Consider the following 144179-nt stretch of genomic DNA (forward strand, 5'->3'; position numbering starts at 1 on the left):
TATTGGGCTATGGCTATTAATCTTCAAATGATGGATAACTTTGCTTTAGATATGTCAAGATGAAACGGATAGTGGTAAATGTCTCTTCCTTTGATGTTTCTGGGATTGAGAGCATTGATGGAGAGAGATAATGTCCCTACACAATGGGTGCCCTTCTCATTTGACCCTCTGTTACAAAAAGCCTTGAGCTTCTTTAGAGAGTTTATTTGTCAATCTTTGCTCTTCCCCTTCATGTGAAACCATTGTATTGTGTAGAGGTCAGCAAGGTGTGGCTGGGTGGAGTCCTGAGTCCTCGCCTGTTTGATCTGTGAGGTCAGTTTGAACTCACCTGTGATGTTTCTTTGTCCAGTGTCCACTTTTTGTGTTTCATTTCCTGTCAAACAGAGAGTCCTCAGTGATACTTCGAGGGCACAGCTATTGATTAAAGAGGAATGAAAAAGTGAGTATCCATTATCCACACAAAATAGATTGTTTTGTGGCAAAGCCTTCATGCTCTGCCAGTTCATTTTTGTTCCACTCCGTATGAATACACTTTTTCCTTTCAGCTAAGCTAGTTGTCGCCTGCTGGGTGAGTGAGGGTTGCATTTGTTGTGTAATCCCTGAACTGGGTCATCTAATGGCTATACACTTTTTAAATCACAGATCATATTTTTATGATTCATCATAAAAATAGTTATTTTAATCCATTTGAAGTTTAGAGTGAATATGACACAGATTATAAAACATAATACAGCTGATAACCACAGCATAACACCATCTCCCCGAAATGTTTCCATGGAAAGTTGAGATTAGGGAGGCACATGGGCGCATGCTAACAATAGGGTGCCAATCCTGTGCCACCATAATAACAGGGTACTGTTTTGTCTGTCATCTCAAGTGGAGGAGAGGCTCTGTTGTGTAGGCTCCAGCTGCCTTCTGCACACAAAATCCCACAGCTTTAGATATTATTTTATTCCACCAATATTTGTGGATCTAATATGATCCAGGTTAGCCTGAAATCCAGACCTGTTTTGTCATAATATTCCACTCCTTGTACTCTGTGTCATACGGTATGTTTGGCATTAATCAATTAATAATTTTATAAATCCCTTTTTACAGCAGTTGTCATAAAGTGCATGACAAGGAGTGGAAAAGAGTGGAATGTTATCACAAACAAACTGGTACCCAGGCAAGATCCAGGTTTCCTTTGGTTAGTATTTCTAGCAGTGTCGTGGTCAACTATTGTCTGACCCACAGAATAAGATATGCTTTCATATTCCCTTTCTGTGTTTTTATGATATTAGGAGAGTGTTCATATTTGACATCAAGGCAGCATTATAAAAAAATTATGTTTTATTGTCACTGGATAGGTACAGGGAAATGTGTTGTTTTACACAATCAGCCATAGTAGTACGGCGCCCCTGGACCAAATTAGGGTTAAGTGCCTTGCTCAAGGGAACATCAACAGAATTTTAACCTTGTCAGCACGAATATTCAAACCAGAAACCTTTCGGTTACTGTCCCAACACTCCAACCGCTAGACTATCTACTGCCCTAATAACTGACCTGGAGGCTGTTTCATCACATCCAGTGTTAGACTGAGGTCAGCTACTACGTGGGAAGTGCTGCTGCACAACAAAGACTTTCTCCCCCTAATGTAAGTATGGAAGAGCTTTGCTCCTCTTATATTATTCACTAGAAACTACAAGACACAAGACCCTAGCAAGCCTCTGTCTGAACTCCTATTTTTTGTCAAAAGGCTGTGTGCCCCCTCCACCCGAACCATTTTCCTAAACAGTGTCTAAATTAGAGGCTTTCAGTGAGTCTGACATTCAGTGGGTTAAATAACAGACTAATGCCACTCTGTCTACATAGTACTGTCAAACTGCCAGCAGGGCGGAGGGGGTTCCAGTCTGAGGTGACATCCTAATGGACGTTCTCTTTTGATGCCCCTCCTTTCCCCCTGTGAGCATGCAGTATGTGCTGTCATCCCTCTCCAAACCTCTTCATTAGAAAATGGGGTAAAGAGACCAGGCTACTTGTTACTCTGCACAAAAGGTTACTGACTGTGGTAACCATAGTGATGGGAGAGCGGATAAAGGAAATCCAGGTCATGTCTTTTTTTTTTCCATTTCAGAATGTTTGATACAGTAACAAGGAGAAGGAGGGGAGGTGTACGAAGGTGGAGGGAGAAGGAGGGTAGGTGTACGAAGGTGGAGGGAGAAGGAGGGGAGGTGTACGAAGGTGGAGGGAGAAGGAGGGGAGGTGTACGAAGGTGGAGGGAGAAGGAGGGGAGGTGTACGAAGGTGGAGGGAGAAGGAGGGGACGTGTTTGAAGGTGGAGGGAGAAGAATGGGATGTGTACGAAGATGGAGGGAGAAGGAGGGGAGGTGTATGAAGGTGGAGGGAGAAGGAGGGGAGGTGTACGAAGGTGGAGGGAGAAGGTCTTCCTATATCTGTGGCAACAAAGTTCAACCCCCCTGGACCCTCCAACCCTTGGCTTGTCTGTTTGAGTCAGGGCTGCATGTCAGGTCGGAGTGATGATGCTTCCTGCTGGTCAACCCCTTACTGATGATGTCACTGAGTGCTCCAGCAGAGTGCTGACTGAGCCGGGCAGGAACAGGAAGAGGCCGACTGATGGATCCATTCAGACTGCTGCTGTGATAAAAAGCTTTCTAACAGCACTAATTAGTTTCCCAGAGTCACATTAGCTCATCTGCTCAATCCACATTGAATCTAGCAGAAAGTATGAATGAGCTGCTGAAATATGATCAGTAAAAGTGGTCAAAGTGGTCTTGCTGATGACTTTTATCATGATGAGATTCATTATCAGTGTATTTACACTGAAAACTGTGGTGCATGATGGGTAATGTTATTAACATGTGCATGGTTGATGGACTGACTGACTGGCTGGCTGGCTGGCTGGCTGGCTGGCTGACTGGCTGACTGACTGGCTGACTGGCTGACTGGCTGACTGTGTGTCAGACTTTACTTAGTTCCAGTCTGGAGACCATGATAACATCAGCCTGATACACAAGCCGAAAGATCAGGGACCATCTATCTGTATGTTATCTCAAAACACAACCGTCTCACCAACATTTAAATACAGCACAGCGGAAATTTACATCACTTTACTTTTATGAAGAGAAATATTCATGCATATAAATGTTTAATATGCATCTTTAAATCAAATCAAATCAAATCAAATTGTATTTGTCACATGCGCCGAATACAACAGGTGTAGACCTTACCGTGAAATGCTTACTTACAAGCCCTTAACCAACAATGCAGTTCAAGAAATAGAATTAAGAAAATATTTGCTAAATAAACTAAAGTAAAACATTTAATAAAAAGTAACACAATAAGATTACATAACAATAACGAGGCTATATACAGGGAGTACTGGTACCAAGTCAATGTGCGGTGGTACAGGTTAGTCAAGGTAATTTCTACATATAATAAACAGTGAGTAGCAGCAATGTAAATAGTCTGGGTGGCCATTTGATTAATTGTTCAGCAGTCTTATGGCTTTGGGGTAGAAGCTGTTAAGGAGCCTTTTGGACCTAGACTTGGCTCTCCGGTACCCCTTGCCGTGCGGTAGCAGAGAGAACAGTCTATGACTTGGGTGACTGGAGTCTTTGAAAATATTTTGGGCCTTCCTCTGACACTGCCTAGTATATACAGTTGAAGTCGGAAGTTTACATACACTTAGGTTGGAGTCATTAAAACTTGTTTTTCAACCATTCCACAAATTACTTGTTAACGAACTATAGTTTTGGCAAGTCGGTTAGGACATCTACTTTGTGCATGACACAAATACTTTTTCCAACAATTGTTTACAGACAGATTATTTCACTTATAATTCACTGTATCACAATTCCAGTGGGTCAGAAGTTTACATACACTAAGTTGACTGTGCCTTTAAACAGCTTGGAAAATTCCAGAAAATTATGTCATGGGTTTAGAAGCTTCTGATAGGCTAATGGACATCATTTGAGTCAATTGGAGGTGTACCTGTGGATGTATTTCAAGGCCTACCTTCAAACTCAGTGCCTCTTTATTTGACATCATGGGAAAATCCAAAGAAATCAGCCAAGACCTCAGAAGAATAATTGTAGACCTCCACAAGTCTGGTTCATCCTTGGGAGCAATTTCCAAACGCCTGAAGGTACCACGTTCATCTGTACAAACAATAGTATGCAAGTATAAACACCATGGGACCACGCAGCCGTCATACCGCTCAGGAAGGAGACGTGTTCTGTCTCCTAGAGATGAGCGTACTTTGGTGCGAAAAGTGCAAATCAATCCCAGAACAACAGCAGAGGACCTTGTGAAGATGCTGGAGGAAACAGGTACAAAAGTATCTACAGTAAAAACGAGTCCTATATCGACATAACCTGAAAGGCCGCTCAGCAAGGAAGAAGCCTCTGCTCCAAACGGTTTGCAACTGCACATGGGGACAAAGAGATATTGGAGAAATGTCCTCTAGTCTGATTAAACAAAAATAGAACTGTTTGGCCATAATGACCATCGTTATGTTTGGAGGAAAAAGGGGGTTGCTTGCAAGCCGTAGAACACAATCCCAACCGTGAAGCACAGGGGTGGCAGCATCATGCTGTGGGGGTGCTTTGCTGCAGGAGGGACTGGTGCACTTCACAAAATAGATGGCGCAAAGAGGAAGGAAAATTATGTGGATATATTGAAGCAACATCTCAAGACATCAGTCAGGAAGTTAAAGCTTGGTCGCAAATGGGTCTTCCAAATGGACAATGACCCCAAACATACTTCCAAAGTTGTGGCAAAAAGGACAACAAAGTCAAGGTATTGGAGTGGCCATCACAAAGCCCTGACCTCAATCCTATAGAAAATGTGTGGGCAGAACTGAAAAAGCGTGTGCGAGCAAGGAGGCCTACAAACCTGACTCAGTTACACCAGCTCTGTCAGAAGGAATGGGCCAAAATTCACCCAACTTATTGTGGGAAGCTTGTGGAAGGCTACCCAAAACGTTTGACCCAAGTTAAACAATTTCAAGGTAATGCTACCTAATACTAATTGAGTGTATATAAACTTCTGACCCACTGGGAATGTGATGAAAGAAATAAAAGGTGAAATAAATAATTCTCTCTACTATTATTCTGACATTTCACATTCTTAAAATAAAGTGTTGATCCTAACTGACCTAAGACAGGGAATCTTTACTAGGATTAAATGTCAGGAATTGTGAATAACTGAGTTTAACCTCTTAAGGCCCAAGCTATTTTTTTACATGCATTTTTTATTTCTCTTTGCTATTTGGGCTTATTGGAACCTAATTAGAATAAAAACTAAGTATCATCTTTTGATATGATGTACTTTTAGAGAAAAATGATGTCCACGTATGTGACCACTAAGCCCTAGGAGGTTAAATGTATTTGGCTAAGGTGTATGTAAACTTCTGACTTCAACTGTAGGTCCTGGATGGCAAGAAGCTTGGCCCCAGTGATGTATTGTGCCGTACGCACTACCCTCTGTAGCGCCTTACGGTCAGATGCCGAGCAGTTGCCACACCAGGCGGTGATGCAACTGGTCAGGATGCTCTCAATGGTGCAGCTGTATAACTTTCTGAGGATCTGGGGACCCATGCCAAATCATTTCAGTCTCCTGAGGGGGAAAATGTGTTGTCGTGCCCTCTTCACAACTGTCTTGGTGTGTTTGGACCATGATAGTTTGTTGGTGATGTGGACACCAAGGAACTTGAAACTCTCGACCCGCTCCACTACAGCCCCGTCGATGTTAATGGGGGCCTGTTCGGCCCTCCTTTTCCTGTAGTCCACGATCATCTCCTTTGTCTTGTTCACATTGAGGGAGAGGTTGTTGTCCTGACACCACACTACCAGGTCTCTGACCTCCTCCCTATAGGCTGTCTCATCGTTGTCGGTGATCAGGCCTGCCACTATTGTGTCGACAGCAAACTTAATGATGGTGTTGGAGTCGTGCTTGGCCACACAGTCGTGGTTGAACAGGGAGTACAGGAGGGGACTAAGCACGCACCCCTTAGGGGCACCGGTGTTGAGGATCAGCGTGGCAGATGTGTTGTTGCCTACCCTTACCACCTGGGGGCGGCCCATCAGGAAGTCCAGGATCTTGAACTGTTTGTATGATCGGATCCTTTGTGAAATGATTGAGGGAAGCAGCTGGTGGTTTTTACAAACACACACCACAAGGGTGATAAAATGCAATTTAGCACAAACTGAATTATGGGATCCATTTTCAGGTCAGGATTTGATTATATGATCCTTATTTGATCACAGCTGAAATGAATATCAATGTTTTTATTTGTTTGGCTAGAATTGACAGCATGGTGGCTGATGAGACACACAAGAGCTAGACAGACACAACAGCTGTAATATTTAACAATCTAGTATCAATCATTGCTTCTGTTTCCACTGTCTTACAGAAGGATAGTGGGTGAGTTTCTGTGGGAATATGGATCCTGATGTCAGGAATACCCTGCTGGGTCTCACATTCACTATGTAGTCTAAGCAGCCAGTACCCCCCTCCTCCACCTGTCTCTTATAGCTCTACCAGCCTGGGCCATGCCCCTCTCTACCAGCCTGGGCCATGCCCCTCTCTACCAGCCTGGGCCATGCCCCTCTCTACCAGCCTGGGCCATGCCGCTCTCTACCAGCCTGGGCCATGCCCTTCTCTACCAGCCTGGGCCATGCCCCTCTCTACCAGCCTGGGCCATGCCCTTCTCTACCATCCTGGGCCATGCCCTTCTCTACCAGCCTGGGCCATGCCCCTCTCTACCAGCCTGGGCCATGCCCTTCTCTACCAGCCTGGGCCATGCCCTTCTCTACCAGCCTGGGCCATGCCCTTCTCTACCATCCTGGGCCATGCCCTTCTCTACCAGCCTGGGCCATGCCCCTCTCTACCAGCCTGGGCCATGCCCCTCTCTACCAGCCTGGGCCATGCCCCCTCTCTACTAGCCTGGGCCATGCCCCTCTCTCCCAGCCTGGGCCATGCCCCCTCTCTACCAGCCTGGGCCATGCCCCTCTCTCCCAGCCTGGGCCATGCCCCCTCTACCAGCCTGGGCCATGCCCCCTCTCTACTAGCCTGGGCCATGCCCCTCTCTCCCAGCCTGGGCCATGCCCCCTCTCTACCAGCCTGGGCCATGCCCCTCTTTGCCAGCCTGTTGGACATCTGCCTCCATGACCAATCGTCTGTTTACATCCTTGTCAATCCGTCGACATAGCAGCCCCCCTCCCCATTCCAGGCCCTCATCCTTTTTCTCATGTTTCCCCAAAACACCATCTGAAGATCTGCTCTCACCTCACTTCTACTTTGTGCATCAAGGTGTATATTCCTTCTAGGCACAATAATAGCTAATTCACGTTAAAAATCTGTTCATCATTTGAACAAATTGACTAATGTTGAAATAGTATTTGTACGATAAGCTAGGAGTCAAAGGAAAACACATAAGCTTAGTCTGATTTAGGTCCTCTGCGGTGGTAAACGTAGTCAAAATTTGAAGTGAAGCCCAAAGAAGCTTAATCAACAAGAGCTTTTGAATGAGGCACAGCGCGTGTTCAGTTTGGCCGAAGCATTGTGTGACACAGCACCCCACTGAGTGGCTAACGTCCAAATCTGCCCCCCTTCCTGTGCCCGCCCCCCAACCAAATGTACCCGTTGCCCCTCCTGTCTGTGTCCTGGCTGTCTGCTGGCATGAAGCAGCCCCTCTCAGACAGCTGGGGGAGGTGGTGAGGATGCAGTGGTCAGACTGAATTAGTTATGTGTGACATGCACAGGAGAGGTTCCAGAATGCAGCAACAGCTGAGTCCGAAAGTGTGTATTTTACGCTTGGGTGGGGGGGTGGGGGGGGGGGTTTGGGTCTAAAGAAAAAATTCATTTCAGAGTTAAATAGGAAGAACATTTGTAGAGAATTAGTCTGCTCTATTTTGAATAGAGAAACAAATGGAAAAATACAAAAGAAAGGCCACTCTTCCTGTGTTCTTGGCACCAGCAGTACCAGAGAGCATGAAACATTAAACAGCAGTACTAGCTCCCTGGTGTCAGAGAGGCAGAGATTGGTGGTTTCTGTGGTATGAAATGGCCACAGGTCATTTGTTGTTGTGAACTGCAAGATAAACTGGAAACTATTTCCTGAAAACGTTGTTGGGGGCAGTTTCTTTAAAATGCATCAGAAACCCATGTCCGACAGAAATAGTTTCACAAATGGAGAAAATCAACCCTCGCTTTGCTCCAGCGGTCCACATGGGCGCTGAAGTCACCAGCCACTGTTATAGTGTTCATACCTGCCTTGGTAAAAGTTTTTGTGTTTTATTTGTCATTGTACTCTGTCATGATTTTTCCTCGTTGATACACTTTGACCTATCGATGGGTTAGGACAAGCAAGAATCAACTGGACTAAAGTTCTGAGAGTATCCCATGACATGCTCAAGGTCAGGTCCCTCAGGGCAGATATCACCTGGGCTACACTTTATGCCTGTAGTGCCCTGTCAGAGGTGTGACTAACATCAATACTACACCACACTCTCATTTTATGATTCATTGTGCCTAGCCACGAGGTGAGATGACAAATGTTGACAATACAGCTTTGCAAATCTATGTTACATCAGCTAGATCAAATGCTATGGGGACTCACTTGGACAGAGTCCAATGGATCCTATATCTGATGGAGAGCAGTATTGTTATTGACGGTGACAGGAGCCTTATAAAGAGGTGTTGGTGTTTATGTGATACCACATTACACTCCTCTGTCACCACAGGGTGATGTAGTGTGTGTGTTGTTGACTGGGCCAAGACACAGATTTGATTTAAAGAGTTGGCTCTTCTTAAAACCCCAACTCCACGGAAGCAAGGCAGATTGGACAGATGCATTGAGGTGTTTAGGCTTTTATCAATACTCCCCAAAGAGGCCCGCATCACAACATCATTACTGATTAGTCTCAAAGAGATCAAATCAAATCATATTTTATTTGTCACATGCTTCGTAAACAACAGGTGTAGAATAATAGAAAGATAATAACACGAGGAATAACAATGAGTAAAGATAACTTGGCTGAGGAATAACAATGAGTAAAGATAACTTGGCTGAGGAATAACAATGAGTAAAGATAACTTGGCTGAGGAATAACAATGAGTAAAGATAACTTGGCTGAGGAATAACAATGAGTAACGATATCGTGGCAGAGGAATAACAATGAGTGAAGATAACTTGGCTGAGGAATAACAATGAGTAAAGATAACTTGGCTGAGGAATAACAATGAGTAAAGATAACTTGGCTGAGGAATAACAATGATTAAAGATAACTTGGCTGAGGAATAACAATGAGTAACAATAACTTGGCTGAGGAATAACAATGATTAAAGATAACTTGGCTGAGGAATAACAATAAGTGAAGATAACTTGGCTGAGGAATAACAATGAGTAACGATAACTTGGCTGAGGAATAACAATGAGTAAAGATAACTTGGCTGAGGAATAACAATGAGTAAAGATAACTTGGCTGAGGAATAACAATGAGTAAAGATAACTTGGCTGAGGAATAACAATGAGTAAAGATAACTTGGCTGAGGAATAACAATAAGTAAAGATAACTTGGCTGAGGAATAACAATGAGTAAAGATAACTTGGCTGAGGAATAACAATGAGTAAAGATAACTTGGCTGAGGAATAACAATAAGTAAAGATAACTTGGCTGAGGAATAACAATGAGTAACAATAACTTGGCTGAGGAATAACAATGAGTAAAGATAACTTGGCTGAGGAATAACAATGAGTAAAGATAACTTGGCTGAGGAATAACAATGAGTAAAGATAACTTGGCTGAGGAATAACAATGAGTAAAGATAACTTGGCTGAGGAATAACAATGAGTAACGATAACTTGGCTGAGGAATAACAATGAGTAACGATAACTTGGCTGAGGAATAACAATGAGTAACGATAACTTGGCTGAGGAATAACAGTGAGTAAAGATAACTTGGCTATATACATGAGGTACCAGTTCCGAGTCGATGTGCAGGGGTACGAGGTAATTGAGGTAGATATGTACATATATAAACTCAGCAAAAAAAGAAATGTCCCTTTTTCAGGACCCTGTCTTTCAAAGATAATTCGTAAAAATCCAAATAACTTCACAGATCTTCATTGTAAAGGGTTTAAACACTGTTTCCCATGCTTGTTCAATGAACCATAAACAATTAATTAACATGCACCTGTGGAACGGTCGTTAAGACACTAACAGCTTACAGACGGTAGGCAATTAAGGTCACAGTCATGAAAACTTAGGACACTAAAGAGGTCTTTCTACTGACTCTGAAAAACACCAAAAGAAAGATGCCCTGGGTCCCTGCTCATCTGCGTGAACGTGCCTTAGGCATGCTGCAAGGAGGCATGAGACTGCAGATGTGGCCAGGGCAATAAATTGCAATGTCCGTACTGTGAGATGCCTAAGACAGAGCTACAGGAAGACAGGACGGACAGCTGATCGTCCTCGCAGTGGCAGACCACGTGTAACAACACCTGCACAGGATCGGTACATCCGAACATCACACCTGCGGTACAGGTACAGGATGGCAACAACAACTGCCCGAGTTACACCAGGAACACACAATACCTCCATCAGTGCTCAGACTGTCCGCAATAGGCTGAGAGAGGCTGGACTGAGGGCTTGTAGGCCTGTTGTAAGGCAGGTCCTCACCAGACATCACCGACAACAAGGTCGCCTATGGGCACAAACCCACCGTCGCTGGACCAGACAGAACTGGCAAAAAGTGCTCTTCATTGACGAGTCACGGTTTTGTCTCCCCAGGGGTGATGGTCGGATTCGCGTTTTTCGTTGAAGGAATGAGCGTTACAACGAGGCCTGTACTCTGGAGCAAGGAGATGCACTGCAGTACTTAATGCAGCTGGTGGCCACACCAGATACTGACTGTTACTTTTGATTTTGACCCCCCCTTTGTTCAGGGACACATTATTCAATTTCTGTTAGTCACATGTCTGTGGAACTTGTTTAGTTTATGTCTCAGTTGTTGAATCTTGTTATGTTCATACAAATATTTGCACATGTTAAGTTTGCTGAAAATAAATGCAGTTGACAGTGAGATGACTTTTTTTTTTGCTGAGTTTAGGTAGGGTTAAAATGTCTAGGCATCAGGATAGATAATAAGCAGTAACAGCAGTGTATGTGATGAGTCAAAATAGTTAGTGCAAAGGGGGTCAATGCCGATAGTCTGGGATGACTTTGTCTCAGTTCATTACACACAGGATTGTATGATAACAACTTAATACAAACACACACACACACACACACACACACACACACACACACACACACACACACACACACACACACACACACACACACACACACATCTAAACAAAGGTGCTCATAGACACCTCCACTTGCACCTGATACACACACCACACACCAGACGCATCCCATATACAGAGCCTATATCTGCAAGGACATCAGCTCTTTAGAGCTATCCTTTCTCCTTTCTCTGGCAGCGGTGTAGATAATGGGCTTTTACCTTCAGAAGCCAACACACACACACACACACACACAAACACACACACAATATAACATGGATGGTGTGAAGAGAGGAGCAACATCCACACAGTTCAATCTGTTGGGAGGGGATTATCAACACTACATTACTTTACAATAGAAATAGTGGAAAGAACCTGTGGCATAATTTTCTCAAAACACAGGGATCAAATCAACTCAGCAGGCAGATGTAGATTTTTTCTCTCTCCAGATTTGTTTTTCTAATTTCAATAGGCAGCATATACAGTGCATGGATGTCTGAATTAATAACTATTCATCATGACACAGTAGATTCCGAAAGTTAAAGTTAAAAAAAATCTGCTTTGAAAAGATTTACGTCATCCTTTTGTGAGCAATACCCCAAAATGCCGGTCTGTGCCATTGCCATACTAGGGCGGGTTCAGCGGGTCGCCTCTAGGACCCAGCAGTGCAGCCGGTCAGGTAGGCACAGCTCGTAGACTAGAGAGAGGCAGACAAAGGCAGAGAGAGCTCGTGCCGCTATCCTGCAGCATCCACACCCACCCACCTCACTCCAAACGCTCCAGCGCGGGTGAGTACCCGATACTTTTTATATTTTGGTTAAACATAATTAAATGGCGACAAAAGAATATGTCAGTATTTAAGTTCTGTTTCTGACGGATAGTTAAGTTGTTGTGTTCAGGAGTATTGCACACTGTTGAGGATTGGTAGAATTTTAGGCTGTTTAGGCTGTCGGCTAAATGAGCAGGTGATTGTAGGTGTGCGCGTACCCGTTGGTACAAAACTGTCAGGGCTCATCTGTATGGACGGCGCCCACCGCTCTTCTCTGAGGTCATATGGACAACTGATGCGTTTTTTTTTGTTATTGAAAAATAGAGGGGGAACTGAAAAACTTTTTTATTTTTTTGAATATGACTTAAAACCAGCTCAGACTGGCTTAGTGTTACTAGATAAGACAGATCAGCTGTGATGAGGATGTTTGGGGTGACATCATTTGATGCAGTTCACTGACTGGCAGGTTGTTCTACGGGGGACTGTGGTGGTGGTGGTGGTGTCACAGACCCAGCCTCACATCTCTGTCGTGTAGTTACGCATGTCACAGTCACACAATAGAACAGCTTTGAAGTCTGTCTGCTGCGCTGTGAGCAGGAATTAGGAGCCTGCCCTGGTTAGCTAAGCATGGTGAGAGCATTGTATTATTTTTACACATTCATTTATTTGTGATATTCAGGGTTTGAATTACATATTAACTGTTGGGGTGCGGTATGACTAGTGGTCTGGACCTTATGGGGATGGCCATTTTAAATATTGAAATACTTAGGGGCCCCTCCCATAATTTGAGCCCTGATGATGGTAATGCACTGTGGTGAATCATTAGTCTAGTAATAATACTATTATTTGTAGTTGTATCCGTGTGTGGAGTAGTGTAGCACTTCAGTAGTAGTAGTGATGGGGGTGTCCCTGTGGGGGTGTCCCTGTGGGGGTGTCCCTGTGGGGGTGTCCCTGTGAGACAATGGGCTGTCCTGAGCATAGACCGTATATAGTCCTGAGTGACGTCATAGGGAGAGGGTCAGTCATTTACCTCTGTCCATTATTTTAGACGAGCAGATGGGCTGGGAGCCCGGCCCCTTTCTGTCAGGAGGAGTACCACTACCCATAACCCATCCCTCCCTGGTCTGGGACCTACCCCCATCCCCATCTCAGGACCTATCATGAAACCTCAGCCAGACTCAGCCAGGGTGTGCGGGGGAGGGGAGGTCCCAGCCACATTCAGGGTGGGGACAATGTGGTCCTCTCTGTTTGTCTTCATGGAGGAGGACACGTGATGGGGCTGTGGAGAGATAAGGGGAGGAGGACATATCAATCATAATCAGTATTTCACCGTTAAAAGCAGTGAGTTTCATGACCTTTGGCATTGGGGCGTTGCCAGGAACACAATCACTGTTTAAGCAGAAATGGATTAACAAGCCCCTGTTAAGTCATGGAGTCTACATTTGGTTGCTAGCGCCCAGCAGCTGAGCCATGTGTGGACATTGTATGTGGAGCGAGAGTGCGGGTGATAGCAGGGGTGTTGAGGGGTTAGGCTGCATGTCTTTATCTGAAGCCATCGAGGTGTGGTCACTGGTCATAGCCACTAGGTGAGGATTTGACAGGAAGTGGCAAGGCTTTAATTGGTAAAGCTGCTCCAATCCTTGGCCCAGCCCTGGACTGGTCTGTCTGTCTGTCTGCCTGTCTGGCACAGATCAGAGCTTTAAATGTCACAGATAGCAGCCTCTAGTCTACACACCATCACTAGCGGCAGGTTGATGTTTATTGGGATGAGTCTTGTCCTGGAGGCAGAACTGAGCAATTACCTCTAGATGGGCCAGCAGCAAAGTAAATATGGTCTATATTGTAAAAATTAATAAAAACAAAAATGTGCTTTTTGTCTTAATTTAAGGTTAGTGTTAGGCATTAGGGTTAGCAGTGTGGTTAAGGTTAGGTTTAAAATCAGATTTGATGACTTTGTGGCTGTGCCAGCTAGTGACCACTCTGCAGAGCTGCCTCCGGAACAAGATTCATGACGAAAAATGCTAACTTGCCCAATAATTTATGGCCAAGATGGACTGAACGTGTTGACATAACAATGTGTGCCAAAGCCCTTTTATTGCTAGTTAAAGCTGTTTTTCCAGTCCATTAATGTGTGATTAAGCTTTGTGTTGATCAGTGGTCAGATGTATAAACTAATCTCATCTCCCTCCCCACATGTGGGTCTGTTTTTGTACGAAGTGGAAACTGTTGGGTAGGGGCATGGTGAACAGGGGCTGTTACAGTGCTACTCTCAGGAGGTGGCAGTTTATTTTAGATCGGGGATTTCAGTCCTACTGATAATCAAACTGACAAGCCCAGATCTAACACCTAGAAATCCAATAATTGTCCTGAGCACTGGGTTTATGTGCTATTTAAAAGTTTATTTAACCACATGGTGCATCGAGGTGTATTATAGAGTTACCTTAGAATGTGACATCGTTACACACGTTTCTCACTCAAGACTCACTCTGTATCAAATGAATTACTGAATTATTGATCATCTACATATGATGATTGATTATTGATCAATCAATGTTCATAAATAGTCTTAAGAATCTATTTGTGGAGTTCATTGTACGTGATAATATTGTGTATCAGAGTGAGGCAGGCAGCAGCAGCTCTGTAATAGTGTCAGTCAGTTAGTCACCAGTGAATCAGAGCTGTGATTCTCCCCCTCTAATCCTTTTCTTAAACACAGGCCTGGTTTTGCTACATTTCCCCAGAGTGCAGCACCTCCAGCCTTGTTCTAATACTAACACTGCATTAAGAATTTAGCAGACAAATCTCATTCTCAACAGGATATCAAAGAGCCCCGGGGGGCTCACAACAAGAACATTATATTGTTGCAGGGTGGGTTGGGGGTATAGTTAAGGCCACATAAAAAGGGCTTGTCCTGGGATGTCATCAGGCAGAGGGATGTGGTGTTAGTAGGAGGTGAGATGGAAGGATGGAGGGGGTGCTGTTATGTTTTTTAGTCCACTCCAGGAAGGGGATGTGGTCTCTGTGGGGATCCAGAGCACCCCCTCCGTCCCTCCACAGGAGGTCAGACTGTCATAAATGACAGGATATCTTGGGAGTCGGGGGGGGCGGGGCGACATTGACAAATGCTTTGTTTGTGAACAATGGGCCTGAGCGTATTGACTAGTGGTTATTGATCAGAGTTGTATAGAAGAGGCCTTTTTGGGCAATTGAGCGAGAGTGGCTATTGATCATGGTTGAAAGATATAGGAAAATCGTAGGCCTGGAGCTAGACGAGCACCCATATTGTCCCTAGAGTAGTGATGTTGTTTTACTTGATAGTTACTGTACTTTGATAGAAGTTGAAAGATAAAAAGATGGCATACCTTGTGACTTGGATTGTAAAATAAAAAGCCACTAGTTCCTGTTATCTGCTGTGTGTCTTTTACAGAGCCTGATAAGCATGGCTACAAATGCAGCCAGACAGCCCAGACTTGGGTGTCAGCACATTCTAGGCAGGTGTAGATGAGGTTTGTCCTACTGCAGCTAACCTCATTCACAGGTCTTGTACAGTAAAATATGGCTGCTGTGCCTGTGCTCTGCCACGTGGAGACTGCTGCAGCTGTAATGCGGTGAGTCTTTGTCCTGACATGGAGCAGCTAGCATACAGCTCTACTGTGCGGTCATCATAACTGCACGTTTTCCATCTCGTACAGAGGAATTCTATTCATTTTGATTAGATCACACAGAGATGGCTAATGAGATTCATTAGAAAGGGGGTTTTGTGTGTCGTTGTAGCGACGCAACCTGCCCCACTGGAGTAGAACGACTCTGCCGTGTTTCTTTGTCTGCTCTGCAGTCGGCTAGTTTCACTGAAACGCTAGTTCCACTCCTGAATGCCCGGAATCGAATCGTTAGTCGGAGCAAACAGACAGACTGCCAGTCTGACCAGGGCAGGGCAGGGCAGGAGTCCCAGCATGCTCCAGGGCATGGCATTGCAACGATGACCTTCACTGTGCCCTCTGTCCTCCTATGGCGGGGACTTTGTTATGACTGGTGTGAGTTGTGAGACGTGGCAGAGAGGGTGACTGCTGCTGGGTGCCCGTTCAGAGTGGCACTGTAATGAGTGCTCTCTGCCCGTTTAGTGGCTAATCTCTTCATTATTCAAAACTGTCTATTGCAAAGTTCCAGTCCGAACTGGGTAGTAGCAAACACGTCTCTGGCCAGCCAGTCAGTCAGTCAGTCAGCCAGTCAGTCAGCCAGTCAGTCAGTCAGCCAGTCAGTCAGCCAGCCAGTCAGTCAGTCAGTCAGTCAGCCAGTCAGTCAGCCAGCCAGTCCCTCCCACCATGCTTTCTTTTCTTCTGTCTTTTTGAAAAGGGGATAAAACGGTCTGCTTGCGTTTAAAAAGAGCAGCTGTTAGTAGAGAGTTTTGGCACGAGCACGCTGAGCTCTCTACCCCTCGCAGCATCTACAGAGAGATCTGGACTACCCTGAAAGAGACCATTCCTACTGGGCTGCTCAGGCCTTTACACACGCTATGTTATCTGCCAAAAGACACCCAATAGAAAACCCTTAAAAAAATACAGTGAATCGTTTTTTTACCCACAAACTTTGTTCTTTCTTTCAGAGTCTTTGTATGCTATAATGTTTTAGACAGGCTTCAATTGTACATTGGATTATGTAAACTTGTGGGTGGATCACCCCATGTACCTTTCCCAGTGATGTAGAGGATGAGTAACCACTGACAAGTGTGAATATAACCTCACATATGCTGCTCAGCACCACACATAGAGTGACTGTGATACCATGTACTTTACATCAGTGACTAACGCTCCAAATGTTCAGCTCAGCTCTCTGGTCCAAGAGCCCTTTATGGGATGATGATGCTACGGTAGATACAGGTCCTTCCCTGCTGCCTGCTCATAGCTCGGACTCAGATGTGTGGGATGATCCTCTGATTCAGATGGCCCTAGCTTATTTCTGCCATATCTGTTCTTTAAAACGACCAAGGTGGTGAAACATTTGTGTTAGCCTTTTCATGTAAGATATATGGTACTTGCAAATGCACATCCCAAACATTAGTATGGTGCCATGGTTAAAAGGCAATGGGGAACTGTACAGAGATCAGATACAGAAACCAGAATCACATTTCTTTACCTGGAGGCAGCTCTGCAGAGTGGTCACTAGCTGTCACAGCCACAAAGTCATAAAATCTGACTTTAAACATAACCGTAACCTTAACCCTAACCACACTGCTAACCCTAATGCCTAACCCTAACCTTAAATGAATACCAAAAAGCTATAAAAAAAATAAAAAAAATAATAATATAGCCAATTATGACTTTGCAGCTGGCCCATCTAGCATAAATCGCTAATTTCTGCCTCCAGGGCAAGATTCATGACAATAAACGTCAACCTGTGTACATATCCTGGAGCCAGAGGGAAAGTGTCTCGTTTCCCATTCTGTTAAAACACCCTGGTCAGATCAGCAGCTCTCTCTGATGAGAAATTATTCTCCAAAATATCACACATCCACTGGGCCTTCTTAATAATAGTCCCTTACTGGCCTCTCTCAAGGGCACGGGCTGAATGTAGGGTAGATGACAGAACACAGACAGACGTACAGGCGGAGCAGCCTCCGCTCTACAGGAGACATGTGCAACCGTTCTAAATGTTTAGCCCATTTAGTACATACCATTTAGTATGTAGTGTATGTTCATAACTAATGGCCTTAGTTTTAGGGTCACTGAAGGGTTGTAAGGCCTACATAGGACATGTACTACTGAGTATACAGCAGAGTGATTCTGTTCACCTGACATTAAATATTGATTCCCTGTTCGCTCGGGAACATCCTACATGAGGCTTGTGTTTCTGTTGCACCGTTCTCCAGTTTCTTTCAGTCTCTTAACACACACTTACATACACACTCACACACACAGAGGGGCGGGGGGTTAACACACTCTCTGTGAGTGGGTGGGCTAATCGATAGTGAGGGCTGTAATTGATTGGGCTGGCCCGGCCTCTCTTCATCTTGCAGAAACCAAACACCCTCTGGAGAGACAGGACAGGGGAGGCCTGGCTCAGTTTACTGCATGTGAACCCCAGCACACCTGTGGTGCATGGTACACTACTGTATTAGAGGGATGGAGATGGAAAGTGATACCCACTGCAGGGGAATTTTACAGTAGCTAGATGGTGGAATGTTGATGGATGTAGTTACCACTTTGGTACTCTGTTATTGAAAAGTCCTTTTTAGATGTTCATGCCTGAACTAAAATATTTTTACCAAGTCCCCTTAGTTATGATCATAATGATCATCATTATAACTCATAGTGTTATGTTTTTCCAATGCCAGACTTCCCAGAGCTCACCACAACCAGCACCTATCTACCACGGACCCTCCCTGACCTCTGTCACCATGGAGCTGGACTTCGGCCATTTTGACGAGCGCGACAAGCCCCGTACCCCACGGGGCGGGCGCATGAATGGGTTGCCCAGCCCCACCCACAGCGCCCACTGCAGCTTCTACCGCACGCGCACCCTGCAGGCCCTCACCAACGAGAAGAAGGCCAAGAAGGTGCGCTTCTACCGCAACGGAGACCGCTACTTCAAGGGCATCGTGTACGCCGTGGCAGTTGACCGCTTCCGCACCTTCGACGCCCTCCTGGCCGACCTGACGCGCTCCCTCTCCGACCACATCAACCTGCCCCAGGGGGTCCGCTTCATCTTCTCCATCGACGGAACACGCAAGATCACCACCATGGACGAGCTGGAGGAAGGTGAGCTCACAGAGGGTTGGGTGGTAGGAAATGTGGGGGTCATTATGGAGGAAGGTGAGCTCACAGGGGGGTTGGGTGGTAGGGAGTGGGGGTCATTATGGAGGAAGGTGAGCTAAAGGGGGGTTGGGTGGTAGGGAGTGGGGGTCATTATGGAGGAAGGTGAGCTCACAGGGGGGTTGGGTGGTAGGGAGTGGGGGTCATTATGGAGGAAGGTGAGCTAAAGGGGGGTTGGGTGGTAGGGAGTGGGGGTCATTATGGAGGAAGGTGAGCTCACAGGGGGGTTGGGTGGTAGGTAGTGGGGGTCATTATGGAGGAAGGTGAGCTAAAGGGGGGTTGGGTGGTAGGGAGTGGGGGTCATTATGGAGGAAGGTGAGCTCACAGGGGGGTTGGGTGGTAGGGGGTGGGGGTCATTATGGAGGAAGGTGAGCTAAAGGGGGGTTGGGTGGTAGGGAGTGGGGGTCATTATGGAGGAAGGTGAGCTAAAGGGGGTTTGGGTGGTAGGGAGTGGGGGTCATTATGGAGGAAGGTGAGCTAAAGGGGGGTTGGGTGGTAGGGAGTGGGGGTCATTATGGAGGAAGGTGAGCTAAAGGGGGGTTGGGTGGTAGGGAGTGGGGGTCATTATGGAGGAAGGTGAGCTCACAGGGGGGTTGGGTGGTAGGGAGTGGGGGTCATTATGGAGGAAGGTGAGCTAAAGGGGGGTTGGGTGGTAGGGAGTGGGGGTCATTATGGAGGAAGGTGAGCTAAAGGGGGGTTGGGTGGTAGGGAGTGGGGGTCATTATGGAGGAAGGTGAGCTAAAGGGGGGTTGGGTGGTAGGGAGTGGGGGTCATTATGGAGGAAGGTGAGCTAAAGGGGGGTTGGGTGGTAGGGAGTGGGGGTCATTATGGAGGAAGGTGAGCTAAAGGGGGGTTGGGTGGTAGGGAGTGGGGGTCATTATGGAGGAAGGTGAGCTAAAGGGGGGTTGGGTGGTAGGGAGTGGTCGTCATTATGGAGGAAGGTGAGCTAAAGGGGGGTTGGGTGGTAGGGAGTGGGGGTCATTATGGAGGAAGGTGAGCTAAAGGGGGGTTGGGTGGTAGGGAGTGGGGGTCATTATGGAGGAAGGTGAGCTAAAGGGGGGTTGGGTGGTAGGGAGTGGGGGTCATTATGGAGGAAGGTGAGCTCACAGGGGGGTTGGGTGGTAGGGAGTGGGGGTCATTATGGAGGAAGGTGAGCTAAAGGGGGGTTGGGTGGTAGGGAGTGGGGGTCATTATGGAGGAAGGTGAGCTAAAGGGGGGTTGGGTGGTAGGGAGTGGGGGTCATTATGGAGGAAGGTGAGCTAAAGGGGGGTTGGGTGGTAGGGAGTGGGGGTCATTATGGAGGAAGGTGAGCTAAAGGGGGGTTGGGTGGTAGGGAGTGGGGGTCATTATGGAGGAAGGTGAGCTAAAGGGGGGTTGGGTGGTAGGGAGTGGGGGTCATTATGGAGGAAGGTGAGCTAAAGGGGGGTTGGGTGGTAGGGAGTGGGGGTCATTATGGAGGAAGGTGAGCTAAAGGGGGGTTGGGTGGTAGGGAGTGGGGGTCATTATGGAGGAAGGTGAGCTAAAGGGGGGTTGGGTGGTAGGGAGTGGGGGTCATTATGGAGGAAGGTGAGCTAAAGGGGGGTTGGGTGGTAGGGAGTGGGGGTCATTATGGAGGAAGGTGAGCTAAAGGGGGGTTGGGTGGTAGGGAGTGGGGGTCATTATGGAGGAAGGTGAGCTAAAGGGGGGTTGGGTGGTAGGGAGTGGGGGTCATTATGGAGGAAGGTGAGCTAAAGGGGGGTTGGGTGGTAGGGAGTGGGGGTCATTATGGAGGAAGGTGAGCTAAAGGGGGGTTGGGTGGTAGGGAGTGGGGGTCATTATGGAGGAAGGTGAGCTAAAGGAGGGTTGGGTGGTAGGGAGTGGGGGTCATTATGGAGGAAGGTGAGCTAAAGGGGGGTTGGGTGGTAGGGAGTGGGGGTCATTATGGAGGAAGGTGAGCTAAAGGGGGGTTGGGTGGTAGGGAGTGGGGGTCATTATGGAGGAAGGTGAGCTAAAGGGGGGTTGGGTGGTAGGGAGTGGGGGTCATTATGGAGGAAGGTGAGCTAAAGGGGGGTTGGGTGGTAGGGAGTGGGGGTCATTATGGAGGAAGGTGAGCTAAAGGGGGGTTGGGTGGTAGGGAGTGGGGGTCATTATGGAGGAAGGTGAGCTAAAGGGGGGTTGGGTGGTAGGGAGTGGGGGTCATTATGGAGGAAGGTGAGCTAAAGGGGGGTTGGGTGGTAGGGGGTGGGGGTCATTATGGAGGAAGGTGAGCTAAAGGGGGGTTGGGTGGTAGGGAGTGGGGGTCATTATGGAGGAAGGTGAGCTAAAGGGGGGTTGGGTGGTAGGGAGTGGGGGTCATTATGGAGGAAGGTGAGCTAAAGGGGGGTTGGGTGGTAGGGAGTGGGGGTCATTATGGAGGAAGGTGAGCTAAAGGGGGGTTGGGTGGTAGGGAGTAGGGCTGTAGGGCTGTGTCAGTAAATTTTGCCAACCGGTTATTGTCATATGCTAGATTTAGAGTTATTTGGCAGCTTTAGTTGTGAATGATACAAACCATAAAATGTCTTAGAAATCAAAAGATATATGGGCTGCATGATGTGACTAAATGCTATTAAAGATTTGAGAAAGTCGCAAAAAAAAGTTTGCGCTCTATTCCTTGCCTCAGGCTGCACATGCTGTGTGTTCGCTCATCAAATTATCATATTTTCACCCATCAGACTATTCTCAATTGAATCTTGTCTTTACTAATATGTAAAATTTGTTTTGATTTAGAATGGCCCATTTATCAAATGGGCAAGAACAGGAGCAAGACAAAAAAGATGTCTGGAATAGCGAATGGAGGCCACTTTCCCGGCAGTACGTTTTTCAGTCATGTCGGGTAGGCTACTCCGGTAATTTCGCTGCAGGACAGGTGATATTCCACCCAAACTGTGTATGCCATGGGCTCTCCAACCCTGTTCCTGCAGCTACCCAGTGCTTAATTTGGGAAACCAAGTGAAATCTGTTCGGCAACATTGATAGTAACGTTTTCACAATGAAACATATTTCATTAAACAGTTGACAGCTGGAGAAAGAAATGAAGGAGAGAGAGGAGATGGAAACGCATGGTGGTGAGATATTATATATAGCTAAAGGTAATGTGCCATCCAATTAATTATGAAAATGTAAAAAATGCCCTATTACTAGGCTATTCAAAATCAAATACAAAATGCACTATAAATGTAGGCCAAATCTGAATTTGTTTAATATAGGCTAGACCAATTATGTACCAAAGATATCTTAAATCAGTATTGTTTTATGTTTTTCTGCCGTGTGTAATATGTGGTAGGCTATGTATTGTATAATGGCACAATCAACAAAAAAAATTGGTCTTGGGCTCATATACAGTATACGGAGTGGGGGTCATTATGGAGAAAGGTGAGCTCACAGTGGGGTTGGGTGGTAGGTAGTGGGGGTCATTACTTTAGCGTTATTACAGGTTTATAGACATTTTTGGAAGTGTTTGTGCATAGTTTCCTCTTTAAGTGAACCTTATCATTCTAAGGTCTGTTAACCTCTTAAGGATCGTACCCATTTTTTCAATTTTCACCTAAAATGACATACCCATATCTAACTGCCTGTAGCTCAGTACCTGAAGCAAGGATATGCATATTCCTGGTACCATTTGAAAGGAAGCACTTTGAAGTTTGTGGAAATGTGAAATTAATTTAGGAGAATATAACACATTAGATCTGGTCAAATATAATACAGAGACATCAGGGGGTCAAACTGTGGAACCCAGTTTCTACATTTGAATATAAAAATGGATTTTATCAAACAAAAATATGCTACATTTTATCTCTGGGACCTTCAGGATGACAAATCAGAGCAAGATTACTGAATGTAAGTACATTATTTACCGTCAGAGGTGAATGTGTGAAACCAGTTGCCGAGACAAAAGTGTTTTGTTTGTCATTCTATTCACAAATCCCATATTGTGCAGCAACCGTCCCGGTATAGGGACACCGATCTCGTAGAGGTTAATGTGATCTAGTCTGGCTGGTCGCAACCGTCCCGGTATAGGGACACCCATCCCGTAGAGGTTAATGTGATCTAGTCTGGCTGGTCTAGCCGGCTGTAATCTCTGCATATTAGATATGATAATCTGATGGTTTACAGGGCGATGGTGCAGTGGAATAGTGTGCTATGTTAGTTTACACAGTGTCCTCCAGAGACTCTGCCACTCTGCTAAACGCTGGTAGTTAGTGAGCAGCAGAAGTACAGTCACTTCAGTCATGCTGTTAAATCTCAATAATTCATTACCAGTGATTCACTCAGCGCCTCAGGAGCCACAGAGCAGCAGTCTCAGTATGTCTGGAGCAGACTTATGATAGCATCAGAACATCATCTAGACCAGAGGTTATTCAACTTTTTCAGCTCGAGACCCATGTGAGAAATGTACTGTCCTCAAACGACCCAAATGAAGTAGAAATAGTCTGTGAAAATAAATGTTTACTCAAAACTCGCGACCCACCGCTCACATGCCCAGGGCCCACTTTGCGTCCCAACCCATAGTTTAGGAAACCCTGATCTAGACTAACTCTCCTAATATGAGGAGCTGGTTTACCACTTTACCACCACTTTACCACCACTCTCCCACAACGTGATCAAGACAAAGGAGATGATTGTGGACTACAGGGGAAAAAAAGAGGACTGAGCACGCCCCCATTCTCATCGACGGGGCTGTAGTGGAACAGGTTGAGAGCTTCAAGTTCCTTGGTGTCCACATCACCAACAAACTATCATGGTCCAAACACACCAAGACAGTCGTGAAGAGGGCTCGACAAAGCCTATTCCCCCTCAGGAGACTGAAAAGATTTGGCATGGGTCCTCAGATCCTCAAAAAGTTATACAGCTGCACCATCGAGAGCATCCTGACTGGATGCATCACCGCCTGGTATGGCAACTGCTCGGCCTCCGACCGCAAGGCACTACAGAGGGTAGTGCGTACGGCCCAGTACATCACTGATGCCAAGCTTCCTGCCATCCAGGACCTCTATACCAGGTGGTGTCAGAGGAAGGCCCTAAAAATTGTCAAAGACTCCAGCCACCCTAGTCATAGACTGTTCTCTCTGCTACCGCACGGCGAGCGGTACCGGAGCGCCAAGTCTAGGTCCAAAAGGCTTCTTAACAGCTTCTACCCCCAAGCCATAAGACTCCTGAACAGCTAATCATGGCTACCCGGACTATTTGCATTGTCCCCCCCCCCCACCCCACCCTCTCTTTTACGCTGCTGCTACTCTGTTTACTATCTATGCATAGTCACTTTAACTCTACCCACATGTACATATTACATTTTACATTTTACATTTTAGTCATTTAGCAGACGCTCTTATCCAGAGCGACTTACAGTTAGTGAATACATATTTTTTTTATACTGGCCCCCCGTGGGAATCGAACCCACAACCCTGGCATTGCAAACGCCATGCTCTATCAACTGAGCTACATCCCTGCCGGCCATTCCCTCCCCTACCCTGGACAACGCTGGGCCAATTGTGCGTCGCCCATGAGTCTCCCGGTCGCGGCCGGCTGCGACAGAGCCTGGATTCGAACCAGGATCTCTAGTGGCACAGTTAGCACTTAGCCCCCGCACATTGACTCTGTACCGGTACCCCCTGTATATAGCCTCCCTACAGTTATTTTATTTTACTGCTGCTCTTTAATTATCTGTTATTTCTATTTTTTACTTATCTATCTTTTTCTTAAAACTGCATTGTTGGTTAAGGGCTCGTAAGTAAGCATTTCACTGTAAGGTCTACACCTGTTGTATTCGGCGCATGTGGCAAATAACATTTGATTTGACTTTACCACCACTTTACTAACACTTTACTACCACTTTACCACCACTTTACTAACACTTTACCACCACTTTACCACCACTTTACTACCACTTTACTAACACTTTACCACCACTTTACTAACACTTTACCACCACTTTACCACCACTTTACCACCACTTTACTAACACTTTACCACCACTTTACCACCACTTTACCACCACTTTACTAACACTTTACCACCACTTTACCACCACTTTACTACCACTTTACCACCACTTTACTACCACTTTACCACCACTTTACTACCACTTTACCACCACTTTACCACCACTTTACTACCACTTTACCACCACTTTACTAACACTTTACCACCACTTTACTACCACTTTACCACCACTCTACCACCACTTTACCACCACTTTACTACCACTTTACCACCACTTTACTACCACTTTACCACCACTTTACCACCACTTTGCCACCACTTTACTACCACTTTACCACCACTTTACCACCACTTTACCACCACTGTTCCACTGTCAGTGTCCACCACTTTACTGATTGCTTTAGTGCTCCTTGGGTCTTTTTGAAGGTTGATGGATTGTGATAATGATGCATACTACTGTCATCATGATCATCATAGTCAGTAGGTTGGACACGGATAGTGAAACAGTTTTCACATGTATGATTTCTTCCTCCTCTCATTGATATGCATGGGGTAGTAGTCTGCTGCTCTCGTTGTGTGAAACCCTACACTGTTATTAGAGATTCTCACAGAGGCTTTTATCCAGCCAGTGACTCTCACTGGAATGTACACGTGGAATTCTCCCCTCAGAAGTGGAGAGAGAGAGCATTGCAATGTGAGTGCTTGGCAGGATCCAAAGCCGTAATAGCTGCGTCTGCATCCAGGAATTAGAAAATGGTTCCTAAACGGAGCCTGTTGTCCCAGTGGAACCATCCATCCATCTGCCTGGAGGCTGGAGCACAGGCAGCATTCTGTTTGATGAGCAGACAGACGGGGTCTCAGCACCTCTCTTTGGCGTGATGTAATGTAACGTCTCCTCCTCTCATTAGTGGGACTCCTCCACCTTTGATGTGATCGCTGACTCTTCATAATTAACCGTACAGGAGTCTTCCAGCCAGCTCAGCCAATCTCCCTGAAGCAGAATATCATGAAGACTGCTGGATGCTCTACACACTGCCCTATCTCTCCTGGACAAGAGGAACACCTATGTGAGAATGCTGTTCATCGACTACAGCTCAGCATTCAACATAATAGTCCCCTCCAAGCTTGACACTGCTCAAGGCCCTGGGTATGAGCACCTCCCTGTCAGTTTGGCACCGATGTGGATGGGAAGAGGAGTCAGGCGCAGGACACAGAGGTTTAGTCCAGGACACAGAGGTATAGTAAAGTGAACAATAATCAATACACGACCTCGAAAAATACAGAGGCGAATACAGTACGCAACATGCGTAAAACAAAACATGTAGAGCGCAAACACGCAGCTCAAACGACACGCGGACAACAACACACAATATCACTAACACAAAACAGGGAACTTATAGGACACGTAATTAGGACACAAACAGACACAGGTGTACCAGACAGACCAAAGCAATCAACACACGAAACATACAACGGTGGCAGCTAGTATTCCGGGGACGGCGAACGCCGAAGCCTGCCCGAACCAGGAGGAGGAGCAGCCTCGGCCGAAACCGTGACAGTACCCCGGTCTCGGGGACGGCCAGGAGGACGCGGACCCGGGCGCGTGGGATGCCCACGGTGGAACTCTGTCAGGAGGGATGGGTCGAGGATGTCCCTCCTAGGCACCCAGCACCGTTCCTCCGGACCGTACCCCTCCCACTCCACGAGATACTGGAGACCACTCCTCCGGCGCCTCGAGTCCAATATAGTCCGGACCCTGTACGCCGGTGCCCCCTCGATGTCCAAAGGGGGTGGAGGGGTCTCTCCTATCTCCTCCTCTTGGAGTGGACCAGCTACCACCGGCCTGAGAAGAGACACATGGAACGAGGGGTTAATATTTTTGTACTCAATAGGCAGTTGTAATCTGTAACACACCTCGTTCAATCTTCTCAGGACTTTGAAGGGCCCCACAAACCGCCGACCCAGCTTCCGGCAGGGCAGGCGGAGGGGCAGGTTTCGAGTCGAGAGCCAGACTCGATCTCCCGGTGCGTACACCGGCCCATCACTGCGGTGGCGATCGGCGCTCGCCTTTTGTTGACGGATGGCACGCTGCAGATGGACATGGGCAGCGTCCCACGTCTCCTCCGAGCGCCGAATCCACTCGTCCACCGCAGGGGCCTCGGTCTGGCTCTCGTGCCACGGTGCCAGGACCGGCTGATACCCTAAAATACACTGGAAAGGTGTTAATCCGGTGGAGGAGTGGCGGAGAGAGTTCTGGGCCATCTCTGCCCAGGGGATATACCTCGACCACTCCTCCGGCCGGTCCCGGCAATAGGACCTCAAAAACCTACCCACATCCTGGTTCACACGTTCAACCTGCCCATTACTCTCTGGGTGGTACCCCGAGGTAAGGCTAACCGAGACCCCCAGGCGTTCCATGAAAGCCCCCCCAGACTCTGGAGGTGAACTGGGGACCTCGGTCGGACACAATATCCTCGGGGACCCCATAGTGCCGGAACACGTGGGTAAAGAGGGCCTCGGCGGTCTGTAGGGCAGTAGGGAGACCCGGCAGTGGGAGGAGACGACAGGCCTTAGAAAACCGATCCACAACGACCAAAATGGTGGTATTACCCTGGGAAGGGGGTAGATCGGTCACAAAATCCACCGAGAGGTGGGACCATGGTCGTTGTGGAACGGGCAGAGGATGTAACTTACCCCTGGGCAAATGTCTAGGTGCCTTACACTGGGCACACACCGAGCAGGAGGAGACATAAACCCTCACATCCCTGGCTAACGTTGGCCACCAGTATTTCACGCTAAGGCAGTGCACCGTCCGACCAATACCAGGATGTCCAGAGGAGGGTGATGTATGAGCCCAAGAAATAAGCCGATCACGAACCTCGAGCGGAACGTACGTCCGCCCCACAGGACACTCGGGGGGAGTAGGGTCGGTACGCAGCGCCCGCTCGATTTCCGTATCGACCTCCCATACTACCGGAGCCACCAGACAAGACTCCGGCAGTATGGAAGTAGGCTCAATGGACCTCTCCTCTGTGTCATACTGCCGGGACAGGGCGTCTGCCTTACCGTTCTGGGACCCAGGGATGTATGTGATCTTAAAAACAAACCGGGTCAGGAACATGTTCCACCTAGCCTGACGAGGGTTCAATCTCCTAGCTGCCCGGATGTACTCCAGGTTACGGTGATCAGTCAGAATGAGGAAAGGGTGTTGAGCCCCCTCAAGCCAATGCCTCCACACCTTTAGGGCCTGGACTACAGCTAACAGCTCCCTGTCCCCAACGTCATAATTGCGCTCCGCCGAGCTGAGCTTCTTAGAGTAGAACGCACAGGGGCGGAGCTTAGGTGGCGTGCCGGACCGTTGTGACAGGACTGCCCCAATACCGGTCTCGGACGCGTCCACCTCTACTTGGAAAGGCAAAGAGGGATCCGGATGCGCCAGCACCGGGGCCGAGGCGAACAGGTTCTTCAGCTTGACAAATGCCCTGTCCGCCTCAGCTGACCACCGCAAGCGCACCGGACCCCCCTTTAGCAGGGACGTAATGGGAGCTGCAACCTGTCCAAAGCCCCGGATAAACCTCCGGTAGTAATTAGCAAAACCCAAGAACCGCTGCACCTCTTTTACGGTGGTTGGAGTTTGCCAATTACGCACAGCCGCTACCCGATCTACCTCTATCTCCACGCCAGACGCGGGCAACCGATAACCCAAAAAGGAGACGGACTCCTGGAAGAACAGGCATTTCTCTGCCTTGACATACAAGTCATGCTCCAACAGTCATCTCAATACTCGGCGCACCTGGGCTACATGCTCGGCTCGTGTAGAAGAATACACTAGAATGTCGTCAATGTACACCACTACACCCTGCCCATGCATGTCCCGGAAAATCTCGTCAACAAAGGATTGGAAGACTGAAGGAGCATTCATTAACCCGTATGGCATGACGAGATACTCGTAATGACCCGAGGTGGTGCTAAATGCTGTTTTCCATTCATCCCCCTCCCTAATGCGCACCAAATTGTACGCGCTCCTGAGATCCAACTTTGTGAAGAACCGCGCTCCGCGTAATGACTCCGTCATCGTCGCAATCAGTGGAAGTGGGTAACTGTATTTTACTGTGATCTGATTGAGACTACGGTAATCAATACACGGGCGCAATCCCCCGTCCTTCTTCTTCACAAAGAAGAAACTCGAGGAGACCGGAGAAGTAGAGGACCGTATGTATCCCTGTGCCAAGGACTCGGCTATGTAAGTCTCCATAGCCGCAGTTTCCTCTTGAGACAAGGGATACACATGACTCCTGGGAAGAGCTGCTCCGGTCTGGAGATTTATCGCACAGTCCCCCTGTCTATGAGGAGGTAGCCGTGCTGCCCTCGATTTGCTAAACGCTAGTGCTAAATCCTCATACTCGGGGGGAATGCGCAGTGCGGGCACTTGGTTCGGACTCTCTACCGAGGTCGCCCCTATGGAAACACCTAGACATCTCCCTACACACTGGGCAGACCACTCCATAAGAGCCCTCTGTTGCCACGCTATGGTAGGATCGTGGGTGCTTAACCAGGGAAGCCCCAACACCACTGGGTACGCAGGAGAGTCAATCAGATAGAACTGAATGATTTCCTCATGACCCCCCTGCGTCGTCATCGTCAGCGGTGCTGTGACATCCCTGATCAGACCCGACCCCAACGGCCGGCTGTCTAATGCGTGGACAGGGAATGGAACTTCTACCGGCCGAAGGGGAATTCCTAACCTAGCACAAAATGCCCGATCAATAAAGTTCCCAGCTGCGCCTGAATCTACTAGCGCCTTATGCTGGGAATGAGGTGCCACCTGTGGAAAACGCACAGGAATACTCATGTGACCAACAGAGAGCTCTGGGTAAGTGGGGCGCCTACTCACCTGAAATGACTCCCCAGTGCGTGACCTGTTGTCCCCTCTCTCAGAAGACCCTCCCCAACACCTGGCCGCGGTGTGTCCTCCACGGCCACAGTTGGTGCAGGGGGTGGCCCCCCTCGGGTTCTCCCTCCTCCTCTCTCTAGCGCCAGTACCCCCGAGCTCCATAGGAATTGGCTCGGAGGTGCTGGAGGATGGAATGGACGACCCCCACTCGGGACGTCCGCGGGTGGCCAGCAGGGTGTCAAGCCGAATGGAGATGTCCACCAGCTGGTCGAAGCATAGGTTGGTGTCCCTGCAGGCCAGCTCACGACGAACGTCCTCTCGCAGGCTACACCGGTACTGGTCGATGAGGGCCCTCTCATTCCATCCTGCATCCGCAGCTAACGTCCGGAACTCCAGTGCGAACTCCTGTGCGCTCCTCTTCTCCTGTCGGAGGTAGAACAGACGCTCCCCCGCCGCCTTCCCTTCAGGTGGGTGATCGAAGACTGCCCGGAAGCGGCGGGAGAACTCAGCGTAGGTGATGGTAGCTGCGTCTATTCTCCTCCATTCGGCGTTGGCCCACTCCAACGCCTTTCCGGATAGACAGGAGATGAGGGCGGAGACGCTCTCGTATCCCGAGGGCGCTGGGTGTATAGTAGCCAGGTATAGTTCTACCTGCAGGAGGAACCCCTGACACCCGGCTGCAGAACCGTCATATGCCCTCGGGAGCGAGAGCCGAATACCACTGGGTTCCGGCGCTGAGAGAGGAGGACTGACCGGTGGTGATGGGATGGTGTATGAGGACGTGGGCACCTCTCCATTAGCCAACCGGTGCAGAGTGTTGGACACCTCGCCCAGAACGGCCTCCAGTTGCCGGATCATGGAGTCCTGCTGACTGAGCCGTTCTTCTAGCGACCAGGTTGTCGTCGCTGATCCTGCTGACTCCATAGATGGTGTGTTGTTCTGTCAGTTTGGCACCGATGTGGATGGGAAGAGGAGTCAGGCGCAGGACACAGAGGTTTAGTCCAACAAACTTTACTATAGTAAAGTGAACAATAATCAATACACGACCTCGAAAAATACAGAGGCGAATACAGTACGCAACATGCGTAAAACAAAACATGTAGAGCGCAAACACGCAGCTCAAACGACACGCGGACAACAACACACAATATCACTAACACAAAACAGGGAACTTATAGGACACGTAATTAGGACACAAACAGACACAGGTGTACCAGACAGACCAAAGCAATCAACACACGAAACATACAACGGTGGCAGCTAGTATTCCGGGGACGGCGAACGCCGAAGCCTGCCCGAACCAGGAGGAGGAGCAGCCTCGGCCGAAACCGTGACACTCCCTCTGTAACTGGATCCTGGACTGCCTGACAGCAGACCCCAGGTGGTGAGGGTAGTCAATAACACCTCAGCCACGGTGGCCATTAACACGGGGGGCCTCCCAGGGGTGCATGCTCAGCCCCCTCCTGTACTCCCTGTACATCTCTTACTCTGTTATATTAATACCCCCCTCAACAGCAGGAGTGTCTGTTATTCCTTCTTATGGTTGCAACAGGACGTTATATTAGTGGGAACTTTTTTTTTATATTAGTGGGAACTAGTTTACCAGTAAACTAACAGAATTTTGGTAACTTTCAAGGTTTGTTTGGAATTTTATCAGATGACATCTAGTGGCATTTTTGGGTACTTCAGATTGTCACACAAGTCTGTAATGATCTCTGTCCCTCTGTGTGGCATTGTCACATGTAAAATATCTAAAATAATCAAAGAAGATGATACAAAAAACATTCTCCTAAATATAAATCATCAACTCTGTGATTACCATTGGTGTTTAATATTATTTGTAATTTCATTTTTATTTTAGTCATTTAGCAGATGCTCTTATCCAGAGCGACTCACGGGAGCAATGCCTTGCTCAAGGGCGAAGGTTTCAGCATGAAATATCCTTTTATATATATATATTTGTACACACTTATTTATTTGTCTATGTCAGTATGACTTTGTTGTAAATGTTTTGGCGCCAAACTGGTGGCAGTTGTGAAAAAAGTCAATAGTTGAAAGAGTTGCAGAGTTAATTGAAAAAATGCCTTTGTTGATTAGATAATTTTTTCATTAATTAGGCTATTTTCTCTTGAACCATATGATCTATCCACTAGAAACTCATGGACAATAGGGACACATATATATACAGTGGGGAGAACAAGTATTTGATACACTGCCGATTTTGCAGGTTTTCCTACTTACAAAGCATGTAGAGGTCTGTCATTTTTATCATAGGTACACTTCAACTGTGAGAGACATAATCTAAAACAAAAATCCAGAAAATCACATTGTATGATTTTTAAGTAATTAATTAGCATTTTATTGCATTTTATTGCATGACATAAGTATTTGATCACCTACCAACCAGTAAGAATTCCAGCTCTCACAGACCTGTTAGTTTTTCTTTAAGAAGCACTCCTGTTCTCCACTCATTACCTGTATTAACTGCACCTGTTTGAATTTGTTACCTGTATAAAAGACACCTGTCCACACACTCAATCAAACAGACTCCAACCTCTCCACAATGGCCAAGACCAGAGAGCTGTGTAAGGACATCAGGGATAAAATTGTAGACCTGCACAAGGCTGGGATGGGCTACAGGACAATAGGCAAGCAGCTTGGTGAGAAGGCAACAACTGTTGGCGCAATTATTAGAAAATGGAAGAAGTTCAAGATGACGGTCAATCACCCTTGGTCTGGGGCTCCATGCAAGATCTCACCTCGTGGGGCATCAATGATCATGAGGAAGGTGAGGGATCAGCCCAGAACTACACGGCAGGACCTGGTCAATGACCTGAAGAGAGCTGGGACCACAGTCTCAAAGAAAACCATTAGTAACACACTACGCCGTCATGGATTAAAATCCTGCAGCGCACGCAAGGTCCCCCTGCTCAAGCCAGCGCATGTCCAGGCCCGTCTGAAGTTTGCCAATGACCATCTGGATGATCCAGAGGAGGAATGGGAGAAGGTCATGTGGTCTGATGAGACAAAAATATAGCTTTTTTGTCTAAACTCCACTCGCCGTATTTGGAGGAAGAAGAAGGATGAGTACAACCCCAAGAACACCATCCCAACCGTGAAGCATGGAGGTGGAAACATTATTCTTTGTGGATGCTTTTCTGCAAAGGGGACAGGACGACTGCACTGTATTGAGGGGAGGATGGATGGGGCCATGTATCGCGAGATCTCGGCCAACAACCTCCTTCCCTCAGTAAGAGCATTGAAGATGGGTCGTGGCTGGGTCTTCCAGCATGACAACGACCCGAAACACACAGCCAGGGCAACTAAGGAGTGGCTCCGTAAGAAGCATCTCAAGGTCCTGGAGTGGCCTAGCCAGTCTCCAGACCTGAACCCAATAGAAAATATTTGGAGGGAGCTGAAAGTCTGTATTGCCCAGCGACAGCCCCGAAACCTGAAGGATCTGGAGAAGGTCTGTATGGAGCAGTGGGCCAAAATCCCTGCTGCAGTGTGTGCAAACCTGGTCAAGACCTACAGAAAACGTATGATCTCTGTAATTGCAAACAAAGGTTTCTGTACCAAATATTAAGTTCTGCTTTTCTGATGTATCAAATACTTATGTCATGCAATCAAATGCAAATTAATTACTTAAAAATCATACAATGTGATTTTCTGGATTTTTGTTTTAGATTCCGTCTCTCACAGTTGAAGTGTACCTATGATAAAAATGACAGACCACTACATGCTTTGTAAGTAGGAAAACCTGCAAAATCGGCAGTGTATCAAATACTTGTTCTCCCCACTGTATATATATAAAACTATATATGAATACATTTTTATTCATAATACATAAGTTATTCAAGTATAAATGACCAAAGTTACCATAGATTGCCATAGATTACCTGTTAATTACTAAAGTTACAGAATATTCAGGTAACTTTGGTAAATTACCGGTAGCTTTGCAACCCTATTCCTTCTTGTTAGAAAGCTCATAAATGAGGTGGAAGTGGGTCTGTAACTATATAAAACAGTCTCTCCCAGGAATGAAGTGATGCACAGTCTGGGGAGGCTGACAGGTAGGCGGAGCTGAGCTTCCTCTCTCTCTCCAGACACCAGCTGGTTCCCTGTATTGGGGAGAATAACTGTTTCTGCCTGCCAGGAAAAATAGATCATATTGAGGCCTATTAATAGAATAGAAATAGATCTTACTGCTACTTAGCGTTATAAAACGTTTTAGATTATATTATGTTGCTAGCTGAGAAATGATCTATGGTTGTTAAAAGGGATGACTTGAGGAAAGAAAGAGAGCCTGCATGTTTGGAAAATAGGAAAATAGAGTAAAAGCCAGGACAAGTGAAAATAAATGTGTGAAGGGCCATGTAGTGAAAGAGAGAGGATATAGAAGGCAAAAATAGATGTCTTCTAGTTTCAGTATACAGCAGTTAGTTCACTACACTATGCTATTTGAAGTACAGCTTGCCAGTAATGTACTCTACCTTTGGGTTCATTACCTTGAGACCACACCCCTAAGAGTAAGAAAACCCTGTAACCTTATACACTTCGCTCTGATGCAATTACTTAACTCTTCCTCTCGACTCGTATGACCCGGGAATTCAGTGTCCTCTGCCAGTGTTGGTTAAGACTCTCCCTCAACGCCATCTGCCCAGGAGGCAGAGTTTTTCGATTACACTCAACACCCTTGGCTAATTGTGCTGTTCACTTCCCTGGATACCCTCCCTCCTTCCTACTGACACATCAACCATTATGTCTTATCTTTCTACTCATCTTTTTTTCTGACGCCAATGAACAGGAACACAAAACAACATGCCAATTCATCCGAGTGTGTAGCAGACGTATTTTCCAAAAAGCTTGGAAGCCCTTGAGGGGGTGTTTCTAGGGAAGGGGGTGGGTGAGAGGGGAAAGGGGCTGAGATTATGCAAATGATACAAAGAGATAAACCCTGGCTTAATTTGATCAAAATGAGGTGATCATCTCTTCTTGCTTACTGCTTAGGAAAGAGATGGGGCTTCAGGGGGGTGTCTCTATGTCGTATGTGTGGGGCGGCTGAGGCGCTCCAGAGGAGACCATGTATGGCAGCAGTGGCATACTGCAGTTTCATTTTACATGTACTTTTTTGTCATTTAGCAGATGCTCTTATCCAGAGCGACTTACAATAGTGAGTGCATACATTTATTCGTAGTGGTCCCCCGTGGGAATTGAACCCACAACCCTGGCATTGCACGTGTCATGCTCTACCAACTGAGCCCCCCCTGCAAGATCAGAAACATTTGTAGTTTTATAGCTACTCTCATGCTATTCTACACATTTTGCAATGAGGCTGAGAAAATTTTGGATTTTTTAAGATCATTACCTGCAATTCTACACATTGGCATGTGCAGTTTTTTTTGGCGGGCAACCATAGAGATCCTATAAAATTACTAGGGGCTATGTCATAAACCCTTGACTGTCACGATCGTCGTATTGAACAGACCAAGGCGCAGCGTGATGAACGAACATAGTTAACTTTATTATCTTTAGTGATAATAGAAACAAGAAACAAAACAAGAAACGACTCGTGAAGTCCACGGTAACAATGACCGAACACGGAACAAGAACCCACAAACACAAAGGGAAAATAGACAGTATAAATATGGCTCCCAATCAGAGACAACCAACGACAGCTGACACTCGTTGCCTCTGATTGGGAGTCACTCTAGCCAACATAGAAATAAACACACCAGAATTACCAACATAGAAATAAACACATAGAATGAACACACCCTGGCTCAACATATAGAGTCGGACTGCGACCGCGCCTCAACTTGAACAAAACAGGGGAGGGCTGGGCGGGCATACCTCCTCGGCGGCGGTTCTGGCTCCGGCCTTGACCACCACCCTCCAATACACCCCCCATAGCGCCCCTGGTCCAGTCTGGCCCCGCCGGCTGGAGCTGAACTGGACTTAGCAGGAGCGGTTAGCTTCAGCTCCATAGTGGAGCAGTTGACCGGTACCTTACCAGGCACCGGTGACCCAGGCACGGGTTGTGCTGGACTGACGACGCGCACCCCTGGCTTGGTGCGTGGAGGAGGAACGGGCCTTACCAGGCTGACGACGCGCACCCCTGGCTTGGTGCGTGGAGGAGGAACGGGCCTTACCAGGCTGACGACTCGCACCCCTGGCTTAGTGCGTGGAGGAGGAACGGGCCTTACCAGGCTGACGACTCGCACCCCTGGCTTGGTGCGTGGAGGAGGGACGGGCCTTACCAGGCTGACGACTCGCACCCCTGGCTTGGTGCGTGGAGGAGGAACGGGCCTTACCAGGCTGACGACGCGCACCCCTGGCTTGGTGCGTGGAGGAGGAACGGGCCTTACCAGGCTGACGACTCGCACCCCTGGCTTAGTGCGTGGAGGAGGAACGGGCCTTACCAGGCTGACGTCTCGCACCCCTGGCTTAGTGCGAGTGGCAGGAACAGGCCGGGCCGGGCTGGCGACGCGCACCGTAGACTTGGTGCGAGTGGCAGGAACAGGCTGGGCCGGGCTGGCGACGCGCACCGTATACTTGGTGCGAGTGGCAGGAACAGGCCGGGCCGGGCTGGCGACGCGCACCGTATACTTGGTGCGAGTGGCAGGAACAGGCCGGGCCGGGCTGGCGACGCGCACCATAGACTTGGTGCGAGTGGCAGGAACAGGCCGGGCCGGGCTGGCGACGCGCACCGTATACTTGGTGCGAGTGGCAGGAACAGGCCGGGCCGGGCTGGCGACGCGCACCGTAGACTTGGTGCGAGTGGCAGGAACAGGCCGGGCCGGGCTGGCGACGCGCACCGTATACTTGGTGCGAGTGGCAGGAACAGGCCGGGCCGGGCTGGCGACGCGCACCGTAGACTTGGTGCGTGGAGCAGGGACAGGCCGGACTGGGCTGGCGACGCACACCGTAGGCTTGGTGCGTGGAGCAGGGACAGGCCGGGCTGGGCTGTTGACGCACACCGTAGGCTTGGTGCGTGGAGCAGGGACTGCCCGGACTGGGCTGGCGACGCACACCGTAGGCTTGGTGCGTGGAGCAGGGACAGGCCGAACCGGGCTGTGGAGACGGATAGGAGACCTGGAGTGAAGAGCGGCCACAACCCGTCCTGGCTGAATGCCTACCCTCACACACTCTGTGTGAGGCATCCGCACAGGATGTACAGGGCGGTGTATCCGTAACCTGGTGGCCTTCTGAATCCGCCCCTTTTTTGCCTCCGTCAGCCCCGTCGTCCATGCCGTGTGCCCCCCCCCTAAAGATTCTGGGGTTGCCTCTCGCCTGTCCGACGTTGACCCGTTTGGCGCCGCTGCTCCTCTCTACGGCGCGCCTCCACCGTCTCTTCTCCCGGCGCTTCCTCCCATGTCCAGCCCAAGAGCTGCCCCTGGACACGCTGCTTGGTCGTTGCATGGTGGGTTCTTCTGTCACGATCGTCGTATTGAACAGACCAAGGCGCAGCGTGATGAACGAACATAGTTAACTTTATTATCTTTAGTGATAATAGAAACAATAAACAAAACAAGAAACGACTCGTGAAGTCCACGGTAACAATGACCGAACACGGAACAAGAACCCACAAACACAAAGGGAAAATAGACAGTATAAATATGGCTCCCAATCAGAGACAACCAACGACAGCTGACACTCGTTGCCTCTGATTGGGAGTCACTCTAGCCAACATAGAAATAAACACACCAGAATTACCAACATAGAAATAAACACATAGAATGAACACACCCTGGCTCAACATATAGAGTCCCAGAGCCAGGGTGTGACATTGACGTTCCAGAATGGGGTGAAAATGGCAGGCATATTGGTCAGGGAGAAATCCAAACTAGTCTAATTGGAATTAATGGCAGTAGAGAAATTCTATAATAGAATAATTGTCAACCTAAAATATTGTCATATAATCATAAATACAGTTCTGTATGAATAGCCTCTAAAATATATGTAAACAGACCATAAATATCTCAATTTTTGTTTTCTTGGAAAGCTGAGAGTGCTATTATATGATACAATATCAGTACTTGTTGCATTTACAACTTGTCTAAGTCCTATCATCTACTGATTTCAGCCAGTGTATGGCTGTGGATTGTCTGCATTGTTTCAATGGAAAGTTGGCATATTGGTAGTTAATTTGAAACATTCATGAAATAATTCCTCTAAAACTGTCTGGATAGCTAGCTAACAAACATACAGTGCAGATAAATTCTTCAAATGTATTATTTTACACTATCTTATCACAGCACTAGCAAACCACGGTCGACCAATTCCCTGACCAAAATGGCTGACCTTTATCCCATCATAAGAAGGTGTGTGGTACACCAGTGTATGGTACAGCAGGGAGAGTGAGTGTGTTTGTGTTTATGTGTGTGTGTTTTTGCATGAGCGAGAGTTGGTGTGTGTGTGTGGTGGCAGGAAGAGGGCAGGTCCTCCTCTTACAGAGGATAATGAACTCCTCTGCACTGTATTATCCCCCACTGTCCTTTGTCTGGTGCTGCAGTGGCACAGGGAGGGAGCCCCAGGTTGATGGATGTCCTCTGGATCTCTCTGGCTCTCCCTGCCTCCAGGAGAGCGCCTCCACACTGCAGTGTCTGACTGTCTGGGCAACATGATGCAGGAGAGACCAGGGAGGGACACATGGAAATGAAGGAGAGATGGGTAGAGAAATGGAAGAGAGATGGAGGGTATTATGAAAAACAGATAGAGTAGCAGCCAGCCACCCCCCATCCTCTTTCTCATTTAGGTCACTAACAGTGCAAGTAGGGAAAGGATCCCAGACTGTTGAAGAAGGCTTCCGCATGCTTCGGTTCGGCTGGCGCCTTGCCAGCCGAACCGATAAGGCGAACCGAACGAGTATGCTCGCATATTCCCTTAAAAGACCTTTGCTTGAAAAACGAGAAAAAATAGTACTGTTTGTGCATCTTGAGACGGCGTAGCCAGTATACACTTCCTCAAAATAGTCCAAATTAATCTAAGATAACTCAAGAAATCTGTTATTCATTTGGACGTTTTTGCCGAGGAGATCTTAGTCGCACAATCCAACTAAGATGTTAATTGCAGTATTTCTCCCAAAAAATTTTTTTGCATGAAAACGAGTCGTCTTTTGTTGAATGACAACAAACACTTAATTGAAGAATCCCTACTGTTGACCAATCACCGACGAAGGGGCGTAGACCTTTTGTGTGCACGGAAAACCCCTTGCCAAAGACCAAAACGAATACAAACGTCACAAAATGTTGTCATAATATATACACAAACTGTTTTGGATGGGAAGCATGCGGACGCCTTTAGAGGAAGGCTTACATGATCCACTATTAGCCTGAGTTACCTGCCGCACCACCTTACAGGCTTCTAGATCTTACTGTACGGTACTGTACGAGTCAGAGAGCTGGAGCTCAGCCCAAGCTGACAGGCCACCCATGCAGAAGGCTTAGGCTTAGTGGGACTGGCTGACTCTTACGATCTGACCGTAGGAGAAATCAGGACCTGCTTACCTGGATGGAAGTGTTGAGTGTTGCCATTCACACTGTTGCTGGGCAGTATGCCCTACTGTATAGACTAGCTCACTTATAATAGTGAGATGTAGCAGGCAGTTTTCTGCTATCCTACTACTGAATCTTATAGATCTGATGAAAGAGATATAAATAAAATATTTCTAGGTGCTGTGAGTAAGCGGTGCACTCTAGGTAGATGCTGTCATAATACTCTTTGAAAAGCTGTCTCTGCTGTCTCTGCACTTTTATACAGGACAGCCACAGTTTCAGATGGAGGGTTCTCTCTCACACGTGCTAGCGTAATTTATTCACTTTCCATTGGAAAAACATCTGTAGAAATATACCTATAATACTGTACGTTGGATCTCATGACACAACATATCATGATTTCTAGCACCACATGTAGGAAGACTTCTAGTAGAAATTCAGATTAGTATTTCGGCTAGACATTAATATTATATTATAACAGCGTTTTGATGCTCAAAGAGCTCATTTTAGACTTAACTTATTCATTTGCTTAGCCAAAGTCATCAAAATTCCTTTATGCGTTCTCCAGGGATGAACATGCTACAGAAGGCTATGTAGCTATGATCATGTCTCAGTGACAGCACTGGCTGTGCCTTCTCTGTGTGCTGTTTGGAACAAATGCAGAGAATGTAATGAGTAGGTGGCAGGGTAACCTAACGGTTAAGAGTGTTGGACCAGCAACCGAAAGGTTGTTGATTCGAATCCCTGAGCAGACTGCGTGAAAAATCTGTCTGTGCCCTTGTGCGATGCACTTAACCCTAATTGCTCCTGTAAGTCACTCTGGATAAGAGCATCTACTAAAATGTAAATGTAGAGTGATCCATAATAAATACAAATCACTTTGTTTGAGTGGATGCAGACAGTACACTGTGATGTAACAATAGTGCCAATGTCCTAATATTAATTGTATATCGTTTCTACTCGTCTAGTTGTGGGTTAATTTAAATAGACCAACTAATTATGAGAGATCTTGCTGGTCACTGGATCCCCTGGTAGCACAGCTCTGCTGTTTGCCCTGTCCTCTGGTGTGTCATTGCTCCTCTGGTCCTCCTGTCCTCTGGTGTGTCATTGCTCCTCTGGTCCTCCTGTCCTCTGGTGTGTCATTGCTCCTCTGGTCCTCCTGTCCTCTGGTGTGTCATTGCTCCTCTGGTCCTCCTGTCCTCTGGTGTGTCATTGCTCCTCTGGTCCTCCTGTCCTCTGGTGTGTCATTGCTCCTCTGGTCCTCCTGTCCTCTGGTGTGTCATTGCTCCTCTGGTCCTCCTGTCCTCTGGTGTGTCATTGCTCCTCTGGTCCTCCTGTCCTCTGGTGTGTCATTGCTCCTCTGGTCCTCCTGTCCTCTGGTGTGTCATTGCTCCTCTGGTCCTCCTGTCCTCTGGTGTGTCATTGCTCCTCTGGTCCTCCTGTCCTCTGGTGTGTCATTGCTCCTCTGGTCCTCCTGTCCTCTGGTGTGTCATTGCTCCTCTGGTCCTCCTGTCCTCTGGTGTGTCATTGCTCCTCTGGTCCTCCTGTCCTCTGGTGTGTCATTGCTCCTCTGGTCCTCCTGTCCTCTGGTGTGTCATTGCTCCTCTGGTCCTCCTGTCCTCTGGTGTGTCATTGCTCCTCTGGTCCTCCTGTCCTCTGGTGTGTCATTGCTCCTCTGGTCCTCCTGTCCTCTGGTGTGTCATTGCTCCTCTGGTCCTCCTGTCCTCTGGTGTGTCATTGCTCCTCTGGTCCTCCTGTCCTCTGGTGTGTCATTGCTCCTCTGGTCCTCCTGTCCTCTGGTGTGTCATTGCTCCTCTGGTCCTCCTGTCCTCTGGTGTGTCATTGCTCCTCTGGTCCTCCTGTCCTCTGGTGTGTCATTGCTCCTCTGGTCCTCCTGTCCTCTGGTGTGTCATTGCTCCTCTGGTCCTCCTGTCCTCTGGTGTGTCATTGCTCCTCTGGTCCTCCTGTCCTCTGGTGTGTCATTGCTCCTCTGGTCCTCCTGTCCTCTGGTGTGTCATTGCTCCTCTGGTCCTCCTGTCCTCTGGTGTGTCATTGCTCCTCTGGTCCTCCTGTCCTCTGGTGTGTCATTGCTCCTCTGGTCCTCCTGTCCTCTGGTGTGTCATTGCTCCTCTGGTCCTCCTGTCCTCTGGTGTGTCATTGCTCCTCTGGTCCTCCTGTCCTCTGGTGTGTCATTGCTCCTCTGGTCCTCCTGTCCTCTGGTGTGTCATTGCTCCTCTGGTCCTCCTGTCCTCTGGTGTGTCATTGCTCCTCTGGTCCTCCTGTCCTCTGGTGTGTCATTGCTCCTCTGGTCCTCCTGTCCTCTGGTGTGTCATTGCTCCTCTGGTCCTCCTGTCCTCTGGTGTGTCATTGCTCCTCTGGTCCTCCTGTCCTCTGGTGTGTCATTGCTCCTCTGGTCCTCCTGTCCTCTGGTGTGTCATTGCTCCTCTGGTCCTCCTGTCCTCTGGTGTGTCATTGCTCCTCTGGTCCTCCTGTCCTCTGGTGGGTCATTGCTCCTCTGGTCCTCCTGTCCTCTGGTGTGTCATTGCTCCTCTGGTCCTCCTGTCCTCTGGTGTGTCATTGCTCCTCTGGTCCTCCTGTCCTCTGGTGTGTCATTGCTCCTCTGGTCCTCCTGTCCTCTGGTGTGTCATTGCTCCTCTGGTCCTCCTGTCCTCTGGTGTGTCATTGCTCCTCTGGTCCTCCTGTCCTCTGGTGTGTCATTGCTCCTCTGGTCCTCCTGTCCTCTGGTGTGTCATTGCTCCTCTGGCCCTCCTGTCCTCTGGTGTGTCATTGCTCCTCTGGTCCTCCTGTCCTCTGGTGTGTCATTGCTCCTCTGGTCCTCCTGTCCTCTGGTGTGTCATTGCTCCTCTGGTCCTCCTGTCCTCTGGTGTGTCATTGCTCCTCTGGTCCTCCTGTCCTCTGGTGTGTCATTGCTCCTCTGGTCCTCCTGTCCTCTGGTGTGTCATTGCTCCTCTGGTCCTCCTGTCCTCTGGTGTGTCATTGCTCCTCTGGTCCTCCTGTCCTCTGGTGTGTCATTGCTATTCTGGCACCTAGCTACTGTAGCTCTCATCACCAGCCTGATGAGTTTTCTCTCCCAGCTCTCGCTCCTGCAGATTCCATCTATCTTTCTCTGGTTCGCTTCCTCTCTCAGTGACAGGGATCATCAGTCTATCCACTGACTGTCCTGTCTCTTCTCTCTTCTCCTCCTCTCTTCTCCTTCTCCTCTCCTCTCCTCTCCTCTCCTCTCCTCTCCTCTCCTCTCCTCTCCTCTCCTCTCCTCTCCTCTCCTCTCCTCTCCTCTCCTCTCCTCTCCTCTCCTCTCCTCAGCCTCTAAACGTTACGCTCGCTTCTCCTCTCCCCTTTAGGGTCATGTGGTGTGAATAGTTATACCTAATTTCCACCCCCTTTCATGTACTTAGTCTGTATATCAAATGTTTATCCCTGACTCTCTTAACTGGAGGGCAGTATAGGCGTCATCCTGTCACTGGTCTATAGAGAAGACCTATAGCTGGCCCTGGTGTGATGAAAACTCTGATCCACAGTGACAGGTCCCGTTACACCTCCTCCTACAGCACAGTACCTACAGGTCACAGTAGAACCACCCTGCTCTTACAGGTCACAGTAGAACCACCCTCCTCCTGCAGGTCACAGTAGATCCACCCTCCTCCTACAGCACACTACCTACAGGTCACAGTAGAACCACCCTGCTCTTACAGGTCACAGTAGAACCACCCTCCTCCTGCAGGTCACAGTAGATCCACCCTCCTCCTACAGGTCACAGTAGAACCACCCTCTTCCTACAGGTCACAGTAGAACCACCCTGCTCTTACAGGTCACAGTAGAACCACCCTCCTCCTGCAGGTCACAGTAGATCCACCCTCCTCCTACAGCACACTACCTACAGGTCACAGTAGAACCACCCTGCTCTTACAGGTCACAGTAGAACCACCCTCCTCCTGCAGGTCACAGTAGATCCACCCTCCTCCTACAGAACACTACCTACAGGTCACAGTAGAACCACCCTCCTCCTACAGGTCACAGTAGAACCACCCTCCTCCTGCAGAATACTACCTACAGGTCACAGTAGAACCACCCTCCTCCTACAGGTCACAGTAGAACCACAGGTCTTCATGATCAGTGTTTTTAAAACTAGGACAAATTGGAGAGCATTACCACACCTAGGATCTAAGATAATTCCATCAGCTGATGTTAAGAACTTGATGCACCCACTAAGAGGACCATGTCATTGTCACCGTGTGTTGATGCAGGTGACCCTAGAGTGCAGGTAGTGGAGTGTGAGTGATGTAACAGGAAGTGCAGAGTATGAGTATGGACTAATGCTTCAGCTTTCTTCACATTGCTGTATTAAAGTATGGTGGAGGAGTACTCATGGAGTGATATGGCATTACAATATTGTATGTTCTGTATGTGTTTCAGCTAATGGGGGGGGGAAGAGGGAGCGAGTGATCACGTTGGGGTCCGTTTTTCTTTATTAGTCAGTTTTCTTGATTGCTATTCCATCACTGTCTGGCGTATCTCTGACAGAGCAGTCTCCTCCTGCTGTTTAATGATTGGGGGAGAGTTCAGTGCACAGGTCACCATGATTTGGATTAGGTTAATGGAGATGCTATAGCAATTACAGACAGAGTGGAAGCACACGTCACTGGCTCGTTTTAGAAACTTCTGGGAAAATAACTTCTAGCTTGCCAACACACTATCAGATTCAGTAGAGCTAGATTGTCCCGCTTGAGTATGAGGGTGTTTTTCTGTCCTCCTCAGAAGTTTATCTTGAATCCATGCATTTAGATCAGATGTAGTGGGGATGCATAGTTTACATGAAGATGTGTTTGTATTTTCTCCCTCACGAAAGTCTAGAATATGATCTGCCATTATGTGATATCTGAGCTGGTTATCCTACAGATTTTAACTCCACACCTCTTCTCCCAATAGTACTGATGTTTCACATTACATGGGTTCCTGTTGAAGCAAATATTTCCTCAGGGAGTGTTGATAAAAAAAATAAAAAAAAGTTAAATATTTCATATTCCATTCGGCATCCTCTCTTTCCTCTCACCCCCTCAGGTGAGAGCTACGTCTGTGCGTCCGAGAACATCTACAAGAAGGTTGACTACACAAAGAACGTCAACCCCAACTGGTCTGTGAACGTGAAGGCCTCGGCCAGCCAGAAGAACCTGCAGAGCCTGGCCAGCAAGCAGGCCAGCGAGGCCCGGGAGGGTAAGGAGTTTGTTCGGCCCAAGCTGGTGACGGTGATGCGGAGTGGCGTGAAGCCTAGGAAGGCCGTCCGCGTGCTGCTCAACAAAAAGACGGCGCACTCCTTCGAACAGGTGCTCACCGACATCACAGAGGCCATCAAGCTGGAGAGCGGCGTGGTCAAGAGGATCTACACACTGGACGGAAAGCAGGTAGGTCACACATTCACACACACTGGCACACCTCAACGCCCAGTTCACCTCCAGAATGCTAGTTGGACTCAGATAGAAGTCAGACTAAGGTCACATTCAGCTCTACTACCTCCAAGTTATTATACAAACATCTGAAACAAACATGAATCAAAAATATACATAAGAAGTCTCTTGTGTTTAGTTCTGTCACTGTTCAAATTGAGAGGCATCCTGACAATAACCTATACTATGGTTTGTTTTGTTGTCCCTATAATGTAGTTTGTATTGAGACTCTAGGGAATATCCAAACTGGAATAAGAGGATAAAAGCTGGAATAAGTAAAGAGTATGTTTAAATACTGATGTGATTTCAAATCATTTAAAGAAGAGAATGAAGTCATGCTATGTCATCCCAAAGACGTTTCCTATTACCACAGTAAGGTCGAGCTCTAGATGCTGTGTAGAGAAACCAACCGCTCCACAGCAGCACCAGGATGTGAAGTTGAGTCCATGGGTCGGGGGCGACTCACTGACAAGATGCAACTCTCATCTGTTTGTTGAGACACACTCACACACCCACCCACCCACCCCTGACCTGACTAAGCAGCCCACCAGTTGGCTGAGGTGGGATACTTCATCAGAAATGTGGCAGAGGGCTCAGATCAAAGTGCAGCTTCTTCAGAGAGCTGGACTGACATCAGAAACTCCCACAGCGATCCATTGATCAGTCAGTCAGAAAGGAAGGCAGACAGACAGAAAGAGGGAGGCAGGAGATCGTCTCCCTTGCTGCCTTGGCTCCCAGGTCTCTACCAGACCTGCATGGACACATCCATATAGGCTAGTTACTGTTAATCAATATGTGAATAGACTCTGTTTCATCATGATCTTCATGACTCAGATGAGATAGAATAGACCGCTACATCCCAAACATGAAAAGAACATTGCCTATTACAAAGGGTTGTAATGCTCCATAATGTATATGAATATTTAAATGGACAATATCCAATGAATCTATTTACACTGCCAGGAGGCCACTCAAAGTGCAGCAATTAGCAGCTGTAAAGACAAATGGCCAGCTGTCCGTAGGCTCATAAAGCAGCTTTACAGGCTTTAGGTAGAATAGAGTAGTAGAAATGGAGGTAATGACAGTGTGAGGGCTCCTCTGAGAGTTTAAAGTGCCTCTACCTCAGCAGCAAGCCTCAGCCCTGGTCTGGCCTGGTCAGCCCGAGACACACAGAGGACACATCAGGAGGCACAAGCAACCCTGATGACCTGACATATAGAGAGAGGACTTCATTACACCCACGTCCTAAAGTGTGTTGGCAGTGGTAGAGCGGAATCTGATTTAAAAAGATAGCATTGTTGATTTCATATCCTTGCTGGGAGCAAAAGACAATTCTGCCCCGTCATAATGCATCGGACCCTGTTCATTAGATTGTCCTCTTCTCCTCTCCAGGCTGTCCAACACTACTCAGTGCTGCAAGAGGCCAGGCTAAATTAGGCTCCAGTACTATAGACCCAGTCCAGGCCTTGCCAGGCTGAGTGTTTCCAGCTGGTCCTCAGGCCCACCTCTTTGATATGGTTAAACTGACTGCTAATCCCCCATGTCTGGACCACTCTGATTGTATGAGTCATCAAACACGCATCTGGGGCCACGGTCGGCAGGCTAACTAAGGAAATCCCCCTCTCTCTCTCTCTCTCTCTCTCTCTCTCTCTCTCTCTGCCTTTGTGGAGAAGTCAGATCTCCTCTGCTTTTTTGTTCTCTCTTTCTTTTAGTTCTTCCTTATTCTTCCTGTTAATAACGCCCAGATCTTAGTCAGCAGGGTTTAGAGGAGGGCAGAACTGCAGTGTGGAGATGGCAGGCTGATTTGACTTTAATTCCCCACCCTAGGGCCTCACTGTATGGCTGCCCCATGTCACTGTCTCATAGTACGCCCCTTGAGATTTCTGTCACTTTTAGCCTAGGCAGCGTTGTGTATTCTTTGAGGTATAAGGCCAGCTGTGGATCAATATGGATAGCAACATGCTGGACTTATGTCTGTGCGTGCGTATATGCATGTTTGTGTGTGTACACAATACTGTACAGGATTTATATTTACATTCAGTCTCACATGAAGTCTGATCAGCATATTTCACTGACCCAGTCTGGAGTGGAAAAACAGACCCAAACAGACCCGTGCCGGTTCGGATCCGAGAGACCCGCTCAGATCCGAGAGTAGAAAGAGAGCGCAAACGAAACCTCCGACCGGGCGCTGGCAGCGCCATCAATGAATTAGCGAAAGTGATCCACAGTTACGTGTCGTTAAATACTGCCTATAACAAATGGAAAATGTTTTGTGTAGGTGTGTGCCTACACAATATCCCCATAATGACAAAGTGAAAACTGGTTTTTATAAATGCACATTTATTAACAATAAAAACAGAAATATCTTATTTACATAAGTATTCAGACCCTTTGCTAGGAGACTCGAAATTGAGCTCAAGTGCATCCTGTTTCCATTGATCATCCTTGAGCTGTTTCTACAGCTTGATTGGAGTCCACCTGTGGTAAATTCTATTGATTGGACATGATTTGGAAAGGCAAAGTGCATCCTGTTTCCATTGATCATCCTTGAGCTGTTTCTACAGCTTGATTGGAGTCCACCTGTGGTAAATTCTATTGATTGGACATGATATGGTCCCACAGTTGACACTGCATGTCAGAGCAAAAACCAAGCCATGAGGTGGAAGGAATTGTCCGTAAAGCTCCGAGACAGGATTGTGTCGAAGCACAGATCTGGGGAAGGGTACCAAAAAATGTTTGCAGCATTGAAGGTCCCTAAGAACACAGTGGCCTCCATCATTCTTAAATGGAAGAAGTTTGGAACCACCAAGACTCTTCCTAGAGCTGGCCGCCCGGCGAAACTGAGCAATCGGGGGAGAAGGGCCTTGGTCAGGGAGGTGACCAAGAACCCGATGGTCACTCTGACAGGGCTCCAGAGTCCCTCTGTGGAGATGAGAGAACCTTCCAGAAGGACAACCATCTCTCCAGCACTCCACCAATCAGGCATTTATGGTAGAGTGGCCAGACAGAAGCCACTCCTCAGTAAAAGGCACATGACAGCCCACTTGGAGTTTGCCAAAAGGCACCTAAAGGATTCTCTGACCATGAGAAACAAGATTCTCTGGTCTGATGAAACCAAGATTGAACTCTTTGGCCTGAATGCCAAGCGTCACATCTGAAGGAAACCTGGCACCATCCCTACGGTACAGCATGGTGGTGGCAGCATCATGCTGTGGGGATGTTTTTCAGAGGCAGGGACTGGGAGACTAGTCAGGATCGAGGGAAAGATGAACAGAGCAAAGTACAGAGAGATCCTTGATGAAAACCTGCTCCAGAGCGCTCAGGACCTCAGGCTGGGGCAAAGGTTCACCTTCCAACAGGACAACGACCCTAAGCACACAGCCAAGACAAGGCAGGAGTGGCTTCGGGACAAGTCTCTGAATGTCCTTGAGTGGCCCAGCCAGAGCCCGGACTTGAACCCAATCGAACATCTCTGGAGAGACCTGAAAATAGCTGTGCAGCGACGCTCCCCATCCAACCAGACAGAGCTTGAGAGGATCTGCAGAGAAGAATGGGAGAAACTCCCCAAATACAGGTGTGTCAAGCTTGTAGCGTCATATACAAGAAGGCTCGAGGCTGTAATCGCTGCCAAAGGTTCTTCAACAAAGTACTGAGTAAAGGGTCTGAATACTAATAGTAAATGTAATATTTCAGTTTTTTATTTTTAATAAATTTGCAAACATTTCTAAAAACCTGTTTTTGCTTTGCCATTATGGGGTATTGTGTGTGTGTGTGTGCAGCTTGATGATAATTTAATTTTTTTAGAATAAGGCTGTAACGTAAAAAAAAATGTAAGGTCTGAATACTTTCCAAATGCACTGTATATAGACAATGAATAGCAATATAGTTTGAAACTTATTTAGAGCAAAAATGTTAACTAATAGGCCTAGGTCTATTCGAGGAGAGAAGCATTGCTCAATCCTCTTGCATGCTGAATGGCTTAAAAATAGGCTACTGTGTTGGCAATGAACTGGTGTGTGATGAGGTGTAAATGACAGAGTCAGGCGCAGGAGATAAAACACCGAAATCCAGAGTTTATTCAGTGTGCATGAATAAAGCGCAGCAAGCGTCATAACGAAACTAGCACAAGGGAAAAATCCACCTTGGCTACATACAAGGAAATAGTAGCTCAACTGAGCTACTCACTCTCACAATGAACAATCACTTACAAAGGACAAGGGGGCAGAGGGAACACTTATACACAGACTAATGAGGGAATGAGTACTTGGTGTGTGTGTGACAAGACAAGGCAAATGGAGTGATGATAAATGGAGTGGTAGTGGCTAGTAAGCCGGTGACGACGAACGCCGAAACCTGCCCGAGCAAGGAGGAGGGGCAGCCTCGGCTGAATTCGTGACAGTACCCCCCCCCCCCCCCCCTTGATGCGCAGCTCCAGCAGCGCGCCGACACCGGCCTCGGGGACGGCCAGGAGGACGTGGCGCAGGGCGAGTCGGATGGCGATGATGGAATTACCTCAACAGAGAGGGATCGAGGATATCCCTCACCGGGACCCAGCACCGTTCCTCCGGACCGTACCCTTCCCACTCCACGAGGTACTGAAGGCCCCCCACCCGGCGCCTCGAATCCAGTATGGAACGGACAGAGTACGCCGGCGCCCCCTCAATGTCCAAAGGAGGTGGAGGGACCTCCCGCACCTCAGACTCCTGGAGCGGACCAGCCACCACTGGCCTGAGGAGAGACACATGAAACGAGGGGTTAATACGGTAATCAGGGGGGAGTAATAACCTATATGTGACCTCGTTGATTCTCCTCAGGACTTTGAACGGCCCTACAAACCGCGGGCTCAGCTTCCGGCAGGGCAGGCGGAGGGGCAGATTCTGGGTCGAGAGCCAGGCCCCGATCCCCCGGTACAAAGACGGGGGCCTCACTGCGGTGACGGTCAGCGTTGGCCTTCTGACGACGCACGGCGCGTTGGAGGTGAACATGGGCAGCGTTCCATGTCTCCTCCGCGCGCCGAAACCAGTCATCCACCGCAGGAGCTTCGGTCTGGCTCTGGTGCCACGGTGCCAGAACCGGTTGGTAACCTAAAACACCCTGAAATGGCGTTAGGTTCATAGAGGAGTGGTGGAGAGAGTTCTGGGCATATTCTGCCCATGGCAGGAACACCAACCACTCCCCCGGCCGGTCCTGGCAATAGGACCTCAGGAACCTCCCCCTGTGGTCCTCTGTAGCTCAGCTGGTAGAGCACGGCGCTTGTAACGCCAAGGTAGTGGGTTCGATCCCCGGGACCACCCATACACCAAAAAAAATAAAAATAATGAATGCACGCATGACTGTAAGTCGCTTTGGATAAAAGCGTCTGCTAAATGGCATATTATTATTTATTATTATTATATTTTCCCACATCCTGATTTACCTGTTCCACCTGCCCATTACTCTCAGGGTGGAACCCAGAGGTCAGGCTGACCGAGACTCCCAGACGTTCCATGAACGCCTTCCAGACTTTTGACGTGAACTGGGGATGTCGGTCAGACACTATATCCTCTGGTAGCCCGTAGTGCCGGAAGACGTGTGTAAACAGGGCCTCCGCAGTTTGCAGAGCCATGGGGAGACCGGGCAGAGGAAGGAGGCGGCAGGCCTTCGAAAAGCGGTCCACAACGACCAGGATGGTGGTGTTCCCTTGAGAGAGAGGCAGATCAGTTAAAAAATCAACACTCAAATGAGACCATGGTCGTTGTGGAACTGGTAAAGGTTTTAACTTACCCGCTGGGAGGTGCCTAGGTGCCTTACTCTGGGCGCACACTGAGCAGGAGGAAACATACACCCTCACGTCCTTAGCCAAGGTAGGCCATCAGTACTTTTCGGTCAGGCAGCGCAATGTACGACCGATACCTGGGTGACCAGAGGAGGGTGACGTGTGTGCCCAGTAGATCAGACGGTCACGGATAAGCGCAGGCACGTACTGCAGCCCAGCTGGACACTGTGGTGGAGATGGATCTGTGCGTAATGCCTGCGCTATATCCGCGTCCATCGCCCATACTACCGGCGCCACAATGCATGAGTCTGTCAGTATGGGGGTATTGTCTCTGGGCCTCTCCTCTGTATCATACAGCCAGGATAGTGCGTCTGCCTTCACGTTCTTCGTACCCGGAATGTATGACAGTGTGAAATCATACCGGGTGAAGAATAGGGCCCACCTGGCCTGGCGAGGGTTCAGCCTCCTTGCTGCCTGAATGTACTCCAGGTTACGGTGGTCCGTCCAGACGAGGAATGGGTGTTTCGCCCCCTCGAGCCAATGTCTCCACACGGTCAGTGCTCGGTCAACAGCCAACAGCTCCCGATCACCAACGCCGTAGTTCTGCTCCGCCGGGCTGAGCTTCTTTGAGAAGAAGGCACAGGGGCGGAGCTTGGGTGGCGTGCCCGAGTGTTGAGACAGGACTGCTCCCATCCCAACCTCGGACGCATCCACCTCCACTACGAACGGTAGTGATGGATCGGGGTGGGCAAGTACCGGGGCCGAGGTGGACAGTTCCCTCAGGTTACTGAAGGCCCTGTCAGCCTCAGCAGACCACCGGAGCCGGGACGGCCCACCCTTCAACAGAGATGTAATGGGAGCTGCGACCTTGCCAAAGCCCTGGATAAACCTCCGATAATAGTTGGCGAAGCCAAGGAAGCGCTGCACCTCCTTTACCGTGGTTGGAGTCGGCCAATTACGCACGGCTGCAATGCAGTCGCCCTCCATCTCCACACCTGTGGTAGAAATGCGGTATCCGAGGAAGGAGACGGACTGCTGGAAAAACATACACTTTTCTGCCTTAGCATAAAGGTCATTTTCCAACAGTCGGGCCAGTACTTTGTGAACCAGGGACACATGCTCGGCGCGCATAGTGGAATACACCAAGATGTCGTCGATGTAGACCACTACACCGCGACCAAGCATGTCCCGAAACACCTCGTTCACAAAGGACTGGAAGACTGAGGGAGCATTCATCAAACCAAAGGGCATCACCAGTTATTCATAATGCCCCGTGGTTGTGCTGAATGCTGTCTTCCACTCATCTCCCTCTCGGATACGCACCAGGTTGTACGCATTCCTGAGATCTAATTTAGTGAAGAAGCGCGCTCCATGCAATGACTCAACCACTGACGGAATGAGGGGGAGAGGATAACTAAATCTAATCGTCTCCTTGTTCAGTGGTCGATAGTCAATGCACGCGCGCAGACCGCCGTCTGTCTTCTTCTCAAAAAAGAAACTCGAGGAGACAGGTGAAGTGGAGGGACGTATGTACCCCTGGCGCAGGGACTCGGTGACTTATGTCTCCATAGCCTCCGTCTCTCTGCATGCGACAGGGAATACACATGACTCCTGGGAGGTACAGCGTCTACCCGAAGGTTTATTGCGCAATCCCCCGCCCGATGAGTAGTTGCTTTATTCTTTTTATGATTTAGTTGCTTTATTCTTGGAGAAAACTTGTGCCAGATCATGGTATTCGGGGGGAATGCGCACGGTGGAGGCACCGTCTGGACTTTCCACCCTGGTTGCACCAACGGAAACAGCCAGACACCTAACCTGACACTCTCGCGACCACCCTGTGAGAACCCTCTGTGGCCATGAGAAAGTGGGGTTGTGGAGTGCTAGCCACGGAATACCTAACACCACAAGGAAAGCAGGAGACTCAATGATGGAAAAAGTGACCTGCTCACAATGAGTCTCCTGTGTGATCATGGTGACTGGTACCGTGACATCCTTTGTCAACCCGGACCCTAATGGTCGACCATCAAGTGCTCTGATGGGGCGTGGAATGGATAGGGGAACTAATGAAATGCCCTGGCGGCGTGCAAAAGTTTTATCCATAAAGTTCCCAGCTGCGCCTGAATCTACTAGCGCCTTACACTTGGGAACTCTCATGTAATCAGGGAAGTATATGGGTATGGTACAGTGCACAGCAGAGGGCACTGAACAAGTGTGGGTGCTCAATACCTGGGGTGATGCGAGAGTGCCCTGCCGGCCGCCTCCTGACCCAAAAGAGCGCTGATGACAACGTGTGGTAGAATGTCCCTTCGTGCCATCCGATTGGCACTGGCGCTGTCGTCTTCCGCTCTCTCGGTGCGCGGTACCACCCAGCTCCACGAGCTCTGGATTCGCGTTGGTCGGGGCGGGAAAGGGCAGACCTCCTCCAGGACGTCCTCTGGTTGCCAGCAGGTTATCCGACGAATTGCCATGTCCACCAGTTCGGTAAAAGACAAACTGGTGTCATGGCAGGCTAGCTCCCGTCGGACGTCCTCCCGTAGAAGGCACCGGAACTGGTTGATCAGGGCCCGCTCGTTCCACCCGGATCCTGCTGCCAGAATCCAGAACTCCAGCACGAACTCCTGTCCTGTCCTCGTCCCCTGCCTCAAGTGGACCAGCTGCTCACCCGCCTCTCGACCCTCAGGTGGGTGATCAAAAACGCCCGAAATAGGCGGGCGAACTCACTGTAGTCCTCCAACGCGGCTCCTCCTTCTCTCCAAACCGCGTTGGCCCACTCCAGGGCTTTCCCCGAAAGGCAGGAAATGAGGACAGACACCTGCTCTCGATCTGATGGCGCCGGCCTGACACTGGAGCAGTACAGCTCCAGTTGGAGAAGGAATCCCTGACATAGATCCGGCATCCCATCGAACGCCCGTGGTCGAGATATCTGGATCCCTCCGGGTGCTGTGATGTAGGTGGCTGGATCCGGTTGGCCAGCTGGTCTCGACGGATCGGTTCCTCTTCTCTCCAGGCATTGAACGACCTGAAGAACCCGATCCATCGCTTCCCCCAAGCTGGCCAGCATAGTGGAATGTTCCTGGACCCTTGCCACTATTCCAGGCATGCGCTCCTCTCCTGCTGACTCCATAGAGGTGAGTGATTCTGTGATGAGGTGTGAATGACGGAGTCAGGCGCAGGAGGTAAAACACAGAAATCCAGAGTTTATTCAGTGTGCATGAATAAAGCGCAGCAAGCTTCAAAACGAAACTAGCACAAGGGAAAAATCCACCTTGGCTACATACAAGGAAAGAGTAGCTCAACCGAGCTACTCACTCTCACAATGAACAATCACTCACAAAGGACAAGGGGCCAGAGGGAACACTTATACACAGACTAATGAGGGAATGAGTACCAGGTGTGTGTGATTGACAAGACAAGACAAATGGAGTGATGATAAATGGAGCGATAGTGGCTAGTAAGCCGGTGACGACGAACGCCGAAACCTGCCCGAGCAAGGAGGAGGGGCAGCCTCGGCTGAATTCGTGACAGTGTGAGAAAGTTTGAATGGCGACGTGTAGCGTAGCTCTGGTGTGATGTGATCACATTGGCCAAATTGATACCTTGCTGCACTGATGCATTGCAAACGTAAAAAACAGGCAGAGAGAAATGTATTAATTAATCAATTCACACAACAAACTTGTTCCAAACAAATAATTGAGGGATTGTGGCAGGACAATATTTCGCAATTGGTGTGAACGGCATCATAAACGAGAAATGTGCTCGTATTTTTGTTTCTCAGAATTGTTCTGACGAAAATAACGTACTTAGTTAGAAAGGGCCTTTACCGAAAATAGGCCTTTTACAACATTAAATCATGACGGGAGCGTTTGATTCTTATTAAAGAGAGAGTCCAGACATGCTACTTTAGGGAACTTTCTGAATGGACATAGGCTATAGACTGAGAGAGAGAATCAGCGAACCAGCTTATGTCAGACACGAGCAAATATGTGTCCTTTCCTTAAAACGTATTAAAAAACCTAGGCCTACCTTAGGCTTTCTGAAAGTAGGCTATAAGATAATGAATTGACAAGGACAGTATGAAGGGGAGAGAGACAATCCATTAAAATAGAAACAAATACACGCAACATGTCCTAAGCCTATTTATCAGCGTTGGTTAGTCTATAAATGTAAGAAAATATTCCGTATCAAATCATACCATGCCAGGTTGGATAGGATTGGTGCATTGTCCATTTGACACAACATTAGCACATTATAGGCCTCAGAGCCAGAACAACCTTGTCGACTGATGTTGAATAATTAATGAATAGTCAGACCTTTTTTAAAAGAAGACCAATTTATTTATTTACTAGAAAGCATTGAAAATGTGCATTGTATAAAAGAAAGTCCACACAATTCTTTTTAAACTGAAGTGCCATAGCCTGTAGATAGGCTAGTGCTTCTACGCCCCCGGGCGGATAGCTGCTGGAGCATCAAACCACCGTTGGAAAGAGGAGATGTAGACAGTTTAAAAGACAGACTAAGTTAGCAAAATAATTGCTTATAATCATTAGTAAACACTCCTGCGATTAGGTAAAGTGTATCTACATGAAAATAAAGTTAATAAAATAAAATAAATGAATGTAGGCCTATTTAAACGATTTTGTTGGTTATTTTATTTTCATGGCGGTCTTCATCCCGTCAGCTACACTGTTATTCAAGTAATAATAATAATAATATGCCATTTAGCAGACGCTTTTATCCAAAGCGACTTACAGTCATGCGTGCATACATTTTTGTGTATGGGTGGTCCCGGGGATCGAACCCACTACCTTGGCGTTACAAGCGCCTTGCTCTACCAGCTGAGCTACAGAGGACCACCACATCCATACCTGCATGAGAAGTACAGTAATAATATGCCAAACCTCTTTAGCGTTTATACAAAATGGGGATGTTTTTCCTGAATGAGAGGCGGTGTCAGCTTAAAGGCACTAGACCTTCTTTTGGTTTGAATCTCAGATCTGTTGTCTCTCTCTCTGTCTCTCTCTTTCTATCTCTCTCTGTCTCTCTGTCTCTCTCTTTCTATCTCTCTCTGTCTCTCTGTCTCTCTCTTTCTATCTCTCTCTGTCTCTCTGTCTCTCTCTCTCTCTCTCTCTGTCTCTCTCTTTCTATCTCTCTCTGTCTCTCTGTCTCTCTCTTTCTATCTCTCTCTGTCTCTCTGTCTCTCTCTCTCTCTCTCTCTCTGTCTCTCTCTTTCTATCTCTCTCTCTCTCTCTGTCTCACTCTTTCTATCTCTCTCTGTCTCTCTGTCTCTCTCTTTCTATCTCTCTCTCTCTCTCTGTCTCTCTCTTTCTCTCTCTCTCTCTCTCTCTGTCTCTCTCTTTCTATCTCTCTCTCTCTCTCTGTCTCTCTCTTTCTATCTCTCTCTCTCTCTCTGTCTCTCTCTTTCTATCTCTCTCTGTCTCTCTGTCTCTCTCTTTCTATCTCTCTCTGTCTCTCTGTCTCTCTCTCTCTTTCTATCTCTCTGTCTCTCTGTCTCTCTATCTCTCTCTGTCTCTCTCTTTCTATCTCTCTCTGTCTCTGTCTCTCTGTCTTTCTCTTTCTCTCTGTCTCTAGGAACTGTTGGCTGCATGCTATGAATGTTTAATAAGATGTATTTCACACACTGATTTTAATGCTGGCTGTATGATTGCATGTGCCATATGTACAATACAGTTTGATGTGATATGATTGTACATGTCATCTGTTATTATAATATTTTACATCAGTGAAACCCACACGTTTGCCTTTGGTCTGTGTGTTACCCAGTACGCTCTTAAACCCACATGGCTCTCAGATGCCATATTGTGTAGCACTAACAAACACACTCTAACCATGTGTTCACCAGCCTAATCAAAGTGTATTATAATATACAGTGTGTGTGTGTCTGTCTCAGAATGTGTCTCCAGTCCGGAGGTTCATTGTAATGCACAGACACGTAGGGTTCACCTCCGGTTCTGGAGTGATGAAACAGCGATGAGAGTAGTATTAGGGCTCTCTTTGTGTGCTGAAGCAGGCGAGGCAGGGTGGCTAAGCTAGCTGCAAACTGCAGGCGAGGCAGGGGTGGCTGCATACTGCAGGCGAGGCAGGGGTGGCTAGGCTAGCTGCATACTGCAGGCGAGGCAGGGGCGATGTGCTGCTGGTGATATGGTAGGGGGAGTCTTGATGCAGTGCCAGCCCCTCCCTGATCCTGCACCGTTCCTCCTCTTCCCATTCCACACACCGACAGCTGGTGTGACTGGTTGCTAGGTGACCACATCCGAAGCACAAAGAGAGCCCAGCTGGTGTGGACTGGTCTATCAGTCACCACATCCTCTGTGTGTGTGTGTTTCAATATCAGCTGCCATGTATGCAGTGCTTGACTTGGACTGAAATAGGTGTCAGTACTCATTTTGGGTGCAGGTACTGTTTATATTTAGCTGCACAATACTTTTGAGCTAATATTCTATAAGAGGAACAGGAGCTCAAGCAGTAGCTATACAATTTGAGGTGCTGGTACTCAGCTCCGGTGAGCTCCTGCCCAAGTCAAGTACTGCATGTACAGTGGGGAGAACAAGTATTTGATACACTGCCGATTTTGCAGGTTTTCCTGCATGTAGAGGTCTGTAATTTTTATCATATGTACACTTCAACTGTGAGAGACGGAATCTAAAACAAAAATCCAGAAAATCACATTGTATGATTTTTAAGTAATTAATTTGCATTTGATTGCATGACATAAGTATTTGATACATCAGAAAGGCAGAACTTAATATTTGGTACAGAAACCTTTGTTTGCAATTACAGAGATCATACGTTTCCTGTAGGTCTTGACCAGGTTTGCACACACTGCAGCAGGGATTTTGGCCCACTCCTCCATACCTTCTCCAGATCCTTCAGGTTTTGGGGCTGTCGCTGAGCAATACGAACTTTCAGCTCCCTCCAAAGATTTTCTATTGGGTTCAGGTCTGGAGACTGGCTAGGCCACTCCAGGACCTTGAGATGCTTCTTACGGAGCCACTCCTTAGTTGCCCTGGCTGTGTGTTTCGGGTTGTTGTCATGCTGGAAGACCCAGCCACGACCCATCTTCAATGCTCTTACTGAGGGAAGGAGGTTGTTGGCCAAGATCTCGCGATACATGGCCCCATCCATCCTCCCCTCAATACGGTGCAGTCTTCCTGTCCCCTTTGCAGAAAAGCATCCCCAAAGAATGATGTTTCCACCTCCATGCTTCCCGGTGGGGATGGTATTCTTGGGGTTGTACTCATCCTTCTTCTTCCTCCAAACACGGCGAGTGGAGTTTAGACCAAAAAGCTCTATTTTTGTCTCATCAGACCACATGACCTTCTCCCATTCCTCCTCTGGATCATCCAGATGGTCATTGGCAAACTTCAGACGGGCCTGGACATGCGCTAGCTTGAGCAGGGGGACCTTGTGTGCGCTGCAGGATTTTAATCCATGACGGCGTAGTGTGTTACTAATGGTTTTCTTTGAGACTGTGGTCCCAGCTCTCTTCAGGTCATTGACCAGGTCCTGCCGTGTAGTTCTGGGCTGATCCCTCACCTTCCTCATGATCATTGATGCCCCACGAGGTGAGATCTTGCATGGAGCCCCAGACCAAGGGTGATTGACCGTCATCTTGAACTTCTTCCATTTTCTAATAATTGCACCAACAGTTGTTGCCTTCTCACCAAGCTGCTTGCCTATTGTCCTGTAGCCCATCCCAGCCTTGTGCAGGTCTACAATTTTATCCCTGATGTCCTTACACAGCTTTCTGGTCTTGGCCATTGTGGAGAGGTTGGAGTCTGTTTGATTGAGTGTGTGGACAGGTGTCTTTTATACAGGTAACGAGTTCAAACAGGTGCAGTTAATACAGGTAATGAGTGGCGAACAGGAGGGCTTCTTAATGAAAAACTAACAGGTCTGTGAGAGCCGGAATTCTTACTGGTTGGTAGGTGATAAAATACTTATGTCATGCAATAAAATGCAAATTAATTACTTAAAAATCATACAATGTGATTTTCTGGATTTTTGTTTTAGATTACGTCTCTCACAGTTGAAGTGTACCTATGATAAAAATTACAGACCTCTACATGCTTTGTAAGTAGGAAAACCTGCAAAATCGGCAGTGTATCAAAGACTTGTTCTCCCCACTGTATGTACTGTATGTTCATTGTACACTGTCTGGGTACGTGTGTGTGTGCTTTGCATAAGCATTTGACAGTGTGTGTAAGAGCGAGCGGGAGAGTCAGATGCATGGGGCCAGCTAATTGCATGTTATAATATGGCAATTAGTCCTTGAATGCAGACTTCACCACTGTTTATTGCTATGTGAAGATATAGCACCCCCCCCCCCCCCCCCCCCCCCCACCCCCCACCAGCCGCCGCACCCCTCCTTCGCTGTCAGTGAGCAAATCGCCCCCATTTTCCCCTCAACAGCCTGCACATTCAGACCCAAGGAGAACAGTGGCGGGGTGATGGGGTACAGGATGCATTCTCCAGTTTAAAAGACAGAAAATTGGGATCTGTTTTATATTCACTGCAGGAGATAATTATTCCCTGTGTCTAAAAAGCTGGAGTGAATTCCTTCATTCGCCCTCAGCGTCTTTCCAGGGTACATTAGGGAGGAGAGACTTATTTTCCTGGCAGCCATTTTGTCCGTATTTCTTCCTAATAGCTGTGTTCATGGTTGGCTCATAACAGCAAGTTCTGGCAAATTGTCGATCAGATTCTTTGTGACTTACACCACAATCGTTTTCTAATATTTGCTGTATTGGGAGTAGCTCTCCAATCTTTCTTGAAATCATCTATTCATTAAAGGAAGTGATGAGTACACTGTATTATAGCCCTCTCGCTTTAGAATGTTCGTTATTGCATCAAGGTCCTGAGCTGAGCTTGTCCATATGTCTTGTAAACGAATTTCCTACAAAGAGGCTCTATAGATGCTAATTAGCACTCAATTCAATCTCATACATCCATGTTCCCTGCACAAGGTCATGCTGCAATTGTCTCAGCACAATAGACCCCCCCCATCCAGTTTGGCCAGTGAATCACAGTGGATATTCACAAAATAGGACATTGTACGATTTAGGTACGTATGCTTCATGTTTAAATGTTCCCAGTTTGAATACCTGAAAAACTGCCTTTCTCTGGATATTGCAGGGTTCTTTCTGTCTGCTCCTCCGATCAGGGGAGGGTTTGCATGGCATGCAGCGGAGGCGGTTGTCATGGCAATTTACTCCACAGTGATGGACTCCGTGTCTGTGACAATGGCTGTGCAGCAAAATACGCTGAGTATGCTCTTTACATTCTGTAACGGAACTAGCCGCAGAACTCTTATAATAATAATAATAATATGCCACTTAGCAGACGCTTTTATCCAAAGCGACTTACAGTCATGCGTGCATACATTTTTTTTGTGTATGGGTGGTCCCGGGGATCGAACCCACTACCTTGGCGTTACAAGCGCCGTGCTCTACCAGCTGAGCTACAGAGGACCACAACACACATTCACATTCACAATCATTCCTTCCTCCAACCCCGCCTCGCTGGTACAGGATTTGAGAGAGAGCGAGAGAGAGATGGATGAGCTGACCAAGGGGCATGGCTCAAATGATAAAGCATCCTGACTGAACAGACATTGCTGCAGGCATCCGGTGCTGCCCTCACCCCCCACCCCCATATCTAGCCCACATCAACAAGTGACCACAACCTGGGTGTATGAGCAGAATAAATCTAATAACACCAGAGCCACATCGCCAGCCTGGCTGTCTCCATGGAGATTTCATGGAGGCAGCAGTGTGTGCCTCGGAAGCATTTGGAGCCCATTAGTGACATCACAGCTGTGATGTGTGACCCTGGGGGCCTCTGGAACATCAGGCACCAGCTGGCCCCCATAACTCTGCAGATCTGACTGCCCGGCTGACTGCCCGGCTGACTGCCCGGCTGACTGCCCGGCTGACTGACTTCTGTTTTACTACTGCTGCCCTCAACACCGTTGAAGCACCAAGCATGGGCCAATCAGAGATCTGTAATAGGTACAGGATACACATGGTCTACACTGTCCAATGCAACAACAAAAATAAATAATAAAAAAGATAAGAACACGAACATAAAGTAAATAAAATAAGCATTTTAGCATCAGTATAATACAGGAAGGCACAATTTATAGTCCAATATTTACCCGTGTTTTTGGGAAGGGGGGATTGGGGGGCAAGTGTAGCTGGTGCTTAAGGAAGAAAGGTTAATGGTGATGACTGTTAAGACCATGTTTAATTATAGTGGTACTGACCAGTGGACAGATAGTAACGACAATGTAGTGATTTGAGCATGGTTGGTCTGTGTGGGTGTGGGGCAGGGCCAAAAGCCATGGTTGTGAAATACCAGACCCAAGAATGTTGTCATTACACATCCTAGTCTTCTTCCTTTTCCCCTGGTCTCCCTGGGTGGTCTGCACTCAACAGTTCTCTCCTGTCCCTGAGTCTGTGATGATTGTGACCACTCCTTACGACCTACATTATTTCTCCTTATATGGAAGAAAACAAGCTGGATATAAATCAGAACATCTCCTCTAGACTTTTTAATTGGATAGATAACAAGGCTAGAAATAAAGAATGCGAAGCGAGGCATTCTGCAAGACCAGACTCATGACCCAGTAAACCATCTGAAGGCATATCACTTTGTTTTGTCCCCCGCAAACAACTGTCATTATTTGAACAAAAATATTTTTTTCAGGGATTTCTTTGACTTGTGTGTATTTATTTTGAGTACTATGCTGGGAATGTTTCAGTGTCATTACAATCTCAACCTAAATAAATCCTGGCAGCCTCAGTCCTCTCTGGTCCCTCTCTGCCTGATGCTTCCTGATACACAGGACCAACTAAATTACCAGAGTGCACAAGGAGAGAGGGATGGGATGGGGGAGGGAGGATGATATGCAGTCCTTGGTACTGACCCTGTTCCCAACCTCCCTAACACACTCTTCCAGGCTCTACCCTACTGCCACTCTGTACCTCTACATAGAGATAAGGATAGGAGTTCATTTGACCTCACCAGCAAGAGGCTCTTCAGTCAGAGAGAGAAGGTCCAATATCCACCTCTAGGCTCCCTGAACAGTGATTACTGTGATTACTGTGATTAGTGTGTGTGTGCGCACCTTTATTTGTGTCAGCTGTCGTTGCAGTAATTAATAATCTAGTGTGTTACACCGAAGAAGGGCTCATATGTCTGAGAGGGCAGTTAAAGTGCTCTAAGTCCTAGTAAGTAGTGTGCTCTACTTAGGGTCCTTAGCCCAACTCTGCACACTGAGAGCAGGGGAGAAACCACCCAGAGAGCCAGCTGAAAAGCATGGTTACCACGGCACTAAACCCGCCACAGAGCTTGTGAGCCAACCTCCGGTGGCACTCACCATTGACATCACAGACCCAACAATACGTGAAGCCTGAATATGCTGATGAGCTGCATGCAGCTTTTGTCCCCCTGCCCTGTTTACTGTCTGTTTGCTGAATGACCCAGGCTTGTTGACCCAGGCTTGTTGACCCAAGCTTGTTGACCCAGGCTTGTTGACCCAGGCTTGTCGACCCAGGCTTGTCGACCCAGGCTTGTCGACCCAGGAATGTCGACCCAGGCTTGTCGACCCAGGAATGTCGACCCAGGCTTGTCGACCCAGGAATGTCGACCCAGGCATGTCGACCCAGGCTTGTCGACCCAGGCTTGTCGACCCAGGAATGTCAACCCAGGCTTGTCGACCCAGGAATGTCGACCCAGGCTTGTCGACCCAGGCTTGTCGACCCAGGAATGTCGACCCAGGCTTGTCGACCCAGGAATGTCGACCCAGGCTTGTCGACCCAGGAATGTCGACCCAGGAATGTCGACCCAGGCTTGTCGACCCAGGAATGTCGACCCAGGCTTGTTGACCCAGGAATGTCGACCCAGGCTTGTTGACCCAGGCTTGTCGACCCAGGCTCATTTCTCGCTTTCCTCATTCTGGTCGCCTTTCATCCAAAAGTCAACACTGCGTCCATTCGGAGCGTCGTTATTTTCTTCAGATTCTCCCGTCGTTTGAACCTCACTGAATTTAGCTCACCGCTAATGGGAATTTCAGAATTTGGCTTCTTATTTGCTGCAGATCCCCCTCCCTTACAGTACACATTGTCACAATGCACTGTCAACAGAGCTGCTGAACACTTTGATTTACCAAAGTTGTCTCAATATTTGTTGTCATTGTCTCATATGGAGACCTACTTCACCTTTTGTCATAGGTGAGTCATCCATTTTACAAAAGCTTCAGAAGATCCCATAGTGTATGAGACGACCATTAAGCCAGAGAATACAGTAGGTGTATTTACCTCTGATCTCAGAGTGACCTACAGCTCATTGTGTTTGTGTGTGCTCTACCTCCCACCTTGAATCTTTCACAAAGTCATGGTTTCAGCTTTGAAGGGTTCTCATAAAGTTTCAGAACAGTGACTAAGATAGAAACAGCATATTTTGTGATGTGAGCTGCACACCCACGATGCTGCCTCTAAATCCTGCTAATCCTTCTTTCCATGGGCCTGTCTTATCCTTAAACCCGCCAAACCAGCCTCTTCGCTTCCTCTTCTCTGTCTTCAAAGCGCCGGTCGCACCAAAATATCACAGGCCTACTCCCTACCTCCCGCAGGAAAACACACAAATGACTGCTGGGCTAGATAAGGGCATTTATTATTTTTAAATAGGTAATTTCAGTTGGCTGTTTGGAGGGTAATGGAACGGAGCGGTGGTTCTATGACGAGGCTCTGGAATCAAAGATTATGATTCTAATCCCTGTTGAGGTAAACATATCTGCCATTTTGAAAAGAGACGCCATCCTTTCATAGAATTTCCCCAAATATCCTTATATTGTGGCACTACTTGTACTGTAATATGAATATATTGGAACAAATGTTATTGTAAAAAGTGACATTATTGGGGAACATTCATGTTTGACTTTCAAAGAGTCTTTGGTAAAGTGTATCCATGATGCTGCTTTGCTGACACGCCTGATACCTTCCCAATCTCTCCGGGACCAAAAGGCTTGTTCAGTTATCAGAGAGCTGACTGTGGACTTTGAGGTATTTCAGAGGGTTTTTTACCCCAAAGATTGCTGATGTACACTAATATGAAATAATCTATTTTCCAATGCCCAGGCTGGATTAGGCTCTGACATTCAAACACATGTCTCAAAGCCACATGGCGTCAGAGGAGCCACAGTATGCAGTGTTATTGGCCACCAGTCCTTCACCTGCAGTTGTTCCTTGATCTATGTGCTGTATGGATAGAAATGGGACATGGAATCAGTGCCCAATCACTCACGTGTGCAATGCATGTTTATTGGCTCTGCAGCTTTATTGAAGATGTGTAGCAGGAACATTTCACTCATCTGTACAGGGCTGAGTGAGAGAGAGAGAGAGAGAGACAGAGACAGAGAGACTGAGTGAGTGTCTTGGCCATTATGACTACTCACATGGTATTTTCCTTTAAATTTGCAGCTCATATATTCCCAGAATAATCCCTGGCAAATAAATTACCAGCGGTATAATTAATTTGCTAACAAATCCCTTCCTTTCAATTAAAAGAACTGAAACAAACACGTTGATTATCAGCCTAGTGTGATTTAGGCTTGTTATAAAAATGTTGTAATCCATTCTTCTCAACATTACAGACCAGATGTCATTAAGGACGAAAGCACGTACAGTATTACCTTTCACACAATCAATAGGAAGAAGTAGCACAGTGCTTTATCAACTCTGCACTGAGGCAGTGGTGAGAGAAATGCAGTGTTTTTGGGAAGATAAAACGGTCCTGTTTAATGCATGCTTCAGAGCCCACACTATCGATCATGGGGAGGAGTCTGCAGAGGAAGGAATAGAGTTGGAGTTGCCCTCAGGTCAGGTAACGGTTCCTTCTGGATTCAGGCTCAGGACTTTATTCTCTCACTGTGCTGGCTCATAGTTTGGGTAATGGTGGTGGAGACAGCTTAAACATAAATACCTATTCTGTTGCATTTTCCTTACGGGTTTCACAAAGTATTTTATTTTCTAGTTTGTCATATCTTTCACATTTCTAATGCCATTCAGCCATTAACTCAGCATTGGGATTTTTAAAGAAAACCTAGCCATGTCTTCTCCACCTGTATGCCTGTCCTGCCCACTGCCCCCTTCTCCTCTCTAGGGGGACAATACTCTGCTCACCTTACCCCCACTTTCTCTATGTCTCTGAGAAAGCCTAGTGCGGCAGAAACTACTGCAGCATGCACTCTACTCTGCTACACCTCATTTTCCATGTTCCTAGGTCTTTAATATTCCACATGGCGCTTACTTTGTTTCACGATATCATAGCCTGTGTGTACGGAGGGAGATGATAGAGTGAATCTGAGATGTTGTTAAATTGCTCTGGGAAGAGCTGCCGAAATGATTTAGCATGGCTGCTTGGCTCTGTAGAAAGAAGATCCCTCGTTTGTCGCCCCTCGCCCCTCTCTTCTCCTGGAAAGTACAGCAGTGGTGAGAAGGCCTGCTGGCTGTTACTGTGCTGGCTCTACAACAACAGCTAGCAAAGCCCCACAGTCCCACATTCAGCCCCCGGCAGATCAATAGGTATCACAGGCTATCGATTGGCCTCGCCTGGCCATCCATGCTGACTGAAATACCCAAGACAACCCCAACAAAGTTCTCTCAAAGTTTACTGTTGTTCTTTTTGACTTAAGCTAAGCAATACTGTATGAGTTACATACATATTTGTATGATTGTTTAATAGTATGATAAATGTGAACGGGGAGCACTGGAGGCATATGAAACAGCTGCATCCTGTAATAGAAAGTAGACATGTATCTGACTGACTGTCACCAACTGATGTCTTTTTCTCAGATTAAATAGGAGCAGATCTCTGATAATGACTGTAATCACTGACGGTTTAGGCATTGATTCCAACTCAATTCTCTTTTGATTCCTTGTTAACAATAGTTGTGAGTCTCAAGTGTTGGTAAGATAAGTGAGATCCCTCCCATGTCCCAGACCTGTGCTCCTTCCTGATTACATTAGCCACCCATCTCAACCAAAATGCAGTAATTGCTGTGCTTTTGTTGTGCATGGAGATTAATTAACATGATTGCCCGGGGCAACAGTAGGGATGGCGTCAGTCCAGGAAGAGATGCAGAGAGAGAAGAGGTATCTCAAGGCTAATCATTTGTTCATTCATTCATTTCCGGCCAAAAGTGCTATGGGAATAAATGCATTCAAGACAAATGTGGCTGTTAAACACGGAGAGATGGTTCCAGAGTGGGGATTGGGGGAAATGCTTCCTGCTGCTTGTCATATTTGGCACAATAATCAAGGTCAGAGTCAAGGAACTGGTGTTCAGCCATAATTATCTGGCATGAAATCGTCTTGCTCTGTTCAGACAACTGAAGTCTTTGTTTCTCAGACAAAATGGTAAGCCAGTCGTAAGAAAGGTGGTTCGCTATGGATTGACGTGTATAGATATATTTTTATTGGAATTCAACTCTGTCTTTCAACAATGTGTAAATCGAAAGCCTAGGTGCATTTTTTATTTGAAACCAGCTCGCATTGGTGCTGACTTATAATTAATAGTCAAATTATGGACCTTTTTGTTTGCATTTTTTCTTTAAATACAGCGCCCATTTTCTGCTGTCAAACTGTGAAATATTACCCCTATCTGCTATCTGAAAAATTAGGGAGGGATATATTTTCTGTTATTCTTATTGGCTTGTATAACATGAATCATATCAACCTACAGTAATCCACACCATTCAACCTCGGAACAAGGATACACTAGCATGTATGTTTCATTCCTGCTATATGAGCTGGAGGTGATCTGAAGTGCCTTCTTTTAGCCGTGTCTCTAGAAACTTTTTCTCCAAGGTTGTGAAAATGATTTCCTTTAAAAGGCAAAGCGTCTGGGCCTAGGACTAGGTAATTTGGTCGTGTTACTCCACAATTTCTTTAGACTGGATATTGGAAGGAAAACAAATGTTTTCACTGCCTTTAGAGAGATGATAGAATTGTCCATAGGCTTGAGGGCACTCTCAATAGTTTTGCTGAGATGAAGGTGGTTTAGAGGAATACATTGACTTTATTACTCACTAATCCACTGCTATCAGATTGTAAAGCATCTGGGAGAATGAGCCATTGTTTGGAATTGTGTCAAGAAAAGAGCTTTGAATAATTCAGTTGGTGTAGTTGTGGGGTCCCTGCTTGGCTGCTGGTGCTGGTCGTAGTGGTGGTAGTTTGGGGGGCCATGTGGCCCTGACAGCTGGTAAAACAGGGATTAGGGGTGGGGGACACCTGGAGTCAGGGAGGGGCCAGGCTCTGAACAGGACACCCACTACTGCTGCTGTAGATCAGGGAGGTAGGGTGGCTGAAGACCCAGACACACATACTTTATATTGGCATAGACTATGCCGTGTAAATACTGTGCTGTGGTACAGAGCGTACATGTAAACACATTTAAATGAACATATATGTAGACAATACAGGGATGAATATTAAAACATCTTGAAAGTGTGTCTTGTGTCATCCCACCACTGGATCCTGTTGCTAGGCGACAGGAACCCTGTTTATACTTGGTTCTACATGCATCCTTTGTCCTAATCTTGTCCAAATTCTGATAGATTTTCAGACAGGTGTAGACGATTAAAAGATGCATTGTGATCTGATTGTGATCAGATCTTCCTACCACCTTCGGAGGTAGTCAGGCACGCATTGTGTCCGGATATCTTACAAGTGTCTGATCTGGACAGTGAATCTATTTAAATCATCATTATCCTCCTTCTAAAGTCATTGACAGGTAGCGCCATTGACTTATGGCATCAATATGTGTCTTAAAATAACAAATAAATATTATTTTGAAAGAATAGCTGTCAAATAATTAGCATACAGGGAGGGACCAGGAAATCTGATCACAATGCGGACACAGTGGACAGATATGAGACACATTTTAATACCATGTGTAGACGCATATCTGAAAATGTGGCACAATCAGAATATGGATAAAATCAGGGCTAAGGACGCATGTTAGCGCCAGGTATAAATGAGGCTTAGATGACAATGTGGCCTGCCTTTTAACACAGAGACATGATGCTCATCTTATTTAATATGAATATTCCTCAAGCAGGCATTCCCAATGTTGACTACAGTCATGGCTGTGAGGGACTGTGACATTTCACATTTCAGCTGCAGGTATGCTGCCTACACAGATGTTTGCTTCAACATGTCTGGAAATACAAGACAGTTCTCAGAAAAGATGGTTAGTTTACAACAACAAAAAATTGATCTCTTGTAATGGACAGGTATATTATCTGATTAATGTGGTATTACGTTTCCTGACACAAGAACAAGCCAGTCGATCAGAATATATCATGAAGTACCAGTAATTGTACCAGTAATTGCTGTCTGTCTAGACAGAAAAATACTTTGAAGTCAGATTTTGCAGTTCATTTTTTTGCGTAGTTACATCACTTTGCCTTTGTAGGGCAGTACAGACATCTGCCTCTTGTAGCATCTGTCCCTAGAGGTGTAAAGATGATAGTGCGTTCATGCTTTTGTGTTATACCCTGACAGATTCTATCAGATTTGAATGTTGCCTCTAGTGTATGTTTTCCAGATTCCCAGACTCCCCTTGTATTTTCAAAAACACACACAACAAACATGGGCCATTTATTCCTCAAGGCCACATTTGAGTTTACATTTGTTAAAAAGCCTCTAGATGCAGCAGGCTACATGGGACCACACTACTGTGAGGAAGACTGAAGAGGAAAGCAAACTAGCATCTCCACCCCCATCCCAGCCCATCCAACCCCTCCAAACACTACATCCCTCTTCCAGTATTGGGAGAGCGGTGCAGATGAGAGCAGGAGAGTGGAGAGTGTGAGCTCTCTCACTTCCTCAACTTACTTTATGGAAATTGCAGCGCAAACACCCTGTGAGCGGTTGCTGATAAGGCTCCCTTTTGAATATGTCAGCTTCTCCTTGTCACCCCTGAGAGCCTGAGTACAGGACTAATCATTCTCCTGCTGTCAACGTTTAACAGGGAGGGGATTAGAGGAGGGAGCTGCAGCAGCACTGGCTCTGTCTCACCCTCCCTCCCTCACCATCCTTCTGCCTCTGTCTCTGCCTCAGTCTCTGCCTCTGCCTCAGTCTCTGCCTCTGCCCCAGCCTCTCTAACTAGCCCCATGCTCATCTCAAGGGCCCAGTCAGTCACACTGCATAAAGGCTACAGTCAACAGACACATCGTTTTTTCCTTTGAATTGGGTTTTAGTTTTGGCTCAGACAAGCGTTGGTGCCTAGTGGAAGACTTGCTGTCTCCGTCCTTGGCTGGACTGGGATTTTTGTTGAAAGGTCATTGGTTTCTGTTTAGGAACTACAGGGATATAGATCATGTAGAATGAGAGACCTAGTCCTATCCCATTGCATTGTTATTTTCATCTTTGGCTGGCTTCATACTGTAGATTCAGTAACCAAAGACAACAGACTGGAAAATGCAGTGTGCCTCGCCTGCAGTCAGAAAAGGAAGAAAGCTAATTGTTTCATTAATATTAATTAAGATAAAACATTTTGATTGCTTGGTTACGTGATTAGCTTGGGAGATCCTTCCAGTCATTGTGATTGCAGGGGGTATTGATCCACAGAGCTGTGCCATATTTATGTATGATTGCTTAATCAGGTGGTTATCTCTGATTGACAGATCAGTGTTCTGATTGACAGGTCAGTGTGGCGGTAGCTGTGGAGGATTAGCTCCATGTTGACCTATCAGACTCCCAGGGGAAACAGCCAGCAGCCAGGATGGAACAACACTGGTTCTAGTGCCATTATCACTGCTACAGATGTAGGATCTTAATTTGAGCCAGTTTGCTTCAGCAGGGAAATAATCCTGCAGCAACAGGAAATGTGTATTATTATGTGGATTATAATTAATGGACATTTTTGTAGGGGTTGATACATTTTTCATAAAGGAAAATCAAGTCTGGAATTTCAAAGTGGAAATTACAAACTTCAGATCCTTTTTAAACCTCAAATACACTTAAAATTGCATTGCAGGAAAGTTTTCCTGTAACAGGGTGATCAAATTAAGATCCTACATCTGTATTCATTTACTCAAGCAGAATTGCTGTATAGCATACAATGTATGGATCAACTGCTGTTTATATACGAGCCCGTCCTCCCCAATTAAGGTGCCACCAACCTCCTGTGGAGCCTAGCTATATATAGGAGCCTAGCTGTATGCTGTACAATAGGTTATGGTGAGACAAGACGCTGAAATATTTAGAGCTCATTTGTATGGATCAAATATACATAAGAGTTGAATGTAAAACAAGCGTAGATCATGTGTCTCTATGGCAACGGGGGAACATTCCAACCAGTTTTTTCACCTTTCAGCTGTGTGTAGAAGCTGCTGCCGGGCTCTATATAGAGAAAGATACTACACACAATAGTGTTCCAGAGCCTAACAGGTTTCTTAAGAGCTAGAAGCAAGGCAGCCCTCTCTGTCGGTGCCATTTTCTAAGACAGTGTAACAATAGACTTGTAATAGAGCTTGTGTGTGTGTGTGTGTGTGTGTGTGTGTGTGTGTGTGTGTGTGTTTGTGTCAGCCACTATGGGCACTGTCCCAGGATGCACTTGGATAGGATTAACCAATAACACTATTTTCTCCCCAGCATGATAATGAGAGCCTATGTTTGGATTACACAAGCCATTCTCACAGCCAATCTGCATGTTTGGATGTCAATGTACCTCTACAGCTTAATTAGTGGAACACCCTAGCCCCCCCTGGGTGCCTTCACCCCACCCTACCTCTCAGAGAGGCAGGGCCAGGGAGAGGGGAAGAAGAGCGGGTGGAGGGGTACGGAGCAGGGAGCTGTACCCAGGAGAGAGGCACCGAGCTGGGATTAACTCTAATGGGATTACACTGGTATGGCCATTTTAGCCGGGCCTGGAAGGGAGCAGGTAGATTGGGATGACATCATGTCCTCTCCTGGCTGCTGCTGTCTGACGCTGCATTCTGTCGATCTGGTCGTGGTGGGGGGGGCAGACAGTTGAGTTTATGTTTAAAAAAATAATAATGAAACATTTGACCCCAGTGAATCCTCATAAGTGTTATTTATTCTGGGAAGCTCTCCAGTGGTAACTGTCGTATGTTGTGTAACCTTGACTGCTGTAGCGGACATAGATGACGGAGATGAACTGGGATAGGCAGACTGACACAGTTAGGACTGGGAACCTGTGTTCTCAGGCTCCCTGCACAGTGTGGAGCCTGTGTGTCTGTTGCCGTGGTTACCCTGCTCATTGATTTCGCTCATTCTGCTTTGTTTTATGAGCGCTAGTGGTCTTAAAGCTCCAATGGGTTTCTAGATGAAGTGTACATGTAATTATGGTAATGTATAGCCTGCAGATTGAAGTTGTCTGTCGGAAGGTTTATGGCCGTCTCCCTCCCATCACTCAGAACACACACACACACACACACACACACACACACACACACACACACACACACACACACACACACACACACACACAGAGAGAGAGCTAGGCTGAGCTGCTGTATAACTCCACTGTGTTCAATAGTATCAAGGCTAAATTAACCATTAACACTAGAACTGCCTGGCCTTTCAGTCTATCAATACTCGCTAGAGAACGTTGCCGGGCGTCACCTGTAGCATATGCATCAGATGCATATCAACCTGCAAGGTGTGCAAACATAAGCACGAGCGCTTGATAACTATTGTAAAGGATGAATTGCATGAAGAAATATTTGTGGAAATGTATCACAAAAAAAAGAGATTTGTTTAGATAGAGTCAAGGATATGTTTTGTATAATTCTACAAAGTGCTAGATAAAGAACGTAGTCCTATAGCCTATTTTAGTTTCCCTTAACAATAAAAACATGACAGTGTAATCCATCTGATCAACTTTATTTGTAGATTAGATTAGTAGTAGAGTTATAGTACTTAATAAAGTTACTGCTTCTTTTGACAAAGTAGAAACTAAAAAGATAATAATAATAATAATATAACCAGCCAGGTGCACAGGTGAACATGTTGCCATATTCCTAAACAAAAGCAGCACTGCATGAACAATTGTAAAAGATGAAATGCATAAATAAATATTCATAGAAATATATTCATGACAAGATATAAAAACAGTCATTAGTTGATTGTATTGGACACTGTATTGTGCCCTTATACACATGCTTTTACGCATGAATCAATCTCTTCCTCTCTTTATGCTTCAGTCCACAGTGAGCACACAGCTTCGTGTGCAGCTGCTGTAGGTGTCGCATAATCTCTCTGAAGCGGTTGCGTGGCATGGTCAAGTCCACCTCATACCTATCAGACCAAAATGACTCCACATCCATGCTCTTTCCGCCATATGCCCCGCAGACATACAAGAGTGCAATAAATGCTTTGAGTTCATCCATAGACATGTCCCACCTACTGTTTCCTTTTCTGTGTGCATGAGCAACTGTACAATCTCTGATGTTCTGTAACATCTGCATGTCAAATAAACTCGTCACTCTTTTCTACCCAAACCGTGCCATCCCTGCCAGACTCCTGTCTCACTGTGGCAGTTGGGATCACCGTCTCAGTTGGCTCTGTTCTGGTTTTTCTGCGGTGAGGCTCAGGCATCAGAGGCGGAGACTCGAAGTCAACATCAGAATCAGATGAAGACTCTTCATCAGCAGCTGTCGATTTCAAGCTCAATATCCAATCCTCCATCCGACTCCAACCCATCTAAATTCTGCAGCATTTGCAATGCTGTCAGTGTGTCCATTCGTTTGGTTGGGCTTGCCATTGTGAACTTCACACAGTGTATGTTGTACTCAGTGTCTGATTTGACTCTCCCAGGGGAAATGACATACAATTTCCAGCCTTTCATAATTAAAATAATTAGATCGCCACAATTCTTCATCATCATTAAACTATTGTTCTAAATTCAATCATCCTCTTCACCCTCATCATTCAGATCTATCAAATGCAATCACCCTCTTCACCCTCCTCATCATTCAGCTTATTGAAGTCACATGCACCATTATTAGTTTCTATCTGCTTTCTATCGCCCATTCATCCATTGACGACAGAATAGCATATTTTAATTTAAAGTTGATTATTTTACTAGTTTTTCCTTAGTTGCCAGAGCAATGCTGGTGGTAATGTGCTGAATGCGAGTGGTCATGTGCTGAATGTGCTGAATGCATGGACAGCATGGATATTCTTGGAAAAAGTTAAATTTGGAAATAGAGCGGCACCCCTTGAATTTGAGAGTTATTTGACAAGGGTAAGTGTCATAGAAACTGCAGAATATGCTCTTTCTGATACTATATAGAAATCAAAATGTTTGACCTGCATTAGACTCTGAAGGAGGTTTTGATAAAGTGATGCTCCTTTCCCTGCATCTGTCAATTACAAGATGCGCCCATGTCTTCATGTATTGTACAATTTGACTATGTCTATAGGCTAACTCTTATTATGTGTGAAATTAGTTTGGGTATAGTTTAGGGGTAGTTTTGATGGGCCGGCTGTGCAGGCTGACTGGCATCGTTTGCTTCCCGCTCATCAACTTGGATAGAGTCAAGGATATGTTTTGTATTATTCTAAAGGCCTACTGCAACATGTTTTTGTTCCCCTTACATTTGATTAGTAATAAGTTACAGTAAATAAAACAGTCCTGTAACAGCCTATTTTTACAAAGTAAAACATAAAAGAGAATGGACAAATTATTAACATGATCGCCAATGCTGATAAATAGGCATAACACAAACTCATCATTACACTATTGTTGTTATAAATTAAATCAACCTCTTCACCCTCATCATTCAGTTAGGCCTAACTTAAAGTCGATTGTAAATTTCACAATTATCGGCCATTCCATTGAAAAAATTAGCAGTATAAAATACGAACATTTAAGAAAAGTCAGGGTCGGAGCAGGACTTTTTTGGGGGGGACAGATGTTTTATTTATTTACAAAATCAAACGTCAGTGGCTGTTGGCCTATGGCGGTTCTAGTGTTAAGTGCTCATTCACACAGTCTTTAGTTACAGTGTTAGCTACTAATCCAAATGCACCGTCTAATCAGACCAATGGTAGAGTAGTAAGAAAGGACTTGGACCGATAGAGTAAGAAAGGCCTTGTCTGCGATTGAATGAACTCAGACAGAATGGATTGGCATTGACCTGTCATCTCACATCATCAGATGTTTTTGAACTCCATTTCTTCTTTGAGGCAGTGTAGATCCCCCTATCTGAGAAGAGGGAGCTTTTGATTGTCCTTGATGTGCTGAGGAGGGAGCTTTTGATTGTCCTTGATGTGCTGAGGAGGGAGCTGTTGATTGGCCTTGATGTGCTGAGGAGGGAGCTGTTGATTGGCCTTGATGTGTTCCTCTGTTGAGGCTAGAGCACTGTCTTTCCTCTTATTGCATAGTGTCTGGCCTAGTTGGGGGCCTAGACAGTCCCTCCCCTGGGTCCATCTCCAGCTCTCTCTGTGTGTGTGTGTCTACTGTATATGTGAGTGCTGGTGGCCAGTCTGACAGGCTCACCCACGTTGAAGGTCACCCCCTTCTCCCCTTTCCTCCCTGGTCCATGTTTGTAGGCACCTTCTCTCCCATCCACTCAGATCACATCACCACTGTCTGCTGCCCTGTCAGCCACAGCCTCATCCTATGACTGTGCTTCCAAATCTCCTCTGTCTCACTGTGTGGCAATGTGACTGTTGCCCTGCAAGAAGAAAGCCCTGAGCAAAGCCATTTAATATAGATGTAGATGTGCCTCTGTCTTCACAGCAGTAAGCATCATATGATATCTGGAGAATGATCTCAAGTAGACCCACTATTCTCCCAGGATGCACAGCTTTCCTCTTTAATATTCAGTGATAAGTCTAGGCTGAGAGGAGGGTCTATGAACAAATGTAGCTGTATGTTAGGGTATAACTTTATATTGAATTTAGTATCAATGCAACTACAATGTAAATAAATGCACAGTTGAAATTAAACTGCAGTTGTGATGTATTGACTTGAGAAAGTTGACAACTTTAATCTCTCTGGATAAGTACATTAATAAGAGCAAACATGATTGAAATGACCCATAGAGTATTTCCAAACGTCCTCCTTACTGTTTATGTTAATGGTTGGGTAAAGCCTTGTGGTGATTAGATATTTGATCTTAATGTAAGTGTACAGCGTGTCTCTGACTAGCCCCTGTCCTCCTCATGGTTAGTGAGATGTGATTGGCTGGCTGATCAGTGTAAACTGTGGTGTCTACCTGGCTGTGAGTTGTGATTGGTTGGCTGGCCAGTTTAAGCTGTGGTGTATGCCTGGCTGAGGGTTGTCATTGGTTGGCTGGCTAGTTTAAGATATGGTGTCTGCCTGGCTGAGGGTTGTGATTGGTTGGCTGGCTGGTCTGTATAAGCTGTGGTGTATGCCTGGCTGAGGGTTGTGATTGGTTGGCTGGCAGGTCTGTATAAGCTGTGGTGTATGCCTGGCTGAGGGTTGTGATTGGTTGGCTAGTCTGTGTAAGCTGTGGTGTATGCCTGGCTGAGGGTTGTGATTGGTTGGCTGGCTGGTCTGTATAAGCTGTGGTGTATGCCTGGCTGAGGGTTGTGATTGGTTGGCTAGTCTGTGTAAGCTGTGGTGACTGTGTGGCTGAGGAGTGACAGGAGTTGACAGATGAGGGTTAGTGGCCCCACCTTATCCTGGCTAGCGCGACAGTTCCTTATATGAGCTGGCGGAAGCCAGCCCAATCAGGATTAAGCTGGTGTCTACAGGCAACATGTCTCGGACCTGATCTGCTCAGACTTCCATGAACACTCTTTCTCTGTGTAAGACATCCTTAGCAAGATGGAGGACAGGACAACACACCTGGCAAAACTGGTTGCAGTGATGTCATAATGACTGTCTTGTTCACTGGGAAGTCTCCCCTGCCTTTGTCCCCAGTTCCTCCTCCACCCCTGCTTCCTGTCCCTGTCCTGCTCCTACCGTCCCTGGAAATTCTGGACCTTTCTAGGCCATATGTGTCACAGTGATAGTGCTGTCAGATCAGACAGGCATTTCTATAATCAGGAGCTCTGCAGTCAATTAGCTCTACGCGTGTGTCAGCACAAATCCACACACAATCAGTGGATGTCACACTGGATGACATGACACCTCCTCTAGTTTAAAACGCACTGGTGTGCTGAGCTGGCTGCCTATAGCACCGAACAGCAGTGGCTGCACTCATGTCTGAGCATAAACATAAACATTCAGTTGTATTTGGTGATCAAGTAGTGCTTCTCAATGAAGTATGACTGTGAAAACATTTTTATTTCCATCCAAAGTAATTCGTTTTCTAGTCTGCCCACATTCTCACACCACAGCTTGTTTCCAAAACGCTTCTCGCTGGCTATGAGTTCCAATGTTGATCTCCAGAAATGGATTCATTCTCAAAATAACATTGCCATATGAAGTCTAGGGTCACTGATTTTATTGATGATCTGATTTCATACATGGGCATGTTTGGATGCCCTCAGGCCAGTACTCTGGTCACTGACCTGTCATTCTAAAGTAGTGGACTAGATAGATAAATAAATACATTGAATTGTCTCATACTAATGTTGACCATCACTGCATAAAGCGATACATGGGAGGCTTATTTTCTATAGACCATTATATTTGCACTAAATGTTTCTGTCTTCTAAGAAGTTATACTGTATTGCTCCTTTTGTCTGTCTGCTGGATTCTCATCACTCTAATAATGACCTCTGACTCGTCCAGAGTGACCCTAAACAAAAGGTGTGTGGGACACAGAGAGACAGAGACAGATATGAACCAACTATGACCTCCCTCATAGGGCCCTGTGGCCTGCTTTGCCCCCGCGGCCCCCCTCTCCTCCCGCTCTGCATTGATTTCATTAGCAGTGTAGCTGGGGAGCCCAGCCAGCCTTGATGGGCTGTTGTCATCAGAGGGCCTGACACATCGACCCCCAGAGACCCCCAGAGACCCCCAAAGACCCCATTTACATCCCATCTCCATCAGCACCACCTAGGGATGTGGTGGGGGGCTGGGTTGGGGGCAGGTTGGGGGGCAGAGGGACCCCATCACACTCCCCATCTGAGACATGATTGACAGCCCGAGAGGCATCCTTAAAATGTCACCATTATAGCTACATAATAATAATAATAATAATATGCCATTTAGCAGACGCTTTTATCCAAAGCGCGTATCCCTGTTAAATGCCACACAGCAATTGTAAGATTAAAGGAAATAGAAACGTTATTTACTTTTAAACTTACAATATTGAGTGTTCAACAGACACCATTCATTTCGATGAAAGAGTTCCGTTAATTAGAGGTCTACAGTCAAAAAGCAATAAGAAAGGGATCATATATATTCATTTCATCACTAGGGTTTGATCCTAGTGTTTGTGCCACTCCTACCCCCTGGCCATGGCCTGGACCCATGGGACATGGAAGGGGTACATCTTCCAGACAACATGCCATCCGGACACTCCTCCACTTTTAGCAGCATTTCCAGTAGAGAAGACAAGCATCATGGCAGCTGCCGGGGTGGGGCGCTCCAGGATTAGCAGCAGTTCATAGTTTAGACGTGTGTCACAAAGGAGGTTGTCTTGTGATGCATCCTGGGTATTACCCTCCAGGGCCTGAACCTCTGGGGCGTGGCCCCCTGCCTGGACCCCCTGTCACCAGGGAGACCAGAGAGTAGGACTGTGTTTTGAAGGTGGGGTGTGGGAGGGCCTATTAAACCTGCTACCCAGTAACAGGGCTTTTCTATTGGAGGAAAGGGGTGTGGCCAGAGACATCTGTCCAGTAAGCAGCCTCTGATATGAACAGCTGCAGTGGAGGGGAGCATACCCTAGAGGAATGGGTTAAACTGAGCTGTGTTAAACACAGTAATTAGTCATTATGAAAGACTCAATAACGTTAGACTGTGTGTGTGATTGTAACATGTGTGGCTCTAATAGCCATGCTAACGTGCCAAGTGTCCTAAAGAGGCACAAGCAGCTTTCTTTCATTGGCTGAATACTACCTATAGGCCTAGCTGTTGTAGGGGAGTTCTCTTTCAGTCAACTCGGTTCAACATCTCACTATGGGCCGCGCCCTTGTGTGGGTCATTGACTCTCATTGGCGGGTCATTGATCCAATAGTGACCAATGAGAATCCAGGTTACATACTGTAAACCAACGTTTTTGACTGCTGTTGGACTACATTGGAAGGCTTGGGCAGTATCCAGATTGTCATACCTTCATACCAACCTTGTGCCATCCTGGGATATTAAGTAATACTTGCACTGACCACAAGGGGGCGCTTATTTCTTATCCCACTGAGCCTCTGTAATCAGAAGGTTAGCAATGCTACCAGGTACATGTAAAATCCCATAGACAATGCTAACTTGACCCCTCTGCAAAACATGACTTAGTACTTGGTGGCAAAACCCTTGTTGGCAATCACAGAGGTCAGACTTTTCTTGTAGTTGGCCACCAGGTTTGCACACATCTCAGGAGGGATTTTGTCCCACTCCTCTTTGCAGATCTTCTCCAAGTCATTAAGGTTTCGAGGCTGACGTTTGGCAACTCGAACCTTCAGCTCCCTCCACAGATTTTTCTAAATAGATCACCTGGCGCGTTGCACAATAGTTGTGCAACGATTGGTGCGATTATTTGCAAATGGAAGAAACACAAAATAACTGTCAATCTCCCTCGGCCTGGGGCTCCATGCAAGATCTCACCTCGTGGAGTTGCAATGATCATGAGAACAGTGAGGAATCAGCCCAGAACTACACGGGAGGATCTTGTCAATGATCTCAAGGCAGCTGGGACCATAGTCACCAAGAAAACAATTGGTAACACACTACGCCGTGAAGGACTGAAATCCTGCAGCGCCCGCAAGGTCCCCCTGCTCAAGAAAGCACATATACAGGCCCGTCTGAAGTTTGCCAATGAACATCTGAATGATTCAGAGGAGAACTGGGTGAAAGTGGTGGTCAGATGAGACCAAAATCGAGCTTTTGGCATCAACTCAACTCGCCGTGTTTGGAGGATGAGGAATGCTGCCTATGACCCCAAGAACACCATCCTCACCGTCAAACATGGAGGTGGAAACATTATGCTTTGGGGGTGTTTTTCTGCTAAGGGGACAGGACAACTTCACTGCATCAAAGGGACGATGGACAGGGCCATGTACCGTCAAATCTTGGGTGAGAACCTCCTTCCCTCAGCCAGGGCATTGAAAAGGGGTCGTGGATGTGTATTCCAGAGTGGCCTAGCCAGTGGAGGGAGCTGAAGGTTCGAGTTGCCAAACGTCAGCCTCGAAACCTTAATGACCTGGAGAAGATCTGCAAAGAGGAGTGGGACAAAATCCCTCCTGAGATGTGTGCAAACCTGGTGGCCAACTACAAGAAACGTCTGACCTCTGTGATTGCCAACAAGGGTTTTGCCACCAAGTACTAAGTCATGTTTTGCAGAGGGGTCAAATACTTATTTCCCTCATTAAAATGCAATTCAATTTATTACATTTTTGACATGCGTTTTTCTGGATTTTTTATAGACTGATCATGTCTTTGTCAGTGGGCAAACGTACAAAATCAGCAGGGGATCAAATACTTTTTTTCCCTCACTGTAAGTTCACCTCTGTCTCCTGTATACTGAAGATTTCAGTTCCTCCTAATACAAGCTCTTGATCTAGGATATTAGTCTCATATTCCATTTCTTAGTCAGTCTGTCACACCCTGGCTCTGGGGACTATATATGTTGAGCCAGGGTGTGTAGATTCTATGTGTTTGTGTTCTGTGTTGTAGATTCTAGTTGTGGAATTTCTATGTTGGCCAGAGTGGTTCTCAATCAGAGGCAACGAGTGTCAGCTGTTGCTGGTTGTCTCTGATTGGGAACCACATTTAGACAGGCTGTTTTCCCACAGTAGTTGTGGGATCTTGTTCCAGTGTGGGTTGTGTTAGACCTAGGACGTCACGTTATCGTTTGTTGTTTTGTTTATTGTGTGCACTTAATAAAATAAGTATGTACGAATATCACGCTGCGCCTTGGTCCTCCTCCTTCGACGATCGTGACACAGTCCTTTGTTATCCACAGAATTTCTAATCAGCAACCATCTAAAATGTAAGCTGTATTAAACACAGGGTTTTAAATAATTATAGGAGCTAGCCCCACAGCTATTCACTAATCTCAAACCATGCACAATTATAAGCAAAAAAATTGTATTAGCACACAGTCAGCATTTTAAAAACACTTTAGCGAAACAGAGAATGTTAATGAAGTATGAGACTGGCCCTCTTTTTGGAGCACACATTGTCTGCTGAATTTCCCTGCTCTTTCTGTGTGTAGCTGTTACTGTAATGTTGTTACTGACCAGTGGCGGCCCGCCCATTAGGGCGTTAGGGGCGGCGCCCCACTTGTGATTGTTCAAGAAATACAGTACCAGTCAAAAGTTTGGATACACCTACTCATTCTAGGGTTTTTCTTTATTTTTACAATTTTTTACTTTGTAGAATAATAGTGAAGACATCATAACTATGAAATAACACATATGGAATCATGTAGTAACCAAAAAAGTTCTAAACAAATCAAAATATATTTTATATTTGAGATTCTTTAAAGTAGCCACCCTTTGCCTTGATGACAGTTTTGCACACTCTTGGCATTCTCTCAACCAGCTTCCTGGAATGCATTTCAATTAACAGATGTGCCTTGTTAACAGTTAATTTGTGGAATTTCTTTCCTTCTTAATGTGTTTGAGCCAATCAGTTGTGTTGTGGTGGGGAAGATAGCCCTATTTGGTAAAAGACCAAGTCCATATTATGGCAAGAACAGCTCAAATAAGCAAAGAGAAACGACAGTCCATCATTACTTTAAGACATGAAGGTCAGTCAATCCGGAAAATTTCAAGAACTTTGAAAGTTTCTTCAAGTGCAGTCGCAAAAACCATCAAGCGCTATGATGAAACTGGCTCTCATGAGGACCGCCACAAGAAAGGAAGACCCAGAGTTACCTCTGCTGCAGTGGACAAGTTCATTAGAGTTACTAGCCTCAGAAATAGGCATTTAACTGCACCTCAGAAATTGCAGCCCAAATAAATGCTTCACAGAGTTCAAGTAACAGACACATCTCAACATCAACTGTTCATAGGAGACTGCGTGAATGAGGCCTTCGTGGTCGAATTACTGCAAAGAAACCACTACTAAAGGACACCAATAAGAAGAAGAGACTTGCTTGGGCCAAGAAACACGAGCAATGGACATTAGACCAGTGGAAATGTGTCCTTTGGTCTGATGAGTCCAAATTTGAGATGTTTGGTTCCAACCGCTGTGTCTTTGTGAGATGCAGAGTAGGTGAACGGATGATCTCTGCATGTGTGGTTCCCACCATGAAGCGTGGAGGAGGAGGTGTGATGGTGTGGGGGTGCTTTGCTGGTGACACTGTCAGTGATGTATTTAGAATTCAAGGCACACTTAACCAGCATGGCTACCACTGCATTCTGCAGCGATACTCCATCACATCTGGTTTGCGCTTAGTGGGACTATTATTTGCTTTTCAACAGGACAATTACCCTAAACACGCCTCCAGGCTGTGTAAGGGCTATTTGACCAAGAAGGAGAGTGATTGAGTGCTGCATCAGATGACCTGGCCTCCACAATCACCCGACTTCAACCCAATTGAGATGGTTTGGGATGAGTTGGATCGCAGAGTGAAGGAAAAGCAGCCAACAAGTGCTCAGCAAATGTGGGAACTCTTTCAAGACTGTTGGAAAAGCATTCCAGGTGACTACCTCATGAATCTGGTTGAGAGAATGCCAAGAATGTATAAAGCTGTCATAAAGGCAAAGGGTGGCTACTTTGAAGAATCTAAAATCTAAAATATATTTTTGATTTGTTTAAAATTTTTTTGGTTACTACATGATTCCATATGTGTTATTTCATAGTTTTGATGTCTTCACTATTATTGTACAATGTAGAAAATAGTAAAAATAAAGAAAACCCTTGAATGAGTTGTGGGAAGGTTCTATGGAAACTTAAATTATCCACCAAAAAGTTTTTCAGACCAACAATGAATTTAAAAAAAAATTTAAAGGCGTGAAAATGCCTTCAGTCGTTGGTTGTGTTGAAGTGGTCCCCACCTCCCTCACAAAGAGGAACCAGAAGGACTCCCCAGCCAGAGCTGTGTGTCCAAACTTTTGACTGGTACTGTATATTTAAGCAATAAGACACGAGAGGGTGTGGTAAATGGCCAATATAACACAGCCAAGGGCTGTTCTTAAGCACGACGCAACGCGGAGTGCCTGGATACAGCCTTTAGCTGTGGTATATTGGCCATATACCACAAACCCCTGAGGTGCCTTATTGCTATCATAAACAGGTTACCAACGTAATTAGAGCAGTAACAATAAATATTTTGTTATACCCGTGGTATACGGTCTGATATACCACGGCTGTCAGCCAATCATCCTTCAGGGCTTGAACCACCCAGTTTATACTGTACATATATATAATTCATGGATTATGTTTTATATGCTCATGAAAGTGTGGTAAATGTGTAAATTGTTCCTGTTTCAATAATATATTGTTCAAAATAAGCTGTTCAGTTACTTACTACTCTGCCCCTCTGTGACTCTGACAGCAGCTCCCTGGGCGAATAGGCTGTGCGTGCATTGCTTGGATTGTTTTTACAGCTAATTGCAATGAGGGGGAACTGCCCCGCAGGGTTTCATAGCATACATTTTAACAGCACAAGGTAAATGGACTGGCCTGGGGCGCTCAAATGTGCGCTCAGTCATAACTTCTGGGTCTGTTCTAGTCTCCCTCCCAATGAGTCTCTCGCACCAGACGTCTTACTTCCACACGTGAGACTAGATCTGCTCTATCAGGTACAATTAACGTGTAATTAACGTGTAAATTAATAATCATAACAGTCATGGGAGCCTGGGACCTGATAAATCAGACATCTACTGCCAACAAGAATCGAATGACAGAGAGATACACTAGCTAGAACCTTCTCATCGCTGATCTGGTAGGACAGAAATGCATGACTGTGGCTGGCAAATGTTGTATTGTTTCCATCAGGTTCTACTGTAGGTGACAGGGCGACATGTTGTGTGGACTAAATCAGCATAAAACCGGGTGTATCACAAAGCATGATATAATTAATTAGCCAGCTAAAGTAATTTTGAGAAACATTGAGAAATGGTTTGATAAATTTTTCTGGGGTCAAATTAGCCTGTTATATACTGTACCTTTTGATAAGCAGCTAGCTAGCTATAGCCAGCTGGTAGCTTGCTAGCTATTTAGTTCCCATGCCAATTTCAAACTAATATCCCAGCTAGCACATAACGTTCTGAGAACCATATGCTTCTTAGAGCTTGGTGAGAGCTTAGTTGTCCTTTTGGTTCTTTTCCATAGAACCTTCCCACAACGTTCTGGGAATAGTGCAGAATAGTTGCTTGGCTTTGGAACATTCTCAGCAGATTTAAGGAACTTGGTATTTCATTACTTTAACAGAACGTTTCCTGAAAGTTCAAACATGGTTACATTTAATTACATTTTTGGTAATGTTCTAGGAACGGTTTGACATTGGGAATGTTCTCAGATAGTTCAGACAATGTTAAGAAACAACGTTCTCCTGTGGCAAAGTTTTCATTTCCGTTCTCAGAATGTTTTTTAAAAAACATTCAGTTTTACCGGTCAGGAAACGTATGGCTTCGGTCCCAGAACCAATGGGAAACCAAAAACGTACGTTCCCATAATTTCCAAGGAACCAATTGTGCTAGCTGGTATCTGACTAACTCGGAAATATGAAGTTATTTCAGATTGAACTGGCTAGCGCATCATGCTTTGTGGCATTATGTTAACTATCCCCAGTTAGATAATGTGTTTTCACTTATTGTATCTGCATGCTTGTTGCGTTCTCCCTGGTGCACTCGTTCGTTCATGAGCTGGCTGCTCGTTCTAAATAGTATAAACTGATCTGTTCAAAACAGTGGCATCATGTGCAGCAGTGGTCATTTGGTTTTTGACATGCAACAGTGAAATAGGTGTATTTATGCTGTTGTTCAAATGCATAGATCGCTTTATACAGTAGCTATATCGCCTCAAAGAAACTACCAGTAGTTCGAAAACTTGGCATCATATTTCTCTCATGCTGCTTTGTTGACACTCCAACCACTGCCACCCCCCGCGCCCCGGGTATTCAGCCAATCAGCAGCGGCCCCCACTGTTACTGGTATGATGTGACATGGAGATAAGTGCGGAGTCATGGAGGTAGTAGTGCTGAGATGTTACACTGGTCACTGTCTAAGATGGATTTATTTGATATCTGATATGTGTTGTTGCAGGGCTGCATTCTCAAATGGTACTGTCTCTCTCTGCTCCTCCAGGTCACCTGTCTTCAGGATTTCTTTGGTGATGATGATGTCTTCATCGCCTGTGGCCCAGAGAAGTTCCGCTACGCCCAGGATGACTTTTCCCTGGATGAGAATGGTGAGAGCAGCCACACCATTAGTTACTAACTACACCACTGTAACACCATTAGTTACTAATTACACCACTGTAACACCATTAGTTACTAACTACACCACTGTAACACCATTAGTTACTAACTACACCACTGTAACACCACTAGTCACTACCTACACCACTGTAACACCACTAGTTACTAACTACACCACTGTAACACCATTAGTTACTAACTACACCACTGTAACACCATTAGTTACTAACTACACCACTGTAACACCATTAGTTACTAACTACACCACTGTAACACCACTAGTCACTACCTACACCACTGTAACACCACTAGTTACTAACTACACCACTGTAACACCATTAGTTACTAACTACACCACTGTAACACCATTAGATACTAACTACACCACTGTAACACCATTAGTTACTAACTACACCACTGTAACACCATTAGATACTAACTACACCACTGTAACACCGCTAGTCACTAACTACACCGCTGTAACACTGTTAGTACTAACTACACCACTGTAACACCACTAGTCACTAACTACACCACTGTAACACCGCTAGTCACTAACTACACCACTGTAACACTGCTAGTCACTAACTACACCACTGTAACACTGCTAGTCACTAACTACACCACTGTAACACTGCTAGTCACTAACTACACCACTGTAACACTGCTAGTCACTAACTACACCACTGTAACACTGCTAGTCACTAACTACACCACTGTAACACTGCTAGTCACTAACTACACCACTGTAACACTGCTAGTCACTAATTACACCGCTGTAACACTGCTAGTCACTAACTATACTGCTGTAACACCGCTAGTCACTAACTACACCGCTGTAACACTGCTAGTCACTAACTACACCACTGTAACACTGCTAGTCACTAACTACACCACTGTAACACTGCTAGTCACTAACTACACCACTGTAACACTGCTAGTCACTAACTACACCACTGTAACACTGCTAGTCACTAATTACACCGCTGTAACACTGCTAGTCACTAACTATACTGCTGTAACACCGCTAGTCACTAACTACACCGCTGTAACACTGCTAGTCACTAACTATACTGCTGTAACACCGCTAGTCACTAACTACACCGCTGTAACACTGCTAGTCACTAACTACACCACTGTAACACTGCTAGTCACTAACTACACCACTGTAACACTGCTAGTCACTAACTACACCACTGTAACACTGCTAGTCACTAACTACACCACTGTAACACTGCTAGTCACTAACTACACCACTGTAACACTGCTAGTCACTAACTATACCACTGTAACACTGCTAGTCCCCCTTCACACCACTCTCACTGAATCAATGTTCCCTGCCTAAGTCCCTGGGACCAGAACCTGTTTCACTCATACACTGCAAAAGTCACTGATTTACTGTCGTCAAATGTTACTGTTACTGTTCTATCTACAATATTGTCCATTTTCTGTGATGTGACATGAATTAGATTTGTACTGTATACACTGCAACATAGGAAGTGTTGTAACTTTTTGTGAAATTCTCTAATCTGTCAATGTGATTGTGGTATTTTAGTCACTGTATATTTCTTTCTCTCTCACACACACACACACACACACACACACACACACACACACACACACACACACACACACACACACACACACACACACACACACACACATATACACACACACACACAGATTTAGATTTGTATTAGATTTGTACTGTATACACTGCAACATAGGAAGTGTTGTAACTTTTTGTGAAATTCTCTAATCTGTCAATGCGATTGTGGTATTTTAGTCACTGTATATTTCTTTCTCTCACACCCACCCACGCACACACACACACACACACACACACACACACATATACACACACACACGCACAGAAATGCGCACACACACACAAACGCACACAGTGCAGACAGGAACTCGCAGGTTTGATTTCGAAAGGAAATAATCACTCTGAAATATATAATTAAATAAATATATGCACCCCAGTAAACCCAGATTTTGGCTAAAGGCCGGACTCAGTTATGTCAACATACAGCTCAGTCCACATGTAGGCTATGGTAGCTACAGTGGGGGAAAAAAGTATTTAGTCAGCCACCAATTGTGCACGTTCTCCCACTTAAAAAGATGAGAGAGGCCTGTACTTTTCATTATAGGTACACGTCAACTATGACAGACAAATTGAGATTTTTTTTCCAGAAAATCACATTGTAGGATTTTTAATGAATTTATTTGCAAATTATGGTGGAAAATAAGTATTTGGTCACCTACAAACAAGCAAGATTTCTGGCTCTCACAGACCTGTAACTTCTTCTTTAAGAGGCTCCTCTGTCCTCCACTCGTTACCTGTATTAATGGCACCTGTTTGAACTTGTTATCAGTATAAAAGACACCTGTCCACAACCTCAAACAGTCACACTCCAAACTCCACTATGGCCAAGACCAAAGAGCTGTCAAAGGACACCAGAAACAAAATTGTAGACCTGCACCAGGCTGGGAAGACTGAATCTGCAATAGGTAAGCAGCTTGGTTTGAAGAAATCAACTCTGGGAGCAATTATTAGGAAATGGAAGACGCACTCCTGAGTGGCGCAGTGGTCTAAGGCACTGCATCGCAGTGCTAGCTGTGCCACTAGAGATCCTGGTTCGAGTCCAGGCTCTGTCGCAGCCGGCCGCGACCGGGAGACCCATGGGCGGCGCACAATTGGTTGAGCGTCGTCCAAGGTAGGGGAGGGTTTGGCAGGCAGGGATGTGGGTTAGTTTCCCACGGGGGGCAAGTATGGAAAAAACTAAAAACATGTATGTATTCACTAACTGTAAGTCGCTCTGGATAAGAGCGTCTGCTAAATGACGAAAATTTAAATGTAAAATACAAGACCACTGATAATCTCCCTCGATCTGGGGCTCCACACAAGATCTCACCCCATGGGGTCAAAATGATCACAAGAACGGTGAGCAAAAATCCCAGAACCACACGGGGGGACCTAGTGAATGACCTGCAGAGAGCTGGGACCAAAGTAACAAAGCCTACCATCAGTAACACACTACGCCACCAGGGACTCAAATCCTGCAGTGCCAGACGTGTCCCCCTGCTTAAGCCAGTAAATGTCCAGGCCCGTCTGAAGTTTGCTAGAGTGCATTTGGATGATCCAGAAGAGGATTGGGAGAATGTCATATGGTCAGATGAAACCAAAATATAACTTTTTGGTAAAAACTCAACTCGTCGTTTTGGAGGACAAAGAATGCTGAGTTGCATCCAAAGAACACCATACCTACTGTGAAGCATGGGGGTGGAAACGTCATGCTTTGGGGCTGTTTTTCTGCAAAGGGACCAGGACGACTGATCCGTGTAAAGGAAAGAATGAATGGGGCCATGTATCGTGAGATTTTGAGTGAAAACCTCCTTCCATCAGCAAGGGCATTGAAGATGAAACATGGCTGGGTCTTTCAGCATGACAATGATCCCAAACACACCGCCCGGGCAACGAAGGAGTGGCTTCGTAAGCATTTCAAGGTCCTGGAGTGGCCTAGTCAGTCTCCAGATCTCAACCCCATAGAAAATCTTTGGAGGGAGTTGAAAGTCTGTGTTGCCCAGCGACAGCCCCAAAACATCACTGCTCTAGAGGAGATCTGCATGGAGGAATGGGCCAAAATATCAGCAACAGTGTGTGAAAACCTTGTGAAGACTTACAGAAAACGTTTGACCTGTGTCATTGCCAACAAAGGGTATATAACAAAGTATTGAGAAACTTTTGTTATTGACCAAATACTTATTTTCCACCATAATTTGCAAATAAATTCATAAAAAATCCTACAATGTGATTTTCAGGATTTTAATTTTTTATAGTTGACGTGTACCTATGATGAAAATTACAGGCCTCTCTCATATTTTTAAGTGGGAGAACTTGCACAATTGGTGGCTGACTAAATACTTTTTTTCCCCACTGTAGCTGTTCAATGGAATGACTTGCAAATACATCACATAATCTTCTTCTTTTGTCTCCTTTTGGAGTCTTTTCTTTATAGTCCAACGCTTAGGTCTTTCAAATCAGTACTGCACTGGAGCTCATTATTTAGATTGGGTTGATGTACATTTGGTTTTAGACATGTAAATAGAGTGATAAGTAGTCTCTAGGGCACCTCAAATGCCAAACTGGATCAAGCACCGCCAGGGCCATAATGGGAAGGACTTAAGAATGGCCATTTTAAGTGCTCCTCCCATCACATTTTAACAGACAGGCCTACATATAGAACAGGCATTTCCAGGCTACACTAGAACATATGCCTCTTACATACCAGAATAAATGTATAATTCCTTTCAGTGATTGTGTGCCATTTGTGTATTCATGTGTGTGTGGTAGTGAATGTAAATGTAGTGTATTGGTCTGCTGTGTTGTGTGCAGTAAGCAGCAGGGAAGGATAAGCCTGGGTAGAGGAACGGCCATTCATCTTGGTAGTGACAGGTTTAGGTCAGATGATCCATTGGTGCTGATACTGACTCTGAGTGGAGGAGAGAAGTAGAGCTACGCTACCAAGCCTGGACACTCCCTACAGGCTACGCTACCAAGCCTGGCCACTCCCTACAGGCTACGCTACCAATCCTGGCCACTCCCTACAGGCTACGCTACCAATCCTGGCCACTCCCTACAGGCTACGCTACCAAGCCTGGCCACTCCCTACAGGCTACGCTACCAATCCTGGCCACTCCCTACAGGCTACGCTACCAAGCCTGGCCACTCCCTACAGGCTACGCTACCAAGCCTGGCCACTCCCTACAGGCTACGCTACCAAGCCTGGCCACTCCCTACAGGCTACGCTACCAAGCCTGGCCACTCCCTACAGGCTACGCTACCAAGCCTGGCCACTCCCTACAGGCTACGCTACCAAGCCTGGCCACTCCCTACAGGCTACGCTACCAAGCCTGGCCACTCCCTACAGGTTTCACTACCAAGCCTGGCCACTCCCTACAGGCTACGCTACCAAGCCTGGCCACTCCCTACAGGCTACGCTACCAAGCCTGGCCACTCCCTACAGGCTACACTACCAAGCCTGGCCACTCCCTACAGGCTACGCTACCAAGCCTGGCCACTGCCTACAGGCTACGCTACCAAGCCTGGCCACTCCCTACAGGCTACGCTACCAAGCCTGGCCACTCCCTACAGGCTACGCTACCAATCCTGGCCACTCCCTACAGGCTACGCTACCAAGCCTGGCCACTCCCTACAGGCTTCACTACCAAGCCTGGCCACTCCCTACAGGCTACGCTACCAAGCCTGGCCACTCCCTACAGGCTACGCTACCAAGCCTGGCCACTCCCTACAGGCTACGCTACCAAGCCTGGCCACTCCCTACAGGCTACGCTACCAAGCCTGGCCACTCCCTACAGGTTTCACTACCAAGCCTGGCCACTCCCTACAGGTTTCACTACCAAGCCTGGCCACTCCCTACAGGCTACGCTACCAAGCCTGGCCACTCCCTACAGGCTACGCTACCAATCCTGGCCACTCCCTACAGGCTACGCTACCAAGCCTGGCCACTCCCTACAGGCTACGCTACCAAGCCTGGCCACTCCCTACAGGTTTCACTACCAAGCCTGGCCACTCCCTACAGGCTACACTACCAAGCCTGGCCACTCCCTACAGGCTACGCTACCAAGCCTGGCCACTCCCTACAGGCTACGCTACCAATCCTGGCCACTCCCTACAGGCTACGCTACCAAGCCTGGCCACTCCCTACAGGCTACGCTACCAAGCCTGGCCACTCCCTACAGGTTTCACTACCAAGCCTGGCCACTCCCTACAGGCTACGCTACCAAGCCTGGACACTCCCTACAGGCTACGCTACCAATCCTGGCCACTCCCTACAGGCTACGCTACCAAGCCTGGCCACTCCCTACAGGCTACGCTACCAAGCCTGGCCACTCCCTACAGGTTTCAAAGCCTATTTTTACATAATAGCTACACAGGCCACTGCACACTCAGCTCCCTCTCCCATACCTCGTCACACCTCTCTATAGCAGAGAGCTTAGTAACAAGGGGAAGTCATAACATACATGATTACTGTACAGTATCAGTGTAGGAGTGATATGTTTTAGGCAGGGTCCATTTCCTAACCCCCTGCCTGCCCTCTCACTGGGTCCTTGACTGAAGGAGTTGGCCTGTGTGCTTTAATGTTGTGGTTCCTTTCTTTCAGCACTCTACCCCTCTGGAACCAAACCCAAATCAGCCCAGGGGGCCTATAATAACCAAGGTCAGTGGGGTCATGCCGACATCACACTGACATCATATTATGTCTGCTGGAGACCACTGAGTTGGCCTGGGTGGGGCCAGGGGCTGGGGACGGAGAGGGCCCTGTCTTTCACACACCACACTGGTCCTGCACTGGTCCAAACTGATACAGCATAGTCACAGAGATAATCTAACCCTATCACCATAAACAGCCATATTTGGTATAGATTTGGATCCTGTTGCTTAATCGGATTTGCACATCAAAATGTATTTTGATGATGGCCATTGCAGGAGACAGAGGGGAGTGTATGTAGCTCAGTATTTAATAAGCATCACTAAAAGCAGAATTGATCCCCTTCAATTGGCGATGGCAAATCTGGACTGAACTCAAAGCCCTTTAGTTAACCCTTTAAAAGTCTCAATATATAAGGCGATTTCAGATAAGTCAAATCTGTTATTTTAAGAACCCTTCTGTCATCTTTGGGCCATACCATTTCCTCTCCCTGGGGGTGTAGCAGAGCATTCCATATACTAAACCACTCTGCCAGAGAGAGGGGTGGGTGGGGTGAGAGTGGTGTAGAGGGGAAGCGAGTGCCTAATATGCTCTTTGGGTGTGAAGTATTTTTAAATGCCCGCTGGCATTTCACACGAGCACTGGCACACAGACATCTGGCTGTGTGTGTCACTCCTGGTGCGTGAAGGTTAGGAGAGAGGAGACAGACAGACAGACAGACACTGTGTGATCAGCTCTCAGCAGACAGGAAAGTCAGACAGAGAGGAGGGTGGAGGGATGGACACTAGAGGATAGAGGAGGGAGGAGGGTGGAGGGATGGACACTAGAGGATAGAGGAGGGTGGAGGGATGGACACTAGAGGAGGGAGGAGGGTGGAGGGATGGACACTAGAGGATAGAGGAGGGTGGAGGGATGGACACTAGAGGATAGAGGAGGGTGGAGGGATGGACACTAGAGGAGGGAGGAGGGTGGAGGGATGGACACTAGAGGAGGGAGGAGGGTGGAGGGATGGACACTAGAGGATAGAGGAGGGAGGAGGGTGGAGGGATGGACACTAGAGGAGGGAGGAGGGAGGAGGGTGGAGGGATGGACACTAGAGGATAGAGGAGGGAGGAGGGTGGAGGGATGGACACTAGAGGATAGAGGAGGGAGGAGGATGGAGGGATGGACACTAGAGGATAGAGGAGGGAGGAGGGTGGAGGGATGGACACTAGATGATAGAGGAGGGAGGAGGGTGGAGGGATGGACACTAGAGGATAGAGGAGGGAGGAGGGATGGACACTAGAGGGTGGAGGGATGGACACTAGAGGAGGGAGGAGGGTGGAGGGATGGACACTAGAGGATAGAGGAGGGAGGAGGGTGGAGGGATGGACACTAGAGGATAGAGGAGGGAGGAGGGTGGAGGGATGGACACTAGAGGAGGGAGGAGGGTGGAGGGATGGACACTAGAGGATAGAGGAGGGAGGAGGGTGGAGGGATGGACATTAGAGGATAGAGGAGGGAGGAGGGTGGAGGGATGGACACTAGAGGATAGAGGAGGGAGGAGGGTGGAGGGATGGACACTAGAGGATCGTAGGATGGAAGAAAACAAAGACTGCACTACTGAGAGCATAGAGATGAAGGTGGAAGAAAAGAGATACTGAGGGAGGAGAGTGGATGGTTTGGGGAATAGAGATATTGAGAGAAGAGAGAGTAGGGTGGAGGAATAGAAAGGCTGTGTAGTACTGAAGGGAAGGCAGAGAAGGGGGAGTGGAGAGGGGAGTGAAGCGGAGGGAGGAGAAGAGGATGTCTAGGAGTCTTTGTGGCTGTCGGCTTCATGCTGCACTGTTTACACTGATTAATGCAATGACCCAGAATAAACTGCATGACATACAGTGGGGAAAAAAAGTATTTAGTCAGCCACCAATTGTGCAAGTTCTCCCACTTAAAAAGATGAGAGAGGCCTGTAATTTTCATCATAGGTACACGTCAACTATGACAGACAAAATGAGAAAAGAAAATCCAGAAAATCACATTGTAGGATTTTTAATGAATTTATTTGCAAATGATGGTGGAAAATAAGTATTTGGTCAATAACAAAAGTTTCTCAATACTTTGTTATATACCCTTTGTTGGCAATGACACAGGTCAAACGTTTTCTGTAAGTCTTCACAAGGTTTTCACACACTGTTGCTGGTATTTTGGCCCATTCCTCCATGCAGATCTCCTCTAGAGCAGTGATGTTTTGGGGCTGTCGCTGGGCAACACGGACTTTCAACTCCCTCCAAAGATTTTCTATGGGGTTGAGATCTGGAGACTGGCTAGGCCACTCCAGGACCTTGAAATGCTTCTTACGAAGCCACTCCTTCGTTGCCCGGGCGGTGTGTTTGGGATCATTGTCATGCTGAAAGACCCAGCCACGTTTCATCTTCAATGCCCTTGCTGATGGAAGGAGGTTTTCACTCAAAATCTCACGATACATGGCCCCATTCATTCTTTCCTTTACACGGATCAGTCGTCCTGGTCCCTTTGCAGAAAAACAGCCCCAAAGCATGATGTTTCCACCCCCATGCTTCACAGTAGGTATGGTGTTCTTTGGATGCAACTATATTTTGGTTTCATCTGACCATATGACATTCTCCCAATCCTCTTCTGGATCATCCAAATGCACTCTAGCAAACTTCAGACGGGCCTGGACATGTACTGGCTTAAGCAGGGGGACACGTCTGGCACTGCAGGATTTGAGTCCCTGGCGGCGTAGTGTGTTACTGATGGTAGGCTTTGTTACTTTGGTCCCAGCTCTCTGCAGGTCATTCACTAGGTCCCCCCGTGTGGTTCTGGGATTTTTGCTCACCGTTCTTGTGATCATTTTGACCCTACGGGGTGAGATCTTGCGTGGAGCCCCAGATCGAGGGAGATTATCAGTGGTCTTGTATGTCTTCCATTTCCTAATAATTGCTCCCACAGTTGATTTCTTCAAACCAAGCTGCTTACCTATTGCAGATTCAGTCTTCCCAGCCTGGTGCAGGTCTACAATTTTGTTTCTGGTGTCCTTTGACAGCTCTTTGGTCTTGGCCATAGTGGAGTTTGGAGTGTGACTGTTTGAGGTTGTGGACAGGTGTCTTTTATACTGATAACAAGTTCAAACAGGTGCCATTAATACAGGTAACGAGTGGAGGACAGAGGAGCCTCTTAAAGAAGAAGTTACAGGTCTGTGAGAGCCAGAAATCTTGCTTGTTTGTAGGTGACCAAATACTTATTTTCCACCATAATTTGCAAATAAATTCATTAAAAATCCTACAATGTGATTTTCTGGATTTTTTTTCCTCAATTTGTCTGTCATAGTTGACGTGTACCTATGATGAAAAGTACAGGCCTCTCTCATCTTTTTAAGTGGGAGAACTTGCACAATTGGTGGCTGACTAAATACTTTTTCCCCCCACTGTACACAACTACTGTAAAGACAGTAAACTTCACTGCTCTGCATACAGTCTACAGACAGTAAACCTCACCGCCCTGCATACAGTCGACAGACAGTAAACCTCACCACTCTGTATACAGTCTACAAACAGTAAACCTCACCACTCTGTATACAGTCTACAGACAGTAAACCTCACCACTCTGTATACAGTCTACAAACAGTAAACCTCACCACTCTGTATACGGTCTACAGACAGTAAACCTCACCACTCTGCATACAGTCCACAGACAGTAAACCTCACCACTCTGCATACAGTCTACAAACAGTAAACCTCACCACTCTGTATACAGTCTACAAACAGTAAACCTCACCACTCTGTATACAGTCTACAGACAGTAAACCTCACCACTCTGCATACAGTCGACAGACAGTAAACCTCACCACTCTGCATACAGTCTACAAACAGTAAACCTCACCACTCTGTATACAGTCTACAAACAGTAAACCTCACCACTCTGCATACAGTCTACAGACAGTAAACCTCACCACTCTGTATACAGTCTACAAACAGTAAACCTCACCACTCTGTATACAGTCTACAGACAGTAAACCTCACCGCCCTGCATACAGTCTACAGACAGTAAACCTCACCACTCTGCATACAATCTACAGACAGTAAACTTCACTGCTCTGCATACAGTCTACAGACAGTAAACTTCACTGCTCTGCATACAGTCTACAGACAGTAAACTTCACTGCTCTGCATACACAATATATAATTGCTGTACACACAGAAACCACGCAGACTGAAGCTCGCTATGAAGCTAGTCTTTGTACAACAGACACCACCAAACTACCACATAATCCCCCTTACTGAAAACATTGCAGCAACAACAGACTTCACTAAAGACACATCTGTATGCCATTTGGCAATCAATTATAATGTTAGTGTTCATGTCAGTCTGTTTGTATAAACGTCTGTTTCTTTGCCAATGCTGCCTTTTATGTGAAAGATGCTACTGTGGTTACTGTGACCTGTTTGTCTGATGCTCACACACTGTGTGTGTGTGTGTGTGTGTGTGTGTGTGTGTGTGTGTGCGTCTGCGTTTCTCTCCACAGAAGGGTGCAGGATGATGAAGAAGAAAGGTTCTAAGAGTCCAGGTCCGATCCGTCGCAGCAAGTCTCCTGCTGAATCCAGTAAGCTCATTATTGTCTGATCTACTATGTGACTTCCTGCTGGCCCACATAGACTTTATTACAGAGTTACTACTACTACTCACCCCTTTACTATCAACATCCATCCATCCACCTTGATCATTCTAAATGCAGCTAGATTTAAACCAACTGATATGGATGCATGTGGTTATTATTGTTTTTATATGTCATTAACATGATATTAGTTTTTCTGTTCTATTGATTTAGTTTCATTATTTTTTTTAATGTTGAATTATATGTCTGTAATTTGCATGTCCAGGATTTGATTGCGCAGTCAGGGTGTTTAAACCCTGGTGCCAGTTGTCTGTCCTGTCTGTCCTGTCTGTCTATCCTGTGAGTGAGACAGTGAGGCAGTGGTTACTGGTGGGCACTGCCCTCAAACCTCAACACAATACCTTCTGCATGCCGTGTTGCCCAATACCCCCCAAAAAATCCAGCCTTTGTTTGATTAGGATAATGTGAGCAGATTATGAATTACAAAATGATACTAATCCAGATCTGCTGTCCTTAAGCATTTACGAAAATATGAAATATGGAAAGAAAGCAAAGGTAGTGCAGGATTGTAAATACCTCACATCTGTCTCTAGCGCTTAGCTGTCTATGTCAAGGAGGGGGCCAACAAGATAGACAGACAGAGATTTGAAGAGAACACTCAGGAATGGGCAGCAGTCTCCCTCAGCACTAACTACTAGACCAGTTATAACTACTAGACCAGTTATAACTACTAGACCAGTTATAACTACTAGATCCGTTATAACTACTAGACCAGTTATAACTACTAGACCAGTTATAACTACTAGACCAGTTATAACTACTAGACCAGTTATAACTACTAGACCAGTTATAACTACTAGATCCGTTATAACTACTCATCATAAGGGTCAGCGGGTTCACTAGACAGGTGAAAGGTTGATGGCACAAGACTGTTAATTAGGCACTTTATTCTCCCACCTTGAACATTTATTGAGCACCAATTCATCCAGTGAAGTGTACACGTAGGCTAAGATACGCACACACCATTAAGGTGCTATCCTAGCTGACATGTGTCACACCGACTGATTGGTATAGAGTGGCATGCTCCCTGGTCTGGTGTCCCCCTGTCACCATTGCACCCTCTGTCACTCCACAGTGAGGTGGTTGCTCAGACTGGCGTCACTGATCAAACGTTGGCTATTTTACGTACATTTTTGCACCTCCATTAAGTATGATGTGTTACGTTTAATATTTCAGTGCGTAACGGTGGGGACCGGGCTTGTAAAGGCAGCAGATGGACAGCCAAGTGGCTAGTCCTTCTAATGTGTCCAAGGTTAAACGGCCTCTTTACTGTGGTGAGGGTAGAGGGGCCACCCGGGTGGGTGATGGAATAGGGATCAGGAGGAGTGGGGGGACACTTAGGGTAGGAACAGGGGTAGAGGGTGCCAGTGCTGGCCTGTTATCTGGGCTGATGAAGCCATAACATGAGCAGCAGAACGTGAGACAAATGTCTCAATGAAAACGATTTATACAGCCTCCACAGAGGTCCACATTTTACACCGCAGTCAGACACATTATCAAAATAGTTCCATTTTAAAGGACATCATCACACTGTTTTATGTTTGCTATTTCAATATCGTATGTAAGTCATCCAAAATATACCCTTTTAACAATCATACAGTTTTGGATGGAGTACTGATACTGTCACGATCGTTGGTTAGAGATGAGGACCAAGGCGCAGCGTTGAAGGTGAACATATCCTTTTATTACTGATCACACGATCAAAACAATAAACGATAACGTGACGTCTACAGTTTAACACAAACCGAAATGAACAAGAAACCACAAACACAAAGTGAAAGACAGACAGTTAAATATGGCTCCCAATCAGAGACACCCAGCTGACACTCGTTGCCTCTGATTGGGAGTCACTCAGCCCAACATAGAAAATCAAACATAGAATTACACACCCTGGCTCAACATAACATAGTCCCCAGAGCCAGGGCGTGACAGTACCCCCCCCCAAAGGCGCGGACTCCGGCCGCGCCAAACAACCACAACAGGGGAGGGACCGGGTGGGCACTCCGCCTCGGCGGCGGATCCGGCTCCGGACATGACCCAGGCACGGGTTGTGCTGGACTGACGACGCACACCCCTGGCTTGATGCGTGGAGGAGGAACGGGCCGGACCGGGCTGACGAAGCGCACCCCTGACTTGGTGCGGGGAGCAGGAATGAGCCGGACCGGGCTGACGACGCGCACCACTGACCCGGTGCGGGGAGCTTGGACGGGCCGGACCGGGCTGGCGACGCGCACCACAGACTTGGTGCGGAGAGCAGGAACGGGCCGGACAGGGCTGACGAAACGCACCATAGACTTGGTGCGGAGAGCAGGCACGGGCCGTGCCGGACTGACGACGCACACCACTGGCTTGGTGCGGGAAGCTTGGATGGGCCGGACTGGGCTGGCGACGCGCACCACAGACTTGGTGCGGAGAGCAGGAACGGGCCGGACAGGGCTGACGAAACGCACCATAGACTTGGTGCGGAGAGCAGGCACGGGCCGTGCCGGACTGACGACGCACACCACTGGCTTGGTGCGGGAAGCTTGGATGGGCCGGACTGGGCTGGCGACGCGCACCACAGACTTGGTGCGGAGCGCAGGAACGGGCCGGGCTGGGCTGTCGACGCACACCGTAGGTTTGGTGCGGGGAGCAGGAATAGACCGGACCGTACTGGGGACACACACCACTGGCTCTACACCGGGATCTGGAACGGGCCGGACCGGACTGGCAACACACGCCAGTACCTCTCGCCGTGCCTCTACACCCTCCATCCCCTCTTCTACCAGTGGCCCCCGTAACCTGGCGGCCTCCTCTGCAACCCCGCTGGACCGCTCCATAGCGGCCTCCTGCTGCCCCGACGTCGTGAGCCCCCCCCTAAAAATTTTCTGGGGGTCTCTCCTCCCCGTGGGCCAGGCCTCCATCATTCTCGCCAGACTCTCACCCCACTGCTCCAAACTCCAACCTCTCTCCTCTTCTCTTGGCTTGGCCCAGTCGAGACTCCTACTCAACTGCTCCCAAGTCCATCCTCTCTCTTCTTCATGCTGCTTGGTCCTGTTATGGTGGTTTCTTCTGTCACGATCGTTGGTTAGAGATGAGGACCAAGGCGCAGCGTTGAAGGTGAACATATCCTTTTATTACTGATCACACGATCAAAACAATAAACGATAACGTGACGTCTACAGTTTAACACAAACCGAAATGAACAAGAAACCACAAACACAAAGTGAAAGACAGACAGTTAAATATGGCTCCCAATCAGAGACACCCAGCTGACACTCGTTGCCTCTGATTGGGAGTCACTCAGCCCAACATAGAAAATCAAACATAGAATTACACACCCTGGCTCAACATAACATAGTCCCCAGAGCCAGGGCGTGACAGATACACTGATGTTTTAGCTTTCATTGTTTCATACATTGAGGCAGAAATACAGTATGTTGCTGTTGCTGTGGCTTGGTCTGAAATTATTTATTGTATATTTATTAAATGTTTATCATGGTGGGTTATTGATATGGTTTCTAGCTTTCAAGTAAACTCAAGCCTGAATGCCAGCATGCTTGCTCCTTTTTATACACCTTCCCAATATTAACTCTTCTAACTCCTTCCTCCAATGGTGCTTTTGGTTTGACTCGTTTGTTCACTCTTTTGTTTTGCTGTTTATGTTTGTTTAGTTTTATTGCACATTTTTGTTATTTTTCTTCAATTGAAATAAAAGCCATGTTTTCAGGTATCTGTGGTGCATGTTTCTGTGTACCGCTGCTTCTTTCCGAAACACCCTGCATTTCTTTTTTTTTATACGATTTATATTTAAAGGCTGGAATCAGACTAAAGGTTGGCTGTATGTGACAGGAAAACGTCATCTCCTGGCCACCATACTACCCTACAGCATATACACCCATAGACCAATCTTCTGAAATAGGCATGGACAAGAATAGATTAAAGCATATCTTCATTGCCTTCCCAACCTAGTTCTGTACATACTGCTTTCATGTCATTATTTCTTGGCTTTTTAGTTCTGGTTTTCTGATTTTAGTTAAATAGACATTTTAGATTCGGATGAAGATATTCACTTTATGGAATTGGAGTTGGCTTCATCTGCAAAGCTCTGCTCTTGCTCCACTGTACCTGTTTACAATTCAGCCTGGCAGAGAGACTGGCCATCTGTTTTAAAGTCTTTCCTTCGGGATTCAGTTTTGCTCTTTAAAAAGTCTTACTCCACCAACTACGACATCACACCATTCTCAGATGTAAACACTGTCTAGGCCAGGAGTATCTTAGCAACCTGAAAGGGCTGTAGAGTAATGGCCAAACGTCCTCCGGTAGAGAGGAACAAACAGGGACCCAGTCAGTCAGCCACCCAGAGAGACTCTGTCCACAGCCAAGTGAGGGCCAAGGACTCAATCAATCAAATGTATTTTATAAAGTCCTTTTTACATCAGCAGTTGTCATAAAGTGCTATACAGATACCCAGCCTAAAACTCCACAGAGCAAGTAATGCAGATGTAGAAGCACAGTGGCTAGGAAAAACACCCTAGAAAGGCAGGAACCTAGGAAGAAACCCAGAGAGGAATCAGGCTCTGAGGGGTGGCCAGTCCTCTTCTGGCTGTGACAGACAGTACTCCTGGCATACAGGTCTTAAACACGGTCTAATTCACTGGTCTGCATACAGGTCTTATACACGGTCTAATTCACTGGTCTGCATACAGGTCTTAAACACGGTCTAATTCACTGGTCTGCATACAGGTCTTAAACACGGTCTAATTCACTGGTCTGCATACAGGTCTTAAACACGGTCTAATTCACTGGTCTGCATACAGGTCTTACACACTGTCTAATTCACTGGTCTGCATACAGGTCTTAAACACTGTCTAATTCACTGGTCTGCATACAGGTCTTACACACGGTCTAATTCACTGGTCTGCATACAGGTCTTAAACACGGTCTAATTCACTGGTCTGCATACAGGTCTTAAACACGGTCTAATTCACTGGTCTGCATACAGGTCTTAAACACGGTCTAATTCACTGGTCTGCATACAGGTCTTACACACTGTCTAATTCACTGGTCTGCATACAGGTCTTAAACACTGTCTAATTCACTGGTCTGCATACAGGTCTTACACACGGTCTAATTCACTGGTCTGCATACAGGTCTTAAACACGGTCTAATTCACTGGTCTGCATACAGGTCTTAAACACGGTCTAATTCACTGCTCTCTCTCTTTTTCTCTCTCCCTTTACCTCTTTTATTCTCTCTCTTTACACCTCCTTTTCTTTCTCACTCCGTCTGGGTTCTCACAGCCAACGGGACGGGCTCCAGCAGCCAGCTCTCTACCCCAATTTCCAAGCAGTCCCCCACCTCCACCCCCAACAGCCCAGGCATCCACCGCAAGCAGAAGGTACCCCATCCTCTCCACTACCTCACTACCACTACCTATCCCTCCCTCTCTCTTTCCCCTCCCTCTCTCTTTCCCTGTTCTCTCTCATACTGCCTTCTCTCTTAATCTCTCTCGTACTTCACCTAGAAGCCCATAGCTCAGCTCAGAACTCATTGAAGAGGATCTGTCCCCTAGCTCAGGGGTTTTCAAACGAGGATCCACGGCTCCCTAGGGGTCCACTGAGGTACTTCAGGGGGTCCGCAAACGTTTTTTATTTTATTTTATGTATCTGCATCCCTTATGAAAGAAGTTAGAGGTAGTTTCACTAGCCAATGCTAACTAGCGTTAGCGCAATGACTGGAAGTCTACAGGAACAGTTAGCATGCTAGCTGTTTCTGTTCAACCGACTCTAGGGAAGTAGATAAATGGCTTTATTGCCAAAATCTCGAACTATCGCTTTAATATGGAGGAAATTACAGTCATTGGAGCTAATTACAGCTAATTACAGGGTTTTTTCTGTATAGAAAATTCTTAGGTGGGACGTCTGTGGTAATTTTCAGGATGGAAAAACTGTTTCAGTGTCAATTTAAACGTCCAAAACCAGATCGAATGCATGCAGAAATAATATTTAACAATCAAATAAAAGCTAGACACTAGCTAGGTTTCCACTCAATTGGCAACAGATTTTCATGTGAATATTCTAAAATCCGCATAAAGAACATATGCGCATTTTCCCACCAGTGGTGTGTTTCCACCAAACTGAAATCAGTGCTTGATGACGTATTGCAAACAAAATGTATTTCTTCTCTTTAGTTTTCATGTACCGAATAAAAATCGAAAGTTCAATATGTTTCCATTGCATTTTCAACTCTACCGATAGTTTTGTCACAAAAACTGTTGCGTTAAATAGCAAATGTGCCTACTCTGGCAGATACAGTGTCGGTAGTCTGTGTCATATGGGTAGGCTAGTCTACATGATGAGATTATTATGGATAAGAGCCAGAATATTTTTCTTTGTGAAACGGCAGTCAAGCATCGATCATCATATCACCAGAATCAGACCCTCGATATTTATTGGAAAGGAGTATCAAGATCACCGTGCACTGTGGAAATTCATCATAAATGATTTAATCTGTAGCCTAATAAACAGCATGGTTTCCCGAGTCGTAGTGGGAGGACCACACACCATATCATCGCGTGACTTCGATATGATGGTTATTATATCAATATTTGCACATAAAGCCTTTTCCACCGCCATTTCTTGCATAATACATTTTACAGACACAGGGGAAAATAATAAAGGAAAATATATTTTAAAATATATATATACAGTGGGGAGAACAAGTATTTGATACACTGCCGATTTTGCAGGTTTACCTACTTACAAAGCATGTAGAGGTCTGTAATTTTTATCATAGGTACACTTCAACTGTGAGAGACGGAATCTAAAACAAAAATCCAGAAAATCACATTGTATGATTTTTAAGTAATTAATTTGCATTTTATTGCATGACATAAGTATTTGATACATCAGAAAAGCAGAACTTGATATTTGGTACAGAAACCTTTGTTTGCAATTACAGAGATCATACGTTTCCTGTAGGTCTTGACCAGGTTTGCACACACTGCAGCAGGGATTTTGGCCCACTCCTCCATACAGACCTTCCTCAGATCCTTCAGGTTTCGGGGCTGTCGCTGGGCAATACGGACTTTCAGCTCCCTCCAAAGATTTTCTATTGGGTTCAGGCCACTCCAGGACCTTGAGATGCTTCTTACGGAGCCACTCCTTAGTTGCCCCGGCTGTGTGTTTCGGGTCGTTGTCATGCTGGAAGACCCAGCCACGACCCATCTTCAATGCTCTTACTGAGGGAAGGAGGTTGTTGGCCAAGATCTCGCGATACATGGCCCCATCCATCCTCCCCTCAATACAGTGCAGTCGTCCTGTCCCCTTTACAGAAAAGCATCCCCAAAGAATGATGTTTCCACCTCCATGCTTCACGGTTGGGATGGTGTTCTTGGGGTTGTACTCATCCTTCTTCTTCCTCCAAACACGGCGAGTGGAGTTTAGACCAAAAAGCTCTATTTTTGTCTCATCAGACCACATGACCTTCTCCCATTCCTCCTCTGGATCATCCAGATGGTCATTGGCAAACTTCAGATGGGCCTGGACATGCACTGGCTTGAGCAGGGGGACCTTGCGTGCGCTGCAGGATTTTAATCCATGATGGCGTAGTGTGTTACTAATGGTTTTCTTTGAGACTGTGGTCCCAGCTCTCTTCAGGTCATTGACCAGGTCCTGCCGTGTAGTTCTGGGCTGATCCCTCACCTTCCTCATGATCATTGATGCCCCACAAGGTGAGATCTTGCATGGAGCCCCAGACCGAGGGTGATTGACCGTCATCTTGAACTTCTTCCATTTTCTAATAATTGCGCCAACAGTTGTTGCCTTCTCACCAAGCTGCTTGCCAATTGTCCTGTAGCCCATCCCAGCCTTGTGCAGGTTTACAATTTTATCCCTGATGTCCTTACACAGCTCTCTAGTCTTGGCCATTGTGGAGAGGTTGGAGTCTGTTTGATTGAGCGTGTGGACAGGTGTCTTTTTTACAGGTAACGAGTTCAAACAGGTGCAGTTAATACAGGTAATGAGTGGAGAACAGGAGGGCTTCTTAAAGAAAAACTAACAGGTCTGTGAGAGACGGAATTCTTACTGGTTGGTAGGTGATCAAATACTTATGTCATGCAATAAAATGCAAATTAATTACTTAAAAATCATAATGTGATTTTCTGGATTTTTGTTTTAGATTCCGTCTCTCAAAGTTGAAGTGTACCTATGATAAAAATTACAGACCTCTACATGCTTTGTAAGTAGGGTAAACCTGCAAAATCGGCAGTGTATCAAATACTTGTTCTCCCCACTGTATATGGGGGATTGGAAATGATGCAGACAATTAAATTGATAGAAGCCACAATCTACAGTGCATTCGGAAAGTATTCAGACCCCTTTACTTTTTCCACATTTTGTTACGTTACAGCCTTATTCTAAAATGGATTAAATTGCTTTTTTCCCTCATCAATCTACACACAATACCCCATAATGACAACGCAAAAACAGGTTTGTAGAATCTTTAATACATTTGCAAAGATTTCTAAAAACCTGTTTTTGCTTTGTCATTATGGGGTATTGATGAGGATTTGTATTTATTTAATCCATTTTAGAATAAGGCTGTAATGTAACAAAATGTGGAAAAGGGGAAGGGGTCTGAATACTTTCAGAATGCACTGTATCTGCAATATTAAAGCTGATCTACCCCCTAAAAAAAAGATAAAGTAAAATATATATATATATATAGTTACAGACACAAAAGATTCTCATGTTGAATGGACAAATTATCTGTCGGCATTAATGAAATTGTACATAAACTTCCTGTTTCCATCACAACTGTCGTGATTTTATTTTATACGGTAAGACTTTACACGCATAAAAACTGTGGATGGTTAGTCAGGGAGAATCGAAAATTCCAAAAACTGGGCTTTCAGGGCACATGCCCATATATTTTTTTTAAATAATGTTTGAGCAGAGGAACACAGCATTAGCCATGGCAAAATGCATAGAATTGCAGGAAATTAGCTTTAAAACAGCAAAATTGTCTCTCAGCGCCATAAAAAAATTGGTAGAATTGCATAAAACGTGCTTTACAATAGCAAAATGTTCTCAATGCCGCCAAGATACCTTTCTAGCTAATAGACTATGTTAGAGTTTACACTTCCTCTTCCAGTGAACTGTGGGGAGGTCAGAATAATGACACTGTCTACCAAATCTATTCATAAAATGTTGATTACTTTTACTTGCCATTATCATTCATCTGATTATAAGAAAATATGGGATTTTTTATTTTATTTTTTGCTAATAGATACCTGGTCCGCCAGTTTGCCTTGGCGGGGGTCTCTGGGCAACAAAAGTTTGAAAACCCCTGCCCTAGCTCATTCAGATAATGATTTTCCATGTTTTTCCCTGTAGGATCTCTACCTGCCCCTATCTCTGGATGATGATGATTCTCTTGGGGAGTCTATGTAGAGCCTCCTGTCTGTTTCTCTGTCAGCTGCTGCTGCCTGCCTGTCTCCCCCTGGCCTACCACTCAGATGTATCTCTGATGCTCTCCACCTTCACTAACGGCCAGCGCTCTCTAGTGTTCCTGGAGGACTTCTCCATTTGAGCTCTCCCTGGTGCCACGTGTAAAGTCTACCTGGCCTTGGCCACAACGGCTGTTCCACCTTTTGCTGCTTGAGAATTCACGACTAGATCATGTTTTTTTATATCCTATGTTGTTAAGAATGTATATGCTGGGCGTATACAACAATGATGTATGAATTACCGCCTCTAACAAATTCACCAAATCATTATATTGTGTGAAAGTTCACTATTACATGTTTTTTGTTATGCTTTCAAAAGAGAGCTCATCATTTATTTACAAGCAATTTCAAAAAGGCAGTTCCCACAATATAACTACGAAGAGTATTTTTCTTCTTCTTAAAACCATGCATTCTGATACAGAGCAAACAACACATTTGAAAGATTTTCTAAATTCAAGTGAACAATTCCAAGCAGCAAATTGACTATTTCTCCAGGGGTGTAGTAGTCAGACTTGAGTCAAAGTAATAATAATGTCCCTCTGTGTCCATCTCTCTTTCTGTGCTATGGTTCAAGGTGTTAAAAGCAATGAGAACATTTTTAGGGGAAGGCTCTTTAGCCATGAGAGGTGAATATCCTTTTCATCTGTTGTAAATACTGTGTATAGCCATCGCAACATCCCAGCTAATGCCTAACATTCGTGCTTCCATCCAACGTCAATACAACGTCTGCCAAACGTTGAATCAACATAACATGTTTTCTGTGTATCATCTATCTATGAGAAGAAAGAGACACTGTAAGGCACAGTAAAGCCAAGCAGCTGTGAAACCGTTAGAGTAGGGGTACTGTGGGAAGTCCTATTAGTGTGTACAAGCCAACCAACCAACCAAAGCCAGAAAATTAGGCCCTTTTTAAAAACAAACAAGCACATATTTTTTCATTAAAAAAGGGTTTAGGATTTTTAAGTCTATTTTAGCATGATTACCTTTCCTCCTTTTTCAAGCTGATTCTAATAAGGAGATTTTAGTGTTAATGTGATAAAGCCAGGTGTACTATATTGAGGAAAGTTTTTAATAAACGAGCAATGTGTCAATCTGAAATGTAGATCATCTGTAATTCCCCAGTGGAGTCATACCTGTAAGCCACATGTACTGTCTGCATGTTACTGGGGCCTCCCATGAGGCCAATCGGACCAGACCATGTCCGTGTAGGGGAAATAGATTTTCACCAGCATAGAAATACAATAAGTAGAGCTTCTCACATTTTGCATGGCTAAATATCTTTTCTTTTTTCTTAATGATTGAATACAAAGTTTAGATAGGAGTAAATTGCATTTTTGGATTTGTAAAAAAAAAAAAAAAAAAAAATTGTCTTGATAAAATGATCTTAAAAGTAATATATATATGTCTAAAACAATAGCTGATTTTCCTTTTCTTGAAGAATAACACATGAATGGTTATAATAATGTCATGTTCATGGAGAGAATGTCCTATTAAATCTGATGAACACATTGTGCAATAGAAAGTGAATTAGGGCAGGCATACAGGGACATTTTTCTGTGGCAGTCATCGCAAGGAATAGTGTGACATACTAGACTATTAGGTAGACATACTATGTATTACGTATGTCAGGTGATCCAGTGTGCACCTCTCTCTGGATCTACCTGACTGCAAAAAACATCTGCTAAATCGGACCCAAGTGAGCAGCACAGCACCTTGACTACTCCCACCCTCTTTCTGCAGGGAGTGATGTCATTGTGATGTCAGCACTACAGCTAGTCCAACTGCAGGTCCACTTTTACACCGTCTGGGAATCAACACTTTGTAAAATAAAACCTTAGGAGTCAGTTTTTCTTTTGTGGAAATTTCAGTTCTACTTTATCTCACCGGCTGTTTGATATCTTTGGTCTTTGCCCCAGATTTTCTACAGCTTAACATTAACAGTGTCAGTCAGTTGTTTGTGTGAAGCTGCAGTCACCATGTAAGACAGGAGGTGGGAACCACCTCTCAGCTCCAGTGGTGCCCTTTTTTCTTTTTTCTTTTGGATTGCTGTCTTTTGATTTAAAAATGTTTTTAAAAAATAAACAGGGAAACTAAGACATGTCTTCTTTGTTAACCAACTGTTTGTAAATAATTTTTAAATGTCTTGAATTGTAGAGCTGCCGTCAGCGCGGTGTGAGCTCTCATACATTGTTTTGTAGACTGCCAGGATAACTTTATCATGGTGCAAATGTATTATGCTCTTTATGACTTGGGTTACTGGGAAATGTACAATGTCTTTAATGGTGTTTTTTGCAATGTCACAGTGGCTTGTTTCAGTGCTTCATTCTATGTATTAATCGATTCCCTTTTGCAATTAAAAGAGTTGTATTCCACCTCTCCCTCTGGCTGTATTCCAATGATGGCTGTTAGCTCAGTCTTAACCAAGCAACACAGTTTTACACTTCTGTCTCATTGTTTTATTCACACCACTACCATACATCAATATCCACACATTCATATCCATAAATCTTATAATGTTGAAATCACATTACAGTCCATCTCCAAGCTGTTTTTGACCATTATTAGGCTAGTGAACAAAACGTGGTCTGTGCTGCAATGGATTCTTCTGTGTAATATTAGCAGCAGCCCCTCTTAGCTGTATTCTAGAGACATGCAAGCTCAGGTGAATTTGGAAGTGTTTGTGGTAGTGGGAAGTCTGAATGAGATGCAAAGCTGCATAGCTAGGTAGAGACATCAAGAGGTACAAAGAAATCGTATCAAATGTTAATTGTCATATACTTTGTAAACAACAGGTGTCAACGAACAGTGAAATGCTTACGGGTCCTGTTCCAACAATTCCAAGTTAAAGATAAACAAATCGAAATAGTGACGAGGAATAAATACACAGTGAATAACGCGTAACAATGAGTAAAAATAACATGGTTATATACAAGGAATGCCACAGGCAGTACCACAGTGTGAAAAACACGATATTTCTATTCTATTCTGTTCATGAGAACTCACCATTGTATCTGTCTCCATTGCCATGGTAATTGGGAGTCTCAACAGTAAACATGAATCTCCAGTATAAACAGGGGTGTCTGGGGAATTCATTCCACTGTATGCTACTGGGGAGTTCTCCTCACGTTTACACTGCTTTCAATGCAGCTGTGATCGTGGCACATTAGTAGACCTGCTGGAAACACAGCAAAGCACTGAATAACTGCTGCTGTTCTGTAAGGTTTCCTCTGGTAAAACATAACAGGGCGACTGGAAGACATGCTTTCTCTCTAACGAGCACAGTGTCCAAGACAGTCATGAAGACAGAGTAGCATGTCAATTATTTTCTAGTAGTAAATGCATCCATACAGACAAAAGCTGCCTAAATCCATTATATCATTTACTACAGTATATCTTCATTGTTACTCATTATATTTTACTGAGGAGAGTGCAACCAAACTGCAATAAGACAATCCTAAGATAAAGCATTTATCAACACATGCACCTAACCACCTGTACGGGCTAAATACATCCACAATTACTGTGTACCTCATAGAATTCAATACAGATGCATGTCATTCATCCACTAGAATATAACATATTACAGGTATAAACTCAGGCATTATTATTTTAACTTTTGTCTGGTGCAGAAACCACTTGCTCCTCATTGACCCCCAGGCAACACACCTGCTGAGAGTTGGTCAACCCTATGAAGGATACAGCAGTGTTGCCCACAGACAGTGCAATGATGCACACATAAATACACACATGCTTGCACACACATACACATACACACACACATTTGTTTTACTATTCTTGTGGGGACCAAACAATTAATTTCAATTCAAAATCCTATTTTCCCTAACCCCTAAACCTAACCTGTAACCTGTAACCTAACCACAACCCTAATCCTAATCTTAACCCCAAACCCCTAAACCTAACCATAACTCCTAACCCTAAACCTAACCCCCAACCCTAATTCTAACCCTAAACCTAATTGTAACCCCAACCTTACCCCTAACCCTAAAATATACATTTCCTTGTGGGGACAGGCGAAACGTCCCCACTTGTATGAATTGTCCTTGTTTTACTATGCTTGTTAGGACTTCTGGTCCCCACAAGGATAGTAAAGCCAAAAAAACACACACACAGAGAGACATGCTATACACAGTATATGACAACGTTTATTGGAATTGGACAGGGCTGTTGGGCAAATCTGTAAATAGTAAACTCCACATTTTATCACGGTGCTAGGAATCTTAATAGAGGACCATTCAAACCTTTATACTCTCATCTTGTCTAGGAATCTCCTAATACAGGACCATTCAAACCTTTATACTGTAGTCTACATTACTGTATGCAGGGACGTTCTGATGAATAACTAATACTATCATCCATGGGTTTGCAAATAAATTAACTACACTATCTAGTCAAGAATAAGAAACAGATTGATACAATGGTTAATTTCTTAGATAATGTAGCTACATAACTAAACAATGTTTATATGTATTATTTGGAACAGCGCAAGGTCCAGTTGACCTTTAAAGGCATGTCAAAACCAGAATAAACAGTCATATCATCCCCTATTGGCCATGGATTATAAAGCTGTTCTTCATCTGTGGTCATTACTGATGATAATGACTGATCAACACTGATTATTCATAGCACAGAAAAACACACACACAAAAATAATCATGATTGTCTGATCTCAATCTCATGTGTTGGTTTGGCTGTCCATGTGTACGATTCTCAGTCATGCCCACTTTTTGGCCTTTGTTTAAATGAATATTTATTGTGAGATATTCATTTTGCACATGGATATTTCTACTGTTATAGACTTTAGAAGGCAAAGAAAGAAACGTTCCGTAGTTTAGAGGATAGTTTGCAAAATTATAGAATTCAACGTGTGTCTTGCTGAGATGACGTATGTCCATTTAGTTCTTGTGAGTTCTGACTTAAAAAATAACTTATCTTTGTAAAACTAAACATTATTAAGTATTTTTTTTTTAAGTCAGATTGCATGCTTAGTATATTAGTACATGTAACAATATTGGGGTAAGTAGGAGTTTCTATGGTCCTTCTATGGACACAACTATACAATGTAAAGATCAAAACTGAGTGAAATTAAAATCTGAAGCTTTCATTTTTGTGAACATCGCTGTCATATAAAATCTAATAAATTTGATCACAAAGAAAACACTATCTGCTTTGTCTGAGTCCCTGGTTCTTTGTGAACACTGTCACAACATTTGTTCTTCCTGTACACAAGCACAACAGATATAATGCATCCACACAATGCATAGCACAATTTCCCTTCTGAATAATCACAATCACTTCATGCACAACCCCAAATGACTCACATGACACTGATAAAACAGGGGAAGACACAAACAAGTGAGTGCTCTCTAGGCCATGTCCCTGTCCTCTAATGGCCATGTAGAGTGAATGTGTGGCTTTGTTGCCCTCTGTTGCAGGACTGAAGCTCTGCCATGGACAGATCCATGGACATGAAGCTAATGTAGGGCTAGGGTTAAGGTTAGGTTAGGTTTATGGCTTGAGTTGGGGATGAGCTGGGATGTCACCCTGGATTTTGCCCCAAATCCAATATGGTGGCCAAAATCCAATATGGCTGCCGTAATACCATTGCAGGGAGGTTTAGGCACCTATAAATGTAAAAAAATGTATGATAGAAGACAATTTTCAGAGTTGTGTTATATTATCTATGCCCATTTCAACTATTTTGTGGGTAATTATAATATAATGTGAATCCAAAATGGGCACCATAAAAAATGAACAGTAAACATTACACTCACAAAAGTTCCAAAATAATAAAGACATTTCAAGTGTTAAATTATGTCTATATACAGTGTTGTAACGATGTGCAAATAGTTAAAGTTAAAAAAGGGAAAGGAAATAAACATAAATATGGGTTGTATTTACAATGGTGTTTGTTCTTCACTGGTTGCCCTTTTCTTGTGGCAACAGGTCACAAATATTGCTGCTGTGATTGCACACTGTGGTATTTCACCCAATAGATATGGGAGTTTATCAAAATGTGATTTGTTTTCTAATTCTTTGTGGGTCTGTGTAATCTGAGGGAAATATGTGTCTCTAATATGGTCATACATTTGGCAGGAGGTTAGGAAGTGCAGCTCAGTTTCCACCTAATTTTGTGGGCAGTGTGCACATAGCCTGTCTTCTCTTGAGAGCCAGATCTGCGTACGGCGACCTTTCTCAATAGCAAGGCTATGCTCACCGAGTCTGTACATAGTCAAAGCTTTCCTTAATTTTGGGTCAGTCACAGTGGTCAGGTATTCTGCCACTGTGTACTCTCTGTTTAGGGCCAAATAGCATTCTAGTTTGCTCTGTTTTTTTTGTTTTATTCTTTCCAATGTGTCAAGTAATTATCTTTTTGTTTTCTCATGATTTGGTTGGGTCTAATTGTGTTGCTGTCCTGGGTCTCTGTGGGGTCTGTTTGTGAACAGAGCCCCAGGACCAGCTTGCTTAGGGGACTATTCTCCAGGTGCATGCATTATTTGGTGTTTTACATTGTACACAGAGGATATTTTTTGCAGAATTCTGCATGCAGAGTCTCAATTCGGTGTTTGTCCCATTTTGTGAATTCTCTCTCTCTCTCTCTCTCTCTCTCTCTCTCTCTCTCTCTCTCTCTCTCTCTCTCTCTCTCTCTCTCTCTCTCTCTCTCTCTCTCTCTCTCTCTCTCTCTCTCTCTCTCTCTCTCTCTCTCTCTCTCTCTCTCTCTCTCTCTCTCTCTCTCTCTCTCTCTCTCTCTCTCTCTCTCTCTCTCTCTCTCTCGCCGTGTGGTGCCAGGACAACAACCTCTCCCTCAACGTGACCAAGACAAAGGAGATGATTGTGGACTACAGGAAAAAAAAGAGGACTGAGCACGCCCCCATTCTCATCGACGGGGCTGTAGTGGAACAGGTTGAGAGCTTCAAGTTCCTTGGTGTCCACATCACCAACGAACTATCATGGTCCAAACACACCAAGACAGTCGTGAAGAGGGCACAACAAAGCCTATTCCCCCTCAGGAGACTGAAAAGATTTGGCATGGGTCCTCAGATCCTCAAAAAATTCTACAGCTGCACCATCGAGAGCATCCTGACTGGTTGCATCACCTCCTGGTATGGCAAATGCTTGGACTGCGACCGCAAGGCACTACAGAGGGTAGTGCGTACGGCCCAGTACATCACTGGGGCCAAGCTTCCTGCCATCCAGGACCTCTATACCAGGCGGTGTCAGAGGAAGGCCCTCAAAATTGTCAAAGACTCCAGCCACCCTAGTCATAGACTGTTCTCTCTGCTACCGCACGGCAAGCGGTACCGGAGTGCCAAGTCTAGGTCCAAAAGTCTTCTCAACAGCTTCTACCCCCAAGCCATAAGACTCCTGAACAGCTAATCATGGCTACCCGGACTATTTGCACTGCCCCCCCACCCCATCCTTTTTTTCTGCTGCTACTCTGTTAATTATTTATGCATAGTCACTTTAACTCTACCCACATGTACATATTACTTCAACTACCTCAACTAGCCGGTGCCTCCGCACATTGACTCTGCACCGGTACCCCCCTGTATATATAGCCTCCCTACTGTTATTTTATTTTACTTCTGCTCTTTTTTTCTCAGCACTTTTTTTGTTGTTGTTTTATTTTTACTTTTTGTTGAAAAGAAATGCACTGTTGGTTAAGGGCTGTAAGTAAGCATTTCACTGTAATTTCTGCACCTGTTGTATTCGGCGCATGTGGCCAATAAAATGTGATTTGATTTGATTTGATCAAAAAATGTTGCTGTACATTGATGTCTAGAAATGTGGACTTCTGTAAGCCCCGCAGCTATACTCAAGTATGTGGGTATACTGCAGTGACGTCTAAAATGCTTTGAATGAATTAGCACCTTGGAGAGTGCTTTCCATTTCACCACCATAAATACTAGGCTACTTGGCTGCTACATTGTGTTTGACACTTTTTTTCTCAATGTGTTCCGGTACCTCAGAGCCCCCCGGATACCCCCCCCCCCCATCGCACTCACTATGTGTTCCGGGACCTCCCGATTTACAAATTAAGCACTGGTTAAGCCCATAACCATGTGTGTGAGGTGTATACTTTTGTTTCAAAGTACATTTGTTTTAAGACTACCAATAATCACTCTGTGTGACCCTGATTTAGCCCACTTCAGTAAAAGGTTATTAAAGAGAAGTACACTGACTACCAATTGCCAAATTTCTATTCAGGCAAAATCACCATCTCTTCAAAGTAAGTTACTACATATTGTGTGTGTGTGTGTGTGTGTGTGTGTGTGTGTGTGCGTGCGTGCGTGTGTATGTGTGTGTGTGTGTTCGTGTGACTTCGCCTATAAAAGACCACATTCACTTACCACTTTGGACGGGCAAGATTGCACTATAGCAGAGGTTTCCAAACTTGTACTGCACACAACCCCAAATTGACACAAGAAAAGGCAGGGGACCCCACTTGGGAAAAATGTATTCCCTAATTATTAAAGCTGTGTGTTCATATTCACTAAATTTTAAGTCCTGAATTCTGTCCCAACCAACACATAATAATGACATGGAAGTGGATTCTAATAATGTAAGAGGTACTTAGTTGACTCCCTTTGAATCAGCTGTGGCATTGTAAGAGGAGAAAAGCATGCACACATTTAAAAACAACATGCAACTTTTCCTTTTATCTATAAAATGTATTGCACAACTAGCTAAATTCGTTTTTAAAAAAAAATATATATATATATATATTTTACAAATTTCTTTTCAGATTCCACCCCTGTAAATGTAATTTGCCTGATGACGCGGGAGTGGAGAAGTGCCGTCTCATTTCAAACAAGCGCATTTCTGTCCACGGTCACTCTCCTCACCGACTCTCCTCGATTACCTTTGACCTTTTTCAAAAGGAGGCTAGAGAGGACGGAGGAGAGAGGACAGAAGAGGTGAGCCAATTCAATTGAGAAAAGGCCATGGTCTGCATCCCACTGAAATCTTTACTGCATGTATTGCCTTATTTGCATATAATTAAATATTTCAGAAAAAGTAATACAAAACATTATTATATTTGTGTCTGTATTAAATGGGTTAAAGTTGATTGTGATATGAAGAAAATAAGAAAATAAAAGACTTTGGGTGTGATGCCTGGCCTTAATGTTCAGTATGGCGGACATTTTGGATTCACAGTAAAGCAAAATTACACAAAAATAGTCTAAATGGGCATAGATATATAATACAACTCTGAAAATTTTATTCTATCATACATCTTTTTATATTTATAGGTGCTAAACCTCCATTTAATGGTATTGAGGTAGCCATATTGGATTTTGGGGCAATATCCAGGGTGACCCAAAAGCTTAATTGCAAGAGTAGGGGATAGACAAGCGTAATCCACTGAGAAATCTTTGACAGGACAAAATGTATGTTTTTCTGTCTCTGGGCCCTGTCTACAGGGTTAAGGTTAGATAAGAGGACATTTCACAAAGCTGCCAGAGAGGCTAGGGGAAAAGGTCACACAGGCCACTCCAAACACCTACCTGAATTAAAAGATCTGCCCTGTAGCGCCAGCTCAATTTAACTGGCTATATGTGGCATTGGCCAGAAGAAAAACATGGTTTGTCTGCCATCTGGAGGCTTGTCAGGGCATGACGAGTGCATCCCTTTATTTGTCGCCTTTCCCTAGGAATGTGTAGGACTTGCCACTGCATGGATTAGTTGTCTAAGGAATCCACTAGGAGTTTGGCATGAGGATCAGAGGTCTGGATTCTATCTGCCTCCAGAAGGGTGATGTTAATGGTGAAACTGATTTGAGACAGGGGAGGCTGTTGTACTGTTGCTCTGGTTGTCAATTAAACAGGACATCTTCATCCTGAGGTCTACGCCAGGTCATTTGGCACCAATGGCTGCACCACTGGCTGCTTTTCACTAGACTGACCCTCATCAGGGGAGGACTCTGACATTAGACAACATGACAAGGTCAGTAATTCGGGCTCTATCTGTTGAGTAATTACTGCAATTACTGAAAAAACTGAGATGTTTCAACACTGTGTGAACTGCTGAGAATAGGGTTAGGCAGTGGTTACCATAGTGGTGTATTTAGAAGGGAAATGGGTTTATAGTTAACAATCCTGTCCTGTGGTATTTAACCGACACAGGCAGGGCCAGACACAAGTTACCAATAGAAGAGTTACAGTTCATTCTGCAGTATCTACAGTAAGGACTTCACATTCACTCAAACTCAGAAACAGACAGTTCTCATGTTCCTTGTCTCTGTAACTGGAATGGCACCAGGGGCTATGGGAGTATTCATACTGATGATAAGGGATCAGGATGATTCCGATATAAATAGCTGTTCATGGGACACAACTCTGCCAGTACACACACAAGTGGAGGGCTGTGCTTTGTTTGCCTTTGAACACAAAGCTCCACAGAACTATGACAGGATATAGCTTTATATTCCCCACATGGTTTATGAGAATGAATCAGCAACAATGTGAGTCAGCGTTTGCACTGACTTCCCATTAATATTCTCAGGAATTACAAGGATTTCCTAACATTGACTTTGTGTGTGCAAAAGATGGTGAGAGTGATTAGGAAGGATCTTTTTTGAGAGTTGTTGTGTGTGGAGTTCTGTTTTTAATTATCATAATTAGTTTGAATGATGTTTTTGAGAGTGAGTCAGGGTGGTTTTCGTCTCTATCTGGGTCCCTAGTGGGGAAGAAGTGCGCTGAAGAAGTGGCCTGAAGAAGTGCCCTGAAGAAGTGCCCTGCCGGTGCCATCAGCATGGAGACTACTAGTCATGTTGTGTTACGCAATCTATAACTGGACCCTCGAGAGAGCTGGGCTGGGCTGGACTGGGCTGGGTTGTAACAACATGTACATAAATTCCTCATGAAGCCTCATTCATGTAAGCCTAGTTTCAACGTGGTCTCAGAGCATTTCGTAATTTCTGTACGTAAATCCAAGACACTCCATTTAGTATGATATGTTACGTTTTGTATGGTATGTATTAATTTGTGGATGTCCATAATCCATTTCATATGATACAGTTGAAGTCGGAAGTTTACATACACTCAGGTTGGAGTCATTAAAACTCGTTTTTCAACCACTCCACAAATTTCTTGTTAACAAACTATAGTTTTGGCAAGTCGGTTAGGACATCTACTTTGTGCATGACACAAGTAATTTTTCCAACAATTGTTTACAGACAGATTATTTCACTTATAATGCACTGTATCACAATTCCAGTGGGTCAGAAGTTTACATACACTAAGTTGACTGTGCCTTTAAACAGCTTGGAAAATTCCAGAAAATTATGTCATGGCTTTAGAAGCTTCTGATAGACGAATTGACATCATTTGAGTCAATTGGAGGTGTACCTGTGGATGTATTTCAAGGCCTACCTTCAAACTCAGTGCCTCTTTGCTTGACATCATGGGAAAATCAAAAGAAATCAGCCAAGACCTCAGAAAAAGAATTGTAGACATCCACAAGTCTGGTTCATCCTTGGGAGCAATTTCCAAACGCCTGAAGGTACCACGTTCATCTGTACAAACAATAGTACGCAAGTATAAACACCATGGGATCACGCAGCTGTCATACTGCTCAGGAAGGAGACGCATTCTGTCTCCTAGAGATGAACGTACTTTGGTGCGAAAAGTGCAAATCAGTCCCAGAACAACAACAAAGGACCTTGTGAAGATGCTGGAGGAAACAGGTACAAATGTATCTATATCCACAGTAAAACAAGTCCTATATCGACATAACCTGAAAGGCCGCTCAGCAAGGAAGAAGCCACTGCTCTAAATTCGCCACAAAAAAGCAAGACTAAGGTTTGCAACTGCACATGGGGACAAAGATCGTACTTTTTGGAGAAATGCCCTCTGGTCTGATGAAACAAAAATAGAACTGTTTGGCCATAATGACCGTCGGTATGTTTGGAGGAAAAAGGGGATGGCTTGCAAGCCGAAGAACACCATCCCAACCGTGAAGCACGGGGGTGGCAGCATCATGCTGTGGGGGTGCTTTGCTGCAGGAGGGACTGGTGCACTTCACAAAATAGATGGCATCATGAGGAAGGAAAATGATGTGTATATATTGAAGCAAGACATCAAGACATCAGTCAGGAAGTTAAAGCTTGGTCGCAAATGGGTCTTCCAAATGGACAATGACCCCAAGCATACTTCAAAAGTTGTGGCAAAATGGCTTAAGGACAACAAAGTCAAGGTATTGGAGTGGCCATGACAAAGCCCTGACCTCAATCCTATAGAACATTTGTGGGCAGAACTGAAAAAGCGTGTGCGAGCAAGGAGGCCTACAAACCTGACTCAGTTACACCAGCTCTGTCAGGAGGAATGGGCCAAAATTCACCCACTTATTGTGGGAAGCTTGTGGAAGGCTACCCGAAACGTTTGACCCAAGTTAAACAATTTAAAGGCAATGCTACCAAATACTAATTGAGTGTATATAAACTTCTGACCCACTGGGAATGTGATGAAATAAATTAAAGCTGAAATAAATCATTCTCTCCACTATTATTCTGACATTTCACATTCTTAAAATAAAGTGGTGATCCTAACTGACCTAAGACAGAACATTTTTACTAGGATTAAATGTCAGGAATTGTGAAAAACTGAGTTTAAATGTATTTGGCTAAGGTGTATGTAAACTTCCGACTTCACTGTATGTTATGAATTCCAATTTGTTGTGGCTAATGTTAGCTAGGTGGCTAGGTGGCTAACGCTAACATTAGCTATTACATTTACATTTACATCATTTAGCAGACGCTCTTATCCAGAGCGACTTACAAATTGGTGCATTCAACTTATGATAGCCAGTGGGACAACCACTTATTTTTTTTGTATGGGTGGTGGGGGAAGAAGGATTACTTTATACTATTCCAGGTATTCCTTAAAGAGGTAGGGTTTCAAGTGCCTCCGGAAGGTGGTCAGTGACTCCGCTGTCCTGGCATCATGGTGGAGCTTGTTCCACCATTGGGGTGCTAGAGCAGCGAATAGCTTTGACTGGGCTGAGCGGGAACGGTGCTTCCGTAGAGGTAGGGGAGCTAGCAGGCCAGAGGTGGATGAACGTAGTGCCCTCGTTTGGGTGTAGGGTCTGATCAGAGCCTGAAGGTAAGGAAGTGCCGCTCCCCTCACAGCTTCGTTAGCAAGCACCATGGTCTTGTAGTAGATGTGAGCTTCAACTGGAAGCCAGTGGAGTGTGCAGAGGAGCGGGGTGACATGAGAGAACTTGGGAAGGTTGAACACCAGATGGGCCGCAGCGTTCTGGATAAGTTGTAGGGGTTTAATTGCACAGGCAGGGAGCATAGCCTACAGCGAGTTGCAGTAATCCAGACGGGAGATGACAAGTGCCTGGATTAGGACCTGTGCCGCTTTCTGTGTGAGGTAGGGTCCTAGTCTACAAATGTTGTAGAGCATGAACCTGCAGGATCGGGTCACCGCTTTGACATTAGCGGAGAACGACAGGGTGTTGTCCAGGGTCATGCCAAGTTTCTTTGCACTCTGGGAGGAGGACACAATGGAGTTGTCAACCGTGATGGCGAGATCATGGAGCGGGCAGTCCTTCCCCGGGAGGAAGAGCAGCTCCGTCTTGCCGAGGTTCAGCTTGAGGTGGTGATCTGACATCCACACTGATATGTCTGCCAGACATGCAGAGATACGATTCACCACATGGTTATCAGAAGGGGGAAAGGAGAAAATTAATTGTGTGTCGTCTGCGTAGCAATGATAGGAGAGACCATGTGAGGATATGACAGAGCCAAGTGACTTGGTGTATAGAGAGAATAGGAGAGGACCTAGAACTGAGCCCTGGGGGACACCAGTGGTGAGAGCACGTGGTGCGGAGACAGATTCTCGCCAAGCCACCTGGTAGGAGCGACCTGTCAGGTAGGACGCAATCCAAGAGTGAGCAGCGCCGGAGATGCCCAACTTGGAGAGGGTGGAGAGGAGGATCTGATGGTTCACAGTATCAAAGGCAGCGGATAGGTCTAGAAGGATAAGAGCAGAGGAGAGAGAGTTAGCTTTAGCAGTGCGGAGAGCCTCCGTGACACAGAGAAGAGCAGTCTCAGTTGAATGACCAGTCTTGAAACCTGACTGGTTTGGATCAAGAAGGTCATTCTGAGAGAGATAGCAGGAGAGTTGGCTAGAGACGGCACGCTCAAGAGTTTTGGAGAGAAAAGAAAGAAGGGATACTGGTCTGTAGTTGTTGACATCGGAGGGATCGAGTGTAGGTTTTTTGAGGAGGGGTGCAACTCTCGCTCTCTTGAAGACGGAAGGGACATGGCCAGCGGTCAAGGATGAGTTCATGAGCGAGGTGAGGTAAGGGAGAAGGTCTCCGGAAATGGTCTGGAGAAGAGAGGAGGGGATAGGGTCAAGCGGGCAGTATGTTGGGTAGCCGGCCGTCACAAGTCGCAAGATTTCTTCTGGAGAGAGAGGGGAGTAAGAAGTCAAAGCATAGGGTAGGGCAGTGTGAGAAGGACCAGCGGTGTCATTTGACTTAATAAAAGAGGATCGGATGTCGTCAACCTTCTTTTCAAAATGGTTGACGAAGTCATCCACAGAGAGGGAGGAGGGAGGGGGAGGAGGAGGATTCAGCAGGGAGGAGAAGGTGGAAAAGAGCTTCATAGGGTTAGAGGCAAAGGCTTGAAAGTTAGAGTGGTAGAAAGTGGCTTTAGCAGCAGAAACAGAGGAAGAGAAAGTAGAGAGGAGGGAGTGAAAAGATGACAGGTCCGCAGGGAGTCTAGTTTTCCTCCATTTCCGATCGGCTGCCCGGAGCCCTCTTCTGTGAGCTCGCAATGAGTCGTCAAGCCACGGAGCAGGAGGGGAGGACCGAGCCGGCCGGGAGGATAGGGGACATAGAGAGTCAAAAGATGCAGAAAGGGAGGAGAGGAGGGTTGAGGAGGCAGAATCAGGAGATCGGAGGGAGAAGGATTTAGTAGAGGGAAGAGATGATAGGATGGAAGAGGAGAGAGTAGCGGGAGAGAGAGAGCGAAGGTTGCGACGGCACATTACCATCTGAGTAGGGGCAGAGTGAGTAGTGTTGGAGGAGAGTGTAGAGAAAAGGATACAAAGTAGTGGTCGGAGACTTGGAGGGGAGTTGCAGTGAGATTAGTAGAAGAACAGCATCTAGTAAAGATGAGGTCAAGCGTATTGCCTGCCTTGTGAGTAGGGGGGGACGGTGAGAGGATGAGGTCAAAAGAGGAAAGGAGTGGAAAGAAGGAGGCAGAGAGAAATGAGTCAAAGACAGACGTAGGGAGGGTAAAGTCACCCACAACTTTGAGGGGTGAGCCATCCTCAGGAAAGGAACTTATCAAGGCGTCAAGCTCATTGATGAACTCTCCAAGGGAACCTGGAGGGCGATAAATGACAAGGATGTTAAGCTTGAATGGGCTAGTGACTGTGACAGCATGGAATTCAAATGAGGAGCTAGACAGATGGGTCAGGGGAAAAAGAGAGAATGTCCACTTGGAAGAGATGAGGATTCCTGTGCCACCGCTGCGCTTACCAGACGCTAGTATGCGAGAACACATGGTCAGACGAGGAAAGAGCAGTAGGAGTAGCAGTGTTTTCTGTGGTAATCCATGTTTCCGTCAGCGCCAAGAAGTCAAGGGACTGGAGGGTAGCATAGGCTGAGATGAACTCTGCCTTGTTGGCCGCAGAACGGCAGTTCCAGAGGCTGCTGGAGACCTGGAACTCCACGTGGGTCGTGCGCGCAGGGACCACCAGATTAGAGTGGCAGCAGCCACGCGGTGTGAAGCGTTTGTATGGCCTGTGCAGAGAGGAGAGAACAGGGATAGACAGATATATAGTTGACAGGCTACAGAAAAAGGCTACAATAATGCAAAGGAGATTGGAATGAAATGAACTAAACATCTGGGAAAGCGAGAGAGCGGGGCCTCCCTCACTTATGTTTCACTGAAACACTCAAATATAACTCTCCCAACTTCCACTTTAGAAATTATAATTGTTGTGAACTTAAGCGGTTCAATGTTTTCTAGGAATAGACTCTAACTTAGTTTATTCAGCTAGCTAACTTGGTACAGTATTCTTCCGTGAAAACCGTCCAGGGCACCGAATCCTATGAAGCCATAGCCAACTAGCATGCCAGCCTCCAATAAAACGGTTTAGCACCAATACTCGGTTACAACAAACCACCAGTGTGTTAACACGCCAAACAGATCATTTGTGTCCGTGTCTAACGTTGTGTAAAGTTTGGGGTTAGTTTTGACAGTTTGAGTGAGTACGTCGTCAACTTATTCAGCCAGTTAGTTAGCTAGAATAGTTAGCATACTAGCTAGTCATTGCTCTCTGCCAACGAACCAACCTCTCCTCCCACGGCACGAAACACACAGAGAGAGCCAAGCTAACGTTAACTAGTCACCCATGTCCCGAATTCCCTTGAACGACTCTGGTTACCAGTATGTAAAAAACAAAACAAAAATAAATGTAGGTTATAACTTACCCTTAGTAGCTACTGTTAGCCAGTTAAGTACAAAGCTAGCCACTGAATCGATTCAGCCAGTTCGTGTCTGTCCCAACGGAGAGAAAGCATCTCCAAATATTACAGCTAGGTCGTTCCAGCTATTGTTTAGTTAGCTATCCAGGTAGCAACAAGCTAGCTACATTTCGAGTACAGTAGCTACTAACTACCTAACGTTAACGCTTCAGATAATGAGGTTAGAAAAACAGCTGAATGGTAGGTAGCTAGCTGGCATAATTACAGGTACTCTTAAGCGTGAAATAACATTGGAAACAACTATCCACAGTTGCTAATAGTTACCAGTAGCTACCCGCTAGCTAGCTAGCTTTATTGGTCCAGGTAGTGGGTTAGCTAGCCTCGTGCTTCACCGGGCTCAGCCGAATACAATACTTACCTACAATAATTACCTGCAATAACCAACAATAACTACCTAGATAAACTACCTACAATGCCTAACTACAATACCTACCTACAATCTAAATACATGGTTTAAGCTTTACTCGACACCATATAAGAAGCCAAGCTTACCTCCCGCTAGAGAAACACAACCTCACCTGACCAGTAGCCAGTAAGGTTAGGGGTTAAGGTTAGAAGTTAGGTTAAAGGGTTAAGGTTAGGGTTAGGGGAAGGGTTAGCTAAAAGGGTTAAGGTTAGGGTAAGCGTTAGGTGAAGGGTTAGCTAACATGCTAAGTAATTGTGAAGTAGCTAAAAAGTAGTAAGTAGTTACCCGCCCAAACCCACCCACCCATCCCAACCAACCACTCTCCTTTTATTTTTTCCTTAAGTAACCTTCTATCTTATGTAACGATATCATAATCATTTGAGTTTCCCGGATTTACTTTTACTATGTTACGTCTAGTCTATGAGACCAATCTACTAGGTAATATGATGTTGCATTACAAGTTCTACTGGTCTTCATATTCTGAACTTTGGGTTGTATATGAGACCTCAGAGGCCGCGCCGATGGCCCTCTTCGCTCCCGTCTCTGCTGATCCAGATGCTTCCCCCTTATTTTGGGAATCTCTTCAGGCCGTGTTTCACTCTAGCATGGATTTGACCTAATTTGCTGCTGCCATGTTCAGAGTTGAGTGACTGTCCCTTGGCTGAGCACTTGGCCCTGCCACACACAGACCCAGGCCAGGCAGCCAGACAGGATTTGTGTCTCTCTGTCTGCTGGAATTTTAAACTAATAACTCTAATCTCCTCCTAAAGCCTTTCTCATGGCATACAGGGACCACCAGACCACTACAATATGTGGATGACCACACAGCTCATCCCATTACCAATGCTACCGCACTAAGACAGTACCTGGCTCTGTATACAGCCAATTTTGTGGCATATTTCCAGCCCGTTAATTGTTTTATTTGGCACTGAGTTTCCACTAAATTAGACTGAGCAACCATCCGTCAATAAGGTGTAGTCATGCAAACAGTCAGCTTTACAGACAACAGGTGCATGACGAAACACTGAAGGGAACCAGACTGTATTCCTGTAAGTCTGTCTGTGCTCACAGTGTCTTCTGGTTGATGACATCTCAATAGAAACGCACAAAGGCAATCATGCAGGTAAATCTAGTTTCTGTGGTTTCATCCAAACAGCTGTGGAGTATAATGGGACTGTTAGCTCTGCTCTATATGCAACAATGGAACAGGTATGCTAACAGGTATGCTAACCATTGTTGGGATGGGCCTATCAGGAGAAGAGACGGTTAGCGCCCAGCCGAACGAGCTCTCACTAGTACTTTGATCCAACAGAGAGTGGCAGTAAAGCTCTCCTCCCACCTGGCTCCCACCTCCTCCTACAAACTTTCCCTCCTCTCCCTCCTCTCGCATGCCTCCTCTCCTCTCCTCTCCTCTCCTCTCCTCTCCTCTCCTCTCCTCTCCTCTCCTCTCCTCTCCTCTCCTCTCCTCTCCTCTCCTCTCCTCTCCTCTCCTCCCTCCCTACTCTCTCCTCTCCTCTCCTCTCCTCTCCTCTCCTCTCCTCTCCTCTCCTCTCCTCTCCTCTCCTCTCCTCTCCTCTCCTCCCTCCCTCCCTCCCTCCCTCTCCTCTCCTCTCCTCTCCTCTCCTCTCCTCTCCTCTCCTCTCCTCTCCTCTCCTCTCCTCTCCTCTCCTCTCCTCTCCTCTCCTCCCTCCCTCCCTCCCTCCCTCCCTCCTCTCCTCTCCTCTCCTCCTCCCTCCTCTCCTCTTCCTACTCTCTCTCCCTCCTTTTTCCACCTCTCTCTCCTCTCCTCTTCCCCCTCTTTCCTCCTCTCTCTCTCTCGCTCTCTCTCTCTCTCTCTCTCTCTCTCCTCTCCTCTCCTCTTCATCCTCTTCCCTCCTCCCCTCCTTCTCCCTCCTTTTCCACCTCTCCCTCCTCTCCCCTTATCTCCTCTTCCCTCCTCTCTTCTCCCTCCTCTCCTCTTTCCACCTCTCTCTCCTCTCCTCTTCCCTCCTCTCCTCTTCCTCCTCTTCCCTCCTCCCCTCCCCTCTCCCTCTTTTTCCACCTCTCCCTCCTCTCTTCTCCCTCCTCTCCTCTTTCCACCTCTCTCTCATCTCCTCTCCTCTTCCCTCCTCTCCTCTCCCTCCTCTTTCCACCTCTCTCTCTCCTCTCCTCTTCCCACCTCTCATCTCTCTCCTCTTTCCACCTCCTCTCCTCTCCTCTCCTCTCCTCTCCTCTCCTCTCCTCTCCTCTCCTCTCCTCTCCTCTCCTCTCCTCTCCTCTCCTCTCCTCTCCTCTCCTCTCCTCTCCTCTCCTCTTCCCTTCTCTCCTTGTTATGTGGGCAGCTTGTCTCTCCCTTTTCTGTTTCCCTTCCTCCTTGTTTTGTCCCCTCTTTGTCTGTTGTATCTGTATGTGTGTTTGTCCCCATTATGTTGGTGCGTCTGCCGGTCTGTGTCTGGAGTGGATCGGGGGGCGTGCTCAGGATCTGCCTCTCCTGTGCAGCTGCGGGTTGTTTCCAGTGATTCCTGCCTACGCAGCTGCATCCTATTCTCTCATCAACCTGCACTACTAATTCCTGGGCATGGCTCTCCACCGGCGCCAGATCGTTGTTCTTACTAGAGCGGTAACTTGGCTCACCAGTAGAGTTAAATTGTCTTTGTCTTCAGCCTGGCTCTTTACTCTCCTTAACCTGTCGTTTGATTTGTCTTCAGTTCAGACATACCTCCCAACCTGCCTGCCTGCCTTCCTGCCTGCCTGCCTGCCTGCCTCAGCCTCTCCTTCCTCCGGAGCCGACTAGCCCACTCTGTTCCTTTTCTTCAGTTGTTTTTGGACTAAGACAAATTGAACTTTTATTAAAATAATTTGTTTCTTCCACTCCCTTAGTCGTGTTTTGTTTCTCTGAGTGCTGGGTTTAACCATAGCGTAACACTCCTGGACCTTTTACAACTCCCCCTCTCAGCACCCTGCACCTTGGAGAGCGTAACAGCTCCAGGAATGCAGTGGATAACATATCTATCATCTAACTTCACTAGAAAGGAATGAGACTGGGAGCCAGCACTTTGCATTATGCATTCTGCCCTAAAGAACCACTCGTCAGACCAGTTTTTGGAGTGCGTGAGTGAATGTGGGTTTGTCTGTTTGTTAATGAGTGTGTTGGGGGTTATGTTCCTTGTAGGAGTGGAAATACCATTGCTGTGTGTTTTTGGCTGCTTCTTTGGGAGCCCCACGTGCTGTAGACCATTGTCATAGGCAGGGGACAGACAGGAGGACACAACCCTCTGGTTCTAGTTGTGACGTGCCAGTGGAACTTCCCAAGGTGTATTAGAGGTGGCATTTTTACAACCTTATAAGGAACTTTAGGATTTCCATTGGGATTTTAGGAGGACAAGAACAGGTAAGAGCCACACACTGTGGAGAACTACGTTTGGTTGCACACCTTGAATGTTTGAATATGAATTTGTCAAATTGTCTTGTTTAAGAATGCCATATACATAACATGTACTCCCCTTTAAAAGCAGCATCTCTCAATTTCTTCAGCAGCAGTTGTAGAGGGAGTGGAATGCTGTCTATCACAGCCTCCATGTTACAGCCTGCATCTAAGGCAGCTCTGCTATGCTAAACTGAAACCACATTGGATGTGGACATACTCCCAGTTGGATAGCGATAATAGCATTCCACTTACAACATTTATTATACAGGCATTATTACAGTGAATTAAGCTTTTTAGTTTTGCCATCATTCTTGTTCTAACTTTGTTAGTAACATAACCTTTGATGATGCGTACTGGTGAACTAACCATTTAAACAGCAACAGCTTTTTAGTAGATTGTTGGTGACCATCGAGTCTAAGCATATTGTGTAAGCGTACACCAGAATAGAGCATTATAACAATAAACCCAACAACTGTGACAATTAGAACAGCGACACTCTACCCTCCTCAATCTCCCCTGCAGTGACCCCATTCATACCAAACACAGAAAAACCTGTTGGAGCTTGTCAGTTAGGTACTAATATGGTATAAACACACACACAGACACGCCAGTGTACACCTGAGGAAGGACTTCCTCTTCTACAAGGAAGTGACATCATGAAGGAATGCATGGCAAACTCCAATCACAGTCACTTATTCAATCAATGAAGCCATACTCATACACACACACACACACACACACATATACACCCACACACACACACACACACACACAAACTAGGTCACTGCGGAGGTGTTGTGGGGGAGGAGGGGAGGAGGGGGAGGGGCGAAACCGACAGGTACAAAGACCTAGTGGAAACACCCTTCTCTTTCACTATCCTGGGAGGAGGCAGTTGTCACAGCATTACAGGTGAGGTACAGTAGACAGTTTTATTGAGCTTTTTCTTATAGATCCTTAGATGTGATATATGTAAGGACTTCTCTTTGCTTTAATAGTTTGAGAAAGAGACAGAGAATGTGGTTGTTCTGTATGTGAAGGAAGGAAGGAGAGAGAGAGAAAAACATTCTAATTTATTCCACCAATTATTCTAGTGTATTGGCTGTTGGTACATTTCTGCTTAATGTTTTGACTGAAAACTGAAGGTAGCAGAGAGTTGGCCATGATGATAATGAACTGTCAGAATCCTCATGACAACCTCGTCATGAACTGCCTCTCACTGTGTTCCAAATGGGCTTTGCTCTGAGAGGCATTTCCTAAAGTGTGTAATGTTTTTGGGAAATGTGTAATTAGAGACTCACCGGGAGTTTAGAGCTTGACTGTTCTCCGGTGGCCACAAAATGGAATTCCTTTGGAATGTAATTATTTGTGTCTGTGTTATTCATGGCAGACAGCAAAGTACGAGACTGCACTGTCAGACAGACTCCATATAGAATCTCATCTTGTTTATAAAGAGCTTGACCTATGGGGTTGGGGGTCAGGATTAAAGTGCACTGTACCGGTCATAGAGTTAGAATATCAGAATATTCCCAGAGGATAGCAGATGTTTTGATCAGATGCGTTTAATCACCCATGGGATGTTTCCATCGCAAAACCAGTAAAAGTTTAGCCATTTGCTGTGTTTGTGTCAAAGGTCAGATACAATAAAATCTATGGTTGACTATAACTTTTAAAGTGATGTAGCGTAGTTGTTTGTAGATTTTGTTTATAGAAGACTGTGTTTCTACTTCCATTTATTGAAATATGCATCGCTTTCAAATCGGTTATTGGATATATTTACAGTGGGGGAAAAAAGTATTTAGTCAGCCACCAATTGTGCAAGTTCTCCCACTTAAAAAGATGAGAGAGGCCTGTAATTTTCATCATACACGTCAACTATGACAGACAAAATAAATTTTAAAAATCCAGAAAATCACATTGTAGGATTTTTTATGAATTGATTTGCAAATTATGGTGGAAAATAAGTATTTGGTCAATAACAAAAGTTTCTCAATACTTTGTTATATACCCTTTGTTGGCAATGACACAGGTCAAACTTTTTCTGTAAGTCTTCAAAAGGTTTTCACACACTGTTTGTCACAATCGTCATACACAGAGGACCAAGGCGCAGCGTGGAATGCGAACATACTTATTTATTAGAGAACTCACGAACAAAACAACAAAACGATAACGTGACGTCCTTGGTTACAAACACAAACCTTCAACGGAACAAGATCCCACAACACACTGTGGAAAACAGGCTGCCTAAGTATGGTTCCCAATCAGAGACAACAAGCAACAGCTGATTCACGTTGCCTCTGATTGAGAACCACACTGGCCAACATAGAAACAAATGAGCTAGATAAACGACCTAGAATACAAAACACATAGAAACCACACACCCTGGCTCAACATAACAGAGTCCAAGAGCCAGGGCGTGACACTGTTGCTGGTATTTTGGCCCATTCCTCCATGCAGATCTCCTCTAGAGCAGTGATGTTTTGGGGCTATCGCTGGGCAACACGGACTTTCAACTCCCTCCAAAGATTTTCTATGGGGTTGAGATCTGGAGACTGGCTAGGCCACTCCAGGACCTTGAAATGCTTCTTACGAAGCCACTCCTTTGTTGCTCGGGCGGTGTGTTTGGGATCATTGTCATGTTGAAAGACCCAGCCACGTTTCATCTTCAATGCCCTTGCTGATGGAAGGAGGTTTTCACTCAAAATCTCACGATACATGGCCCCATTCATTCTTTCCTTTACACGGATCAGTCGTCCTGGTCCCTTTGCAGAAAAACAGCCCCAAAGCATAATGTTTCCACCCCCATGCTTCACAGTAGGTATGGTGTTCTTTGGATGCAACTCAGCATTCTTTGTCCTCCAAACACGACGAGTTGAGTTTTTACCAAAAAGTTATATTTTGGTTTCATCTGACCATATGGCATTCTCCCAATCCTCTTCTGGATCATCCAAATGCACTCTAGCAAACTTCAGACGGGCCTGGACATGTACTGGCTTAAGCAGGGGGACACGTCTGGCACTGCAGGATTTGAGTCCCTGGCGGCGTAGTGTGTTACTGATGGTAGGCTTTGTTACTTTGGTCCCAGCTCTCTGCAGGTCATTCACTAGGTCCCCCCGTGTGGTTCTGGGATTTTTGCTCACCATTCTTGTGATCATTTTGACCCCACGGGTGAGATCTTGCGTGGAGCCCCAGATCGAGGGAGATTATCAGTGGTCTTGTATGTCTTCCATTTCCTAATAATTGCTCCCACAGTTGATTTCTTCAAACCAAGCTGCTTACCTATTGCAGATTCAGTCTTCCCAGCCTGGTGCAGGTCTACAATTTTGTTTCTGGTGTCCTTTGACAGCTCTTTGGTCTTGGCCATAGTGGAGTTTGGAGTGTGACTGTTTGAGGTTGTGGACAGGTGTCTTTTATACTGATAACAAGTTCAAACAGGTGCCATTAATTCAGGTAACAAGTGGAGGACAGAGGAGCCTCTTAAAGAAGAAGTTACAGGTCTGTGAGAGCCAGAAATCTTGCTTGTTTGTAGGTGACCAAATACTTATTTTCCACCATAATTTGCAAATAAATTCATTAAAAATCCTACAATGTGATTTTCTGGGGAAAAAAATGCTCAATTTGTCTGTCATAGTTGACGTGTACCTATGATGAAAATTACAGGCCTCTCTCATCTTTTTAAGTGGGAGAACTTGCACAATTGGTGGCTGACTAAATACTTTTTTCCCCCACTGTATCTCTAGACCAGTTTGTTGCCCTGTCGGCCCCTATGGGAGTTTGCCTTGGATACTATATCCAAACTACGGTGATTCAGATGAAAAATGCCATTGCAACATTTTCCAAGAAAGAGCTACTCTGGGATTTATGGGGTGTATTACGGTACGGTATGCTGAGCTCTTGTCCAGACACCCAGGGTCAAAGGTGTACAATAATATATCCTAAGCTGACAAGGACTGTCCAGATAGTCTGCCTATAAAGTAACATGAAGTCTACTTCTGTGGTCAGTTTGCAGTTTTGAGGTTCCAGCGTCTGAAACATGTTCTCCACGGCCACTTCATACAAGAACCAGCATTACTCTGAGCTGAAGAGGAAATGTCTGGAGGACAATAAACTGTTTGAGGATCCAGAGTTTCCTGTCACCAACGCATCCCTGTTTTACAGAAAACAACCTCCTGGTATGGTGGAGTGGAAGAGACCAAGGGTGAGTGACTGTGACGGCTAAACAGAGCACTTGACTCATTATCAACGTTTCTATTAGATTTTCTATTCACCTGACCAGTCATTTTTATTTCAGGCAGATTTTACCAAGGAAAAAATATACCTGTGCTTTATTTTTTGTCTATTAGCTTAATACCAGAAGCAGAATCTGTATGCAAAAACATGAAACAGGAAATAGAATGTCACAAGCTTTAATGGCTCACTGAAACTATGTATTGTTCATGTTTTTCCTCATAGTTTTTAGGAAATGTTATTGCTTAAAATACCAATTTATAGTTTGCTGTTGATTAGTCAAAATTAAAGCTTAGACACGTGTTATAGAGTACTTTCTGGGATCAGAGCATGGCCTTCTTCTGGTGCAATATTGAAACCAAATATGTCATGTCTATGGTTTAATTTTCATGTGTGCTGACTTTTACAATACTTTTACAAGACCTCTGGCATTGATATACAAACAGTATGACTGTGTTACAGTGGCTTGCGAAAGTATTCACCCCCCTTGGCATTTTTCCTATTTTGCCTTACAACCTGGAATTAAAATGGATTTTTGGGGGGTTTGTATCATTTGATTTACACAACAAGCCTACCACTTTGAAGATGCAAAATACATTTTTTGGTGAACAAGAAATAAGACAAATAAACAGAAAACTTGAGCCCCCCCCCCCCCCCCCCCCCCCACCCATTCTTCAAGGCAAAACTGAGAGGTGTTGGGAAATAGCGTTTTCCTTGATGGTCAAAAAGCTCAATTTTAGTCTCATCTGACCAGAGTACCTTCTTCCATACGTTTGGGGAGTCTCCCAAATGCCTTTTGGCGAACACCAAACGTGTTTGCTTATTTTTTTCTTTAAGCAATGGCTTTTTTCTGGCCAGTCTTCTGTAAAGCCCAGCTCTGTGGAGTGTACAGCTTAAAGTGGTCCTAATGACAGATACTCCAATCTCCGCTGTGGAGCTTTGCAGCTCCTTCAGGGTTATCTTTGGTGTCTTTGTTGCCTCTCTGATTAATGCCTTCCTTGCCTGGTCCATGAGTTTTGTTGGGCAGCCCTCTCTTGGCAGGTTTGTTGTGGTGCCATATTCTTTCAATTTTTTAATATTGAATTTAATGGTGCTCCGTGGGATGTTCAAAGTTTCGAATATTTTTTTATAACCGAACCCTGATCTGTACTTCTCCACAACTTTGTCCCTTACCTGTTTGGAGAGCTCCTTAGTCTTCATGGTGCTGCTTGCTTGGTGGTGCCACTTGCTTAGCAGTGTTGCAGACTCTGGGGCCTTTCAGAATAGGTGTATATATACTGAGATCATGTGACACTTAGATTGCACACAGGTGGACTTTATTTAACTAATTATGTGACTTCTGAAGGTAATTGGTTGCACCAGATCTTATATAGGGGCTTCATAGCAAAGGGGGTGAATACATATGCACGCACCACTTTTCCGTTATTTATTTCTTAGATTTTTTTTTATTCATTTTTTATTTTTTCATTTCACTTCACCAATTTTGACTATTTTGTGTACGTCCATTGCATGAAATCCAAATAAAAATCAATTTAAATTACAGGTTGTGATGCAACAAAATAGGAAAAACGTCAAGCGGGATGAATACTTTTGCAAGGCACTTATGGCATTTGGCCATACATAGGGATTGTGAAAGGTGTTGTCTGCCAGGTTTTATATAGGCTCATACAATATTTTGTGATGGAGTACTTCAAAGGTTAATGCCTTTTGAAGGGTTGCCTCTGAGGATTGTGTTAAAGGTTGAGTGTCATCCACAATACTCATGGTGGTGACAGACAGCAAATTGTGTTGTGAAACTGGGGTGAGGGTGGTGCTGGGATGTGTCTCAAAGTGTATACTTTACATAGTGTGTGAGATATATGACAATAATGTCAGAGAAAAACAAAAATTAAATCTATGTTTGTATAGCTGCCATTCTGTTCAAAGGAGGAAGACAGAGTTATATAATTCCTGTTTAATGTGTTACTGTATCTGTTCTCTGTACAGATGTTGGAACTTAATTTGAGCCAGCTTAATACAGCAGGAAAATAATCCTGCAGCAACAGGAAATGTGAATTATTATGTGCATAAAATCAAGTCTGAAATTTCAAAGTGGAAATTACTAACTTTAGAAGCCTTTAAAAAAAACTAAAATACACTACAACTTTGCATTTCCTGCTTTGCAGGAAAATGATCAGCAACAAAAGAGTGATCAAATTAAGATCCTGCATCTGTATGGCATGTTGCCCAAGTGACAAGAGAAAACACAATTTCTTATTTATAACAACAGTACACCTCAAGAGAGTTCCAACTCATTTAAAAAGAAAACGTACTCTAAGCCAGAACTATTTTCCAAGGATTTGCGACTATTGTTACAAGTATAACTTATTACTAAGCACATTCTAAGGTATTTTAATTTTTCACATGGAACATGGAACATTTTACCTCACAATTTCACATTTTACCACCCCTCATCATAACTTGTCAACAACATTTTCTTTCTCTGCTACAGGAGATCAGTGATGGGCCTCATCTCTTTGTGGAGGGCATCAGCTCCCATGACTTGAACCAGGGGCTTTTGGGTAACTGCTGGTTCGTGGCGGCATGCTCCTGCCTGGCACTGAAGCCAGACCTCTGGCAGAAGGTGAGTTTGGTTTCCTCCTGTCTGGTCACACAGTCTGAGATGAGTGTCACAAGAGCAGACTATGTGTGTATTTCCGTGCGTATTAGTTTCCTTTATCAGTCCTTCCTTAGTCACCTTATGGGGGAATACATGGTGCTGTTTGGGAAGGAACACATCAAATCAAGCTTTATTTATATAGCACATTTCAGATGCAACGCACAGGTAAAAAACAGAAATAAAAATACAATGAAAATAAAAAACTGAAATATTTACTACACAGCAAACAGAAGAGGATAAAAAAACTAAAGAATAACAAAAACGGAAAGACTAAAAATAAATAGTCAATGAAAATAAAAACAGAAATATTTACTACACAGCAAACATAAGAGGATAAAGCCTGCTTGTAATAAAAGCATGGATGAGTCTCTTTGTATCAGCCTGAGATAGAAACTGACACACCTTAGCGATGTTCCTCAGGTGGTAAAAAGCTATTTTGGTCACATTCCTAATGCAGGGGCGGTGTGTTCATTAGGGCGATATGGGCGACGCACTGCCAAACGGGAAAAGGAAGGGATTTTTTTTCTAATCAATTATATCACGGCAACAGTAGTTATCAGTGTTCTAATCTAGACGTCTGATCTGCCACTAAATGTCCAATCAGGCTAAAGTCGTGCTTCAAATGGCCCCGCCCCTTTTGGGGCGATTTCAGTCAGGTTGAAAATCGCCCAGGAGTCTTTCATAGACTATCATGTAAAATATTTTTGTTTTCAAATATCAGAGCTTTCAATACAATCTCTATGGGTTCCGGGAGGGCTTGCACTTACGCGCTTTCGTCATACGTAACATAAGTAACCATGAACATAACTAAGAAAAGAGCGGGTAGCAGCGTCAATCAATTCACGTACAACTGTCAAGATGGCTAGCTTTGCGAGGCAAAGATGAAACTGAGGGCTCCACCAACCCTGGTATTTTTCTTGGACTTGTCAACTTTGTGGCACAATTAGATGAGGTGTTTGATGACCATCTTAAAAATGCTAAAGTTTTCAAGGGCACATCAAAGACCATTCAAAACGAGCTACTGGAGTGTATGCTAGCGGTCATGAGGGAACATATTGTGGAGGAGGTGAAGTCGGCGAACTTCGTAGCTATCCAAGCTGACGAGACCACGGACGTTTCTACACAGACACAGCTGGTGCTTGTGCTGAGGTACATAGATAGCAACCACAAAGTGCAGGAGCGCTTTTTTGAGTTCCTTCCCATCTCGGAATCAACCTCAGTCTCAATCGCCAGTGTGCTTTTGGAGAGACTGAACGGTCTTTTTGCCGACAACGAGAAAGTCAAACTCATTGCGCAATCTTACGATGGAGCCAGTGTGATGAGGGGAGAGAAGGCTGGTGTGCAGCAAAAGGTGCGTGAGCATTTCAAGAATGCCCATTACGTGCATTGCTATGCGCATCAGCTGAATTTGATCATGCAGCAAGCTAGAACAGTTTCAGTACAAGTAATGTAGCCTCTCTCTCTCTTTGTCCCTCCCTGTCTGTCTCTTTAACACACACACGCCCAAATCAGTTCACAGTTGATGTTGTTTAAAATAGTTATTTTTCATTTTAAAAAAAGTAAAAAATAAAAAAAAATATGTTCATGTTCATTTTTACAAATCTATACAATTGGCCAGAATATGGTTGTTCATATTTACAAATCTATACAATTGGCCAGAATATGGTTGTTCATTTTTACAAAGCCATACAGATAGCTGTGTTTACCTTTTCTAGAAATTATTTTCAAATTCTGTTTTCAGGCAAAATGTCTATCACTGTTCATTTTCACAAATCTATACAAGAGGGCAGAATATGGAAGTCTATAAAAATTTCTTATTACCAATAACTTGCATCAATGTTTTCAGTAGCCTCTATCAAAAGCTCCTGCTTGCTTGTTGTGAATTATGCTCAGGTGCACATATTTCCAATTCAACCATGAGGCCTTTTTTAAGCAAGTAATGTGTATATCAGTATTGACTTATATGCTGCCCCTGTTGTTGCTGGACATATCTTTTTTTAAATGTGTGTAGGTCACCTAAATCATCAGAAAAATTGCCCCCCCTGAGAATTTTTTCAGGAGCCGCCACTGCTAATGTGTGAATCGAAATTGAGCAGATAATGTCTATGAAGTATGTGGGTGGATGTCTGTGTGCCATTTCATGCTGTTGATACTTGACTCACAGTTCATGTAACTTAGTTCACGTTAGGAATTCACCTGAGGGGCTTTTAACTCCCATTGAAAGGAAAAGAGTGTTATCTTTCCTTCTTAAATGACCATTACCACTCAGAAACATTCAACTTTTCCTTATTCAAGCCTGGCTGGGAAAGATACTACTTGCCTACATCCCCACCCAAGTTTAAAACGATTCACATTTGACTAGACATGTGATTCACTATGAAGCCCTGTGTTTTGACAGGTCATCCCTAACTGGAAGGAGCAGGAGTGGGACTCCAAGCACCCTGAGAACTACACTGGCATCTTCCACTTCCAGTTCTGGGTGTTTGGGGAGTGGGTGGACGTGGTGGTGGATGACCGCCTGCCCAGCATCAACGGAGAGCTCATGTACTGCCACTCCAAAGCCAAAAACGAGTTCTGGAGTGCCCTGCTTGAGAAAGCCTATGCCAAGTCAGTATACTGTAACATTTCTCATCCTTTGACCCATTTCTCAACCCTTGAATCATGACTCTCAACCCTTGAATCATAAATCATAACCTTTCGTACCCTCTAACCTCTCTGTATCTTCTCCGGACTCGCCTCTCTCTCCTCTTGTCTCCAGGCTCTCTGGCTGCTATGAGTCGCTGGACGGGGGCAACACTGGGGATGCGGTGGTGGATTTCAGTGGAGCTGTGGCAGAGGCCATTAACCTTGAGGCTGAAGCTTTCCACAAAGACCAGGAGAGAATGGACAAACTGTTTGAGGACCTGTTCAAAGTCTTCGACAGGGATGGAATAATCAGCTGCTCCATCAAGGTTTGTCTTTTCAATTGATCATTTTCAATTGGTCAGCACACTATAGTCACAGGTAATTGTGTATAGTAGACACAAGTGACTGTCTACTGTGCTTGGACCACTTTTAGGCGTCTCCTTCTGAAATCGAGGCACGGATGGCGTGTGGGCTGGTGAAGGGCCATGCTTACTCAGTGACTGCAGTGAAGAAAGTACGGTTGGGCCACGGGCTGGTGGCCTACTTCCAGAACGAGACCATCCCCCTGATCCGCATGAGGAACCCTTGGGGAAAGACTGAGTGGAACGGAGCCTGGAGTGACAGGTGAGGAGGACATGGAGCCTTTATCCTCCACACTCGCGTACTGTTCAACCTCTCCACACTTCAGTGCACAAGTGACCTCATCAACTCATTATCTCATTGTCCCTCTATTTCCTGTTGCCCCTCCCCCTCTCCTACTTCAGCTCAGAAGAATGGAAAAAGGTTGGCAGCATGGAGAGGAATAAGCTTGGCATCACAGTGGAAGATGATGGGGAGTTCTGGTGAGTGTAACAAAACAATTAAAGGCTATTATCTCTTCTGTTCAGCGTGTGAGAGTGTTTTATCTATCTACCCATGTTCATTTGTGTCTCTCTGTGTGTGTGTGTTACTGTATCTTCGTAGGATGGCGTTTAGAGACTGGTGTAAGTACTTCACAGATGCAGACGTGTGTCATCTCATCAACACCTCCCTACTCACCATCGACAAGACATGGAACGAAGTGATGATTTTTGGGAGTTGGACCAAGAATGCAGAGCCTCTGCACAACCGCTGTGGAGGCTGCATGAACCACAAACAGACATTCTTACAGAACCCCCAGTACCTGTTTGAGGTGACCAAGGAAGTGAATGAGGTTCTGATCTCCCTACAGCAGAGAGACATGAAGATCCACAGACGTATCGGCCAGGGAGAGAACCTCACCATCGGCTTCGCCATCTTCAAGGTAGTTCATATTAACACCCTCTAAGAATTACTAGTGGGATTGGGGTGAGAAACTGGGCCGGTGAGGGTCTGCCTAAGAGACAGGGTGTGCATCTGGGGCGTTGGTCCAACTTCACTTCATTTTAGGGGAGAGGTTCTCTGCGCTACATGTTTGGCTTCCTCCTCTGTAAACAAATTTGGCTCAATCAATGGAATTTCAATTTTCTCTCTTCATCAGTTGAACAAACAGCGAATAAACCAGTGAGTCAAATAAAATAAAATGTAATTTGTCACATGCGCCGAATACAACTGGTGTAGACCTTACAGTGAGATGCTTACAAGCCCTTAATCAACAATTCAGTTATAAGAAAAATAAGTGTTAAGTAAAAAATGGATAAGTAAAAATAAAAATGAATAAAAAATAGAAAAATAACAAATAATTAAAGAGCAGCAGTAAAATAACAGTAGCAAGGGGGTACCGGTACAGAGTCAATGTGCGGGGTCACAGGTTAGTCGAGGTAATTGTGGGTAGAGGTAAAGTGACTATGCAGTGTTTACAATAATGGGTAGACATTACTTATAATGGCCGCATTGGCTTGTTCATATCAGGGACACAAACTTTCAACAAGACCTAGATCTGATCAAGCTGTAACAACAACCATTGGGGAACAGTCATGGTGAGAAATTATTTCTTTTGATTTAAGGTTGAACTGAATAGGAAATACCGCATGCATGACATCATCACCCAGCTTAACGTGCAATCTACGACGTACATCAACGCCCGCACAGTGTTCATGAGGGGCATGTTCCCCAAGGGCCGTTACATCATCATCCCCTCCACCTTCAAACCGGAGATTCTGGGAGAGTTCATGCTGCGTGTTTACACTAACGTAGACTCAGGATGCAGGTACTGGAAATATATCTGTGGCATAGCTAAAATATCATTTACATGTAGTAACACACTTCAGTATGATATCTTATCTATGCAGAATACCATTACTTTAGCATTACTGTAAATCGCTCTCTCTCTCCCTCTCTCAGAGAGCTAACAGAACACCAGCCCAGCATAAAGTGTTGGAGTGCGTTGACTGGCTATCCTATTGCCGTGTCCCAGATCTACGTCCATGGAGCAGAGGGGCTGGAGATCCAGGACAGCAAAGGGGGTGAGAGAATGCTCCACAACCTCTAATTAAAACAATCTCATACATTACAGGGAAATGTTTCAGCATTGCCTAATGAATGGTTCATAATGTGTCATTGTACAGGCGCAGATCCATATGTGATCGTGTCCTGTGAGGGCTGCTCAGTACAGTCAACAGTCAAGGCAGACACCGTGAAGCCGGTGTTTGATACCAGAGCAATCTTCTACAGGAAGAAGACCACAAAGCCAATCACTGTGGAGGTAAGATACAGTTGAAGTCGGAAGTTTACATACAGTGAGGGAAAAAAGTATTTGATCCCCTGCTGATTTTGTACTTTTGCCCACTGACGAAGAAATGATCAGTCTATAATTTTAATGGTAGGTTTATTTGAACACTGAGAGACAGAATAACAACAACAAAATCCAGAACAAATGCATGTCAAAAATGTTATAAATTGATTTGCATTTTAATGAGGGAAATAAGTATTTGACCCCCTCTCAATCAGAAAGATTTCTGGCTCCCAGGTGTCACGATCGTCGTAAGGAGTAGACCAAGGCGCAGCGTGATGAACGAACATGTTTATTTATCTTTAGTGATAAATACGGACAAACAACAAAACAACAAACGACTCGTGAAGTCCACGGTACAAACACAACCTGCGAGTGGCAGGAACAGGCCGGACCGGGCTGGCGACGCGCACCGTACATTTGGTGCGAGGGGCCGTAACAGGCCGGACCGTACTGGGGACACACACCACTGGCTCTACCCCGGGATCTGGAACGGGCCGGACCGGACTGGTAACACACCCCAGTACCTCTCGCCGTGCCTCTAAACCTTCTTTCCCTACTTTGACCAGTGGCCCCCGTAACCTGGTGGCCTTCTGAATACGCCCCTTTTCTGCCTCCGTCAGCCCCGTCGTCCATGCCCTGTGCCCCCCCCTAAAAATTTTTTGGGGTTGCCTCTCGACCGTCCGACGACGACACTGATCACGCCGTTGCTCCTCTCTCCGTCGCCTCTCTACTGTCTCACTCCATGGCCGGCGATCCATCCCGGCCAGGATTTCCTCCCAGGTCCAGGACCCCTGCCCGTCTAAGATCTGCTCCCACGTCCAGGCCGCCTGCTCCTGGACACGCTGCTTGGTCCTGTGATGGTGGGTTCTTCTGTCACGATCGTCGTAAGGAGTAGACCAAGGCGCAGCGTGATGAACGAACATGTTTATTTATCTTTAGTGATAAATACGGACAAACAACAAAACAACAAACAACTCGTGAAGTCCACGGTACAAACACAACCAACTGGAACAAGAACCCACAAACACAAAGGGAAAACAGACAGTTTAAATATGGCTCCCAATCAGAGACAACCAGCCACAGCTGACACTCGTTGCCTCTGATTGGGAGTCACTCAGGCCAACATAGAAACAGAACAACTAGAACTCCCAACATAGAAATACATCACATAGAATGAACACACCCTGGCTCAACATATAGAGTCCCAGAGCCAGGGTGTGACACCAGGTGTCTTTTATACAGGTAACGAGCTGAGATTAGGAGCACACTCTTAAAGGGAGTGCTCCTAATCTCAGCTTGTTACCTGTATAAAAGACACCTGTCCACAGAAGCAATCAATCAATCAGATTCCAAACTCTCCACCATGGCCAAGACCAAAGAGCTCTCCAAGGATGTCAGGGACAAGATTGTAGACGTACACAAGGCTGGAATGGGCTACAAGACCATCGCCAAGCAGCTTGGTGAGAAGGTGACAACAGTTGGTGCGATTATTCGCAAATGGAAGAAACACAAAATAACTGTCAATCTCCCTCGGCCTGGGGCTCCATGCAAGATCTCACCTCGTGAATTTGCAATGATTATGAGAACGGTGAGGAATCAGCCCAGAACTACACGGGAGGATCTTGTCAATGATCTCAAGGCAGCTGGGACCATAGTCACCAAGAAAACAATTGGTAACACACTACGCCGTGAATGTCTGAAATCCTACAGCGCCCGCAAGGTCCCCCTGCTCAAGAAAGCACATATACAGGCCCGTCTGAAGTTTGCCAATGAACATCTGAATGATTCAGAGGAGAACTGGGTAAAAGTGTTGTGGTCAGATGAGACCAAAATCGAGCTCTTTGGCATCAACTCAACTCGCCGTGTTTGGAGGAGGAGGAATGCTGCCTATGACCCCAAAAACACCATCCCCACCGTCAAACATGGAGGTGGAAACATTATGCTTTAGGGGGTGTTTTTCTGCTAAGGGGTCAGGACAACTTCACCACATGAAAGGGACGATGGACGGGGCCATGTACCGTCAAATCTTGGGTGAGAACCTCCTTCCCTCAGCCAGGGCATTGAAAAAGGGTTGTGGATGGGTATTCCAGCATGACAATGACCCAAAACACACGGCCAAGGCAACAAAGGAGTGGCTCAAGAAGAAGCACATTAAGGTCCTGGAGTGGCCTAGCCAGTCTCCAGACCTTAATCCCATAGAAAATATGTGGAGGGAGCTGAAGGTTCGAGTTGCCAAACGTCAGGCTCGAAACCCTAATGACTTGGAGAAGATCTGCAAAGAGGAGTGGGACAAAATCCCTCCTGAGATGTGTGCAAACCTGGTGGCCAACTACAAGAAACGTCTGACCTCTGTGATTGCCAGCAAGGGTTTTGCAACCAAGTACTAAGTCATGTTTTGCAGAGGGGTCAAATACTTATTTCCCTAATTAAAATGCAAATCAATTTATAACATTTTTGACATGCGTTTTTCTGGATTTCTTTGTTGTTATTCTGTCTCTCACTGTTAAAATAAACCTACCATTAAAATTATAGACTGATCATGTCTTTGTTAGTGGGCAAACATACAAAATCAGCAGGGGATCAAATACTTTTTTCCCTCACTATACACCTTAGCCAAATACATTTAAACTCAGTTCTTTCACAATTCCTGACATTTAATAGTAAAAAAATAATTCCCTGTCTTAGGTCAGTTAGGATCGCCACTTTATTTTAAAAATGTGAAATGTCAGAATAATAGTAGAGAGAATGATTTATTTTAGCTTTTATTTATTTCATCACATTCCCAGTGGGTCAGAAGTTTACATACACTCAATTAGTATTTGGTAGCATTGCCTTTAAATTGTTTAACTTGGGTCAAACATTTCGGGTAGCCTTCCACAAGCTTCCCACAATAAGTTGGGTGAATTGTGGCCCATTCCTCCTGACAGAGCTGGTGTAACTGAGTCAGGTTTGTAGGCCTCCTTGCTCGCACACGCTTTTTCAGTTCTGCCCACAAATGTTCTATAGGATTGAGGTCAGGGCTTTGTGATGGCCACTCCAATACCTTGACTTTGTTGTCCTTAAGCAATTTTGCCACAACTTTGGAAGTATGTTTTGGGTCATTGTGTACCCTCACAGCATGATGCCGCCACCCCCGTGCTTCACGGTTGGGATGGTGTTCTTCAGCTTGCAACCACCCCTTTTTTCCTCCAAACATAACAATGGTCATTATGGCCAAACAGTTCTATTTTTGTTACATCAGACCAGAGGACATTTTTCCAAAAAGTACGATCTTTGTCCCCATGTGCAGTTGCAAACCGTAGTCTGGCTTTTTTATGGCGGTTTTGGAGCAGTGGCTTCTTCCTTGCTGAGCGGCCTTTCAGATTATGTCGATATAGGACTTGTTTTACTGTGGATATAGATACTTTTGTACCTGTTTCCTCCAGCATCTTCACAAGGTCCTTTGCTGTTGTTCTGGGATTGATTTGCACTTTTCGCACCAAAGTACGTTCATCTCTAGGAGACAGAACACGTCTCCTTCCTGAGCGGTATGACGGCTGCATGGTCCTATGGTGTTTATACTTGCGTACTATTGTTTGTACAGATGAACGTAGTACCTTCAGGCGTTTGGAAATTGCTCCTAAGGACGAATCAGACTTGTGGAGGTCTACCATTTTTTTCTGAGGAATTGGCTGATTTCTTTTGATTTTCCTATGATGTCAAGCAAAGAGGCACTGAGGTTGAAGGTAGGCCTTGAAATACACCCACAGGTACACCTCCAATTGACTCAAATGATGTCAATTAGCCTATCAGAAGCTTCTATAGCCATGATATCATTTTCTGGAATTTTCCAAGCTGTTTAAAGGCACAGTCAACTTAGTGCATGTACATTTCTGACCCACTGGAACTGTGATAGAGTGAAATATAAGTGAAATAATCTGTCTGTAAACAATTGTTGGAAAAATTACTTGCCAAAACTATCGTTTGTTAACAATAAATTTGTGGAGTGGTTGAAAAACGAGTTTTAATGACTCCATCCTAAGTGTATGTAAACTTCCGACATCAACTGTATACAGTATGGGGGTCAAAGACCATCACTAACAATGGGCTGGGAAAATAAACTGACTAGTGAATTGTAACATTTAGGTCAGAAATTAGGGCCGGATTCAATCTGTATCGCCGCACTTCAGCACTACAGTGCGCTTGAAATTTAAAGGTAAATTCCGATTGAGCCGACATATGCAGAGATTACCGTGAATGCAGTTTCCGCTAACGCAGGAACAGTGCCTTTGAATATAAATCGGGATACAACGCCAAACTTCAGCGCTACGGATTGAATACAGCCCTTCAATGGATGGTCAGATGTTGTTCATGTAAAACCTTGGTCTTAAATGTTCTCCACCTCTGTCCTCCATCTCCCCTCTTCGTCCTCCTCCCCAGGTGTGGAACAGTAATGCTGTGAAGGACCAGTTCCTGGGCCAGGTGGTTCTGACAGGCTCAGTCAATGACTCCACCGACCCCCAGAGGCTCCAGCTGAGGAAGAGGGGTAGAGCCATGGCCGACGAGATGCCTGGCTTCATCACCCTCCGCATTGTCACCTGCACCGAGCTCACAGACATGTGACCTGGATCAGCTGACTACTACCTGGGACACATTGATAGTGTTTACAACACTCTGTCGCCTCGGACACTTTGGACAGGGGCTCAGCACTACAAGACATAAAGTTATCACTCAGAATGACTATCAATGTGAGCTTACAATATATTCTACTAAGGACTGCCATGGACCAAGAAGTACCTTCAAGCCTTCTGGAGTTTTGTTTGTTCTTATAGCATTAGTTTTGAGTGTTTTGTAAAGAGACAAGACATTCATTTTTGAAAGATGAATAACTGTGAAAAAGTAAGAATATAATAATTTTCTACTAGACTATACACTATGAAACATAATAACTCTTCAAAGTGATATGCATACTGTATCTGTATACAACATTATGCAACTTATACATTCCAATAACATGTTTGTTATCATATACAAATATAAGTGCCTCTTTTGATATTGCTGAAAAACAGCCAAAAGGCTTCAGTATTTGCTACAAAATATTGGAAAGTCTTGAAAGACCTGAATGTATCTAGAGTGTAAGTTTTGAACCATGGTCATCAATTTGTGTCGTTCCACTGAACAACTTGAAATGCCTAAAGTGTATGTACTGCCTCTAAACTATCGTACTCCCTTGCTCAAAATGACTTGCCACGTAGTCCCTCCCTACTGACAACAAAGAAAAATACATCCATTCAAACCGAAAAGTAATTTTACAATGTTTGTTTTTGGTTTAAATTTATTTTATTTCAGTTCAGTTCCCAAACTGCAGTATTTTGTTGTTTTACACTCAAGACACAGCCATGCACAATTCAGAATTCAAAAAAGTATGTTGCTTTAACCACAATTAAAAATAGCATATCCAAAACCTTAGTTTTCCCCAGTCGCTTTTTCTCTTCTGTCCTTTTCCAAAGATGGGGCTTGCTGAGGTTCACCAGATGGCTCAGCAGTTTACAAACCCAGATAATAATCATTTTAAAGAAACGCTTTTTTGTCTTTGTTCCGTTCTCATGATACACATTAATAGAGGAATTTTCACACCACGTGTACAGGTTTACACATTCAGAAGAGAGGAATGTACAGGATCGACCGTGGAAGAGGAGCGGGCTGGCGGGGAGGGGAGGGGAGGGGCAGGGCAGCTAGCTGTCCCAGAGTTCATCTTTGTGCTCAGAGTTCAGGCCTGTACATAGAGGTGAGGCTAAAGGTCAGAGGGCAGATAGTCTCTGTGAGGTCCCTGAGACTCTCAGCCACAGGCACACTCAGAAGTAGTGCTCCGGACAGACAGACATGGGACTAATGGAGACAGACAGGGGACTGCTGGAGACAGACATGGGACTGCTGGAGACAGACGGGGGACTGCTGGAGACAGACGGGGGACTGCTTCCAACGGCTCTGTGTCCAGGTGGAGTACTGTCTGACACAGCCCAAGCAGGATCGTTCCATCCAGGAGTGTGTTTTATTTTCTTGTTCAATTTCCAGGGTGCAAAACATTTATAAATACATACCATAGAGCAACCTGAATATTATCATTTCATTTTTAAGTTACGTAACTCCCCCAAAATAAAATAATCACATAATATTTACATACACACACACATATCCTAACAATGTTAGCCTAATTGGAAAATTAATTAACGTATTGTTTTCCCATGCATGAAATTAGTGATGTACTCCTTGCAATGGACAGTGTGAGGCTCTCCTGCATTTCCACATATAGGCTATGGTGGAGGTATGAGTGAGAAGCTACCCTGCACTACACAGTCTGAGTTAAGGTGGAGAACAGGTGTGGTATCTAGTGCAGACTGAGGTCGCTCTCTCCCTTAAAAACACACAAATGTTTACACACAGCCACTCATGCATACACTCACACTCCCATTCATACACACACACACACACACACACACACACACACACACACACACACCATCTACCAGGGATACAGTGTGAGCTCATGGGATATAGCCCATGAAACCAGTGGTCAGTGACTCCCAATGAGAACCCTGAGATCAGGGACTGATATCACTGTATGGTGTACACTACAGGTTAGACCCTCAACATCTATCCTGTCGCCTACTCTCTCTGTCCCAGGTCTGGACTTCAGTACAATCCTAAGGGATGCTGTGGCTACTATGGACCAGATGGAGGATGCCATATTAATGGTTATTACTAAGCTATTGAAAGAAGAATCAAGAAACAGTATGCAGAGAGAGCTTTTCAGAGTTGTTTTCTAGTAGCCTATGGGATGAGAAGAATGGCAGAGTGAAGGGGAATGTGATCCTCTAGTTTCCAATGGTCCGCAAGACAGATTACAATCATAAAATGGCACTCAGTCATCGATCCAAAAATCTTTTCATGGGCAAATGATTAACATCCACCCACCAATCTGCCAAACAGTCTAAACTCACAGAAATACATAGAAACAGACACGACCAAACTCACACAGTACATCAGAAAGTTTAGCAACAAGACACTGGAGCAATAAGTCTTAATTTATGCTGAGAGTGGATCAGCTAAATAATAGCGTTCCATAATTTCTTTTAGATATACACATCATGGACAGGCAGACAGATAGACAGATGAACATGTGCGCTAACTCAGGGATTGTGCTCATTTTAACAAATGGCTTATCACACTAAGCATGGCTTCTACTTCTGATACATCTAAGTAAATTCACAGATCAGAGGTTAAGCATGCAAAAGTAAGGCTCATTGATGTGAAACAAAATGGTAACATTGGCAA

The 144179-nt window shown here is 45.6% G+C and overlaps 2 protein-coding genes across 5 annotated transcripts; both read left to right on the forward strand.

The window, feature by feature from the left end:
• Positions 1-12009: 12009 nt before the first annotated feature.
• Positions 12010-105667, forward strand: LOC311100200 (neuronal migration protein doublecortin-like). The gene is made up of 8 exons (XM_084141006.1): positions 12010-12082; positions 18395-18818; positions 44301-44641; positions 83822-83924; positions 90123-90179; positions 94690-94767; positions 100122-100219; positions 104217-105667. The coding sequence occupies exons 2-8, from the start codon at positions 18458-18460 to the stop codon at positions 104271-104273; spliced, it is 1095 nt and encodes a 364-aa protein (XP_083997132.1). The 5' UTR covers positions 12010-12082; positions 18395-18457; the 3' UTR covers positions 104274-105667.
• An 18714-nt stretch (positions 105668-124381) lies between these two features.
• LOC311099799 (calpain-5-like) lies at positions 124382-142417 on the forward strand. Of its 4 annotated transcripts, none has more exons than XM_084140548.1 (13): positions 125474-125574; positions 128403-128538; positions 128665-128860; positions 131381-131512; positions 133947-134155; positions 134307-134499; positions 134607-134797; positions 134938-135015; positions 135137-135455; positions 136138-136340; positions 136475-136596; positions 136699-136835; positions 141285-142417. In XM_084140548.1, the coding sequence occupies exons 3-13, from the start codon at positions 128696-128698 to the stop codon at positions 141465-141467; spliced, it is 1932 nt and encodes a 643-aa protein (XP_083996674.1). In that variant the 5' UTR covers positions 125474-125574; positions 128403-128538; positions 128665-128695; the 3' UTR covers positions 141468-142417. The 4 variants fall into 4 exon arrangements, with proteins under 4 accessions (XP_083996673.1, XP_083996672.1, XP_083996674.1 ...); XM_084140549.1 differs by having other exon boundaries at positions 125552-125574; positions 136705-136835; XM_084140547.1 differs by lacking the exons at positions 125474-125574; positions 128403-128538 and adding an exon at positions 124382-124629.
• Positions 142418-144179: the final 1762 nt, after the last annotated feature.

Source organism: Coregonus lavaretus (assembly GCF_964263955.1).
Source record: "Coregonus lavaretus genome assembly, chromosome: 24".
NCBI classification, from domain to species: domain Eukaryota; kingdom Metazoa; phylum Chordata; class Actinopteri; order Salmoniformes; family Salmonidae; genus Coregonus; species Coregonus lavaretus.

Bases quoted from the DNA above. Each gene is read 5' to 3' on its own strand.
- LOC311100200 (XM_084141006.1), top strand. From the start codon at position 18,458: ATGGAGCTGGACTTCGGCCATTTTGACGAGCGCGACAAGCCCCGTACC. The intron at 18,819-44,300 runs GTGAGCTCACAG...TCACCCCCTCAG, and splicing joins CATGGACGAGCTGGAGGAAG to GTGAGAGCTACGTCTGTGCG. The intron at 100,220-104,216 runs GTACCCCATCCT...TTTTCCCTGTAG, and splicing joins GCATCCACCGCAAGCAGAAG to GATCTCTACCTGCCCCTATC.
- LOC311099799 (XM_084140547.1), top strand. From the start codon at position 128,696: ATGTTCTCCACGGCCACTTCATACAAGAACCAGCATTACTCTGAGCTG. The intron at 131,513-133,946 runs GTGAGTTTGGTT...GTGTTTTGACAG, and splicing joins AGCCAGACCTCTGGCAGAAG to GTCATCCCTAACTGGAAGGA. The intron at 135,016-135,136 runs GTGAGTGTAACA...GTATCTTCGTAG, and splicing joins GAAGATGATGGGGAGTTCTG to GATGGCGTTTAGAGACTGGT.